Genomic DNA, 144179 nt, shown 5'->3' with positions numbered 1-144179 from the left:
GAGGCACAGGGACAGCCCTGACTTTCCTAAGCCCAGCAGGGGCACAGATGAGAGAATAAATAGGATGCAAGTGGCTCATCTGCAGATCAGAATGGTTTGAAATCATATCCACAGGCCTCTCAGAGCCAGTCCTATGGTCAGTGGGGCTGTAATGTGTCTACATTGCAGCTGGAGGGGTGGTTTCCGGAGTGGGTAGATGCACTCATTAGCTCTGCTGGAGCTAGTGCACTAAAAATAGCAGTGTGGCTACAGCAGCCCAGGTGGTGGCTCAGGCTAGCCACCCCAGAACAAACCGGCCGTGGATACAGACTTGGCCAAGCAGCTCGAGCTGCCACCTGTGCTGCCACAGCCAGATTGCTATTTTTAGCGTAATAGCTCAAGCAGAGTTAGTGTGTCTGTCTCCACCCCATGCTGGGAAGGATACTCCAGCTGCAGTGTGGACATCCCCTTAGCTGCTAGACAGGAAGGAGTATGTGGTGTGGGGAAGCATCAAGCCAGGAATTCCACCCTTTGCTCCACATACATTGGGTCCTGCTTCCAGCAAAGGAAAGAGGTCTGCTTCATGACTGGGCATTTGCATGTGATGCAGCAGGGCCCCCATGTGGCCAACTGTTTTGCTTGTGTGTCTGGCCGACAGTTTCATGCCTAAATTTTGCGAGCTGGGTTTGGGAAGCTGCAGTTACATTGGGGTTAGGGTGATCAGCTAGCCAATGTGAAAAATCAGGACGGGGGTGGGGGGTAATAGACACCTATATAAGACAAAGCCCCAAATACTGAGACTGTCCCTATAAAAATCAAGAGATCTGGTCACCCTAACTGGGGTTTGGTTTCATGGGGTTTCTAAACCCAGCCAGCCAGCCCCCATGTTCAGTGACAGATGTCAGAGGCAGGTGAGAAAGAGCAACTCAGGAGCACTGTGAACTGCTGGCTGGGGGGTGTTTATTGAGCAGACCCAGCTGTCTGGCCATTATGGGTGCAGGTGTTTATCCTCTTATGGCCTTGACACTGGGAACTGATTTGCAAAGGAGCTCTGACCACTTGCCTATGCCTCTTTTCACAGCCTTCCCGCTTCCCAAGCCCTAACCACCAGCCTTCCCTCTCCCAGGTCACCAAACGGCCCAGCTAAATCCCACCCACCAGACTGAAGGCCTGTTCTCATCACGGCAGCCCCAGACACGCACCAGATGAACCACAGAACCCAGCAGAAAAGCCCCCGTGATGGGAAGCCAGGAAGCTCAGGCTCTAGATTTATAGATTAGATGCGCTGTCACGGCCTACACATTATTCTGGGCTCAGCACAATTCATCATCATGTCACTAGGGCTGGTTACACTCGTCACAGGAGCAAATATGCCAAGAAGGTTTTTTACTGTGAACGTGCCAAGTCTTAACAACGCAGAGAGGGGACCCCTCCTGCCTCCCCAGAGAGCTGAAACCTAAGTCAGCAGTTGCCCTCTGTCTACCTGGGCATGCTAAGTCCACAAGCTTTCCTGGCACACCAGGACAGTGCTGACAGGCAGGCAGCTGAGCAGGTGACCATGGGCTGGGATCATGCCTTCAAAGTCACACAGCTGCTTCCTGGCCAGCCTCTGCCAGTGAGTGACCCTGTGCCTGCTGCCCTATGTGTGTGTGTTCGGATGGATCAGTGACACCCTGAGGTCCCTTCAAGTTAGCTCATTGGTGCCTTGCAAAGTGAGGAAAAGGAAAAGTCTCCAGCTGACAAGGTTTTGTTCATTTTGTTGCATTATACGCACTCTGCGCTGGTGTTAGGGGAAGAGGGAGTCTCTGCATACTTACCATGGGTCTGCAGTGCACAGACCAGGCTCCTGCCAGCAGGGCACAATAGGAGGGAGACAACTAACAAAAATTAACCAGCCTTAAGAAAAATGCAGGGAAGGTTAAAGAGAAGGAAAGAAAGCAGAAGAGGACAGGCTGCCTGCTCCTGTTCCCTGGGTCTTAGGCAGCCTGGTTCCGCAAGGTTAGACTGAAATGGGGCGGGGTGGAATAAGGACTTTCTTCCATGGCAAATTTCACCTTTTCATCAACAAAATCCAAATCCAAATATTTTGATTTGGAAATGCTGCCCAGGTGCCTCACAGGAGTTGTAGTTTGGGTGCCTCTTGCTCCAAATAAGGTTGGGCTCCCTGGTCAGACTACATCTCCCATGATGCCCTATGTGTCCTCATTGGTGAAGCAAGGCAGTTGTGTCATAGAAGTCGCGGTTCATGGGATGTAGCCTGAGAGGTATGGAGCGCGAGCCATAGAGGAGAATGGGGTCATGAGGAATATGAGGCGCCATGGTGGAATATCCAAATCGGGTATCAAATTTAGCATTGAAAGCAGGCACTTTTCATGCAAAATGCCATTTAGTTGAAAATCCAATTCCTATTAAAACAGAGTGCTACCTTTTATGAGCCAAGAGGCTAACCAAAAATTTGAGGGCTAGTAGGTTGTTCCAGTTAGCGGAGGAATTGGTCAAGTATTTCTTGGGTGCAGTTTTGTTTATTTCCAAAGAATGTACAAAGTCCTGTGCCTCTGCACACAGAAGAAATCAAAGGGCAGCAGGAAGCATCGTCTTTTGCTCACAGCATCAGGGGCACACTTTTCAGCCTGCATCTTCGCCCCAAAAATCTCTCCCCAGGCTTCATCTAGGGTCAGAGCCCATGCGTTCAGCTATTCCTTCAGACTGTCTGTGGCTTGCTGGTCCGCTGAGTTCAGCCTTTTTCTCTCTCTCATCCAAAACAATATTCAGCAAAGCTCTTCCACCCAGAGAGTCCAAATCCCCTGGGTGGGCCCATGATATGTTTTGGCTTTAGGTGAGGGCCTGTGGTTAATTTAGTCCTACATTATGTTAACTGAAGGGCATATTCACACAAGCTTTTTAATGCGACCAATAACAAGGTTTCGCCCAGCTCAAAAAAAAACAGTTTTGAGGGAAATTTTTTGACCAGCCCTTTTCCTGGGTTCATTTCGCTCTTCTCTCCCCGTGTGTTGAACAAAGCAGTCTAGCGCCATGTCTTAGTGCCACCATCTGTGAAACAACTACAAACTTACACACTTGTGAGCATGCTCCTTACTCCTTAGGGGTGGGAGAATTATTTCGAGCTAATCAAACTATTATTTCAAGTACAATTCATCATGAATTTAGCCCCTTCCTTGGCTGGAGACCCATTCGCAATCTGACCTCAGTTGCTGAGAATGTCTTTGTTACAATATTCTTCAAATAATTTCCCTTACTAATAGCTCTGTAATTTAACGTCTCACTGTCCCTAGTTGTGTTGCTGCTCTCTGACTGGCTGCCTGAAGCTAGTTAAAACAAGAGAACAGACAATAAAATTCCAGTTAGAATTTTCAGGCAAACACTTGCAATTAAAATGAGGGGAAAAGTTGGGATTCGCAAACCTTTGGCTGAATCTCACTGAGGCCATCCAGATACAATAGAAAACCCCCTGCGGGCCAGCAAACAGAATCCAGGCCTATTCTTCACTAACCTAGTTGTGACTCACACTCTGACTAGCTGGCCTCACCCTAGAATTCACGTATGTAAAGATCCAGGCTGATCACAGGCCTCCCCCACTCCCGCGTCTCTCCCTGCTCCTGGCATTCTAGGTTGGGTGAAGTCTGGGTGGGTGAGACCCACTTTCACCAACACGAAGCCAGCTGCGTTCAGTCTCTGGAGCATTTGCTGTCATCTAGCTGCCGGGGGCAGCATCACACCAGGCTCCCCAGAGACCGTCCACTCTTGTTCAGCGCAGGCTTCATACAGGTTATGTGCAGCCACAGCTGTTGGGGGGAATAAAAAAGGGTGGAAGCCACCAGCCAGAATGAAGTGGAAAACAGGACTCCTCTGCCTCCTTCCCCCCATCCTGAGGCACTGGCACAGCTAGGAACAGCACCTCAGATTCCTGCCTCTCAGCCCTGTGCTCTCACCACTTCCCCTGTGACTGCTGTTATTTCCTGTTCCACCCTTCTCCACAGCCTCTCTGCTGCCTGCTTTGGGCCAGGGCCCATCTGAGACACCACGACAGGGTGTTCTGGTGGCAGCACTGCTCTGCAGTGACATGCAGCTGCCTCCAGGGTATCCCAGAGCCCGTAGCCTTCTCTCCTTTACTCATGAGCTCCTATTTTTATTGGCTTCCCGGGCCGTCTGCATTGAGGAAGCATGAAATACAAATGATGGGGGTGGAGGGGCAGGCAGCACCGAGGAGAAAACCCCTCTCTGGCTAATGTTGATTCTGCAGTGAGAGCATCTCACTCACCAGCCCACGCTGCATGGCTCTGTGCTTTCCCGAGGTGTGGCCAGCGGCCCCAGGCAGGCCTGCCTTTCACAAGAGCTGCATTGTGCCGGGTTGAGTTTTACCCTGGCAGGCTGAATGCAGGAGCCAACAGGCCCATCACTGTTTGGGACCAAGCAGCACTTGGCAATGTCTGTCAAGAAGGATGGAGGAGTGGGGTGGCATTTCCACAGTTAACTCAGTTTTGAATGGATCCAAGGGCTTGAGAGAGACAGTGTGACCTCTGCTCGCTGCTGACATCAGGCGTGACAGTGGCTTGGCCCGAGATGACAATGTTACACCCCTTCTCCAGCACCCCAGTTTGGCAGGCTTTTAAAAACCTCAGCTGAGTAAGGGAGAGGGACATTCTCTGTTCACCCATCGAACAGGACACAGGCTGCAGCAAAGCTACCCCCACCCTGTGCTCAATGCCAAGGTGCCTCCAGTGTGCTGGATGGACCATTTCTAGGCTGGAGAGCTGCCAAGGCCCAGTCAGTCCCTGGCCGCTCTGCTGACACAGCCAGTAAGGGGTTTGCAATTTATTTATACATGCATATTACCACCCTGCGACCCAGCCACCCCCCTACCCCTCCCCTACAACCAATCAGCCTACAATTACAAATAAGACTATCCCCACCACACACATGAGAACTGGGGCCTAGCAGGCCCATGCCACATGGGATCCGAACTCTTGGAGAGTGGGTGAAAATGTATCAAGTGTCACAATGATCCATAGCAATAAACATTGATGGGGAAAGGAGTGAAAGGGAGACAGACAGACAGACTTAGTCCAAACCAAAAGGCCTCCTGACCTAATTCCAAGACTGGGTTAAGATCATGCCTGGTAAATGAGACACGTAGGCCCAGAAAGCAACAAACCAAACCTGGTGCATTGAGAATTAGGACTATTGATGGACAAAATAATGAGGGGGTGGGATCCGACACCCATCCAGTCCTTTTGGGGTCCTAAAGAAAAGCAACTTCGGGAAGAAACTTGGCAAAGGTGGACGCTGGCTGAGAGAGACAGGAGAACAGGAAGGAGTGAGCTTCACCATCATGGCTGTCTGAGACCCTCCTTGTCTCCTGGGAACCCCCATTGTAACCCTACTGGGCCTGCATCATCCTAATCCCATGAGCTGTCCTGAGAAACTGGGCCAGAGAGATGGGCTGCCAGATGACACCACCACCTCCACCAGCTCCGGCTGAATCCCAGCCACCACCAAGGCTGTGAGACTTTTGTCACTTCACCTCCACTCCGTGTGTCTTTGTCCTGCCCTACCTGATTTCTTCTCTTTCCCAGCCCTCTCCTTTTGCCTTCTATCCAGTAAAAGTGTCTGGCCTTGCCAGCCCAAGGCTATAGTTTGTAACACCGCTGTAAGCCTGTAAACACAAAAGGGCACCTAAATCCCATGCCCCACTTAGATCAACCCTGTTACAAGTTTACCTGGCCTCAGAGTGGTTAAGAAGACCGTGTGCTGGGCCTAGGGTGACCAGATGTCCCATTTTTATAGGGACAGTCCCAATTTTGGGGTCTTTTTCTTATGTAGGCTCCTCTTACCCCCCACCCCCGTCCCGATTTTTCACACTTGCTGTCTGGTCACCCTAGCTGGGCCTGTTTTTTTTTTTCCAGCAGGGAGGTTGCAAGTAAGAGTCAGCACTGGAGACAGAAGTTGCATTGTCTGTCTTTGCTGTTGTCTTCTTTCCCTCTTGTGTGTGTTTGTCTTGTTCTGTCTTTTAGGAAACGGGCCTGGACTTTAACTACAATAACTGCAGCCTCTCCTGCTGATCTTTTCTCTTCTCCCTCCCCACAAGGTCAGTTACTGTTTTATATCTTTAACACCAGCTGCAAATCCTTGAAACAGGAGGGGTTCCTTTGAAAGGCTGTCCAGCTCCAGGGAAAGAGAACAAGGGACATTGGTCAAATGAAAGTCTTCTGTAATACTTCACATTTCAAATGCTTTCGCTGTCTTTCTTTATGTTCTATGTCTTAAAAAGACTGAAGATGTAAAAATGTTTTTTGTTTTGGTTTGTTTTTTGTTCTGTTTTGGCCACTGGCCTACACAGGTTGAGGTCTTTGTAAACTAAACCCCAAAGCTTGTTTAATGTTGGACAGTGACATGTTCATGTTCACATCTTTGACTCTTTGGGCCCATTTCTTCCATCCAAATGAATACAACACCCCTCCTATGCACTCAGCCCTCTCCCAGGGCCTGATCCAAGGACCACTGGAAACCACAGGTTCTTCCCACTGACTGCCAAGTGGGTTTGGGATCAGCCCTCTGCCCCCACAAGGCCCAAGACTTTGGTGTGTGCCCTGAAGACCCAGCTGGTGGATTGAGTCGGCAGAAAAAACCACGGATGGCCCAAAGGGCCCATCCCAAGGGATGAGGTTTGTAACTAGAAAGCAAACAATGCTAATCTAAGAAGAAAAAGCAACGACTGAACTCCCCAGCTTGGGATCCAGCCCAGGTCTAGGATGCTTCTGAAAGTGGAGCTCAACCATCCCCAGAACCACTGCCATCCAGCCTCCAAAACAATTTACAGGCCTTGCCCTCAGTGCCTCTGTAAAGGGAGTAGGATCAGTTAGCTGATGTTAACTCTTTGTGTGCTGAGGAACAGCCAGTGCCCTCAGCCCCAGCCAGAGGGGTCCCTTGTGATGAGAACCAATGACCTAAGTCTCCACTGTCCCAGTACCAATCCCCTGAGTTATTACCGGCCTGCAGGGCCACTGCTTCATCTTAAACACTCGTTCCATCTTGCCAGTTCACCTACTTACCTTCTTCGCCCTTCTCCTGGCAAATTACCAGGCACTCAGGCCTCGGCGTAAATAAAAACCAGAAACAACCCAAATCATCCATGTAAAACCTGAATTCAAAGAAACTCCACATTAAGAACCAGCAGTGCAGAGCCCAGGGTGAATCTCCCCCCCCCAATTCCATTTCCAAGGAACATCCTTTTTAAAAGTCCCACCCCAGACCCTTTCCTGTGTGTTTCCCCTGCTTGCATGGTTTGCAAGGAGTTTAAAGCAGATACATGTTTCAGCCTGGGAAGAACCATCTGCATCATCATTATTTTAATATGGTTTTGTTACAGAAATGAAAGGACTGTTATAAATAGCTAAAGCTGCATTATGTATTTCTTGCCATCTCAGTAGCCCCTAGAGGCCCCCACTCCGCTGGGCAGTGTACAGACACATAGGAAGATGCAATCGCTGCCCTAAAAGAGTGAGGATTTCAGAAGCACTCGGCATTGGCCTAACTGGGCTCCCAAACCCACCTTCATTTAGTGGGAACAGAATTGAGGCAACACTGTGGGCTTTTGAACAGCCCCACCCAAAACAGACAAGGCAAAGCGTGGTCAGCAGGGAGCCCGATTTTACTGTGGCACAGTGAGACTGACAGACTTGCCGACTGTGACACAGGAAATCAGAGGCAGAGCTGGGAAATTGAACCCATCTCTCCTGTGGCCTATTCCAGTTACTTAACCACAGGGCCAGCCTGCCGTATTCGTCCCACAATGTAACAAACCAGCAGGATCAGGGACTTTCTAAGCTCAGCCCCAAGTGTTTTAGCATGTGGGTTCAGCCAGTGGAGCCCTGGGACCAAAGGAGCATGAAGCATATAGCAGCAGCATTAGCTCAGACTGCTCTGGCCCTTGCCAGCTTTAAGTTAGTTCCTTCTGGTTCTTGGTGTACGTGATTCTGCACAATCTCTGAAGAGACCAGACCAGTAACAGTTTTCACTTCAGCAAAGCAACCAAGTCTGCACAGGTTTGCTAAAAGAATAGTTTGTCCCAATCCTGTTTCGATCCTGTTAGAAGAGTGCAGAACTTTAAACATCCCAAAATTAGCTGCACTGCAACAGAAGAATAGGCCAAGCCTATGTCTTGCTTTAGACAGTGGCCTGTTCCTGATGCTTCAGAGAACAGCTGGCTCTCAGTGTAATGCACCAAATGGCCCGTGCAATGCTACAATCCCAGGAGGAAGGATGTCCTTACTGGCACCGCTGATCAGCTTATGCCCTGAAGCGTGAGGACTGAAAGCCCTTGTGACGTTAATCAATGTCATAGCCATTCTCTGAAAGGGGAGCCCATGTATCTACGTGCTGGTGTATCTCCTTGGTGGTCTGCCTGGCTACATTGGCAATCTTCTGGAATCTATGCAGGAACAAGATAATGAAGAGGAGCAGGACAGCTTGGAGGAGGATGAAGAGGAAGAGGCAGATCTGGGAGAAGAGCGCGATGCTGCAGTACCAGTACTGGCAGGTGGAGATGAGCTCATCCTCCGACATGTACATGATGATCCTGCCCCGCAGGTGTTCTGGGGAGGCACACACCACATTCTTATACAGGGTCCGATTCTGCTGCCACTGGAGCCACGAGCGCAGGTAGAGGATGTTGCAGTCGCATTCCCAGGGATTCTCCCACAGATGGGCCACTTGGAGGCTCTGCAGGTTGTCCAGGAGTCCGCTGGGGATGCTGGTGAGCTGGTTGTTGTTGAGGTAGATCACCTGAGTTGAGGGGCTGAAGGACGAGGGGAGGCTGCTTTCGGTCAGCTCCTTTGACATGCAGTTGACGATGTTGGTGCTGCACTGGCAGGACGCAGGGCATGTGGGCATCACAAGGGGCAGAAAGCCCAGCAGGGAAAGGAAGAGGATCCAGCAGCTCATCTTTAGCTCTGAAACACACACACAGCCACCTCTGACCCTGAACCCCTTTGGGACATTGTGCACAAACCTTAGGCGCTCAGCATATGGAGAGCAGCCAGACACCTGACACTGTCAAACTGAACAGAACAAACCCAGGGCTTTTCTTTCCTTTGAGGATTTAAGTTTTGCGTTGAATTTGGTACCTAGGAAGATGAGACACCCCCAGCTTTGACACGGGCATAATTTCAGCATGTATTGTGCAAGATCTTGCTCTCTCGTAATACTAGACAGGCGAGTGCTCCTGCTATTTTAGCCCTGGGTTTGTGGAGGGCAGATGGTTTACGATATGGCCAGACATCCACTAGAAACTGGCCCGAGGCCATTCAAAGCTCATTTCCACTGGTGCCCAGGATGGTGAAGAGAAGCTGGTACTTGCATGATTGCATTCCTGCTGCACTATAATAGCTAAAGAAATTCAGCAGAAGCAGTCACACGATAGCACGCAAAGCTACTCATGCAGTTACAGGTTCTGCATTACCTTTATAAGCAAGGTTTCATTAAAAGTAGCTTCAGGTTATTACAGAGGCAGAAAGCTACAGAAGATTCAAAAGGATTAGATGGTGGCATGCCTAGAAACAGCCAGTGCAGTTTCCACAGCTAGAATAAAATTGACAGAGACGAGCAGTTCTCATGCATCAGGACATATAAAGATCAGGTGGGCTCAGATAGAAATTCCCCACTCTGGGATTGTATTGCAGCAGTAGGGAGATAATAGGAGGGGGCTACCCTTGTTCTGAAGGATCTAAGCATTGGTTACTGCTGCAGACAGGCTGTTGACAGAGACAAGCTGTTGGACTGTCCCAGTATTGCAATTCTTGCAAAAAATCCTAAGGGTCGGCATTGAGTGTGACTCGTACAGGGTGTAAGAAGCTAGCGGCTTGGTGCCTGGCCATAATGCAACGCTGTGCAGTGAAGCGGCTGAGGAAGAAAGCGACGTTAGCAAGAAGCGCAGGGTCTAGACTCACCTTTGCAGATTGCTGCCCTGCTGGCCTCTGGCACAAGGAAAGAGTGTTGTAAGAGGGCAAGCTGTGCAGGAGCATCTGCAAGCACACAGCTGAGCGCTCTGCTAGCTCCCCCACTTGGCTCTGCAAGATAAGGGGAAAGCTAGTCCCAGGACTCCTCCCTGCCAAGCAACTGTCCCGAGGGATGCACGATGTGGTAAGGCCTGATGACGCCGGGTGAATGGCAGAGGGTCTTGGCCCAGAGGAAGGGGAGGGCAAAAGCATTTTGCTGTTATCTGTGAGCGGTCCAGCCCTGCCTTCTTCAAACCAGTGCCCTGTTTTACCCTGGCACCCTTTGGAAAGGTAGCCATCCTCTTAGATTATAATGAGCCCAGAGTATTTACTTTGTTTTCTGTATTGCTCTGCTCAGCAGCAACGAGAAAATATGCACGGCCCCTTGTGCCATCCATGGGAGAGTCCTCAAAACCCCATCAGTCGCTGGGGAAGGGCCCATCCTTTCCCATACTCAGCTCCACTTTGTCTGCCTGGCTCTGTCTTGGCAATGGCAAATACCTCTCTGATTGTTACAGAAGACTTTCATTTGACCAATGTCCCTTGTTCCTCCTCTCGAGGCTGGAAAAGACTTAGCAATGGCAACCAGGCAGGATCAAGAGGAGATCTTACTGGTCAGCTGAGAGGTTTGTAAGGAAGCTTGGGGAACCTAAAATCGATCAGTGTCAGCTTCAGTATGACAATGCTCCAGGTAATTCCCATTATACTGTGTGTTACGCCTTTCATCCTCAGGCCCTTTACAAACTACATATGCATAAACCTATGAGTCACTTCACAGCTGCCTGCAGCTGTTTTAAGAGTGTGCAGCACTGGGACACTGAAGGAGACAGGACAAGAAGTCTCAGTATGGGACAGGAAGTGTCTGGCTCCTGTAATCAGTTGATCCTGGGGGATGGGATCTTCCCTGGTTGTGGACAGGTCTCCCTTTAGTGAATCTGTCTAGTACATGGGGACCACATATGTCGGGGCAGGAAGCGAAGGGGAATATTGTATCCAACTGAAGCTGCAGGTGGATTTAGGCAATTACTTAAGATTCAATTGGACCAAAAAAATTAAACTTCACACAATTACCATTGTGAAAAGCACCAGGGGATCTTTCATGGCTTAAATTGGTTTCACATCTCATCAGAAGGAGTGTTCCTGGCAGCACGGTGTCCCCTAACATCCCATTAGCGCTATGTACAGTGTCAGTGCGCCTCGAAGGACCTTCGTTAAAGCACTGACTCAATCCCAGCCCTTCTGAGCAGCTGGTGACTTCTGATGAGGTGCTCTGGCTTTCAGCTGCGACCTGGCTCACTAGCTGAGTAGGGAGAGAGCAGAAGAGCCACTCTTCTGAAAACTTGCATTCTCTCACATGGCTGAAGCCTGGGAGAGTGCGATACTTGCACACACACAAAGGCAAGATCCAGGGGAAAGGAGAAAGCTGCAGGCTGACTCGGCTGGCCGGTGTCGGGAAAGATAGCGCTCATGGGAACATCATGCTCTGGGCTTGTCTTGATAGAGTCAGATGACTCAGCAGCTCTAAGCATGTGCAGCTCCCAGTTAGCGAAGGGGTTTACCACATCCTGCCATCGGAACTCGCAGCACTGGCAGCTGCTCCAGCCTGAGCAGCAGAGCCAAAGGGATAAAAATAGGCAGGCCAGTTGGGCACTCTTGGGATGCTGAGATCACATCCCCATCATAGGCGGCGAGTTATATGGGCCTGTGGTGCCCATGCTCCACCAATATTCTGGAATCTGGGCCTGGGTCCACCAATGTTTGGGCTTATATTTTACATACATTTTGATGGAAACAGTATCTCTGTTCACAATTGTCCACTGAGCATCAACTTGAAGGGCACGCTTAACCTTATTTTCATAGGCGCAGGAACTAGAGGTGCAGGGGGTGCTGCAGCATCTCATTTTACATGGGGCCCCAGCTGCCGCCCGGGGCAGGGGGAGTGAACAGGGGTAGAATATATATCAGCTTATAAAGCAGGTGTGGGGGGCAGGACTTGGACCTGTTCTGGGCACCACCAAAAATTATACAAACTTGGCGCCCATGATCCCCATTGTATGCATTAAGGGCCAAACCCTGCCCCCGGTCTCCCCGTACAAGCCCTCTCGTGTAAGCCCATTGGGCCAGATTCTCTCTGCACCCATTTACACAGGGATGTAAAATGCTACCAGATCAGAACAGGAAGGATTGACTCCCAGCTGCATCCAGGATGACCCAAGGAACAGGGCCAGGGAAAATTGGGCCCATTGATTCAGTGGAGCTGTTGCTGAAGGCTGGACTGGGGATAAAACGTCATCTCATACGCTTTAAAACCTTTAAGTTTCTAATAAATCAGAGTGGCTCGTTCCGGTGATTACAGTTGAGCAGAAGGCAGGCAGGGAATCCGGGCTCATAAACTGTTCAGCATTTGTGGTAGTGTTTTTCTTTCATTTGGGGGGTGCTTCAAGACCCAGGTAGATTTTTCCATAGGCCAGAAAGGACCATTATCATCATCTGACCAGCTGCATAACCCAGGCCAGAGAATTTCATCCAGTGACTCCTGCATCCAGGGGCTGTGGAGTGCCATTTAAAGTGGGAAGGAGCACAGATTTGGCCATGCCTGACCCTCTCCTCTCCCTTTCCCCCCACCACCCCAGCATTTTGACCCCTCCAGCCCATGCTCCCCTCCGAATCTGAGTGAGTGGCATTGTGTCCTGGTGCACAGGATCATGGGACCACTCAGGTTGGACCCAGCCTATGCCTATGTTCAGCCTAATCTGATTGAACTAGAGAACTGGACAGATCACGCCCAGGGGAATTTTCCAGGCATCTTGCATTTCTGTCCCCACACCTAACAAGTCCCCCTTCCGTAGACAGAAAACAAATCAGAAAAAGGTCGTCTTTGTGGGTTTTTTCATGTATTTATTTCACTGACCAGTTCAGGTAGTAAACATTATTAATAACAATAATAGCCATCATCATCATTTTAATAAAATGGATACGTTTCCAAAGGGTTTGTTTCTCTTCGTTCACAATGACAAAGTACTCGACAGTAATGTACAAAAAAACCCAAGCAAACTGACAACGGGGAAAGGAAGTGCCTAGGAACAGAGCGAAGGGATGCGCAAATCACATGGGCACGAGCAAGCCAGGGTTACCAGGGTGGCTGTGTGCAATGAGGGAGCAGGGAAAGCCATCACACAGCATGAAGAATGGAATTCCCCCCCAAAGGAACAGGATGCAGGAAAAGGCATGTGGGTGGTCAGCGAGTGCTGGCAGAGCCAGGACCAGTGCAGCAATGGCACACAAACGGGTTCATCCCACAACCACCTCCCCAATCAGGCACACGGTTTGAGATGTGGTACCCACAACCCCCAGCGCAGCGACAGCTCATGAGAAGTCAGTGGAGCCAGACTGAGCTCCTGGAGTGGCTAAGTGCAAAAAATTGGCAAAGGCTTAGGATGCAGGGGTGTGTGTAGGGGGGTGTGTTGGGGGAAGGAGCAATCTAGCCATACTCTCTACTTCCTTCGCTGCCAGAGGGGGCTCCAGCCATGCTTACCCAGGAACGCCTCTACTAGTCATAGTGCGGCTCAATTCAACGGGGGAGACTCCATGCTGAGAACACGCAGATAGAGGGCAGATCTCTAGAGCATTCCAGGAGTCACCTCCATTTCCAACATCTTTCCAGGCAGCCAACCCTCCTCCCAGCCTCCCAAGAGGAAGGAAACCTGCTGTATCTTTGCTGGTGGGTCTCCGTGGTCCTATTTCACCTCTGGAGAAGTTGCAATTCCAGCTGCCTTGGCAGAAGGTGCTTCTCTCTCTCTGACTCCACACTACCCCTGCCCATGGCTGAGGAGTTCAGCTCTGTGTGGAATGGGTCTGGGAAACTTTACCTGATATAGCAGAAGTTTGTACTGAGTTGATGGAGATGTCCTCACCAGTAATGGGGGCAGATCACTTAGTCAGCAATTCTGGCTGCAGGTGCCCTGTCCTGCCAAATGCCTCAGACCCACAGCCATGCCCTGTGTCAATGCCTTAACTTGTGAACTCAGCCACCAGTACAGCTGCAGGCTGCACTCAACCAAGCTGTCACCTAATGCTAAAGGGAAGATGATCTCCTCTACCTCTTCTTGGGGCAAAACATGCTGGACGCAGAGGCTCTCTTCGCTGGTCTGGAAATGTTACCACCTTACCTGCAACAGATTGTTAACTTGTGGAATTCACTGCCTCAGGATAATGCAAAGAAGCAAGGAACTTATCAAGCTTTACAAAAAGGGAACAGACACTCCAATGAACATGAACAGCATTTGCAGTTACACTAGCACTAATAAAACTGATACAAGTTAGCAATCCTCATGCATCAGGATACTAGCTGATCACCAGCCCAGGCCTGGAAGAAGCTGTCCCCTCGGGCTACAATACTGCACAAGCGAGTGCATTATGGCGAGGCGGCTCACACTTTCCCTCTAAGCATCTGGCATTGGACAGTGCTGGAGACAGGCGTAAATGGCCCCTCAGTCTATCCTGGCATGGCATCTCTTACGTGCTTCGCACAGGGGGGACAGGACAGGACAAAGGAGCTGGGGAGATAATGACATTGCTCTTCTGGCTGAGTTTGTCCCCCAGGCACACTGCACAGCTCTGCACTTCATTGGGGCAGCAAGAGAGGGCTCTTAAACGAGCCAAAGGTCAGAGGTTTAGTTTGCTCTGGCCTAGCTTGGACATCTGTCCAAGAGGCAGTGCTGCCCTTCGTCAGCTTAGCCTCTCCTCGTTATTTCCGAGATCTGTCCCATCTCTCCTGCACCCACCCGAGACAAAAGAGGCTTGCCTGTGAATAACAGGCACCGCCCCAGCTACTCACCAACAGGCCAAGAAATCAGGGCCCTGCTGAGAGAAGCCAGCATGACACACTGCTAGCAGAAGCAGCCCTGGCACTTAACCAGACCCAGCCAACACTGCGCGTCACACCAAGAGTCGGCCATTGAGGAGTCAGAGCTGGACAACACAAAGCCACAGGTGAATGGGCACCCACAGGACTCAGAGCAGGAACCAGGGGCTGGGCAGGAAGGACCCACCCCCATGTGCATCAGGCAATCAGCTCCTTGCCAGCACTCCAGGGAGTCTAAGGGAAGACCCAGTTAGACTCCCCGGCTGGCTGCTGGCATTACTATCAAGACAGGCCACACTTCTGGTTGCTCCTTACTGTGCTTGGTTAAAAATAACCCGGCAAAATGACAGCGGCTGCTGCAGACACAGCCCTCGTATCTCTGCCACCAGATCCCGCCAGCTCGCCCTGCGCTGGAACTCAACCACGCAGGTCCCCGTGGCTAGGACCAGGGGCGGGAAACGGGGGACACCTAAAGCAACTGCCCAGCAAGGCTGTTGGGTGCAGTCCTGTGTGAAAGGGAAGGGAGGGGGCAGTGCATAGCCAGCAGAGCTGGGCTGTACTAAGCCTCCTCCCAGGGTCTCAAATGCTCCCTTGCTGCCCACAACCCATTCAGCACCAACCTGCTCCCTACACAGCTGGGACCGGCCTTACGGGTGGGAGACACGGGCGACTGCCCAGAGAGGCGCCATCCAAGTGCCACAAGATGGCAGGCCTGGGCTGCTGGAGCAGGAGTGAATGCAGGCGAGCTCAGGGCTGGAGCCTCTGGCCAGCCAGGCGGGGGGGTGGATGATGTCGCCTGAAGCTGCCAGTCTGGCAGGGAGGTGCAGACAGCAGAGCTTGCCCCTGGGTCCCCCACTTCCCAGGGGTCAGGGAATGTATGGCCAGGGGAGCCCCCAGGCTCAGAAACTTCTCCCTTGTGCAGCCATGAGTGGGGCAGGGAAGGGCAGCCCAGGGCACCATTTTCCATAAGGCCGGCCCAGTATATAGCCTGTCTTGCTGCCTCTGCCTTTCAGCTCTCCCATGTCAGCGAGGAAGGTGCAAAGGAAAACGTCCTGTCTCCCCTCAGGGGCCAGCAAGGCTGCAAACGCTCAGGCATGAGGAAAGTTCCATCTTTAGGGTTCGTCTCCTGCCCCGAGGCTTCCCCTGTTCAGGTTCAAACTGGGACACTGCCCTCAGCACCTTTCCAAGTTAGCCCAAGGCCTATGCACAGGCTGGATGGTGGGGGCTACCCCTTCCCTCATCCCAAAGAGAGCAGGAAGCGAAGGAAAAGCCACCAAGCTTCCTGCTAACCGCTCCCTAGTTCTGCCGGAGACTCAGACCCACAGTGTGGTTTGGCCACAGCAGGGGCATGGCTGGCTGGGAAGATGCTGGCCCCTCATGGGCTGCTTCAATATTCCTTGTCTCTGCAAGCAGGGATCTCCCAGCGCCAAGCGCCACATCCTCACCACTATGCTCTAAACCAGAGTTTCTCAACCTTTTTGATTCCAGGAACCAGCTCGCTGCCTTCCTAAGCCGTGTCAGGGAGATGTCAGGGACCAATCATTGAGAAACACTGCTCTAAATGAGGGCAGTGGAAGCTGGGGTGGGGCTGCTCTCTCCCTTCTCTGTGCAAAAGATCCTGGAGTTTCTCAATAGGAAAATCAGGCAGGAATGTTCAGGCACCTTAAAAATACCCCCACAGGCCAGCATCCCATGATCAACTCCCCCGCATTGCTCTCCCATGCAGAGCAGCAAGGTGGTCTGGGGTCCCCAGGGGGAGAGGATAGCTGGCTGGGTCCAACTCACGAGCTCTTGGTTCAGAGGGACATTTGTCCTTCTAAGTGCCTGTCTGGCCCAGGGGGGTTGGGAGGAGGGTCCCAGCACCTTGGTTGGGAGTAAACATTTATGTGCATTTACACAGAGTCTTCAAGTTCGTACACCATAGAAACCGTGACTTTGAACAGCAGCGCATTCCCTAGCCAGGGCTGAGTACATCTGGAAGTTGGAACGGTTCTAAAATGCGTTAGACACTTCCCAGGCTTAAAAGAAACAAAAGAAAAACACACCAGTAAATTGCTAAGTGAAGAGCCTCTTCCGCACTCCAGCTGACAGGAAAGCCAGTGTCACTGCTAATAAATTAGGGGGTGGGGGGGCACAGCTCTTGCCCACAAGTCTCTAGGCAATGGGGAACTTCTTCCTACAACCGCCACTTCTCAAGCAGGGCCCCAGAAGGTCGCCAGGGATTCCCTTTGCCCTCCATCCTCCTGACTCTCACTGGTCCTGCATCTGCTGCTGCATCTTCTGCAGCATCTCCTGCATCCTCCGCAACTGCAAGAGAGAGAGAGAGAGAAGGTCAGAGAGATTGCGGCTCCGCCCCAGCCAGTGAGATGCTCTAAGGGGGTGGTGGGCATGCGCTGTTACCAGGACAGCATGTTTGTGAGTGGGGTTCTAGGCCCCCCTCGATGTTGGGGCTGTGCGTGTCGCTTCTCACTCCGCTGTCTGCATGGGCTAGCTAGTAATGGCTCACAGGGTGCTCAGGATCACGCAGCCCCCTCCATCAAGACCAGGATGGGACATGGAGCTCACCCCCATGCCCTGCTGCTGCCCCTTTCCCCAATAAATCAGCCCAGCGACTGGCATGAGGAGCTGGTGCTACAGTACGCCCTGGCAGCTGTGCAGCGGGCACCGTATGACCTGACCAGGATGCGTGTTCCCAGCCTGCACTTGGTGCATTCCTGGTCGACGCACTCACTCACCTGACTCTAGGTGCTTCAGGTCACAGAGTGACCATGGTAGGGGTGGCCCCTGCCGGCTTTAAACCCTCTGACTCTGTAACCCAGTGGTGCTCACTTTGGCAGTGCTGACTGGTGCTTTGCTCAGAACTTGGGAGGGATGAAGGGGCTTTCAAAGAGACGTCTTCTAACTCCTCTCCGAACATGATGGCTGCTGGCATTGGTGTGAACAGGGCCTTGCTCTGTAGTTCACGGGATGGCATTACCACAGCCCAAGCCGGACACAACCTCCGGGCCCTGCCCTCCGGACTGAGAGCTCGTGAGGGCAGAGGGCAGCAGACAGGGGCACCAGCGAACCCTGGGGCAGCCCCTCTGCTCGTCGCTGAGGAGGGCAGGGTGCAGTGGGTACTCACCTCTTCATCCTTCATTTTGATCAGCTTCTCCGTTTCAGCATCAGGCGTTGGAAGGGGCAGGATAGGGATGGGGCTTTCTATCCTGTTGTCCTGAGTCAGCTTACTGGGGGAAGAGAGTGCACAAATTCAGTCCATTCCAGTGCCAGCCAGGCTGGGGTCTGCACAGCGGGGAACGAGGGCCTGTCACAAACACCCCAGGGCACAATCACAGCCCTGTGTGCCTGGCCAGCCAGCTGGGAAGTGGTGCAGACACCAGGATGCTTGGATGCAGTTTTGGGGAGCACGGCAGATGCGTGGGATCCATTCACACGCAGGCACGTATCACACTTGAGATTTCAAAAGAGCGGGCTGGGGGAGCTATAGCGAGTAAACCCAAGCCCTTAAAGAGCTGGCATCTCCGACCACCTCACGCAAAGGCCACATCAGCAAACCAATAAGCCACGAGCTGTGCTGATGACAAATTTAGGAGGCATTTACAGATCATGGTCTTGTGGTCTCTCTCGCTGTTTATGAGATAAATATACACACACATACACCCACGCGGAGACAGTGGTCAGCAATAAATATCAACATTTGTCAAGCGACTGGACCACGTTCACAGGCCTTTTTCAGAATGATCAGAACATGGAGCCAGTTTAATGACACAAAGCCTAGTAAGAAAGTTGGGGCAATATATTCAAGTGGTGAAAAACCCTTGGGGAACAAGAGAGAATTCCAAGATGTCACTGCATCCTCTCGCCACGTGGTGGCCCTGTTGGCTCAATACACATTTATCTTAGGGTTCAGCTCCATAGGAAACTATTACATCCCAATTCCCTCCTACCTGACGTGTAGAGAATCAACAAAGACATGAGAATTGGAGGCAAATAACAGAGGTGTTGGATTTAGAACCAAAAAAAGTGTGTGTGTGGGGAGGGGTAACTATTTTAGTTAAGTAATTTATTCTTCATCTTCTTTTAACTGGTTACTAAATTCTGTATCTAAACAGTCTTTAGGCAAACAAGTCACTTCTCAGCTCTCTAGAGATAATCACTTCATACCTAGTTCTCTTGGGATTCTGAATTCCCACCAATGAAAATAAAGCGGTTTGTCTGTCATAGAAATTTAATTCCATGCACCTGTGTGGGCACATTTACATCACACGTATGTACCACAAGCACACTCTCAGATATTTACATCCAGTGTGCAAGCGTTACTTGCCCATCGGAGTAATACAGCCACTTCTGGAGTGGAATGTGACAGCACAAACAACACCAAGCAACAGCTGAGCATAGGAAGCGATGGTCACAATCTACAACACAAGTGTGCTAGAGATTTTTAAAATTTGACATTTCAAATTTGCAGGGGTGGGAGGATTTTTTTATGAGATTTCCGTGACCAGCTCCCCCTTCCAGCTGAAACTGCAGGGGAGCGGAATGCAGTGACCCATGAGAGGGGAGGGCAATCTTCCGAGACTCGTTAAGACTCAGTAATCACTAATTGCTCCAACAGATGCATTGCCAGAGAAACAGCAGCATCTCAGAGGTGATGTCATGACTAAGACACAGCCACAGCTGGGGAGGATGTGGGAGCTGCCAACTCCTCGCTTCCAGGCTGCTGCTTTGGCAACACGTGCCGTTCACAGGCAAATCCCCAGGGGGATGGTTGATTCCCTGTTAATGTCACTAGGCCAGGTCTATTTTTTCCTACCACTGAAAAGAGTTCCTACACTAGGACCATCTATCTCGGTGCCCACAACACCGCAGGGCTGAGTGTGGGAACGTCCAGGCAGGGACTGGGGCTTCACAGAGGTCACCCCGTGGTGGTTCTCAGACAGCTGAGACACTGTGATTTTTGGTACGTTGGCTAGTTGTTTCTCCTTCCAGTATACCTGGCTGCCATCTGCAACTTCTCTCTGCACAGAGCACCCCCCCAGCACCTGGAATACCCCTGAGCCCCATTAACGAGGAGCAGATGAGAGCTCCTCTGCCTGAGAGGCACCGGACACACCCTCCCCCTCAATCTGCACAGGAGAAGAGCACCACCCACGGGCACCCACCTGGTCATCTGCTGGATGCACTGAGCTCTGTAGTTTTCATAGTGAACATCACAGGTGACATCCTTCAGGTCGTGCATGTGCGTCCGAATCAGCATGTTCCGCAGCTTCACAAAATCACAGTGCGCCTGGTTTTCCACTGGGGGAGCAGCAACAAACAGCACTTGGATTTCACCCCAACATCTGCCCGGGGCAAGGACGAGCAATGGCCCCGTCAGAGCCTCGCCACATCCAACCCCTGGCTAAAATGCTCGTCTCTTCAGGGTCCTTCCAAACCCCACTACTAACCCATCTCCTACCCCCCCACCTTCAGACATGCCCACGAGGCTGCCTCTCTGGCGTGATATCAGAGCACTTGGACTCAAGCTAACAACACCGTTTTAAACATGAAGGGGCTGAAGGCAGAACATTTCAACGACAGGGTCCTCTGCTGTAGGGCTTGTTTCTCCCCTTGGTCACACGAGCCTGAATTTGCTGAAGGATGATTGTGTGCACACAGGCTTGGGACCAGGTGGGTTCTGACTGGGGACACTGGTTCCAAGGGGTATGGCTCATATTCATCAAACCGGGCACAGTCTCTGGGACTGCAGCTAGCAATGGAAACTAATCAGAATAAAATCTAAGGGCTTTATGAGCCTGGTCTCTGGGTCTATCTTCATCCTAAATCTAGAGCCTGATCCAAAGTCCACTGAAGTCAATGGGCTTCTTTCCACTGGATTTTGGATTAGGCCCAGTCTCACTTGCTTTTGAAGAGGAGGAACACCCACCAGGGAAATGAAGTCGCAGGCATGCCAGGGCTGCATTGAGGCATGGGCACAGCCTATGTGTATCTAACAACAAGCGTCACCCCGGATAGGCGTGCAGCCAGCAGCTTTACTCCTCTTCTGAAACAGTCACCAGCGCGCTCGGCTCAGGATTTTCCAGTTAATTGTTCCCCTGTGTACCTGCGCAGTTAAAAGGGCACGTCCCAGGGGAGATCTGGTCCCCAAGCTGACCTGCCTCCTTCATTTTTTAGCTTGTAAAGTCAAGGGCAGCCAGGCCACATCACACCAGGGACTTCACAAGCCGCAATGCATCCGCCCCGTCCAAGGGCACTGAGCCATCAGCACAACAAACTAGTGCTTGTGCAACCCAAGAACCACAAGCCCCCTGCAGCAACAAGCCAGAGGAGAGTCAAATCAGTAACCAGCTCATTTCCGGGGCACTGGGTCTAGGGGATTTTCTAATCAGGGAGAACAGAAAGTTACAGGCAAAGGGAGGCAGCCCAGCCCTGTAGAGAAATGTTCACTCCACAGCACCCTTCTCCACTGGAATGTATTGCTCCTGGTAGGACTCTCCGAGCTCCACTGACTTCCCCGGCCGGAGCAAATGAGGCTTGAGGGTTGGGAGCTGCCTTTGCAGAATGCCGGCATCTCTCTCATTTAAAACAGCTCTTTCCTCCCATCTAAACAACAAACCCGCCCCATTGTGGGTATACTGCGGCTACGCAGCAGCTCACAGGCCACTGCCACCAACATCGGCCTGGCCAAAAGCAGACCAGTGGGGAGATAACATGAGGGGCATTCTGCTATCTAATGTCTCCCCGTACGGTGGGATCTGCCCCTCCACTCTCCTCCCAGTGGTGCTGGGTTTATGGGTCTCACCGCAGACATTGCCATGGCGGTGACAGCAAAGCCTTGTATTGCTGACTGGGGCAGAGCATGAAGGGTATAAACCTTTGCTCCGATGGGAGCAATGTCTACTCCGGAGCAACCAGGCAATGCCCGCCTTCCCAAGCAGAGAGCGGCTGTTTCCTAGCCTTAAACACTGAGTCTGCTCCCTTCAGAAACAACCAGAAGAGAGAGAGAGACGCGCACGCTCTTCTCTGCTCCTGGTATTTCTAAGGCAGCAGTCGCGATATAGAGGAGGACACATCTGCCGTCGGCCCAGCCCTGCAAGCTGCTCCCAGCTGTCAGTTAAACACGCTTGCCCTTCCCCATGAAGGAGCGTGCAGGGGAGCCGTCTGAGGGGGTGACTTTGAGTGGATGCATCGTTTGGGTACCGGAGCAGTGGAGCCATGGCACAGACTGCAGGCTAGCCACCCAAGCAATTACCCTTGTACAGCCCCTGCTGCTGCAGCTTCACGGCTACCAGTACCTGAGCTGGCTAAATTAAAGCTAGTTCCGGAACGTGTACATGAGCTGCAGTCACACCTGGTGAATACAGCATAGACGTGCCTTCGGTGTGCTGCCAACACGCACTTACCACTAGGGGGCTTCAAGGCCACAGGACTTTGCTGAAGCTCCCAGCAGCGCCAGCGCAGCACTGAACTCGACTCTGCACCGGCTGGAATTCTGCCCCAGGGCTGCCAGCCCTCACCCCCGCCTCCTCCTGGCTTCCCTGCCAGGCACCCAGGGACACGGCTTACCTTCCACGATGCCCCACGGGTACAGCCGCCCACGCACTCTCTGGCCTTTGGCCTCCACCACTGTGTTGCTGCCGATGACGGCGAAGGGAGCGCTCTCCTGAAACGAGAGCCGCCGAGGAAATCAGGAAGCCTGGGCAGGGCCAGCGGGAGGCACCCGTGGCCCAGATGGGAGCCCCGAGGGCTCAGGTTATGACGCCCACACGTGGTGATTGTGTTCTCTGGCCCAGGAGTGGGGGTGCAGATGGGAAGGGCATGCAGGAACTTCATCCTATTCCAGGCGCTGAACACAGAGCTTGTCCAGGGAGGGGCACACACTGCCCCTTTCCAGAGCAGCCGTCAGCGGGACGCCAGCTCACGCTGCCCCTAACTGCCCCTAAGCAGGCCGGGCTGCCCAGCACGTGCCACACTCAGGGACTTTCTGCTAGCCCAGCCCCAAGCCAGCTCAGGAAGATGAAGGGGTCTGGCCCTCTCCAGTGGGTCGAGGGCCATTGTCTGGCCCCCCGCCAGTTGTGCACAGTCGCATCGTTTCACCCTGCACACCTTGCCCTGAGGTACATTCCCGACAGCTCGGTGGGTGAGAATCGCTGCTCCATGGCGACGAGCATCACTCAGAAACCGACGCTCAGCACTGGGACATGCCAAGTGGGATGTGAGAAGCTGCCAGTGGTATTGCTGGATCACACGTGCAGATTGGCTGACACTGGGGTATCCTTCCCAGTGAGATGGGGGAAGGGTACCTGGCCTCACAGGAAACACCAGCCTTGGGGACTCTGTGCACCCAATTATTTTTCAGATACCCTGGGTTTGCCTGGCAAGTCAGATATCCCAAACGCTCTCCCTCCCTCGGCACAGGCAGCTCTTGACCTGGTCACATGCACTAGGAAGCCAGGAGGAGAGGAAATAACCCCTCACCACCTCCCCCCACCCCAAAAGTTAGAGAGAGGAGCCGTCGATCCCCACATCTGGTTGGTATCTGTGGCTAGGCAACAACGAGGGGAGTCAAGACAAACAGGGCCTGACTGAAGTCCATGGAATTTCACCAGGAACAAACCTGGCCCATTAGAGTGCTGTCTTAAAGCCGTGTGACATGGAACCGTACCCAGGTCCCTGTGCGCCACACTGAAGCCACTTCAAACTTTGTGACACCAGCAGGAAGAGAACTGAGATCTCCCGCTCCAAAAGCACAGGCCTCTAGCACCTGAGGTAAAGAAGAATCTCCACTGACTTTTCGCAGTATGGGACCTCTAACACACATGGTATAGTTCTGTTTTCACCCACTAGAGGGCAGGGGTGCACACCAGCCAGCTGATGAGACTATGGAAATGGAAGAAGAGGTCCAGGGCCTTCCTCACCTTCAGCTCCCGGTCTTGCTGTTTGAATTCCTCATCTTCATCAGAGTCGCAGTCTGGGAACTGGTAAACTTTAATCCCAAACTTGTCGATCTCTTCCCGGATCTGCTCCCCCGCAGGGCAAGGGCAAAATGAAAGACAGCACCAAAGAGCCTGTCAGCACGACCAGAGAATGCACCCAGCCGCCTTCGCTGCAGCCTCTCTGCTCTGGTTACTGGCGAGGGAGGGACCTTCCCGGGCTGGGAACACCAGTGGGGAAAGCACACAGCATTGTGGACTCTTCTCCGAACCCTGCAGAGCACTCTCCAGGGAGCAGGACCTCTCCTGAGATTGCCATGCTCCCGGGAAGGCCAAGGCAAGGAGGAGAAGTGATGAAAACAGGGAAGCCAACAAGGCCCCATAAGTGCTGGCTCCTGACTGGGGAATCTGGAGATGGGCAGGGAGGGGGGTTTTGAACCCATTTCCCCTATTGCCAGCAGCTGCTGGGAGATTGGATAAATGACCCACCTAAACCTCTCTGCTAGTTTGTTGTTGTCTGTGTTGAATTTAAAGGCAGGGATGCCCCTGCCCAGTGACATACAGAAAGGAACAAAGGAGAAGAACTGTCTTCTAAGCAAGACCAGCTTAGTCCCAGGGGATCTGGCACATCTGTGTGCGGCAGGGGGAATAAGGGGGGCACTGAAGCAGGTTATACCCACTGGCGGGGCTCCCCTCCTCGCTCGCTGAGCCCCATGCTGGAGACACTAGAAGGCACAGAGCGTCACGCCGAGGCGAGCGGTGTCTCTGCAGCAGAAGCAGAGATCTTACTGGTAGGCAGGGCACCAGGCAGGGTGGGGGACCCCAGCCACAGGTGGGGACGGAGCTGGATGGGTCCTCACAGGGGTTATTTTGCATGGGCCCCATGAAACATGGGGAGCAATGAGACAGGGTCGTGGGTCAGGCCATTCTGCTCCGTCCCTGACACAAAGGGGAGTGCAGGGTCTGCTTGCTCCTCGCTGGCTGTCCCTACTGAGCACCTCTCCAGCAGGAGGGGCTCTGCCAGCCTCCTTTGAGCAGGGCTCAGGCAGAACGTGGGACCCAGGGACTCGTGCGGACCCCTAAGCCCTGCCAACATGTCATGGCTGGATGGCAGCATCTCTCACCCTCTCCTTTAGCTTCCGGATCTCACTGGGGATCAGGCAGTCGGCCTTGGCGATCAGGGGCACGATGTTCACCTTCTCGTGCAGAGCCTTCATGAACTGGACGTCCACCGGCCTCAGCCTGCAGCAGGGAGAGGAAGTGGCAGGGGTTACCTCACCCTCCTCCTTTTCCTCTAGAGGGGGCACTCCCATTCACCCACTGGGCCAGATGCCCTCTTAGCAGTGAGTGGGGGGGTAGAGAAACTCAGCCTCGGGGCCTGGGGCAATGACGTTGCCAACGTTACAGGCCACAGGAAGAGTTCTCAGCAGCTGAAGTTAGGGCATGGGAAGTGGCTTGAATGTACCCCTTTCCAGCCTGGCTGCTGTAACAGCTCAGCCTATCGAATCAGAAAGACACCAGACGGGTATATACTCCCCTACAGAATATACCCTGCCTGGGGCCCCATCCTACTTTGCACAGCATGAAGCTATCAGATTCAGCTCCCTTGGGTATCCCCACTGGGCAAGGTCCCTGGGGCTGCCTTAATGTATGCCAGGGAAGAGGCTGGCACTAGAACTGGGAGGTGTAAAGGCAACTTAAAGCTCTCTCTGTCCCCACCCTGTCCTGTGCTGGGCACAGATCCACCAGACTGAAGATCCGAGGCTGCACGTTGGTTTTCTCCTTCTACTCCCCCAGGAGAGCAGCAGAGAGGAAGGGGCTTTGGGCCTGCAGGGGATCAGTGCCTAGAGAACAGGCCTCGCTCTCAGCGCCGTGGAGCCAAGATCATGTGACCAGAGTGTGTCACGTCAATGAGTAAACTCCCAAGAGGGGGGTGGCAGAGGGCCAGGCTGGGCAAGAGCAGATATCCCTGTTAGCGCTTCTAGCCCCAAATCCCACTCAGACTCATTACCTGCAATCCCCAACACTGCCACAAGAGGGCGACATTTGGGCATAGCCTCCTTCCACCAGCGTAAGGGGATGAATGGTTTAACAATGACCCAGCACCTTCTGGGCAATGCTGCTATGTAGGTGCTACAAGCCCCCATAGTGAAGGGGAGAGGAAAGCAAAAGAGGCAGAGCTGAGGGATTTGCTCACATGACTCCTGCTAACATGAGCAGGAGTCCGTGTGCAAGATCCTTGCATGCACCATGCTGAGACGTTGTCCCAGGCAGGAGACTGGCTCCTAGCGAACACAGCACCTCACCCGTGTCCGAAGGGCGAGATGAAGTAGAGGCAGCAGTGCACTCGGTTGTCCTGGATGTTCTTCCGGTTCAGGCCGCTCTCATCACGGAAATACTGTTCGAACTGCTGGTCGATGTAATCAGTGATGGGCTTCCAGCTGGGGGAGCATTGCAAACACACACCAAACCCTGCCTTTAACAGGAGACAGCCTGGGAGACATACAGCACAAGAGGCACCAGCTCCCTGTCCCCTGCCCCAGCCTAAGTCCCTGTCCTGGGCAGTGCTAAGGGCTGAATTTGTCCGTCTCTCTGTAACGCGAGAGCAGCATCCCCTTTCCCACCTTAAACTCCCTCTGCTCCCATCACCCAGGAGGGAAGGAAATGGCAGCTACAGAGCCTTAGGGTCAGGAGCGGCGCAAGTGTGGGGGAGCCATAGGTGCCCTAACCATGGCCCCGCCCCTTTCCCCAGGACTCACCCCACCCCACCTCTTCCCCCCACTCGCTCCTTTCCGTCCCCTCCCCCCACTTGCTTGCCCTTACAGCCTGTAAAAAGTGATGGGGCCGTGGACCCCGGCCCGTCTGTTCCAGCGCCCCTGCCCAGCCCTCCTTACCACTCAGTGTTGTTAACAGCATCTCCAAAGCCCGGAGTGTCGACTATCGTCAGCTTCAGCTTGACGCCCTTCTCCTCGATGTCCACGGTGTGTTTCAGGATCTCCACCGTTTGGCTGATTCGCTCTTCAAACAGAAATAAATGAACTGAAACCAGCGGTTAGTGCTGGGGGACCGCCTCCTCAGGCCGTGTCTGCACATGGACCGGTTCTCAGCATCAGGCCACTCCCACAATACTACCCTGCACTGTCACAGGCAGAACTGCTAGGGGCAGAGGAGTGTTTCACTGAAAAGTGTCCTTTTTGGGGCAAAAATGTGAGAAAATCAAAATATCCGATTCTGAAATGGGAAATGCAGTGCCTCATGGGAGTTGTAGTTTGAGTGATTCATGCTTTCATTCACCTACAAAGGCCTGGTGCCCAGCTCGGGCAACATTTCCCATCATGCATCATGGGCTTGGTATGGGGAGTTGGTGCATCATGGGTAATCAGGTGCAGCCAGGGAGCCTGGCCCATAAAAGAAAACAGGCACCTGAGGCACCTGAACCAAGACTCCCATGAGGCACCATGGCAGCATTTCAGAATTGAAATATTTTAGTTTTCAGCTGTTCACTTTTCCAGTGAATTTTCCTGCTCAAAGCAGACACTTTTGGGGGAAATTTCATTTAATCCAAAATCCAATTTTCCATTCAAAACCAGTGTTAATGGGAAATTTTCACCCGGCTCTAAGCACAGAGCCTTTGTGCACATTTGCCTGGACTGCCGTGCTGGCTTCGCTGAAGTCCACATGTCTACAAACAGGCCAGAAAGTGGATACTTTAGGAGGAACCCCCATATTGCACTAAACCAGCTGATCTAAATGGCCAGCCTCTGACACAAATCCTCTAGGAAGGAGATCCTTGGGAAAGAAAGAAGCAGGGCCCCTTACGTGCCAGGGACTAAGGCTGCATCCCTGCTTCTGCCCAACTGTCCAGGAAGGAGAAACCAAGCTAAAGATGTAAACAAACAGGCCACTCAGCATCTTTTCTTTGGAGAGAAAACTCTAGTGCTTGGAAATCCCAGGCCCAAACTTTTCTTGCTCTAATATTAGAGGCTGTATGGTTCGCTGGGGAGAAAGGAGCAGCTAAGCAGCAGTGACGGATGTGGGGCAGTTTGTGCTGTGGCTAATGTGAGGACTCAAGGTGCTGTATTTTAAAAGAGTCCCTGTGGAAACAACTGGCCTCACACATCTCCCTTGTGCTGCACTTACCCTCCGCGTTGAGAAGCTTCCTGTCTTTGTAAAGATCTGTCAGGAACAGGCTATTCACCAAGGTAGATTTCCCCAGGCCCGACTCTCCTAATGGACACAGTCAAAGAAAAGCAACACAACCCAGCACCTGGATTACTAAGAAATCCCGGAGCAAGGCTTTTAATGCTGCCTCTTGAGCCAAGGCAAGCGAGAGACAAGCCCTTCGGGGGCCACGCAGTGGTGGGCACATCCCCAGTGAGATCCCTCTGACTCTGTATAAATGGAAGAGCCCAGCTCCTCTCTGTTCTCTACCTAGGCTCCTAGCCAGCCCTGTTTCTGCCACCTGCAGTCAGGCCTGCGGCTGGTGGAGGGACAGGGCAGCTAGAGGAGGAGCTGGAAGAGCCCTTCCTGGCAGACTGGGGTGCGGGAGGGCTGGGGAGTCAAAGAACGTTTGGCTGGGAGACTAGAAAGCAGAACCTGGGAAGGATCCAGCCAATGCTGGAGTCTCTGGGGAGGGGGCTGGTGGGCACAGGCCTCCCCACAGCCCCAGGACCTGATCAGGCAATAACCAGAGAGTACCTGGCTGTGCTCCTGGGTTTCTGTAGTGGACGTTTGGGGATCGGTTCTGATTAAACAGAGGGTGAAAGGAGACATTTGGGTTCCACTGAAATCATTAGTAACGCTCCCACGGACGTCAGTGCCACTCGGGCTTCACCCAGTGAAGGCCTGCCAAGAGAACGGCTTCAGTACCTCCAGGCCAGGGAACCGGCTTGGGGCCTGACCCACCTCCCTATTCTCACTGAGCAGTTCCCCACTCCCCCAGCAGAGCTGTCATTTCAGTGGGTGCTTGCGTTGGGAGCACGCCAGCGCCTTGGGACACAAAGGATGTTCTCCCAACGCTAGGCCCAGCAGCACTGAACCTTATACAGGCAGGCAGGCAGCAAGGCTCCCAGGGAACCCACTGAGGTGGCAGCAAAGTCTCACCAGCTACCATCAAGGTGAAGTCGAAGCCCTTCTTCACGGATTTCCGGTGCACCTGGTTAGGCAGAGTGGCGAATCCCACATATTGCTTCTCGTGGTCCTGAGGAAGGAGGCAGACAGGGACAGCTCATGGAGGGGCTGTGTGCACAGGGATCTGCTATTCCCACTCTGACCCTGAATACTAAGTGGAGAAGGGAATCAACAGGGAGATCATTCCCCCCTCCCCTCCTGTAAAGCAGCCGGGACAGGGAGGGGGAAGTGCATGGTCCAGCTTCACAGACGGCCCAACCGGCCAGGTGCTTGCAGGTCTACGTTGCAGAGGGGAAGTGCAGGGAGCTGTGTTGCATGCCCCACCAATGCTCACGGGCTGTTTGCCAGCCAGCTAGGCCATTCTCACAAGTCCGTGGAAGGGCTGGGGCTCTGGCAGGCTCCCATCAGCATGCGGGAGAACTCCAGGGAGACAGCCTCCCCCATCCCCAACTGCAAGAGCAGAGGCGGCCGTCCTGTCTTTTCATAAGCTTCCCAAGCCCTTCCCTTCCTGACCAGCACAACCACAGACGAACCTGCCAGCACACAGCATAGATGCCAAGTGTGGGTTTTTCTCCGGGTTCCCAGCAGCCCAGGCGGCAGGGGTGATATTCCCTTGTCTCTCAGAAGAAAGGGGAAACTTACATTTTGCAATGGACAAGCCTGTGTAATTAACATGGCCAGTGCTGGCAAGACTCTAGTGCTGTGTAACACCAAGAGCATGCGGAACTGGCCTTGGCTGGCCCTCTCGGGGTTTTCTCTCTTGCATTCGGGCTGATTAGTGAGAAATTCAGAGAGTCGTTTCAGGAGCCCGCAGAGTGAAATGGAGAAGTCAAAATAGCAGAGAACATCTCTGGTGTTGCTCTGGTATAGGCTCTTTCATCCAAGGGATAATAGAGCACGTTGGGCCTCCGCATTCCTTTCCAGCACTGGAGCGCAGCACAAACCCACGTTGCTCGTTTGTTTTCAAGCACAGACCTCTGCCATGCAGGAATACAAGCGTGCAGTACGCATCAGGCCTCTCTTATATGCAGGCACGTCTCCCTTGCCAGAAGGGCACACGCTGGACAATACTGCAGGCAGTTCATACTAGCTGCATCTGCTCACCAGAAGTCATTGGCAGTGCACAGCAAGAAGTTTGATTCGTCCTACAGAACCCAGAACCAAAACTGCACATTTGCGAGCACCTTACCTATTCACCAGCTAGTTACATTGATACGGACATCTCTCTTTTACAGCATGTGACCTGTGCGATCACACTGCAAGCACAGGGCCCACCCTGCATGCACACAACACACACCACAAGAAAGTACACTGCTGTACACTACATACACACACAGTGTGGTGCTCGTACTGCAGTCAGGCATACTTCATAAATGCATGCTGGAACAAATGGTATAAATGCTGCATGCATGAACTAAACGCGCTACATGTAAAACAGTACTGCATGTGACATGCTGCGAGCATGAGACACATACAGACACACGCTGCATGCCTGGAACATACAGGCTGCACAAACACAGTCCCATAAAGGGATAAAACCCAGGGCGGATTAAACTAAAGTTTGTGGGATCTCTTCAAGTGAGGCAAGCAGCTCTCCTTTAGCACAGGCGGATTAATTTCCAGGGCTATCACAGCACACATGGGCCGAGAAGTAACTCAAGCTCTCCCATACCCAGCCGAGCTCTTGATGCTGGCTTCAAGATGTGACAGACGGCTTTCTGGGGTCTGGAGGAAGAGCCAATTTGGGTACCTGTCATGCCACAAATCCTAGCTCAGCTCAGCAAAAGCCCATGAATACAGTATTCATAGATCATTTATCTTGGGAGGAACTGTTGGCTGCACACCACAGTTGCTACACAGAGAAGTCATTCTCTTAGCCAAGTCTGCTCCACCATCATTCCCAGTTCCCTAAAGCCCAGCTGCAAAATCTGCCCCATGCACACCCTGGGCTCCACTGCTCGCTTCAACGCTGCATGCATATTCCTGTCCCCCACAACCCTAGAGAGGGGGGCAGACAAGTGAGGCAGGTGAGCAAGAACCCTGGCAAATATGCTCCAATCTTACATACTGTCCAAATCTGAGCCACATGACAATTCATCGGCCACCCGGATTGGCTGCATCCCAAATTCTGCGTTTCAAACCCGCTGTGGCTGGCTTAGAAACAAACCCCCCCACCAGGATTCATGCCACTCAGACAGACCAGCACAGCCAAGAGCCTTTTGCAGCTCCAATCCGGCACTAGCACCAATGCTTCCATCCATGGGTTTGGACACTGCTCCCTTCCTAGTTGCCTACTGCCCAGAAAGTCAGGCCAGTTCACCCCAGCCGAGGATGTGTCCTGGTCCTCATCTTTTCTCTTCTTTGGCCTCAACTGCGCAGTGCCCGGGGAAGCTGCTTGCACCAAAGCAAATATTTGGGGCAACCCCCCGCCCAAATCGTGTGTTGTGCCACTGGGGCGAGTCTCCCAATGGGATTGCCAGACCCCTGACATTTTTATCACTCTAACCCTGACAAGTGGAGTGGCCAGAAGCTTCAATGCCAGTCTCCTGGGCTTGACCCTACATTACATTTCAGCATTGATCTCCACTGCTTCCTTCCCATCCCTTAGTTAAAACAGACGCCGGGGAGGGAAGGGGCAATGAACACATGAAATCACAGAGCGAAGTCAGCAGTGGGATTAGAACCGGCACCCCTAGTGTTCCTCCCAGGCAAGCGTTTAGCTGACTGAGCTAAAAGGTTTTGATGTCCCAAACCACAGGCCCAGGAAGCAGCAGCAGCGAAGGAGAAAACTCTCTTGATAGAAAGTGACAGAGGCTCCAGGTCTGTCACTGGGTTCCACTGACTGGGAAGGAGGGCACGGATCTGAGGCTTGCTGGGCAATGTCAGGCTTCATTACTACAAAGAGAATTTTAACCTCTCCATGCACCGAACTCCCCTGGATCTTGCCGGGAGAGCTGCCTGGGAAACACGGCTCAGCTACGCCCCACAGTGCTTTGCAAAGGGCAGATGAGACACGTGCTAAGAAGGGTAAGAAAAGGTCAGTGTCAGTTTGCAAGAGGGAATAGGAAGACTTAGTAAAAGGGATCCCTTCTATTCGATGGGTGTTACGTGCCAGAGCAATTCTGCTTTCTGGCTGCTTGGCTTGCAATCAAAAATACAACCATCAATACCACAGGAGGCCCTACGTGTTGTTCAGTGGTAAATCAATATTGACTTAAACACGCAGCACCCTTTGCTAGTTCCTTTTCACACAGAGACGCTTTGAGTTTGGTGCAGGAGGGAGCTGTGGGTCATTTTGAACAACTGCTTCCAAAGACCAATCACCAGCTCCTACCTTGGGGACCTTAGGAACTGGAACGGTGCAGTAATAACTCCTGTCCCATATAGTTTATTCTTAAAAAAAAACCACTGGATGAGGTAACTCTGCCTCTGACAATGGAGAGATTGGCCATATTGAGCCCTGGCGTCACTCCGCTAACGTCAATGAAACCAAAACTGGGTGAGTTTGGTCCATTGCGTCTCTGGTAGCTACTCAGGCCAAGCTGGAGAGCTTACACCTATTGTAACACTGGTTACTTCTTTATATCTACACCTCAGAGGAGACTGGCTGCTCCATCTCATATGGACAGATCCTACTGGGCCCAGGCTGCTGCCTTTAATCAATAGCTCATTTGCCTGACACAATGCCTTCCCTTCCGCGTTTTTTATTTCATCCCTAGTCCGGGGCCAAGGTGAGAGCGAGGGCAGGAGCTCCCCTCCCCCTGGCTGGTGCTGCTTGATGGATAAGGAGAGCTCCCAAGCTGAAGTGGCAAGAGTTCCCATGTCACTTTCATTGTATTTTAACCCTGGTCTAGAATAGCTAAGGCAAAAGCCGCTCAGCCTCCGGGAATGGGAGCCCCTCCCATTGCTCCCCAGCAACTCCTCTGACCAATTAGGGATAGCTTTGGCAAGTGCCGAAGGGAATCCCAGCTGGCCCTCTTGCACTGGGAGGCTGGCTGAGTGTACACGCTCCAAAGGGTATGCGTGGGGAGGTGGGGTGCAGGAGCAGTTTCCCCCAGAGGAAAAACGGGGGAGGGGGAAGATCCTTATTGCTCTAATGGGGCTTCCTCCCTTCCCTTGAGGAAGGCACCCTGAGTCTTTTAAATACTTTGATCTATTTAGGGTTTTCATATTAACATAGCTCACCTACCCCACCCCACTGTGGTCCCAGACATGACAACCTAGAAGAGAAGTTCAGAGCAAACAAGGCCAGGTCGAAGCAGTCAATCACGGGACACATATAATGGATCAGCGTCTGCCCAGAGACACGTGTGCACGTTTCCCACCCACTTCAGTGGGGGCTGCGCATGCATGTCTGAGGGCAGAACTTAGCCCACAATATCTATCTCAGCTGCATACGGGCCCACCAGAGGCCGCATTACAGGCACTGACTAACAGGTCAGATTCCTGCTGGGCGTAACACACAGCCTCCTGTGAAGCATTGGGCTCAAGAGAGGGCAAATATGGCTTCAGGTCAACTACCTGAGCCCTACATCCGCACGGCAGAGAGGGGATGATGCACTCAATCAAGAAAGCCCACAAGACCTGGAGGTGGCCGGTGCCCTGGGCATACGATAAATCCAACATGTTTATTACATTTGATGATTTGTTTGTGCCTTTTTCTTTCAAGCTGATGCTGCACTAATGGAAGTATTCCTTAATACCCGACACTGACGCTCTCGGGTCATCCACCTGGGAAGAGCAGCAGACACAGTGCTGCAGGAATGGTGGGCTCCAGGATGTCTGAGCACAGATGGTGCAGGAGGGCAGGTGTCTTTCCCACCTGTGGATCGGGAGTAGAGGTAAAATCCTGCTGTCCAGCAGGCTGGGGGCTTGGACCTCGGAGATGGGTAACACTGCAAAAGCTCCTTCTCCCCCTGCACAGCCCTAATATGGGGCTTGGCCAAGCCTAACGTAATACAGCCCATGATATTCAGATGTCTAAAGGAGCCCCACTGGCCCCAAGTAAAACAGCAGCAGCAGGCAGGAAGCCAGCCTTGAACAGAGAAAAGTCAGCCACATCCTTCCAGGCAGAGCCCTGCTGCCTCCTTTGCGTGTGTGTCCTTTAGGGTCAGTCTCACACCAGCACGAAGGCTTCAGGATGTCACGCAACCCTGGAGGAGTGACCCTGGCACTTGGAGGAGAGGAACAGTCAACATGGATTCACCAAGGGCAACCTGATTGCTTTCTGTGATAACTGGCTCTGTGGATATAGGGAAAGCGGTGGACGTGATATATCCTGACTTTAGCAAAGCTTTTGATATGGTGTCCCAGAGTATTCTTGCCAGCAAGTTAAAAAGTATGGATTGGATGAATGGATTATAAGGTGGATAGAAAGCTGGCTAGATTATCAGGCTCAACAGGCAGTGATCAACGGCTCGATGTCTAGTTGGCAGCCAGTATCAAGTGGAGTGCCCAAGGGATTGGTCCTGGGGTTGGTTTTGTTCAACATCTTCTTTAATGATCTGGATGATGGGATGGATTGCACCCTCAGCAAGTTCAAGGATGACACTAAATGGGGGGCAAGGTAGATATGCTGCAGGGTAGTATAGGGTCCAGAGTGACCTAGACAAATTGGAGGATTGGGCCAAAAGAAATCTGATGAGGTTCAACAAGGACAAGTGCAGAGTCCTGCACTTAGGACAGAAGAATCCCATGTACAGCTACAGGCTGGGGACCGACAGGCTAAGCAGCAGTTCTGCAGAAAAGGACCTGGGGACTACAGTGGATGAGAAGCTGGATATGAGTCAGCAGTGTGCCCTTGTTGCCAAGAAGGCTAATGGCATACTAGGCTGCATTAGTAGGAACACTGTCAGCAGACTGATGGAAGTGATTATTCCCCTCTATTTGGCACTGGTGAGACCACATCTGGAGTATTGCGTCCAGTTTTGGGCCCCCCACTAGAGAAAGAATGTGGACAAATTACAGAGAGTCCAGTGGAGGGCAACAAAAATGATCAGGGGGTTGGGGCACATGATTTATGAGAGGCTGAGAGAACTGGGCTTATTTAGTCTGCACAAGAGAAGAGTGAGGGGGCATTTGATAGCAGCCTTCAACTATCTGAAGGGGGGCTCCAAAGAGGATGGAGCTAGGCTGTTCTCAGTGGTGGCAGATGACAGAAGAAGGAGCAATGGTCTCGAGTTGCAGTGGGGGAGGTCTAGGTTGGATATTAGGAAACACTATTTCACTAGGAGGGTGGTGAAGCACTGGAATGGGTTACCTAGGGAGGTGGCGGAATCTCCATCCTTAGAGGTTTTTAAGGCCCAGCTTGACAAAGACCTGGCTGGGATGATTTAGTTGGGGTTGGTCCTGCTTTGAGAGGAGGTTGGACTAGATGACCTCCTGAGGTCTCTTCCAACCCTAATCTTCTATGATTCTGTGCCCCACAGGCAACAGCTGAAGCCAGCCAGAGTGAAAGCGGAGGTGTCACCGACCTTCGGGGCCCTATTTATAAACCAAAGTGCTTACAGCAAAGCAAATGGGTCTAATCTCTAGTTCGGGACATGCTGCCCAGTTCGCCGAAGGCCACGATGATACATTATATCTTGGGGAGATCCCAGCATGCTCCCTAGTCAGCCCTAACGAGGCTGATGGTGCACAAAGGGTACAGACGGTAACAGCAGCCTGCAGGCTGAGATCTACGCAGGTCACACCCTACCCCTCTGTTAGGAGTGCTGGCACTTGGGTGTCTGCTAAAGGGAAGAAATCCCACTGGCCGTCTACGTATGTACGCTGGAATTTAAGGTGTGCAGCACAATGCACGTTGCCTCCAGAGGTGCTGCGGGAGCAGTTTGAAATGCGCACATAGTGGCTTCTCCCCATCTCCTTTACAACCGAACCCCCCTACACTGGCAGACCTGCCGTTTCATATAACAGGATCACTAACCCAGTGATTATCCTAGGGATCAATTTGACCCAGTGGGTTTAGTTAGAACTAGTGACTTCTTAATGATGGTGAAAATCAGCCAGATGCCAGACGGCAAGAAATGATCCATCCCAAGCCAGGATGTTGATGGCTCCCCTGCCTGCACCCCGGCTCTCACAGGATGTTGTCCCATACACATTGTTCTGGCCTCTGAGTGGTACAGAGAGTGCTCCAACCACATTGGTCAGTGCTCAGTTCCCAGCAAGCTCCTCAGTGCCCCTCCCGATGGCCAGATAAACACAATGCTCGGTACAGGGGATATGACACACCACATCTCTGCCAGGGCAGTGAGCATACAGCGATGGGCCTGTACTCCCATTCCCTTTTCAGAAACCGGAGCAGGCAAGAGGCAAAAGCAACTGCTTGTATCAAAAACTGCAGCTCCCACGGCCTGCTCCCCTCACACCCCCTTCTCAGGCCAGGCCTAGCAGCACAGTGTGTGGGTGAACTCAAGACACGGTCACCAGCCCAGAACAACAGCAAGAAAAAATGGTTTTCACCAGCTGGTTAGTGAAATGTAACGTTAACATGGTAACAGACACCAGGTAGTATGTACACGTACACACCCACCGCCTCCCCCTTCCCTCGCCCTACTCAGATGGGAGCAGCGGGGAGTCACTGTGGGAAATCACCCACAACGCTATTCTGGCATGTGTCTCCCAGCTGTCCGACACCTCGCTGCAGCCTCTTACACTCAACCCAGTCCTGCTATCTGCTTCCTGCGTCTTTCCGCTCCCCAGCCCTCAGAGGTCCCTTCCATGGTTAAACCCTTCTCCTCAGGCAGCATTCCTCCACCACACACTGCTATAAATACACCCTGTACCTTCAGCTTGACCAGGTGGCTTCTCTGGGCCTGCGTCCGGGGAGAAAGCAGCCGCTCCACTAACAGCTCCTGAATAATGATTGAATCCATAACCCTGGCAGGCGAGTCTGAGAGCCGCCGTGGGCCAAAGAAACACCACAACCACCACCCATGTGTTCACTCCCAGCCTTGAATAAATCCATAAGGCAGCCACCCCCCGCCTGCGCGCATGCACACACAGACACACACACGCACAGCTCAGCCCCTCTGCAAGGGAGAGAGCTCCCACGACAGCCAGCGGGTTGGAATTTCCTGTGCTGCTGCGGCTGCCTGGCCTGCAGATGGGGCTTGCGAACAAGAATAGGACCAAAGTGACAGCGACTGGAGGGGGAGTCGGGGGAAGCGAGCACTCACAATAGCCAACACAGGGGAATGATGTTACAATGCCTCCTTCCACCACACCCCACCTCTGAGGACTCTTATGGGGGGTGGGAATCAGGGGGGCTGGCTGGATTTGCACTCTGGTGAAACGTAGCCCCTCTAACCGTTGAGCTGTGACAGCCCCCGTCTGTGACGCGGACGCTCCCACCGCACACGACAAGCCCCTAATAACAACAACTGCATCTGCCACAGACACGTTACAGCCCTTGAAGTTCAGAGCGAGGGCTGAGAGTCCAGGGCTTCATTTCAGCCTGAGCCTGCGCACTGGTCCTAATAAAGACCCCACTGTGCTTCACTTGTTTGTTCTTCAGGCCGGGGTGGGAGGGAAAAGGGAGTTTACCCGGATGTGAGTTAAGGCTGAGTTGGGATTTTTGACCCTTCGCTGCCGCTTGAGACCAGGCTCTGGCTGTTATTTAAAGGCACGGTGGGAGGATTCGGTCTGCTGCAAGTTCCCTAACTTTTGCTTCTTTTTATTCCTTTTTCCAAAGTGGATCATTGTCTTTCCAATCAAATGCCTCAGTGCTGTTTTAAAAAACCCTCTCCCCCTGCTAGTGCTATCCTAATGAGCCAGCAAGGTAGACGGGTGTAGGAAGATTGGTGTAGGAGATTTCAGCCTCCAGCTGCAGAGGAGCCATCGTAATGAACAACGAGGAACAGAACTCCATTCCAGCTGACGGGGAGAAGAACGTGTTATCAGCTCTGCTCCCCGCTCAGCTCCAGCTCTCCAGAGTGTCATTTCTGCCCTCTCCTCTGGAATATTTGGCAGTAACATTCCATAGCTGAAGTGCTTTAGCGGAGGCACTAAGGAGGAGTCGTCAAAGGTCATCTGATATTGCTCTCTCCCTCATGTTCCCCTGTCCCTGAAGCTGCAACCTAATTACACAGCCTGTGCCAGTCTCTCTCTCTCTCAGTCCTAACTGGCATTCCAGCCCCTCCCCTGCGGAAACAGCTTCAGCTAGCTCTCCTGGGCATGAGGAATACTACCCTAGCACGTGCCTGGCGCTTCCCACCCCTGGATCTCAAAGCACAAAAAAGTGAACATCCTTATCCCCATTTCACAGATTGAGCAACTGAGGAACAGAGCAGGGAAGCGACTGGCCCACAGGCACAGCAGGGCTTCAGTCGATGCTGCCCCCCCTGAGAAGAAACTAAATTCATTGGATCTTTATTGTTGCGCTAGGCAGAGACAGAGGGACGGACAATAGAGGGAGGCAGAGGATGGTCGTTGAGGGAGTTACAAAGAGACATTATGGTTGTTCAAAGGGGGAAGGGAGGAGAGCTGGGAAACATTCCCAGAGCAGGAAAACTCCCTCCGTACAGCAGCTGTCATCACACGTGAGTAACCCTTCCCGAGCCTCCCTGCCAACAGCTTGTCCCAATTCCAGCCGCTGCATTTTGCTCCCTACCAGTGCTGAGCTCTGGCAGTCAAACTCCAAGGCCTGATCCTGAGATATGTTAAGCCACCGCAGCTGCTGTGTGGTGCTGTGGGGGCTCAGCCTCTCTCAGAATCAGGCCCACCAATTGTAATCCACTCACATGACACCACTGCTACAGACGCCTTGTTACTCAGAAGGCTGCAGCTTTCTCCTGAAGGCAAGATTTCTCCCCCCGCCCTCAACCGAATGGAGGATTCCACAGCTAGAGCCTGGTGTTTGTTTGTGGGTGAAAAGCAAGAACGTTCCCACAGCTTTCTGCACAAGAAGCCCGTACACTGAGCCGCAGAGGCAACGGCCCGAGATACAGGAGCCATTGCCTCAGCGTCTTCCCTCTAACCCAGGGGTTTCTCAACTCTTCCATTCTGTCAACCACTTTGTAAGCGAATCATCCCCTCTTGAACCACTCGCCCGTCCCTGCTTGGCAGACCATGGTCTGAAGACATCCTCCCCGACCACAGGCCACCAACCAGGAGTGCCTGTCCTAGTAGGAACTGGTGTGGCAGCAGGCATAGATTGGTCCAGCAGAATCATGAATGTGATTGGAGCATTTTTCCTAGCTGGGAAGCAACACTGGTGGGTTGCAACTAAGCCACTTTGCTGCCAGTAAGCCCAGGGAGGAGTGCTGACAATGCAGCTAAAAACAAGGAGCTACTGCACCATGAAAGAGCATTAAATTGCACACAGCACTATCTGGAATGGGGTCCAGAGTGGAATCCCAGCTAGGAGAACATGCCTTGGAATGCAAGGGAGAACAGAGGAAAAGGGAAATGCAGAGAGGCAGGTTTTGGCTATAACGTCCCTCTTAAAGCTGCAGGGTTTGAGATACAGTATTGAAAAATGCTTTAGGGAGAGTGGCTACTGGTCCCAAAGCCAGCCTCTTTCTGCAATTTTAGGGGACGTCATCCTGGCTCCTGATCTGGCACAGCCAACAAACCAGAAATTATGGGGCAGAGAGAGAGGCACGTTTTGTGCTTTTCAAACACGCCCGTCCACAGACCCACCCCATTAGCCTGAGATGGTCGCTTAGCTGGGTTCAGCCACACTGGAATTCCCATGGTTCCAGGTGGAAACTTGCAGAGGCCCATCGAAGCCCAACCTTACCCTGCTGGTGCCCTTCTAAACCCCTCACTCTGTCATCGTGGTAAAGCTCACCCTGCCCCACAAATCACAAGTCAAATGCATGACGACCCTGACAAGGGGAGGAACAGCACATTCTATCTCAGTTCTCTGGGGTCAGTAGCTTTTAGACAGGAGCTCAGCAGAGATACAGGGTCATTTCAGGATCCAGGGCCCTCTTTTCTTCCAACAGCTCCTGGACTTGGTCTCTCTCTCAGTCTCCTCCCGCTCTGTCCTTGCCTGTGCCTCTCCACTTCTTGATTTCTTGTTCCAATTTAACTATCACTGGGATTGAGCTGGACAATGGTACAGAATATAACTGAGCTTGACAGACGCTGTTCAAACCCAGAGGGAGAGACAAGACCAGGAAGGAAAGAGACTGGGCCAGAGTCAGGCCAGCAGTAAAGCTGGGCCTAGACGCCAGGACTCCAGTCCCAGCCCAGGGCTCTACCCACTGGGCCACGCAGCCTCTTGCCAAATGTTCTCAGAACAGAACGTGACATTACACTGCGTGGTATGAACTCCAATACCAAGAGGATTCCAACTCACGTGTCAGTTCTTCTTCTTGTAATATAGCCCTTTGCCCAGGTCAGAGAAACCTGCAGCAGCAGCATCGCCTAGCACAGTCTAGTCTTCCTGAACTCCGGTTCTGTTCCACGAGTGTACCCATTAATAAAGGAATAATATCAAGCCACCGTCCTCCCAGCTCCTCATCATCAGCGATCCCAACCACCGCCCTCTCCTGCACCGTGTCTCTAGCCCTGTCTTGTTTAGATTGCAAGCTGCTTGGGGGAGGGCATGGGGGGTGTGTGTGTGTGTTTAAGAAAGGTGCTGGGTAATTGATATACTTATTAGGGTAAATGCCAGGCTGCAGAGCGAACGCTGGACTACCGAAGAGGAGACAAACCATTGAAAGAATTTGTTTAAGGGATAAACACAAAGAACGATGGGTGAAATTCCCCTCTGGGCAGCAGGCCAGAGTACAAGGGCCTTGCACTACATAAACCCCCTAAATAGGTTGTAAGTGGCATATAGGTCTAGTGAGGGCACCCTGGACAGAGGTGAATTTCCTCCTCTATGCACTTTGCAAGCACATACAGGACAAAGAGGAGACTCAGATTTGTTGTACTGACCATGAATTAAAAACAGACATGGGTTATACCGTCATACAGCAGCCCAACCTAAAATTATACCCCGGAGAAAAGGGAATGCACAGCTTTGGCTTGGGTTAGCTGGCAAAACTGAAGACCACAGCTCAGACAAGCAGAACACGAGTGCTCCAGTGAACAGCAAGGCGTTAACAGGACAAATGGGGAAAGGAAACTGCAGCAGAACGAACAAAGACAAAATTACATAGATTAGCACACAAGTTGTGGTGGGACAGATTCTGTCCTTGGCTAAGACTGGACAATCGAGGTCTGGTTTCAGTAGCCATGGGAAGAACCCAGTGCATTTGCCTCACTGCACACCAAAGAACAGAGCAGAGGCAATAGACAACCTTCTCCATCATGGTCAGTGTAGGGCAGAGGGTCCTCTCTCCAGGGTGTAAAACTGAGAACAACTTACAGATCCCTGTAAAAGCCCCTTTGGACAGGAGCCTGATATTCCCAGCAAAGTCTCTATCTCTACTCACAGTCAAACCAAAGTAACTCATGATGTCAGTCGAGTTCACTGCTGACCAAGTGCCACAAGATGGAGAGAGAACCAAACAGCACGGCTTTCTTCAGCACCGCAGGAACAGCTCTTCTGAAGGCAAGTGTCATCCTGTGCCAACTCCTTGAATTAGGCTTCTCGCCTGAGCCTTAGCTAATGAGATCAAGCCTCCCTGATCTGCCTAGCGGAAACACAGATGGGCTGCCGGTGCTGTCACTGCCTGGATGCCATTCTGAAGGCAGTAAAACATGGGCATTCGGCTCTGATCACAGGCCTCCCGTCAGCAATGGGTGAGCAACACCAAGAGTGTTGTTTGAAAGAGCCCATGATGTTCAGCTGGTTGCAGGGCTGGGCAGCTCAGACCACACACTTTGCTGCTAATACCGCCATCCAAGCATCCAGGCCGCTGAAGCCAGAGCACTTGGCATCTGCACTCTCACCCTACTTTGACCAGAGTGCCAAGTGGAAAGAGAAGCTCAGGGAATAGCTAGTGAGACAGGCTCACAACAGGCTTTGAGGTGGGTGGAGGCTTCACTTCCATACGTGGTGAGATGGGAGAGGTGGCCTCAAACCATGTTCTCAAGCAGGGGGAACAGTCGAAAGCCTCATGCCCAGTGTGCAGAAAGGCACTGGACAAAGCAGAACATTGGAAGAACCCTGCAGCTCAGCAGAATGGCTTCTTTACCCTTCTGTGCAGGATGTACTTGGATATAATTAATGCTGCAGAGTAAGGGTCCTTCCCGCACTGCTGGAGGATCCTCAGTGTGCTGTTGACAGGAAGGATTCAGCATTAGATGCAGCCAACAAGATGGAGAAATTCTGGTACCTCAAGAACAAGAGAGCCAAGTAATATGATAGCTCCATCCTACTGATTGCACCAGCTGGTTCCCTCCTCCTTACAATCCCTAGTGAGGCTTGCTCGAGGCACATCACACAGAGCGCAGCTTCCTAAGAGCACAGAAAGCTGCACATCACCCAGTGCATTTCTGGGGATCATCAAAGTCTTGGTTGCACAGAGCAGCTCAGAAAGCGGCAGCCTTGTTCACTCCTCAAGTAAAGAAGGTAAATACTGCACGCTGTCTGGGCTACTCGGGCCATAATCATGATGAAACCCTTCGCAAAGACAACTCAACCTTGTGTACCACATGGAAGCCAAGCGGGGAGGTTGTTTTGCTCTGGTTGGCCCAAATTACACCTCAGCCGGGGCACTGACTGCACTTGATTTTGGGCACCATGCTCTGAAAAGGGCGCAGACAAACTGGAGAGAGATCAGAAGGGAACAACCCAAAGGATGACAGGTTCAGAAGGTGAACATAAGAGAAGTGGGACTGGTCAGCCTACAGCAAAAGGAGGAGATTATCACTGTCCACAAAGAAACAAAGGGACGTTACCAGGAAGAGCAGGTCTAGTTATTCAGCGTCAATAAGGGCCGAATAAAGTATCAAGCTAGAAGTTCAGCAGAATCAAATGTTTCTAACCAGAAGTATTTGAGCAATGGAACAAGCTGCCAACAGAGACTGAGGAAGCCCCATCCTTGCAGATGTTCACCGGCACCTTCCCGTCAGGCAACCAGTTAGTAACCAACATGCTTGGATTCTTTTACCCTTTCTCCCTCCTGGATCCCTTCATCCAGGCCCCGCTCCCGCCCTTCCTCTCTCTCAGGGCTGGTGGAAGCTCTGCTCTAGCTTTGTTTGGAGGTGCCGAGTTCTGCACACTTGTAAACCACCTGAGTACTGCAAAGTTGGGACAGTGCTGTACAAACCTCAGTGGAGACGGTGGGAAGCAGAAGGCCAACGCTCAGCCTGCTGCGCTGAAAACGTGCCCTTGGGTGAGCAATAGGCAAAGAGGAGGGATGTCCTGTGGCTAAAGCTCTGGGCTGAGAGCATGTCTACACTGCGATGAAAGGTGCAGCTGCATACCCCAGGAAAGCTCTAATCTAGCAAGCTTCAACAGCAGCAGCAGTGAAGCAGCAGCAGCCCAAGCCCACCCAGCACTCTGCGTATGTAACAGGAGCAGCAGCCCGTCCTGCCGCAGCTCTTGTTATTCGATCTAGCTCTTCCAAAGCTGGCTGGGGGTCTGCTTACCCGTGCTGCAGTCACACTTCTGCCTACAGTGCAGACATCGCCCTAGGCTCAGGAAAGCTGGGTTCAGGTGCTCTGCCATAGACTCCCCTGTATGCCTCCGTTTTCTCTCTGTGAAACGGGATGCTAATATAGCCTCTCTCTCAGCCTTGTCTGCCGTATACCTGCAATCTCCTTGGGGCAGAGACTCTCTCTCACTAGAGGGACAGCCCCGAGCACAATTGGGCATGGCTGAGAAGTATCATAATACAAACCTAGTCAGGAACTGTGCAGCTGCTAGGCCCCAGAGGGGAGAAATCAACCCAAGAATCTGAATAAGATGTAAATTCACAGTTCCCAGCACCACCAGCTCTTGCTTGCTTGCTGGGCTGTACGCCATTACCCACATGCAAATCAGAGGAGAACACACAGCCAGTGTATTCATGACTCTGGCACAGTTTGTACGTGCGCCGAAATGGATGGAAGCAGAGCTGGTCGGAACAGATCAGATTGTGACATTTTTCAGCAAAAACACAAAACAAAAACAGACACGTTTCTCATTAACATTTTCACACCAAACATGCCTTTTTCCAACCAGCGCTCAACGCAGCACAGTAATGGACAAGCTTTGACTGTCAGATTGGCTTGGGAGGATTGAATTTTTATTGGTAAATGTAAATTTCACGGCACACACAAATCCATTAAAAATCTATTTCCATCAATAATCATCAAAACGTACTGATAGGGAAAGTAAGAAAAACGCTGCTTGAAAACTTACCAGAGTTTAATGTAAGGATATTTACTTTATATAAATGGTGACCATTTGTGTTTTGAATATCAGTGTCTACTATCAAATAATTATTGTCTCACCCTCCCATAATATTCTGCAACTGTGAAAAATAAGTGAAAAAAATCATCAATATCACCCATCAACATTATTAAAAAAAAATGGAATTCTGCCAAGCCCTCATCATCCTTGATGCACTTTTATATTCCTCCACAAGAGGGAGACACTAGACTATGGAACAGGCAACTCCAGTTGTTACTTTGATCACAGAGATTAACTCCCCCCAGCTGTGAAGGGCTATAGGCCATTTTTCATTGTTGACTCTCCATGTGACTGTGGAGGAAAGAGCAATCCACAGATACTGGGCCAAACCTTCCCTGGCTCATTCCTTGGACCTCAATGGGAGTTTTAGCTCAGTAAGGACTGCAGGACTTGGCCCTACAATTTCTACCCTCTTCAAAATCTTAACCAAGGACGGGTCTCTCCAAACTTGGCTCAATTAGTGTGAAAAATCCTGGCTCAACCATTACGGCCTGCTTTATGCTTTACACTCATTCATGAGAGACCAGAGTCAAATCCATCTTTTCATGCCTTTATTTTATATATAGGATAGTGACCCGACACTTCTTCATGAGAAAAAAGAAAAGTGCCCAGAAGGCAGCTTTGCGTTAAATATTACTGCTGACACTTTCCATCATTATTCAAGGGCTTTTTGTCTCTGCTTCAGGACGGTCTGAAGGAACGTGCATGAGGGTGGAGAATCGGGAGCTCAAAAGTCCTAATTGCATCTCTGACACTGGCATGCTGTGTGGCCACTGGCAAATTTATCTGCCTCAGTTTCCCCATCTGTGCAATGGGGCTAATGTTATCTTACCCAGCATACATGGGTGTTGGGAGCACTCAATAATTACTATCTGTAAAGTGCTTTGAAAAGGTAAAACACTATTCTTCATGTACAGGAGTGATCACGAGGCACAGAGCACTGGGCTGGGTCTCAGCAGACCTGGGTTCTATTCCTGGCTCAGCCAGGAGCCTGCTGGGTGACATTGGACAAGTCCATTCTCCTCTCTGCTTCCCCATCTGCAATACAGGGCTAATGATACCGAGCTCCTTTGTAAAGCACTTTGAGACCTCCCAATGCAAAGAGTGATATACGCACCTATAATAAGCGAAGGATGATGGCATGGGTTTGATCCTGCTCCACTGACTTCCATGGGAGCAAGAGCCGCCTTATTTTACTGTGTAAAGTATGTCAAAGTCATTCACAGAAGAGCAACAGAGTAACACAAATCACATATTCACGGTGCATTGAATTACATAAAGTCTCTTCAATCTATTTCCTATTTCCATGCTGATCATAGGGCACCTCTCTGCAGGTTGGATACTACCTAGTGTCTCATTCACAGCTTGCCAGCTGATCCGCACAGTCTGGTCGGCTCAGAGCTGTTCCCAACCCACCCTGTAATCCACACAGAGGACTCGGACAGCAGGAAAAGCTCAGTGCTAGAGTAAATTAAAAAGGGCAATAAGTAGAGAGAAAGGATGGTCTTGTGGAGAAGGCACTGGACTGGGACTCAGGAGATTCGCTGAGTGACTGTGGGCAAGTCACTTGATCCCTCAGAGCCAATCATTCTGAAAACTGGTTTCTCTCTAGCTGGACTAGCAGCAGAACCTGCAGACGCAGCTAAAGAGTCGGATCCCGGAGCCCGCACTGATGTTAGCGCTCCCACTGAGGTCAATAAGACTCCTTGCATGAGTGACAGGCTCGAGCGCTGGCTGGGCTCACAGCGAAGAGAGAGGTTCCAGATGTGATTGAATAGTGCAGATCCCCACCCTCTGGAGAGCAGAGAGACTGATGCATGGGGAGGAGACAGAGTGGGAACAGTTAGCAATCACTGCAGTAAGCACTGCCAGACCTCTGCCCGCACTACTTGCCTTTCCCTGAGCATGTTCCTATCTGCTTCACAGGCAGGATTCCTTTCCCCAATCTGAAAGCCACAGCAGAGCACATACCCGCCAACTTTGGAGAGCTATAAATAGGGAAACTCGGGAGAAAATTAGGGACGTACCTTTCCATTGACTGAACTACATTGGGCCGAGGGCTGTTTGGAAAGAGATGGGGGAAAACCATGCGGATTTTGCTTTATTAAAAAAGAAAACAGGTCCGGCTCCTCCTAAATGTCAAGTTTTCCATCCAAACCCAGGGGATTTCTCCAAATAAGAACAGCATCGGCAGTCAGCATCAAGGCAGCACACTACTGGTCCAGGACAACCCAGATGCACTCCGCAGCACTGGGACAGGAGCCAAATTACAGGCGAAGGGCCCGATCCTGCAGTCCCTACTCAGAGAACAGCCCCACTAAAGTGGGCAAGGCTGCTCACAGGAGTAAAAGATGCCAAGATTGGGCACTAAAGAGGGCTTGTTCCAAGCTGGAGATGGCATTACTGTGAAGATGCAGTGGAAGTCACTGGAGTCAAGCCGCAGGAGGATGCGCTTGCAACCGGCGCACAAACCCGTGATCACTGAAAGCGGCCCAGGCCCAACCAAGAGCAGGCAGAGGAAAGCGTTTCTGCCTATTGAGAGAAGCACTAGCCTAACCCCAGGAGCCCCATTTGTTTCCACTCTTCTCACCGCTAGGATGCGTCCGTCTCTGCAAGGAGGCATTTTCCATCCAGGCTGCGCTGCCGCCAGACTCCAGAAAACAACTCTGGGAGCATCGCTGCCGACTGCGCTGGGACCCTTCCAAGCCTCTGTCTGGTGCCCAGAGCTATAATTAGCAGAACTTAGGGAGTATTTGATGTCCACAAAAGAGGAAAACAAGTCCTCTCTTGGCTTGCCCCACAGTATTTAAATACCATTAGCTCAGAAAAACGACACTGCACTAAAGGCAGCAGCCAAATCACCCCAGGGAGCTGGCAGGGCGGGTCTGTGCCAAGCCCAGCGCGCTGCTGCAGCCAGGTGTGCCAGTGCAGAGGCGTTCCCGCAGGGGTACCTCTCACAACTGATGTTTTACAAAGCAATCCCCCTTAGCAGTAGCTAGTCTTTCCCCTCCCAATGGCAACTCCCCTTCCACATAAATAGCCCTTACTCATGTGGGTAGCCCACTGCCTCCCTTCTGAGCCAGGTACTCTACACTTGGGGTAGGGGGCATCCGTTCTTCTCACCCTCCAGGCGTGAGACTCTTGCTAACTTTCCCAACAGGACTTGTACGGTGACCTGCAACTTCCTTTTACCCCAAATCTACCAGCCTTCGGCAGGAGTCCAAGTGGCCCAGCACATGAAACCTCCCAGGACTGGCCCCAGAAGAGGACCAATGCCACCCTCCCCAGAAGGGTAATTAGATTCCCTTTCCACGTAATGTTTCCTCCTGATGGTTTCAAGGCCTGGCAATCTGACAGTAGCCCCAGGAAATCTGATGGCATCCGTCACCAGGAGCGTTCATCTCTCTCCATCTCCGGGATGCTGCTCTTGGTTCAAGGCGACCAGAGGAGGCCGGCTGAGCAGAGAGAATTTTCAGAGGCTTTCAGCAGTTTGGGGTTACCGCAGCAGACGCGTTTGTCCTTTTCAGGCTGGCACATGCCCATTTCCCCTCCCTCTCTTCTGAGCGGTGCTGCCAGGAACAGGACTGTATTCGGGTTTAGCAGCAGTGAGGTTAAGAGCTTACCAGGCCCAAACATGTGTGGGTGTAGCAGCACCACAGCTACGGAAGGTACACACTTCTTAGGTAATTGCTGAAGCAAGAGTCTGTTTATGTAGGGCCTACAAAAACAGAACCTGTAATCAGCAATGGTGCGATAGGTCTCTCACCATCAGAGTGGGGCCACATCACACTCTCCTGTAGAAAACATATGAGAAGGGGGCATAGGGGCCAGGAAACTCCAAAGAGCACCATACAGTTTCCTCCTAATGCTCCTCTCAGAGGAGGGAAAGGGCTTGGGGGTCTAGAGACAGGAACTTTGAAATCCGCACAGCACAGGTATCTGCAGAGAGCTCTGATCCCAGGCCTCCGTATGCAGGGGCTTCATGCTAGCACACAGCAGCTCCCTCGGAGCCTCCACCCGCCCCGCAGGAGGGGAGTGTGCTGCTGATGCAAGCAGCCTTAATCCCTGCAAGGACACCCGCAGGGTCTGGAAGGAAGCACACAGCAGAGGACTCCAGACATGCCTCCTCTGACCCTGGCCTAGGGCCAGTGGGGTCCCTGGGGCTCAGTGGAAGAAAGAGCGTGCTGGGGAATTACTGCTTCCCCATTCCACACACCCCCTCCCATTGATTCATCTGCACAAGCTTAGGCCTCTAGGTGTTCCTGAGACCGAGTCTTTCAAAGACAGGCGCTTCCATGCCACCAGCACATTGCCCCTCACTCTCATGTACTGGGCTCTCCAGTACAGACACCAAGTCAGCCCTGGCCAGGAGGGCTAGTGGTGTCCTGCTTCCCAGAGCCCCAGGCAGGGCTGCAGATCCTACCCCACTGGAAGCTTTCATGCAGAGACACTTTTAGCAGCTCCGTATGACCCACTGGGCCATGGCTGTACCTACTCTCTGCCTCCTTGCTACAAAAACATCACTGGCTGCCTGCGGAAAGCTGGACTGAGAGGTCTTGTGAAGTTAGGGGGATGCTGGTGCCAGCTTCCTCCCCAGTGTTCAGTGCCAGAGTTGCTGGCCACCCTCCTGGGTGGTGGATCTGACAACAGCTACTGCATAGCTGTGCAGCTGGCAACACGCAAATTAGAAGGGTTCAGACACTGCAGCTATTGACGGGCTGGTGCAGGAGCTGCTGCCCATTCCAAAATTCACAGCGCTGGCTGGATTTTCCTGGGTCCAGCCCACATCTCACAAGAGCCGACTTCACATTAGGCCTTGTGCGGCATCACAACTTGGGACTGCAATGTGACAACCCTACAGCTTCACGCTGCAAGGATGCAATAGCATCTCCCGGGGTGAAGCCTGGAGACACAAACATGGCTAGGTCACGGCAGTGCCACTATGTTGACTTTTGATCTGGCCTGGCTAATGCATAGCGTGGCAGACCCGAACGAGAGAGACATACCCAGCACCCTCCCCTCTAGGCCAGCAAACAGCAGTAACGCTAAGCTAGTCACGCACGTTAAAGACCAAAGACCACTGCACATTTCTATCCCACTGATTTCATATGGCAGCAAGGCAGTCACAACCTGACACAAACAGGCTGGAGAGCAGCCAAGATCCAGAACATTAGGCTTCCTGTTTCCCTTGGTATATATGCCAAACATACCTACCCCAGTATCTCTGCGTGTGCGGAGACTGACTGACTGTGACCAGGAAGGATTCTGCTGTAATAATCAAAATGAAACAGGGAACCGAACACGAGGACCAGAGAGGCTGCAATCCTGGTTAGCCGGTACCTCCTTTCTCAGACATACAATTACCGAGAATGATCATTCTGCATCTCGGCTGCAGGAAACTCTACTTCTCAACACCCTGCCAGGGCTGTTGGCTTTTTAAATGTTAAACAATATTATCTAACAAGATTAATTAAAAAAAAATCAAACCCTTCCAAGCCTGAGTGGGACCAACGATACTCAGCACTTACCTATTGCTCCTCATCGTCAAAGCCATCTACTAAAACTACTAATTCATCCTCATGGGGGAGTTAAGGAGTTTCATTGCCACTTTGTAAATGGGGAAACCGAGGCAGAGTAGGACCTAAGGGGGTAACTTGCTTAAGGTCACAGAGTGCGTAAGGATATGGAAGTTCCTGGCTCCAAGTCCTGTGCTCAGACCACACCTCTCTCCAAGGAAATCAGTGGCAGCCAATTCAGATTGCCAGCAGCCAAGTATTCTTATCTGGTCTGGCCCCAGTCACCCAGCTGCAATAATAATTCTGTTAGGAAAGGCTGTTGTGTTATTGCTACAGCTTAATACAACTGTGCCGGGCAGCACGTTTCCCAAGAAGTGGGCATTCATGGGCAACGATAACATCAGGCGATCACCAACCCACAGCCTCTCCTGTGGTACAGAAAGGACAGGACTCAGCTGTCATGAAGACCACGGGAATTTTTTAGCAAGGCTAATGGACAGACTGACCGACTGACCCTGTGGCTTTCATTGGCTCTCCAGCTCCCCAAGTAACACAATCGGTACTGCCCAACGCCACCACAGAGCATAGCCCTAAGGTAATCGGCAGCTGTGGAACAGACTGGGCACACTTCATGGGCCAGTCTGTGAGAGACACAGCAAATTCAACTGCCAGAGCCCTCCACGGCACGGAGCAAGAAGTCGCCTTGTCAGCCTGAGACTGATTTGTACCGAGGACACTATTAAGCCACTCAAGGTCAAGCCAGCTCAGATTACCACCTCCCTCTTCCTAGCTTGATAGGTGACAATCTTCCAGCCCACAGCCTGCTGGACAGGACAGGCTCTTAGCCCATCCAACCACCACCAGTTTACCAACCCTTGCTCCCTTCTGAATTCACTCACCTCCTGGCAAACTGCCCTGTACTCGACATCATGGCTGCAAAGATCCCCCTCTGGTTTGTGCCTCACACACCCAGGACATTCCTTCTTTACATGGACACTAACCACCACAGCTATGGTGCCTTCCATACGTACGCCGCTTCCCTTAGCATTTCAGCTACTGGGAACATACCCTGTGTACACCTAGTCTGACTAGCAGGCCCAAGACCCAGATGTCTACTAGCCTCTCTGGCTCAGAGGCCACACAAAGAACACCTAGAATTCTTCATCACTAGCCCCACTGCCTGCCCCCCTTCTTCACACTCCCTTGCTGTCACACTCTGATTTCCTCCCTAACATTTCCCACCACGGCCGAGCCCAACAGAGATGACTAATACAGATAAGGACCTGGGTGGCCATCTGTGCCCTATCTGCACTAGGGCTCCCCCGTTCCTCCACCAACGGAGTTGAGCCGGCAGTAGGAATGGCAGGAAATTTTAGTAGAAAAGGCCTAATGGAGATGAAGGTCATATTCTGTAGTTGCTCCCTGTGTGGAGAATTGGGCCCAAGACATTGGCTAGAAACCATGGCCAGGAGCGTCTACCACCCCGCTCCAGGGTAGGAGAATGGAGTTGTCTCTCTCTCAGGGCTGCAGGGGCAGGCCTCGGGGCTGGGACAAGAACAGGAAGGCCGGGGAGAAGAGAATGGGAAAGAAGGCGCACAAAGCCCAAATGTTTGGGGGCTCAGGTCTTGAGCAAACAATCAGCTCGAGCCCCCAACTCAACTCTTCATGAAGAGGAGGAGGAATTATTATTTTGGGGCTCCATTCAAGCCATGGAATCCCCAGACTAATCAATCCATAACATCGTCATGGTTTAACCTCTAAGTCAGTGGTTCCCCATACTGTGGGGGGGCACCCCCTAGAGGTGACACAGAGGAATGTTTCAGGTAGGGGAGCCATACAGCCAGGCATAGGCCAGCCCCCACGGAAGATGGGGAGGGAATGCCACGTTTCCAGACCTACTCCACCCCCAGACCAGCTCTGCCCCCAACCCCCTTCAGCCCTCCGTCCTGAATGTCTCCAAGCCTGCTCCACCCCAAACCCCAGCTCTGCCCCCATTCCCTCTACACCCCCAGCCCAGCTCTGCTGCCAGCCTCAGCTCCTCCCCCGCCCATCCCCAGTACTGCCCCCAACTCTGCCTGCAGTCCAAGCTCTGCTGCTGAGGAAGCCATGACTGTGTAGTAATGGAGGGGGTGGGGTGCAGATAGATTCCATTATTGGAAAAGTTTGTGCCCCACTGCTGTAAGGGAACTGCTAATCCCCTCGCTGATGTGGCCAAGGGGAGGAGCAGCCGCTAGGACACAGCATGGGCCAGGGAGGAGAGGGGTCTTCTGGGAGACAGAGCTAGTTTGGGACTCACAGGGTGAAGCAAGTTCTGACCCCCTGCTCCTCGCCCCGCCTGCACCATCCGCCTCCCCTACATCCTGTGCTCGACTCCTCCCAGCGCAGGAGCCAGCAGCAAGGTCGGTCGCTCCAAGGGCTGAGGCCAGGGGCAGGGGGAAGTAACAGGCAGAGAATCGGAGGCCATCAACCCCTGGGGGAAGCAGGGGTACCCCAGGCTCTCAGCAGGGATTGCCGTGGGAGACGAGGGAGATGGGAAGCATCTCAGAGTCGGGAGGGGAAGAGGAGTGGGGCAGGCAGGGGTTCCTCTGCCATTGCAAGACACAGAATCAGGAGCAAATGTGCCCTGTCAGCCCAGGGAACCTCAGCATGTTTCTGTCCTGCCACGGAACTTAATTAATGGTTTCAAGACAGCAAACAACTCACACAAACCACTTCAGAGATGACGTCATCTGTTTCCACTGACCTACTAGCTCACAGGACCAGCTATAGAGCGATTGACTCTGGGGAGCCACTCTCTCTGGGCAAGCGGGGGCTGAACACACAGCCCCCTGGCTGGGCAGGTGACATGTGAAGTCGCTCTGCCCAAAGGTGTGGCCTGCCAGGACCAGGAGACAGTCTCCTACGCATGGGAGAAAGACGTGGCAGGCATGACATACCCAGACCAGGACTCCCGGATTTCTCTTCCTACAGTGCACTGCAGAGCACATCCCACCCTTCCCCAAGGCTGGGATCACTGGGTAGGGAGAAGGTGAGCTCCCAGCAAAGGTCACAACTCCACACTGGACTGTGAAGTGAATCAATGGTAGATCTGCCCAGCACTGTGTCAGATGGGATGACTCTACGGCGAGGCCACACACTGCGCTCAAGACACTCCCATATCATCTGGAGCTAAGAGGAGGAAGCAAGAGAGATCAGTGCCTGCCATAAAGTGAAAGAAATCTTCCCTTGCAGAGCCAGGACGTCCCACCAGCAACAGCTTTGAGAACCACTCCTCCTTTCCCTACCACCAGCTACTACTCGCTTTAAGGGCTACGTTTTTGAAGAGTGCTCACAAACAAGGCTCTGACTTTGCACATCCACTTTTTGCACACTCAGCTTGGGGCTCTGCAGTCTTTGCATGCCCAGCAGCGTGACACTGCGTGTGCAAACAGTGCCCACGCAGGTGCATTACCCGAAGTGACTGAACAAAGCTGGCAGCTTGGGCACATGTACAGTTGGGCCACCTAAGTCGTGCAATCTAGGGTATGCTGCTTCTGAAATCACAGCAAGAACTGAAGAAGTGGAAAACACATTGTGTCGAGAGAGGAAGGCTAGCGAGGGGATCAGCTGTGTTAGCCAAAAGAACTGGGGGCGACTTCACCTGCCTGCTTCACTGGCTGCACCTTCTAAAGGGAAACTAGTCATCTTGCTCAACAATGGGTCTCACACGCCGAAACGAATTGCTCAACTCTCTGCAGTTGAGTTTCAGCACCTACCCTTTTCCTGTGGTTGCCTGTTCCTCTTTCAGCACAATCTCAGATTTCTGAGACTAGAAGTGACTGTTTCGAGCATCTAAGCCTGAACTCCTGGGCTCTCACGTTTCCCCCCAGGGACTGCTGCCAGTGGGGGAAATTATCCTTCAAGGCCAGGAGTTCTAGGAGGACAAGGCCTGTGGCTCGATTCTTCCCTCCCTTTGTCTGCCAATCTGCCCTTCCCTCTTGCACTCAGCTTCTGCAGCATCATGGGCTACCCAGGGGTGAGCTACAGTGAATAAGGAAGTGCTAGATGGTTGAGAAAGATCTCGATTAATGAGAAATATTTTAAAATAGATAAATAGCCCCGGTTTAGATAAGTGGAAATCATTAAAGGCAGCTTAACCCAAAGGGAACAGGGACACTTGGGAAATGTCCAGCAGCAGAGAGAGGGGAATCTAATTCAAGTAGGTGCTGAAGGCCTTTGAGTCACTCAGGCAGGGAAGTCCCTCAGGGGACAGCTTCCTCATTATAAACAAACTACTGTCTGAAAACCAACACTGGAAGCAATGATGTGTGCCCCAGAGCATGGTTGGGGTGAGCTGGGCTGGATGATGGAGGGAGGCAGAACTGCATGCTGAATCCCCACCAGAAGCCCCATCGTTTCGCTCTGAGCCAGTGCGGCAGGTTTGTTCTCCACTGAATCCAATCTTCCCAGAGAAAACCGCAGTTTGGTTCAAGGATCTGGTGAACATGAATGTGAACATGGCAGCAGCATGCCACGAAACTGGGTGAGCAGTGGGCAGCTCGACACGCCGGTCCTGAAGCCAAACACCCTGGAACATCCCACCTGACTCCACCTTCCACCCTCCCACTCTGCTGCCTTCGCTTGTCATTGCACTGAGTTTGGGCAGAGCTGTGGATGGGATGGGGGCGGGGAGGGAAGAGTAGATCCGAGTTGGTTTTCCCTGTCTGCCAATCCTTGTATCGAGGTCTCTTCAGCCACGGACGAGGCCTCCACAGGCAGAACAGAGTGCTCCGTCCCCCTGCCGCATCCACCCAACGCCAAGAGCACTTTGTCCCACGGGAGGTGGTTTGGACAAGCTGCTGGACAGAAAAAGGTTTTCTTGCTGAATCCCACACAGGGTGATTGCCACCCTCACTGCTGCTGGATGTTTATTTCCAAAGAGGAAACCAGACACCACAGGGAATGGAGGCCAAAGAGGAAGACATACCGCAGAAGCTGCTATCTCAGTATCTATTTGATCACCAATGGGGGACATTAGCTCTGGGAGCAGCAGCGCAGCCACCTGGACGGGCTGCTTTATAAAGGACTTTGGTTTGAAGGGGTATTTTAAAAGCAATGGCCCAGCACAGCCTGATGCCTTTCAAGGCTGCATCCCTCTCAACGCTCCAAGCGACATGGGCAGCAAAGCAGCTGGTGTCAGTCGCCTGTGGTCTGCGAGAAAGCACTTGGATGCTGTTTAGATTGGAGCAAGGGGTTTGTTTTATAAAACAACAGAGCCATGAGCACACAGCAGGCCGAGTCCCACAGACAGGGTGGGGCCTGGGCCCTGCAGGCCACCAGCACATCCAATGCAATGCAGGCTGACACCACTGGAGCAACGTCACTGCCTTTCCTAGGAAAAGATGCTGAGGGAGATGGAAGGAAGGACCCTTCACCATAACCATATGAAGGACAAGGAACTCAACTCATGGCAGAACATTGTGCATTTGCTCCACTGGGAAGAGGACAGCCAGAGCCCAGGGAGAGATGCCAGGCGGCAGGGGGCCCTGGGAGCCGGGCAGCCAGAGTGAGGTAGCAATGCCAGGCAGAGCATGTGTCATAAACAGATAGCTAAGGGTTAAATGTTCTTTTACCTGTAAAGGGGTAACACCAGTAACTTGAAACACCTGACCAGAGGACCAATCAGGAAACAAGACTTTTTCAAATCTGGGTGGAGGGAAGTTTTGGATGTGAGTTCTTTGTTTTATTTTTTTTGTGTGTCTGACCCTCTCGGCTATGAGAGTGATTTTTCTATCTCCTGGCTTTCTAATCTTCTGTTTCCAAGTTGTAAGTACAAGATAGTAAGACAATAAGGTTTATATTGGCTTTTTTTTGTATTTACATGTGTGTAGTTGCTGGAATGTTTTGAATTGTATTCTTTTTGAATAAGGCTGTTTATTCATTTTTCTTTTAAACAATTGACCCTGTATTTGTCACCTTAATACAGAGAGACCATTTTTATGTATTTTTTCTTTCTTTTTATATAAAGCTTTCTTTTTAAGAGCTGTTGGAGTTTTTCTTTAGTGGGGACTCCAGGGAATTGAGTCTGGGGGTCCCCCAGGGAAGGTTTTGGGGAGACCACAGTGCGCCAGGCACTGTATAGATCCCTGGCTGGTGGCAGCTTTTACCAGGTCCAAGCTGGTAACTAAGCTTGGAGGTTTTCATGCTAACACCCATATTTTGGACGCTAAGGTCCAGATCTGGGAAAAATGTTATGACAGCATGGCACACACTAATATCCCAGTCCCCACACTGAGGAAATGTGTGGGAGACACCCAGGGGCAGCTCCAGGCCCCAACATGCCAAGCGCGTGTTTGGGGCGGCATGCCGTGGGGAGCGCTCTGCCGGTCGCCGGGAGGGCGGCAGGTGACTCTGGTGGACCTCCCGCAGACGTGCCTGCGGATGCTCCTCCAAAGCTGCGGGACCAGTGGACCCTCCGCAGGCACGTCTGCGGGAGGTCCGCCGGAGCCGCGGGACCGGCGACCGGCAACCGGCAGAGTGCCCCTCGAGGCGTGCCGCCGTGCTTGGGGCTGCGAAATGGCTAGAGCCGCCCCTGGAGACAACGCCCCAGCCATGGCACTGGCAGACAGGGCCTGCTGCAGTAGGGAACAGACAGTTCTGCATTCACAACCATCGCCTGCTGAGTTGGAAGGGCAGAGCTTGGAGCGACCGTACACCCAGACACGGCCTCACCTTGGAGCGGGAGACAGATGAGGTCACACCTCGTCTGAACTCACTTCCTTTCTCAGACTGCTCAGAGACTTTGCCTTGGATTAAAAAGACAGGGGTAAAATGACCCAAAGCCAACAGAGGATGTTCCCCATTAAAAGCTCAACACTTCATTAATCCCGGCTCACCCCGCCGCCTCTGCCCAGGACTCCCAGCCTCGGGCAATCTGTGAGGACCAGCTCAACAGGAGCCAACAGAGTACAGCTGGCACCACTGATGCAAGGGGCACCGAGTGGAGTGGGCCCTGCCTGGCCCTCCACTCCCTAACTCCCAAGGCAAAGCAGGGAGCCAGACTCACAGACCCCACATTGGGCTACCACGAGGGTTTGGTGCATGCAGCCCTTGGCCAGCAGGTACGGATGGCCCTACAGGCACTGCACAGAGTCACCTTTTCTCTCTTCCTCTGATTTTCTTTGTGTGTATTCAGTGACAAGTGCTGGGCTGGCCATGCTGGAGTGTAAAGCCCTCTACCTATGCCTGAGAACCTAGCCCCACGGTGGCATCAGAAGAAGCACTAAGCTGACCGAGAAAATGGCTGCAGCCTGCAATGCTGTCGAAGGGTGAAAGCCTCTGTGTGTGTCAGGCATGCACCAGAGCTTTGCAGCCAAGGCAGCTCCAGGGACAGTGGATGCGTGGACAGCACAGTGATGGTGCTGTGCAAAAACCTGAGATCAGAGAAATGAGCTGCCCTGTGCAGAAAGATGCGTGTCTGTGCATGCAAGTGGTGCAGAAGGATGAAATGGGTCCTTATTTACCTAGAACTCGTTTCAGGCCCATGCAAGGTTAGAACTCAGGGTTGTCTGGCTCCCAGCCGGCGTTCAGCTTTCCACACCACGCTGCCTCCCTGGCACAGGAAGATTAACAGTGGGAGGATTAAAGCGAAGCTGCACCCTGCTGCCAGCTTCTCCTCGGGAGCATTTCGTTCTGTAGCCTCATTTCAATGCCTGAGACAGGGCGGTGGACACTGCCAGCCACATACAGAAGCAAATGAGTAACTCAGCTATGAGCATTAGAACTGCCCTGAGTTCAACTCCCCCTACAGCGGATAAGGCCCAGAGTCTCTCCTCTCCACCACCTCTGCTCCAGTCACAGGGAGCAGGTCTGCACAGCAGGTTTCTCTCCCTGTCAGCCTATGAACACACACTGCCAGGTGACATTTCTGTGGAGGAGGCAGCTGGCTCTTTCCACCGGGTTAATTCCCGGCATCCTCTTCCTGCCACCCGTGGCGTGACCCCTCCAGCCACACAGTACAATGGTGCCAGCAGAACCCATCGACAGAGAAGTTTCTGTGAGAAAGCAAACACCCAACTTACCGAAGACTTTGTGGTACAGATTAGGCCCAAACTCACCCTACCCCTCACTGCTGCTCATCGGTGACTCGGGAGAGTTACAGCAGGGATGAATTTTACACAAGGCGCCTCACATCTTAGCATGGCCATGAGAGAACGTGCTCACAGGCCTGCTGGCTAAAGCTGAGCACGTTGTCGGTCTAGCATCTCAACGCTAGCGTTGGGAGCTCCCGTTTTGGGAGGACTGATTGTCAAAGGTGCTTAGCACCTTCCAAGAGGACTGCAGCTGCTCAACACTTCTAAAAATCATGGCCCAAGGGAGCTGGAGCTGGTCACACAAATGTGTTTGTGTTCTGTGCCTCAGTTTCTCCATCCATAAGGTGGTAATAGTAAGAGTGGCTTAATTTATCCATGTTTGCAGAATGTTTGGAGATCCTTGGATGGAAGGAGCTCTAAAAGCACAAAGTATTTTTTCACAGGAGAAAGAGGAATGTTCTCTGCTCTTTGGGGGAACCAGGTATAGCTACCACATTCTCCCCACAGGCCTCATGCCGTGACTAGCCCAGTGGAATTATTGTGCATGCAGCTGGAAGTCAGCCAGACCTCTTGCTTTGTGTGAACTTCCCACCATCAGCTTTCTCAGCACTCTCTCCGAGTGTAGGAATCAGCAGCCATTTTGTTCTCAGACTGGCTGCAGCATGCAACAGAGGAGAAACACACTGTTCTCAGATGAAGACTTTACTTATGTTCTTTTTTGTGGTTTTCCTTAGTAGAAAAAGTCACTCAGCCTGGAATGTTTAGCTTACTGCCTGTGGAAACTTAACAAGAATCAGACTGTCACATTACATGAACACATAGTAAAGACGTATGTAAAGACATGCTCAAAATTTGCATCCCATCTCAAGCAAGGCTAAAGGCAGCAAGGTCCAACCCCGCCATGTCCACTGCATTTTCTGAGCAGCAGCCTCGGGGGGACCGAGAATAGGTTCTGTGAACTCAAAAACTGTTCTGAATGCAGCAGAAAGACATCAACCTATTTCCAGAAAATCTTTGTCTCTTTCCAGGCACAAATGGGTCTGCGAACTCCACAGATACTTGGGAATGAGGATATCAGCCCCTCGGAAGAGATAGGGGATGGCGAGAGATTTATTTTCCTTTTCCAGAGCTAGTCACAACTGACTATTACAAATGTGTCTTGTGACAGATCACATTTCACCATTTACCCAGAAGCCCAGGACCCATGCTTAAAGGTGAAGCATCTACAGCACAGAAATGCAGGGGAAGCTGTTCTGTACCCAGTATCCTCACCATTGAACAGCTGCTAAGCTCTGTAGAGCAGCTGTATTTCCTGCTGTACCTTCTTATTCTTTGTATTTCGTTCCTACATCCAGCGACCCTGCAGCAAACAATGAGATTAAACAAGCAACACCACCTTCAGATTACCCACTCAGCAAAAGGCAAGTGGGGGAAGGGGTTAAATAAAGAGGTTTGTGCCAGCTTCAAAGTCTGTGGAGCGTGTTGAACGCCTTGGGAGATAGGTACAAGGACACAGAACCAGTTATCCTTGGAGTTCCCAGGTTCAAACCCAGCAATGACCCCGAAGCATTCCAGTCTGACCACTGTTGGTATTGCAGTAGCTCCTAGGGGCCACAGTCAGAGATCAAGGCCTCTCTGTGTTAGGCACAGACGCGATCCCTGTCCCAACAAGCTCATACTCCAAGTGTAAGACAAAAGCGAAACACACAGAAAGGGGAGGAACATGTGTGGTAACGAGGAGACAGCGGGGATAGGCAGCGAGCACAGCACCCCCACGGTCTAACTGCTGTCAAGGTTTTGTAGGTGTCACTGCAGAGGGCAGTTTTAAGGAGGACAATGATGCGGCCCTGGGGATTTTTACCGACAACCCCCATCTACACCTAAGGGGCTGCAGGAGAAGAAACGCAAAGGTGCTTGTCTGGCAGGCAACAAGAAACCACTTTTCACCAAGCTCCCGGCTCACATAAACTGCCAGTACAAGCGGGGCTCTCAGCGGAGTGGCCAAGAAGCGGATGCGCCGGGAGACCCCAGCCTCTGCAGATGGCCCCTCCAGGTCACCGCTATGGCACTGCTGCTCTGTGAGAATACCCGAATACCTTCAGAGCTCAGCCCAGAATCTCCCACCAGCCCCAAATACAATTACTGGTTTAAATGTAAAAGAAATGAACAATATCCTTATAACTGTGCTATTTCTTCTGCTTAGACTGGCTAAGCACCATCTCCCCAAGACGTACGGCTGGCCTGGTGCTAGCTCTCAGACAAGCTCTGCCCACACACCCCTGCTCCAGCAAGAGAACTTCCTATGGAAACATAAACAGGCTTGGAAAGTTTCCTGCAAACGGCCCAACAGAGCTGTGCCAAATAAACCCAGAGGTACAAAAACTACTGGGGGAGCCAGAGCCCTTTGAAGCTGCTCACAGATCAACGTCTCTGACTGAGTTTTACAGCCTGGGGATGAAACGTCCGTCCAGAGCAGCTCCGGACCTCCCGCCCACACTATTTCCCTAACTTAAATTCTCTTCCCCTTCTTAGATGCAGCCATGCCTAATCCATGGGCCACAGCACATAAAAGCCAACTATGCTCATGGCACCTAGTGTGTAAACCACTCAGCAGAGGCCCATTCATGGGAAATGTCAGAATTTTTGCAACAGACCTTTTCACGTCGACGAGAACGTAGCTGAGATACATGGTGGGGGGAGATAGGGAAGGTGCGTTAGCCATTACTGCAATACAGCATATGGACCAGGTATTGGTGCAGGCCGATGGCAGGATTTGAGTAAATGAGCCGGCCTAGAAAATGGCCACACTCCGCAGGGAGCATTTCCAGAAATATCAAACTCTCAGAGTGGTGCTTTTCATCTCTAGGTGCCCACTTTCCCTGCCCAGTGTCGGCTCTCTGGGAAGTTTGGAAGAAGTCGGGTCTCATTATTAATTGGTAACATGATGTAGATTATAAGTGTTCCAGGGCAGGGACTGTCTTTTCATTCTGTTTGTGCCATGCCTAGAACAATGAGGCTCTGGGTCCACAACTGGGACACTGCCTCAAGATAGATAAATAATAATAAAAACCATCATACTATTGCTGGAATGCCCAGAGGCCCCACTATGCTTGCGTTTATGAATGGGATCAGTAGAGGCATTATGATCTTAACATAAAAACAGTGGGCTCAAAACCAGCCCTGTAACGTTGGTAAATTTCATCACAGTATTTGGAGCGAACGATTAAAACCAAAACCGAGTCAAGAAAGATCATGCAGGGTACGTTTATGCTGCAAAAATAAATAAATAAAATAAAGACCCACCAAAACAACTCTCAGAGCTTGTGTCAAGTAACTTGAGCGTGTGGGGTTCAGCAGCGCAGACTTTCATCCTCAGGCTGGAGCCTGGGCTCCGAAACCCAGTGAGGTGGAAGGGTCTCAGAGCCCGGGCTCCAGCCTCAGTCTCAAGTCTACCCTGCTACTTTTAGCCCTGCAGCGAGAGCCGAAGTCAGCTGCCCCAGGCTTTGAAATTGCCAGCCACAGGTTTGGTTTGGTTTTTCCCCATTGTCGATGTACCCGGAGGGTCAGATTCCCGCCTGAAGTAGTAAGAAAACACCAGACAGCATCACTGCCTGGTATGAGATAATGGCTCAGGCTCTTGGAACAGTCTCCGTTCTTTGCTGATATTTTTGTCTTTGGTCTTGCTGCTGTTTCAGTCGTCTTTTCCATGATCATTTAAAGCTGATTCAATCAAAGTCGTTGGTATAATCCCCGGTTGCCCTGTGGCAAAATTGTTAACGGCCAGCTCATTGAGAAAAGTTTGCTTTGGTGGAACTGCTAACCACCACTGTGCTTATCTTTTTACATTATTGTTGATTTCACTTTTTGTGTTGCCTCTGAAATGATTGATCATTCGAATTTACAAAGTGAACAGCATTAGATTCTAGGAAGCAACAGCAGGGTTCATGCAAGTGCCACCTCTGAAATGATTACAGAGGATTTTCAGAAGTCAAAAGAAATGAAGTAATAAAAAAAGATATTGAACAAGACAGGAACTCATTTGAGTGTAAACGCTGTGGCTGTTCAAAGCGCAAGGCACAACGGCACCTATTGTTAGGGAGAATTTTGAAGAAATGTAGTGGAAAAATTGTGTTCACTAAACTGTTTTGCTAAGAGGCAACTCAAAAATAAGTGGAAATGGCCACGCTGCTAAAAGGACAGTCTTATCATGCTCTTAGGATGGTTTAACTGAGAATGAGACACACACACACACATCCCTGCCCGGAGATGGTAAATTCAAGTGACAGTAACAACAGAGCACTGGTAAGCACAAGAGGCTAACCCATCACACACAGCCTCTTGAATCAGAATCAGGTACAACAACAGATTAGATCCCCTCCAATGACTTTTGGAGCCTGCGATACAGACCGAAGTCAAACCAGAATGTTTTAAAGGAACCTAGGGCTAAATGTTTCCAAGCAAACCCCAGGCGCAGGTATGGCACATAACGTGCCCAGAACTTTGTGCGTGTCAGAGCTTGTTTTGTCCTTGGTATATGGCTCCTACTAAAGAAAATGAAAATTGCATTATTTCATTTGTAAGTTTTAGTCTACACTAGAAGTGCGACAGCTCTCCCGTTGGCATAGTAAACCATCTCTGCAAGACGTGCAGACACATTACTGTCCACACCGCCGCTTAGGTCAGTGTAACGTCACTCTGGTTGTAGCTTATTCACACCCTTGAGCAAAGTAAGTTTTACTGACATAAGTGGTAGTGTGTACAAGCCCTAAGACAGCAGAACCTCGAGGCCCCAACCAAGAGCAGAGCCCCACAACGTGAGGCATTGTACAAACAGCCTAAATAGACAAGATATACAAAAGTGTGGAAGGGGAAACCGAGGCAGAGAGCTGAGAAGGGATCTGCTCAAGGCCACACAGCACAGTCTGGAAGCCAGATCTCCCGAGTCCAAGTCCAGCATTCTAGTCACATTTTTGTCTACATTTGGAGGTATTTTTACACCAGAAAAATTCTTCTAAAAAAGTATTTCCCTTTAATCTTTCATTTTGCCCCACCGTCACCCCCCAGCCATGTCAGAGATTCAAATCTCCCCAACAGGTACACCCCCGGTGGCCAAAGATGGTTTAATCAGAACTCCTTACCACGCACATCTACTCTGCGCTGGAACTGGGGAAGTTCCCTGGCCTCTGTTATGCAGGAGATCAGACTAGACGATCACAATGGTCCCTTCAGCCTTGGAATCTAGGAATTGGCTACAAGGATGTCCCTGTAGCTTGGGACATTCCCCACCACATAGGGACTGAGCAAATTCTACAGTCCAGGGAGATGTCAGGTGGGAAGACTGGACCAGAACATGGCCTCTGAGCTGTAACACTGGTATTTCTGACTAGCAGAGCAGAGAGAACTGTGGTGGGGAAGGCCCAGCACAAATCACTTGTTACTGTATGTGTGCCCGCGTGTCTCTAACAATGAGACGTGTTTTGTTCTGTACAGACACAGAATAAAATGAGAGAGGGAGAGAGAATAAAGACACACACACACACACACACACACACACACACACACACTCCTGCCCCTGACTAGTTTTTCAAGTGATCCAACCACTGTAACACGTCTCTCTTGCTCTCTTTTCTTTGGCACTGAGTGCTCCCATGATACATTATCAAATCAACAGGTCCACGCTGACTTCACAGCCTGCATTTAGGGAACTTTTTTGCAACATACTCCAGCAAGGTATTTTTGCCATAATTATAAAAAAAAACAACTCATAAATGAGCATGAAGGGAGAAACAACGACCGCCCTGGGAGCGCAAAGCTGAGATCTGTTTTTCTTCAAGGCAAACACACACTGGCTTATTATTGTAGGGTTCTTGATGAGGACTGGGCTGCTGCTTTGGTTTCTTAAAGAAAATAAACAAGAAAGAAAAAAGACTGAAGGATTTATTTTAAAGGGGAAAAAATGAAATCCCGAAGGACAGGGCTCTACGTGCAAGCATCAGGTTTAAATTACCAACAGATTCTACCAGTTCCAATCCCCACAAGGTCAGCACTACCCTTCACCCTTCTGAGGCTGACAAACCAAGCGCCATGAAATGCACTGGGAGTCTTTCACATGAGGAATTGAAAACAGAGATCCCGCCTGCCGGTTCCACCCAGACATGGACATTTCTTTGCTACCAGTTATAAGCGCACAGGTTTGGCGTCCCTGATCAAATATTCCTCCTCCATCACTGCTGTGCACAGGCTGCGTGTTACCCTCCAGCCCATAGGTTGCTGCACTCCCTGGATGGACACGGCATATGTCTGAGATGCTCCTTGGCATGAAAAGTTCCACATATGAAATATGACTATAAAAAGTCACATACACTTTGTAAACAGATAAGCTAGATCCGATCAAATTTCAGGCCAGCCAGCCTCGAGTACCGTGCTGTGAGAGGGACTGTGTGCTCCATGTACAAATTACCAGTCCCACCAGTCCACACAGCTCTCTTTGCCTTCCACACACACCAACGTTTGTTTACCAAGAAAACAATTCCACTGTTGACTGACATCTGCCCATGACTGCATAACCACGGGGGACCAGAGAGATGTTCAGATGCCAGCAGCAATTCAAACTAGACAGCAAAGCTCCTGGCACTGGCTGGAGCCTAGGAGCAGCTGCCAAAGGCTGGTCCTACCACAACGAACAGGAAGGCTTTTCACAAGTGGTACAAGGGGCTGCTAAAAATAATACAGTCACAGAACAATCCGATGACATGTGGCCTTTCTATTCAAGAGCCAGAGACAGCGCCACAGAACAGAGGAGACACAGAGGAAGCCTTGGCATCCTTTCCCAGTTTGTTTTGTTTATTAAAATCATTGTGAGATGTCACTTCAAATCCTGTGAACCTTGCAAGCACAGAGAGCGCCAGGGAGCACTTCGCCTGAGCTGCACTGGGCTGGGTTACTTACACTGGCCTGAAGAATTACTGAGGTGAAGTTAGGTGTGCCTCAAATGCAGCTAGTGGTACCAGACTGAACAGCTGGGGAACGCAGTAACCGAGGATGTTCTGAGAACGGGCTGTGACGAACCTCATCTCTTCAGGCTTTGACAGAACAGGGTGTCTCTGTGAACCCTGGACCTGATGGTAAAGTAGCGTATGAGCCAGCTGATACAGAGCGTCAGGCATAGATCTGGATCTGTTCCCAAGCACATGCCTGATTTTACCTCCCAGAACATAGTAGGCTAACAAGCACCAAGTCCCGTTTAATTAATGTTCTCCCTGAAAACCTGCCTCTCTCGTAATAAATATACACACTGCCTTAGAGGGAGGGGGAACCTTTTCCAAATACATACATGAACAATGAACTCTACATATATATACATGTATAAGCTCTACATCAGCCACTGGAATGAGCTTAACTTGCTGTGTGAACTGGAGCTTAACTGCTCTGGACCTCAAGTTGCCCCATTGCCTGTAAAATGGGGCAAATGCTTCCCTCCACCAGCACTGTGAGGCTCTGGCCATTAGTGCCTGAGCCTACAGGGTGCTGAGCATCCTCCATTCCCACTGGCTTCGGTGGGAGTTGGAGGCACTCAGCCCTTGGTAGGATTGAACCCTTAACGGGAGTAAAGAGCTCTGAGATATTCCAGTCGAAGGAGTCAGAGGAGTATTATTATTGGTACAGATGGGTTATTTCCAAAACTGTTCACTGGCACTTCCAGTATCTGCTCTCACCCAAATGGTTAACAACGCCCAAGAGAGACAGGCAATAGAGCCTTTGAAACTGTAACAGAGCACCACACTGTGACTAGCTAGAGACCGTAAAAGTGTTTATTCAAAAGAAAGGATGGTCCAGTGGGACTTGGGAGATCCATGTTCAATTCCCTGCTGCAACCAAGACTTCCTGTGAGAGCCAGGGCAAATCACCTAGTCTCTCTGTGCCACAGTTCCCCAGCTGTACAAGGAGAGAATAGCACTGCCCTACCTCACAGGGGGGTTATGAGACATTACACACTGTAAGCAAGCAGCTACTACAGGGATGTGGCCCATGTAAATACCATATAGGTGGACAGTGTGCAGAGGAACCCAACTGAACAGTGTCCTGGGTTGCACCCGGCTATATAATTAATCTTAAAATAAGAGATAATCAGCAAAGGCTGCAGTTGGAGTTGAATGGGAAAATATACTCTCTGTGCGTATATATAGTACAAGGGGTGAGAAGCATGAGTAGAAAAGTTCCCACACTGAGAAAATAGCAAATAGGCTACACAAAAGTTTGAACAGTTGAAAGCAAAGTGACTTACATGGGAGCCGATTTCAAAAATAGCTGTGAGGCCTAATTCAATAGTCAAACTACCAGATCGTATTCGTGTGTTTGCACAAAACACTGCTCCTGACTGGGACCTCGGATTGCTAGTGCAATAAAAACAAATTAAATGCAGTGACCAAAAGATTCCGGTGCCTAAACCATCCCTGTGCTAACATGGCTTTCTCCTTGCAGAAAGCAGGAGGGAGAGATTCAGTCAATCACAGAGCCTCTTGTCCCACAGCCCTGCTTTAGTGGATTATTTTTTTCTCTCTTATTTACGAACCAAGAATGTCCGGAGGCCAGTAGGACAGGTTCACTGTTTGTGTCTAGTCTCCTGCAGCTCCCACATGAGATTTTGTGGTTTATTTTCTCAAACTGTAGCTTCCAGGGCTGATCCCCGGCCAGCAATCGCTCTGGGAGAGCAGCACAAACTCCACCAGCTCAGGCAGAGGCAGGGCATTCCAGCTCCACACCCACACAACCACATGTAGTCAGTAACAGCAAAAGCATAATACGTCAATCCCAACATTTCAGGAACAAAAAGCAGCTGAGCAGTAGAGCTGGAGCCAGGAGAGACCCAGGCCCTCGAGCTTCTCAGTTTGGTGCAGCCAAGTGCTCAGCAGCCAGATAGGAAGGGAAGGGTGCAACCATTAATGCACTTTTGCACCCTCTTGTGGCTAGCGTAGGGCCAACACTACAGTGTCAGAGGAAGCCACTCATGCTCAGCCAGCAGCACCGGCTGTATGTAGATCAGTGGTTCTCAAACCTGGGACGCCCCTTGTTCAGGGAAAGGCCCTGGCGGGCCGGGCCGGTTTGTTTACCTGCCGCATCCGCAGGTTCAGCCGATTGTGGCTCCCACTAGCCGCGGTTTGCCACTCCAGACCAATGGGGGCATGGGAACCGGCCAAGGGATGTGCTGTCCGCGGCTTCTCGCAGCCCCCATTGGCCTGGGACGGGGAACCATGGCCAGTGGGAGCTGCGACTGGTCGAACCTGCGGATGCAGCAGGTAAACAAACCAGCCTGGCCTGCCGGCAGATTTCCCTGAACAAGCGGCAGACCGGCTTTGAGAACCACTGATGTAGATGATGCTTTGCAGGTAGAAGGAGGAAAGAGGTTACTTCATAAGGACAAAAGAACAGCTCATAGTGAAAAGGGGAGTGAAAGCCCCAAGCTCGCTGAATCAGAAATTAAAGATGGAAAGATCATGTAGTTCCCATAGCCTTTCCTTCTGCCAATGTGGGATTGTTTCCTACAGAGTCCAGGCCAGCCGGGGTTGTAAACACCCCGACTCCCTTCAATTTGTTGACATCGCTCTGGCATGGAGGTATCCAGAAATTAACAGAGAGTCTCACAGATTGGCTTTGGGAGAGAGAGGCCCTGATTATCCCTGAGAAGGGGCAAGATGGGATCTAGTTCCGAATGACAGAAAGTCAAACTAGAAGCAATTCAAAGGCTGCAGACACAATCTCACACACATTCCTAAAAAGCTGGAATTTAGCAACCTGGACTTTCCACCCCAAAAGCACAGGTCTTCCCCACTTGAGCAGTGGTAATTGTGTGTCCTTTATTCTGTCTATGGCCTAGCTACTAGAGGGTGACACGACACACAAATGCAACTTGTCAGTATACGATATCATCCACTATTTTTTTTTTACATACATACATTGGATAGAGCAGCCAATCCACGTACTAACCGGGTGAGTACGTACGTTTTGGGACCCTATTTCCTACTGCAGCCGTGCAGCATATCACACTCGATCACACATATGCAGCAGCCTCTCCATAAAGACAAACTGTGTGAACCGCTCTACAGCCCAGGGACATTGCACAACTCACCACACAAGAGGAATGTGTGACAGAAAACAGACGTCTTTTTTTTCCTGCGCTTCAAGGCTAACCACGCTGCAGACACAGACACACACACAAACCTGCCCACATGAGAATTATTCCATGTACTAAGAAACTCCTTGCCAACATGCACCCATATACTTGGCAGATTTTCTCCACGCAGTATGTTTTCAAAACACCTCTTGTATTTGGTTTGTAAGTAAGTATTGAATAATTGTCCGTTGTGGTTTTCCTGTACACCATCTTTTGCTGCTACAATAACTCAAACACCAGGCCTAGTGAAGCAATACAGTTCAAGAGGACACTGGCTTCTGCTCGTTAACCCTTTAGCACCAAGACCTAGGATTTCCCTTTCTCAAAGTGCTGTGAGATAACATGATGCTATAGAAATCGTCACTTCTGGGGCAGAATGTTTGCAAACTCCAGGTGTTGACCATGTGAGCATCCCCCCTACTTGCATACTGCAGCTCAGATTAGAGCAACACAAATGAATTAACTGGAGGGACTAACATATGAGGAAAGACAAGATTCTCCCAATACCATGCCAGGGCCTTAGTTTGACTTGGCTAAGTGGGATCTACACTGGGAGACATGAAAACTGCCTATGAAACGTGGCAACATTAAGGCCAAAGAGGAATTATCTAGGTTTCGAGTCAGCAAATCACTAAGCACATGTTTAAAAGCTTTGCTGAACTGAAGCCCGTAACTCTGGAGTTCAGAACTCAGAGGCTCTACTGTAAATAAAAGGATCCGTGCTAACCCTAGATAAATTATTTGTGTGTGCATTTCGAGAGGTTGACAGAGAACACTTGACTTGGAAGGACAACATGGTGCGGGGGAATGGGCAGAGCAAGATTTGCTTTGCTTTGCTTTGCTTTAGATTGTAACAATACTTGCAATGCCTCGCAACTCCTCACCTCTTTTTGTGACCCAACCGCGGCTCTAGCATCTAGACCATCTGCAGGACCTAAACAGGGCTTGGAACCTACTTTATTGACTTCGGTGAGTGCAGGATCAGGCCCTAAAAATGCTCTTCAGCATCTAAAAGTCTGGATAATGTCCCCATAATTCTCCTTCACAGCATCTACAAGCCCCAGCACCATGCCCTGGAAACCTGCCGCTACATATCTGACACATGCACATGTGGCTGAGTGGCTTGTGGAAGTTGGGAGGAGAAAATCCACAGCCAGAAAATTCTTACTTCTCCTTTTCATAAACTGCTGGGCTGTACTTGTATGAGGCAGCACGTCCCCAGAGGGCTCAAGCCCTTCTCTGCCCTCCCTGCAGGCCACTTTATCCATTTGTAGCATGAATAAGTGACAAGCTGAAATAAGAACAGCAGCATCTTTCCACTCACCAGGTTCTGTGCCCAGATTTCAAGCCGCTTTGGATCAGTACGACCAAGCCGCCTGTACACTGACCTCATTTTGCTACCCCTTCTTCAAAAGTCATGCAAGGAAATGTCAGATGCCACTACGGTAAATCTTGCATGGGCCAGGCTTTCCCTGCCTAGAACAGACCATCTGTGCATGGCAGGGGGCCCCCGCAACAAAACGATACGGACAGATGCATGACAGAAGGCGATCCAGCCAAGGGCTTATCCTCTTGACACACTGTAGCCCCCACCCCAGCTCCTGACACAGCCATGCTTCGCACTGAACTGTTGTCTGCTTTGGGAGGCTACACAGCAAGTTGCCTTTTTAGCTGAACCAAAGAAAATCAGCAGCTTACACATCACAGCTGACAGAGACGTGAGGTGCAAATCTTCCACCCCTCTGCCACAGAGACGTGAGGTGCAAATCTTCCACCCCTCTGCCACCTCCGGCCAAGCTACCCCGACAACAGAAAGCCAATAAGCAAAGCGGTGCTGCTTTCAGACCATTTCCAGTGTTTACCTCAGGACTCCATGATCAACTCACTACTCCCGTTCCAGCAGCTTGTTCTTGGAAGCCAAGGATGTGGAGCCAAGTGTGAGAATTAATAGGTTGGAACAGATGTCAATGGATTCGGAGGCTAAGTTAAGCAGCTGTGTATCAGGGACAAACTAACCCACACACCAATAAAAACTGTACAACTCTCCCCCTCCCCAAAAGCCATTTACTAAACTGCAAATAAAACTCCGTCTTCTAACATATTTGAAATGACAAACTGTAACATACCATGTGTCTGAATACAATCCAGTACTGCCAACTGTTCAAGAAATTATGAGTGAGGCCCTACATAATCAAGAGATTATTTTTTTTAAATCTCTCCTGATTTTTTAAGCCAAAGAGATGTAGGGTTCTGTTTACCTGTCTTGCGGTTTCTGCACCTGGACTCGGGCCACATTCTGAAGCTTTCCTCTACTAACATTAGAGCTAAAAAATTTTTTTTGTTAATGAAAGCTCAGAGTCTCACAAAATCACGTGACCTCCCAGGAGCTGGAGCTTTCAGAAAAACATCAAATTATCATGAGAGTTGGCAACACTAAAAGCGCACACGGACAGGTCCCAGTCCTGCAAGCTGTTCGGACCTGGGTTTCAACAGGACTCCGCAAAGGCACAAGAATCTGCCCACGAGAAGCTGCTTGCAGAATCAAATGCCTTAGCATCTATACTGCCCTTTTCACAAACATGAGCTAATCCATCTTCACAACACCATAGCGAAGTGAATAGCTTTATCCCCATTTTACAGACAGGGACACTGATTTGCCCTAGATTGTGAGGGAATCAGTGACAATGTCACATACACTCCTGATATCTGAGGGTTTTCTTTACATCTTATTTCCATTTAAGTTTCCAGCCATCCTGATTTCAGATAATAGATGGAAAATGTGAAACCTAAAGGTTCAAGAACCAGAAAGTAAATGAAAACCCAACCCAACAATGCACAATTTTTTTTCAAATCTCATGATTTTCAGGCCAATTATTATTTTGGAGAGAACTGATTCATTACACTGAATTCAACAATTCCTGATGCCCAGACTTATGTTCAAACCACACCTCTACACACACATACACACACATGCCGCCTTTTGGATAGCATCCTTCACACACACACACTTTACCCAAATATATACTTTTACTGATCAGTACAGACCCATTTCCAAGAGTCACCCTTTGATTGTGGCAGTGGAAGGAAAGGGACAGAGCTGGATGTGAAGGCACAAATTGTACTTTCGAACACATTAAGAGAACTGGATCCACCAGCTAATCCATACTTCCACTCCCAAACAACTCAGTGATTTCATGCAGGTGAGAGAGAAACTGCAAGAACTGGTTCTCACCCTCCAGTTTAAAAGGGATATTGCCCACATTAATAGACTTTTAAACACACCACCACTTCAAAGAGCATTGGGCTACACAACAACCTTGAGTCATCAGAAGCCAACCTCCAGGGACACAGCAAGGAACCACCCCAAACAAAGTCACACATGAATTCACGAGCAGAGAGGCAGGTTCAGAGAGAGCCTGCCAATCCACTCCACTCAGCCAGGTGCTCAGTTTCACCTGCATTCCACCCACAGTGAGCCCTCAGGCTTTGGCAGAGTCTCCATCAGCTGCACTTGCTATTCTTGGCTCACTGCTCAACACATTTTCTTCATACAAATTGCTTCATTTCTCATGTAGGAATGTTTACACCAGAGATCTTCCCTTCTGCACAAGGGCTTGTGTCTCATTAGCCATGTCACCACCTCTCCCTGATCTCCCTCACAGGGAGAAGGCAATACCTTCTATCTAGATACTTACAGGATAGCTCATCATCCAAGATTGCCCCCTAAGTACTTATGGATTTACCGTCAAGACGCCCTCCACAGGAAAGCAGTGGCATCTCCATTTCACAGCTGGCAAAATGAGGGAGATTAAATGACTTAAATCAAGGTAATGTGCAGCAAGGCTGGATATGGATCTCTGAGCTCCTGAGTCCCTGTCCACGGCCTTAACCCATCATCCTTCCTCTCAAATGACTTGACCCCATGCCCACTGAAGGGAATGGCTTCAGCGGCCCAGGCTCAGGCTCAACCTTAGCAATTAACAGGAGGTTCCTTAGAAAGCGCTCATATCTTCTCCAAGAAAGAGATCTGTTAGGAGAGTTATAGTAGCACTAGGGACTCCATTCATGGATCCAGGTCCCACTGCACTTGGCACCATATAAACACAAACTACTTCCCTGATCACTGTCCTAAGGTAGCACGGGTCTAAACCAAATATAGTACGATATTCTCTGAAATCATTCGGTTTGATTTCTCAGACATGGGTTAGATCAGCTGTATGATGCACCTGACATTGGCAAAAGATAACATTTTACGTACAATTTTTATTGAATGATACCATACTTGTAATGTGATTTCTTACTGCCTTCTCTGAAGGCTATTATTCTATGAGGGTATTTATAGAATTGGCTTTTCTATTAAATGTGAGAAGCTGGTATAGTGGCATAAAAGTATAGCCTGGGCACATTTTTTTGTTATCTGCCGGCATTTGTGATCCTGTCTTAAACGGGTCAGCACTATAAATGAAAACCTGTTCTGGAAGGATTTAACAAGGTTAAATATGGATATTAACTGATTGATACATATTTAGATGTTTACCCTCATTTCAGCAGATTGCTTTGTTTTCACAGCCTGGTTTCACTCCACCACTCATGAGTAATGCGGCTGGCACAAACTCATAATTAAGTGTGCTCTTCCATGCAAGGCCCATGCTATTTTCTCCATATAAACACCAGGACATATATGCAAGTATCTGAGTATTTATGAAGCCAGGCCAGCTTCTCAACAGTGGAAAACCACTCTCTGCTGCAGAGTGACATGTTGAAATATAACATGGGCTCTAGTAGACAGAGCACTAGCCTTGGAGTCAGGGAACCTGTGTTCTAATGTTGGCTCTGCTACTCACCTCCGGTGTAACGCTGGGCAAGTCACTTCACTTCCCCATACCTACTTGCCTTCCCACCCTTTGTCTGTCTTACCCATTTAGACTGTAAGCTCTCTGGAGCATGGACTATATCTCACTATTGTTAGGCAGCATGACAGGGGCATCCACATGCTACAATCATACAAATTAATAATCATCATCCCTGCCTTCCTTCTTTCACCAGGAGTGAGCAGACAAGATGCTTACACAGAAATGTTCCCCTTTTAAAAAAAGTCTACACACATTTTTATAAGTGATTTCTCCAAGCTAAGAGTCACAATTCTCTTTCCAATTTACAGCTTGATCTGGAATTACTACAATTGCAGAACTTGTACATGTCCAGATTGGAGGGAGGTAGGGGGGTTGGGAGAAGAAGCCTCAAAATAACTCTGAAGGGGAAAATGTTGGTGATACACTTCAGGTTTGGAAAAGACCCATTGCCCCAGCTTCCATCACCGGATTTATTTTATTTCCCTCCCACCATTCCAAACTATCATCAGCTACAAGAAATGCACAAGAACTTTTTAACAGTGCTTGACTGTGCTGCATAAAAATTAATTGTTTTTTGCAATGACTAGCTAACCCCTGGCTTGTCGTGGAACAAGTTGCACTATTATGGAGCACAAGGCTGTTCAGTGTTACAGGATCTCGCAGTAGGTGGAAAGCTATAGGGTGTACGGGTCTGACTAGTGAATCCTGTTGGGACAGGGGAGACTAATCAAGAGGGAATGTCCAAAATGCAATTGGCAGGAGGATGAAGGGGTGGGAATAGGGAATACTGTTGACAGAGACTGTAGTAGCATCCCCATGTGTTAACTGTCTCCTCCTACTGCCTATCCCTGTCCTCATGAAATACAGCACAGCTCCATCCACTCCGCCCAGCTGCAGGCAGGCAGGCCCTGCCTGTATCTCCCATCAGAGGTTGTCCATGACGGTGTGTGTTTAAGCACACACAGGAGGACCCTGCAGCTCGCTCCCTACCCAAGAATTCAAGCTTAGTGGAGAGGAAATGCCTCTTCCTGCAAAACCACCCTAAATCCTCCCAAAGACCAAATCGAGAGCAAAAAACCTGCTGATGTCATCTGATTACATCACCCTCCCGATCCCCGCACGTCTCGGCAGAGCGAAAGCCGATGTCCCTAGCGTGCCCATATCTGCGGCTTGAGGCGAGGATCAACCGGAATAACAAGCGGGGGGTGGGGGGGAAAGGGTTTGACAGGGGGACGTGCTCCGAATACCGCACTGTCTGCTTCCGATCCCGCTCCCCACGCCCAGGGGTACCGGCCCACGGAGCTAACGGTCTATTGCACGGGATGCATCCAGAGGAGAAACACACCGAGCGAGCCCTGGCTGCACAGGTAGCGCCCCCTCCCCCGGCTCGCTGCACGGGCGGCCAGAGGATCGGGCCGGGGGGGACCCCACAGCAGCTCGCCCCCCATGCACACCACGGAGGGGGAGCAATGCGGCCGGGGTCGCTCCTGCCAGCCCCGGGGCGGAGGGGAGGACCAAGCCCCACCTACCTGTTTTTCTTCTGCAGGGCGATCCGTGTTCGCACCCCAGCGGGAACCCAGCAGCAGCGGCGGCAGGGGAGAAAGCGAGAAGAGACGGTGTGAGCGAGGGAGGCTGAGCCCAGCTCCGGCGCCCCCCTCCCCGGCCCCCGGGGCCCGGCTCACCTGGGTTGACCAGCTTGCTCTTGTACCTCAGGCCGGTGCTCATCCTGCGCTCCGGGCGGCCGCTCCCTAACGCGCCGGCTCTGCAGAGACAGAGGCTCGCCGGGCGCCCCGCAGCCGAGAGCGCTCTCCGCGTGCGCGTGTCAGCCGGGGCTGCTCCCGCTGCTGCATTACTGAGCTGGGCCGGCCCCGGGGAGCGCTCGTGCAGCCCTGCCCAGCCCACAGCGCTCAGCCAATCAGCGCCCCGCGCCCGGCCCTTCCGCCGCCAGCATCCCACCATCTGCCCCCTCCCTCCAGGGGAGAGGCATCCACCGACCCGCCCCCAGTTCACAAGCAGCAGCGTCTAGGGGTGGGTGTCTGCAGGTTGCACAATGGATGCTCTTTGCATCTCTCCCTTCGTAGGGTGGGGGGTGATTTAAATCTCATTTGCAAAGGAATTTTTTTTTAACTTGGAGCAGGTATCTACTATTATTAGAACCATCCCAATATTATTGTATATGAAACCATATCCTCTCTCCCCCACCCACCCCCAAAACGGTATCCTGATTTTTCACACTTGCTCTCTGGTCACCCTACTTCTGCTAGACCTGTTAAATGTCACACCACAAAGGGGGATTAGTTACACTCCGCTTTCATGCAACCAGCCCCCCCACTCACACACACCTTGTCCTGGATACATGACATTTGCTTCTTGGCACAGGGAAGGTTATTTTAGTTGGAGTGCACTGTGTGAGTTACTCATTACATTAAAATAAAAAGATTGATAATAGTTCCACTGCAGGGAGCCTCAAGCATTGTTGGCTGAAATTAACAGTTAAGGGACATTGGAATCGTTGATAAATAAAGATAAAAGGGAGCCTGCTATTTCCAACTTTTGTGAGCCAGGCTCATTTAAAAAGCATTCAAAGACTGCATTTGGATCGTTCAAGTCTCCACAGTAAGTCATCCTCACTAAGAACCTTTACTGGGTTTCTTCTAATTGCCAACCGTTAATACAGTTAGGTCATTTGAGAACTCTACTACCCTTGCAGATGTTACAATTTAACAGTGTTTTACTGTGCAAGGGATGCACATGGAAAAAAAAACACTGGGTAAGGAAGGAAAGTAGCCCCATTCATTTACAAGAAGGTAACCTCTTTAAGGCAAACTGTGCTGATGGTCACAGTATAAGAACCAATTTAGAATAGAAAGACTATTCTTTTACCACACAGGGGCTTTCTGATTGCTTTATGACTTACCTTTAACATAGCTTATCTTTTCCTACAGATTCTACAGCTGTGCAACCTTAGAGAAAGGGCTAACAGGATCCAATTGCTGGAAGTGAAAGCTAGACAAATTCAGAGCGTAAATAAAGCATAACTTTTTAACCATAAGAATAATTAACTATTGAAACAACTTACCAAGGGTCAGGGTGGATTCTCTATCACTGCCAAATTTTTAAATCTAGATTGGATGTTTCTCTGAAAGACATGCTCTAAGAATCATTTTGGGTTAATTCTATGGCTCGTATTACATAGGTCATCAGACTTGATCATTGGTTCCCAACCTGCAGCCCAATCAGCACACAGCTGCGGCCCATGTGACAACTTCAGGGCTATACAGGTAGTATATATATTATATGAATGTGGCCCAGATAACACAGAGAGCTGTGTATGCAGCCCACAATGGTAAATAGGTTGAGAACCACTGAACTAGACGATCACAATGGGTGCATCTGGCCTTAGAACTTATCGATCTATGAAAGCATTGCCTTCATGAGGATTTTTTTCCACATTTAAAGTTTTTAATTGACCCATTCATTTTGTAAATCTTTTATTATGCGGAGACCCAGTCAGGTCAGAGTCCTATTGTGCTACATACTGTAGAGACATAAGTAAAGACAGTTCCTCAACCAAAGAAACTACAGTCTTGTAAATTCATTCCTTTAGCAAGGTGAGGAGTAGAAAGCACATGTGTAAACACAGATGAATTATCTTGTTGCTGGAACCTTAACTTTTGCATTTCCTGACATGGATTTTAACTGTGCAACCTTACCATTGTGTTAATGCAGCCTTTGAAGTGTAATGTTAATGACTGGTAAAGGAAGTGTTAGTACCAACATGAAAACTTCATTCAGTATCATTGATTCTGCAAACACTTACACCCATGCTTAACTTCAGGTACATGACTACTCCCATTGAAGTCACTGGGACACATCTGCATAAAGTTATGTACTGCTCTAAGTATTTGCAGGAGCAGAGCCTATGACATGCAGTACAGTTGTCAATAACCCACTGCAAGAAACAGTTAATCATGAGCAGAACCACAGAAATTAGGGGAACCCCAACTGAGATGACTGTCTTTTTAATTGGATCAATTAGAAAATACATGCTCTGCGATTTAACATATTACCTCAAGATACAAGTCAAGCTTCCCCCCACCACACACAAAAATACTGTACAGAGTAGCAATCTGACATGTTTCCATTACTCCACTTTAAGAAGTGGGATTATGCCAATTGAAATGCAGTGTTTTAAAGGGAGCCAGGACTGTCACATCATGAGTCTAGATGAATTCAAAACCCTCTACAGGCAAGCAGAGAGAGGTGGCTCTAGGTATTTTGCTGCCCCAAGCACAGCAGGCAGGCTGCCTTCGGCGGCTTGCCTGCAGGAGGTCCTCAGTCCCGCGGATTCGGCGCCGCTCCTGCAAGCAGAACTAGACTGTAATTTAGGGACAATACTAGAGAGCTAATATACAGCATATTAATGGTAAGGGACAATATGGGAGTCTCCAGAGATCTGATTTCTAAGGAAGCAGTTCTCATCCAAGCCACAGTACCCGGGAAGAAAAAAATCAGTCCCCAAAAACCTAATAGCAGCCAAGGGCTATTACCTATGGGGTACTTTAAGATTACTAACTCTCTCACAAAAGAGTACTGAGCAAGTTCATACCAGCTATTGATACACAGGCTGTGTATAGAAGCAGGATACGTTTATGTACAGCTCCATCAGTTTTCCCATTGTTGAAGCCTACCTTTAGGTATGTGGCCTTCCCCTTTGTGTACTATAATACATGATTCTTGGGCACAATAACAAGAGTTTTGCATAGTGATAGATGTACTTGCAATAATAATTACATAGATGTTCCATATGTTGGACCAAACCTGGCACATACAACAGCAGCGGCTTTTCCACTTCTTGTGGCCATTACTTCAGCTATTCTGTCATCTTTCCGCACCCCAAATCAAGACACAGAAAGACTTGTAAAGGTGAAGGTTGGCCATCTTAGGCACGTGTTTTAAAAACCCCTATGAAATCATCCCAAATTCATTTTCATTCATTGATTCAACCATCAGAAAAATCTTCAAAGTACAGTAATTGTTTCCATTTTTGCTCCTTTAGGGATGCTAGACAACCACAGGCCATTAGTCTTCACCGCACAGCAAAAGGCTTCAACAATTCAATCATCAGCTTCATAAATTGTTAGCCTGCCACAGAATTTTAAATGCAATGCAGATTGAACAGATTGCAATCACACTCTCCCAGATCCTGCTAAAGACAGCCATTAAGACAGTCATATGCAGGCTTTTTATCCCACAATACTAGAAAGCTTCATGTCTTCTTTGATAACACCTGTGTGGAGTGCACAAAGGAAAATGGACTTGTCATTCAGTGCTTGACACCAATGCTGCCCTGCCAGGAGTGACAGCATAGTGGAAAAACAGGATCAAAATATGCAGCTCAGGAAAACTACTATGACAGGCATCTTGCAACAACAAAAATTGGTTTAATGAATAAATGTTCCTCTTGATAAACTGTGAGGGTTTGAATAAAGGCAAACTTGTAAATGTAGTTGAAGAATCACTTTAGATGTTGCCAGGGAAGAGAGAAATCATACTAAAATGAAACAATACTTCAATATATTATGAATTTGAACACTGAAGGCATTCAACTAAAGGTCATCAGGCATGGGATGGAGCATCACTGGACCCTTATTCAAGTGTATTCCCATTTCTTAAACTGGAGTATCCCTGATGAGACTCCAAAAATGATACTGTCAGAAGCATCAGCCACTAATTATTTGCTTATGACATTTGTTCAATTGGAGTTCCCACCCAAAAAGCAAAGTTGTGACTGATTATTTTGGATGCCTCAATTTTTGGTTTCCTGAATTAAAACATAAGAGAGGCCTGATTTTTCAGAAGGAGGGTGCTCACTGCTTTCTGGAAAATGAGGCCTTTAAAAAATATATTTGGGCACCCAAATATCACTAGATGCTTATGGAGGTCTGACCTCCATTTGCTCCGACAGAGACACCTTTCATATTAGCTCCCATGGCATGCAGCTATCCTTAGATTAGAAGTGAAGGCCTTAGTAGTCTCCTGATTTCCATGAGCACAAACAGGTGGTGTAGCCAACTTAGGATAGTTGTAGAACATACAGTGTTGCAGTAGCACTTTAGGAATATGACAATACGAAGAATCCATAGGTTCACCTAGTTGAATGTTCATCCCCTCAACTTGTCAGAGACAAGCTTACAGTAAACTCCCCCTCACTCAGGATCTCAGTAGACAGGTCTAGAATTCCAATTAGAGAGTTTAACACCTCTGAGAAGATTTGATGAAATAATAGAATTATAAATAAATACGGGAACAACAGTCATTCAAGGCATTTCTCCTTTTAACTTCACTTTGGCAGCTTCTCTGTTAACACTGGAGCTTACAATTTCCTGGTTTAACATTGCTTAATACAGCCAAAATACACACCCCCATGAAGCAAATTGTTTGCCAACACTGTCCTGATAAAGCAGTAGTCATTGCCATTCACTAGCATTAGAGTAAATCCATTTCCCAAGAGATGTCCCAGTTAAGCACAGAACACTTTCCTGTATTAAATGGTCTACATGCCACATTTACTAAACATGCTCCTGTGTGTGCACACGGGATAACAAGAAGTGCAAGTGAAGACCATACATTCAATAAACACAAACAAAATAACACTCACTTGTTTGTAACAAGGTCTGGGGGCAGATTTTCAAAGGTATTTAGGCCTGTAAAGACGCAGATAAGCGGGATTTTCAAAAGCACCTAAGTCAGTTGGGCTGAACTCCCATTGAAATCAGGTTCTAAAATTAATGTCAGCTAAATTTGTGTAACTTTTGTGTTTAGACAAGCCCTAAGAAAAAGGCTCCATCTCCATGATAAATACTTGAGTCCCTAAAAAAAAAAAAAAAAAAAAAAAAAGAGTACTGTACATTTATTTGGTTATTAAATTGTACAGGTGATTTAAAATTAAAGGATAACACATGCAACTTTTTTTCCATGTTCATTCAATTTATTATAAAACTCCATGGGAAGTTAGTGTCATGATATATAAAAAGTTCAGTACATGCCATCATTCAGTTGGCTGAAGGATAAAAATGCCTTTGATAGAAATGTTTGCAAGCAGTATTTGAGAACTGAAGACAAGTCTTCATAGGCATCCATGAAAGATAACTGGCATGCAGGGTGAATACATGATTTAAGGCACAACTGTTTAGGAAACTCAGCTTCTCTATCACCTCTGGTGTAGTATTAGCATTTTGTACCCTTTGTTTTTCATTATGCAAATACAAACCACCAGCGATGATGCTACCAGAGTAAACAAATGCACAAGCTACAGAGATAGTCTTTTTTTAATATTATATATGAGAAAAGTTATGAATAAACTACTAACAAGTTATATAATGCTTCCACTAAGACAAAGCAAATGAAAGGTAGGATGCTGTGCCAACACACATACACTGTAAACTGTTCACAAGATGTTTTTTAGTATTTATCACAAAATTGTCAAGAATAACCTAGCTGAAATGTGATACAGCATGTTAAACCCACTCACAATGACTAGAACAAACAGTGTGGTGTACTAGTTTTTGTATAAAAAGATACAGAAAGGATAATAAACCCACATAATAAGCATGAGGACATAATTACCAAGAGGATCAAAAAAGTTACAGATAACATGATTAAGGTTTGATATTAAAAAAAATATCGTTTCACAACACGATCTTCAAGACTTTCCCCCCCCAAGGTCTTGCTTTTTTCCCCAAGGTCTTGCCGCATCCAGCATCATATTTGAGCGTTGTTACTGGTGTTCAATAGCATCATCAAACAGAATAAAGCACTGATCCATTTTTAAGAGAACCGTGTATCACTATGAATGAAAAAGAAAACAGTTTATTATGGAAAACAATAAAAGAATAACTCATCAATAGCAAAGCTGTTTCTCTCTTGAATCATCACAGCAAAGAGTATAACATATAATCACAGAATCATAGGACTGGAAGGGACCTTGAGAGCTTATCTAGTCCAGTCCCCTGCACTCATGCCAGGACAAAGTATCAACTAGACCATTTCTGAGAGGTGTTTGTCCAACCTGCTCTTAAAAATCTCCAGTGATGGAGATTCCACAACCTCCATAGGCAATTTATTCCAATGCTTAGTCACCCTGACAGGAAGTTTTTCCTAATAACCTAAACCGCCCTTGCTGCAATTTAAGCTTGTCCTATCTTCAGAGGTTCAGAAAAACAATTTTCTCCCTCCTGCTTGTAACAACCTTTTACATACTTGAAAACTTATGACCCCCTCAGTCTTTTCCTTTCCAGACTAAACAAATCCAATTCTTTCAATCTGCCTTGGGTCATGTTTTCTAGACCTTTCATCATTTTTGTTGCTCTTCTCTGGACTTTCTCCAATTTGTCCACATCCTTCCTGAAATCTGACACCCAGAACTCGGACGCAATACTCCAGTTGAGGCCTAATCAGCACAGAGTAGAGTGGAAGAATTACTTCTCATGTCTTGCTTACAACACTCCTGTTAATACATCCCAGAATGATGTTCACTTTTTTTTTTGCAATAGTGTCACACTGTTGACCCATATTTATCTTGTGATCCACTATGACTCCCAGATCCCTTTCCGCAATCCTCCTTCCTAGGCAGTCATTTCCCGTTTTGTATGCGTGCAACTGATTGTTCCTTCCTAAATGGAGTACTTCACATTTGTCCTTATTGAATTTCATCCTATTTACTTCAGACCATTTCTCCAGTTTGTCCAGATCATTTTGAATTGTAATCCTATCCTCCAAAGCACTTGCAACCCCTCCCAGTTTGGTATTATCGGCAAATGTTATAACTGTGCTCTCTATGCCATTATCTAAATCATTGATTTACATAGTCCCTGGGACCAAAACCCTTATGTTTCCATGCAACGTGGACCTAAGTCAGCGCTGGAGTGAACAACAGTAACTCACTGAAGTCAGTGGGTAAGTCAGTCATGTCCACTTACTCCTGGGATGAGTTTGGCCCCCAATGTTTAATGGATTCAAATCTCTAATAAGAGCGGAGAAAGAACACCTTTTAGTTGTTACGTGTATTTTCTCACATGCCCATATTCTCTTCAGTCTGAGAGAAGGCAAGGGCCATGGTGTGGCTCAGCTGATTAGTGTTGAATGTAAGAAGCTTGTCTCATCCTGAAGGCCAATCAGTCTGTTAAGCAGCAATGTACAACTTTATTTCTATCAAGGAAAATAAATGCAATGATTCAATCTGTCATAAACAGATAAGTAAGAGTTAATAGAACAAAAGCGCTTCATATCTCTTTTGCCTGGAAAGGGTTAACAAGAACAGTGAACCTGGCTGTCACCTGACCAGAGGACCAATCAGGGGACAGGATACTTTCAAATCTTGAGGGAGGGAAGTTTTGTGTGTGCTGTTAGTTTTTTGGTGGTTGTTCACTCTGGGGGATCAGAGGAACCAGACGTGCAACCAGGTTTCTCTCCAATCTCTCAGATACAGGCTCTTATAAATTTAGAATAGTGAGTACTAGGTAGATAAAGCAAGTTAGGCTTATGGTTGTTTTCTTTATTTGCAAATGTGTATTTGGTTGGAAGGAGTTCAAATGTGTATTTGGCTGAAAGGAGTTCAAATTGGTATTTTGCTGAAAAGATTTTAATTTGGACTTGTATACTTAGGCTGGGAGGGTATTCCCAGTGTCTGTAGCTGAAAGATCCTGTACATATTCCATTTTAAATTTACAAAGATAATTTTTACTGGTTTTCTCTCTTTAATTAAAAGTTTCTTGTTTAAGAACCTGACTTTTTTTATTCTGGTGAGACCCCAGGGGACTGGGTCTGGATTCACCAGGGAATTGGTGGGGAGAAAGGAGGGAAGGAGGAGAGAGAGGCTAATTTCTCTCTGTGTTAGGATTACTGTCTCTCTCAGGGAGAATCTGGGAGGGGAAGAGAGAAGGAGGGGGGAAGGTGGATTTTCCTCTCTGTTTTAAGATTCAAGGAGTTTGAATCAGTGATCTTCCAGGGTAACCCAGGGAGGGGAAGCCTGGGAGAGGCAACGGTGAGGGAAAGGGTTTACTTTCCTTGTGTTAAGATCCAGAGGGTCTGGGTCTTGGGGGTCCCGGGCAAGGTTTTGGGGGGATCAGAGTGTACCAGGCACTGGAATTCCTGGTTGGTGGCAGCGCTACAGGTTCTAAGCTGGTAATTGAGCTTAGAGGAATTCATGCTGGTACCCCATCTTTTGGACGCTGAGGTTCAGAGTGGGGAATTATACCATGACACCATCTAATTAAGGCTAAATGGAAATGAGCTTTGTGTTATCAAAGCTCTCTCTTATAATACTGCCTAAGCTTAGCAAGAAAATGGCTAGATGGTTCTGAAAATTCTACTCACAGTTAAATCAAGAGATCCTGGCCTACAATTTCAAAAATAACCAGTGATTTTAGATGCCTCCAGTTTTGGATGACCCAGCATGTAATACATTGAAAGGGCCTGATTTTCAGAGGATGGATGTTCAGTACTTTCTGAAAATCAGGTTCCTTTAAAACATATCTCAAGCTGGACACTCAAAACTTGAAGCACTCAAACTCAGTAGGCCGCTGGTCCATAGCAAGATATGTTTGTTTTAACTTCTCACTTACCTGAGCCTACAGTAAGGAATATTCTAGGAAACACTGAAGTTATCATCTCAAGTAAAAACACACCAAGTAAGGTATAACTTTATTTATTCAATTACACTGTGGAAAAAAAGCTTTAACAAAAACTAGAAGGCAGCCAAGGTCCTATGTCTTTGTGATTCTCACAATGCAGATTTTGTGCAGCATGCCAATCATCTAATACATTAAACTCATTTCATGTAATAAAAAACAACCAAACAGAATAAGCAAGCCATCACTGAAACTTTAAATAAGTCTGAGTCCATGGGCAGCTGACTGTAAACACAGGCTATTACGCTACATTTGTTCCAACTAGGAAATAAATTGCAAACTTCTGAAGCTGCATGGTTGTCTGGCAGGTGTAAGAGAAATGTGTCCACCAACAATCCCAAAAGCCAACAGTATTTGGGGTTGCAGATTCATGAAAAAAGCTGGAGTTTCAAATAAAAAAAACAGATGTTTGTTTTGCACAATTATGTGCACTAAAATTGATAATATTTATAGCAACCTGATCTTCATTGTTCATTTTACAAGTACAAGCCTCACTTAGAGAAAGTCAGAATTCACCATGCTCTTTTTATATGGATTCACTTCACTAGTGTTTCCTATCTTCTCCCATGGAGAAACTACATTTTGTTCTTGGGATCCACTGTATCTTCTCCGTTCCTTTTATAAATTTATATTCCTAGTTTTGCAATACTTATCAAAAGTAATAGTGTCAACCATATTTCCCTGAATTTGACCCAACAGTCCACAGATAACTTTCATACCTGTATCTGCAACACAAGTTCATATCATTTAAATATAGTTACATTATATTTTTCTAGCGTTGTACAATTAAAACAAAGCCTCCCTACTTCCTAGCAAATTTTAGCTAGCAGATTGCTTGGTAACCTCTAGTGTGTGCCCACACAAACACTTATATTCTGATTAACTTACCATTTCATGACTGGAATTTAGCCACCATGCACAAGTTAACACCCCTAAACTTTTCACAAAAGTTCCATGGGACTTGTAATTACCAGGTTTTAAGCCTCATCTGAAATACAGCACACACCCAGCAACACAAGGGGACACTGACTAAATGTGTCTCACATGTAGAAGCCACTTTGGGAAGCAGGCATTTGGGAATTCAGCAAAGAACTACTTATCTTTTTTGGTCATTAATCCATTTACTCCTGGGAGAATTCTGCACCACTGTGAACATGCAGAATTTATGTCCCCTGCAGATTTCTTTGCTTCCCCGCAGAAAAATGACTTTCTGATGGGGAAGCAAAGGAAAGTCACAAGAGCGGTCATGCGACCCTCCCCAGCAGTATGTTCTGGGACCCCAGGGCAGCCAGAAGAGAGGTAAATCACTGTGGGGCAGGGGGCGGCCTGGTGACGACCCGGCTGGTGACTCCTTCCCTGCGCTAGGCTCAGCTGCTAGTCCCAGCTAGGCTGGGGAGAACGGGACTTCCTATTCCTATGCATGACATCTGAGGCCAGATCAGACCCAGCCCCAGATTTCTCTCTCAGCTGCAGCAAGCTCTGCAAACACCCCCTCACTCTGGCACCCTGCTTCCCTCAGTGGCAGAGGGAGGGATCCCTGTATAGGGTGCTGCTCTCCCATCCGCCCAACCCCCATAGATCCAGTCCCCCTCAGACCCAGACCCTCCCACTGAGACCCACACCCCTGCACTCAGAACCCTCTGATGAGCCCCACTCCCCCTTCACCTGGACCGCCATGACGAGTCACCCACCCCACTGAGCCAAAACCAGCTGTACCTGGATCCTTACCCAACTGAGCCCCACTCCCCCAGCATCTAGATCTCCCACTGAGCCCCCCACACCCAGACCCCCCTGCCAGCTCTATCCCCCCCTATACTCAGACTCCCCGTGCTGAGCCCCAACCACCTTCACCTGGACCCCCTGAAAAGTCTCATTACCATTGGACCCTGAACCCCCACAAGTCACGGTGCATCCAGATCCCCCTCACACCCAGATCCCCCACTGAGCCGCCTGCACCCAGACTGCCCCACACAGAATCCTCTCAACCCACACCTGGATCCCTCCCACACTAAAACTTCTCCACACTTGGATCCTGCTGGGCTGAGCCTGCTTGCTCACACAGAGGGGCAGGGCCCTGGTCCTTGCGCTGTATCAGGGCTGGATGCAGCCTCACCGCTGAGTTCGTGTACGGGGGGGGGAGGAATAGAGAAGAAGCTGCACAGTGATCTCCCACCTCTGTGCAGCCAGTGGCCCGTGCTCCAATGCCATGCTGGAGCCTCCACATTTATCTGACAAATAAAATTCTGCAAATTTTATAATAGTGTATTTTGGCTCCAGATTTTTTATTTTTTGGTGCAGAATGCCCTCAGAAATCACCCATTCAAGTGCTGCTATAGTCAGAATGTTATGCTATACGATAAGATTACAGCATGAGGCAATAAGCCTTTAGGATATTTTCCAAATGTATTGCCACAACAGCTTATACATGATGTCAGCCCAAAGAAAGGGAAACTTTTTAAAGTTTGAGCCTACAAACCAACCTGAAATATTTCACTGAGGGCAAAGTAAGGAGCTACCATGATGTAATTCATCAAGAATTTCTCCCCACAATTCCCTTCAGGGACAACCACAGTGTGCAACAGCTAGGAAGGCATTCTTCCCCACATACAGTTCAGTTTTCTGTTGATTTTTTTCCTTTTCACTCCCAACGTGAGAAGTGAGCTTCTATAAGCAAAGCCCTTTCCCTCTCAACACCCAAAATGGCTTTTCTTCAAATGCCATACATTTTATGGCATAAATACAGCATTCATATCACTCAGCCATTAGCAGTAGTACAGATAGAGCCATCTTTTTCTGAAAGGGTGTGATTTAGGATTTAATCATATAGTGACTCTGTATTAGGATGCGCTGTATAAGGAAAACTTTGTTGCAATTTTGAAAAAGTAATTACTTCCATACTTGGCATTTCACTAGCCAGTTTTCACTCATTCCTGCTCCTCTCCTCCTCTCTTCCCTTCCTCCAGATATTTTCAGAGATGTTCCTGTTCTTTCAGACATCCTTAGTTGACTTCTCTGTTTCAAATTAGTTTCATTTCATCGTCCCTTCTGTTGAACAGCAGCATTTTTTTCCTTCTCCTTATTAAATTTCATTTGCCGGGTGTATGTCAAGTTACAAAACTGGTTCAGATACCTTTGAACGTCTTTTATTTTTTTCAGTTCATTTGCTTATAGCTGGTTTACCCATTGAAGTCACTTATGGAGAGCAATGAGCTCTGGAACTACAATCTATGTCCCTCCAAAAAAGCTTATTTAACAAAAAAATCCTGTTTAAAAGCGTTTAACAACCCACAGTTTTGCTCCAACTCCTAGCTGTCATTTTAAAAACTTGACAGGCTTTCCAAAATTACTCCACAGGCTTGCTTGACACTCATGGAATTCAAGTAGTAATTGTCTTCTCTCTATCCTACCACACCCCATGTATTTAACCAGCTGTGCTAATAGCAGCGCCGTCTACTGGATGAAAAAGTAATACTGGAAGATGCTTACAATGTTTCATCAAAGGATAGTTGAGCCTCTTATTTCACAGAGGCAGTAAGTAGCGTCAAAAGGAGGCACCATTCCTCTAGCTTGGATTAGGAAAGAACGTGACTACTCCCTTTAGAGGTTTATTTCTAGGTGTACATACAGTGACTGCACAATGGAATTCTGATCACAATGGAGGGCACCGGAAGTTACAAAAATACAAAGAAATAATATATTTCCCGATGCTCCTAAATCACTCCTGTTAAATGAGAGTTTTGCAGACAGCCATTAGGAACTCTTAAAATTTCAAAACGTGTAATTTAAATAGAGCTTAATAATTGTCATAAGGGCTTTTTTTCCTCAGGGCTGTCAGTTAATCGTAGTTAACTCACACGATTAATTCAAAAAAATCACAATTAATCGCAGTTTTAAATCGCACTGTTAGTCAATTCATTAAATATTTTTGGATGTTTTTCTACATTTTCAAATATATTGATTTCAATTACAACACAGAATACAAAGTGTACACTGTTCACATATTTTTTATTACAAATATTTACACTGTAAAAATGATCAAAGAAACAGTATTTTTCAATTCACCTCATACAAGTACTGTAGTGCAATCTCTATCGTGGAAGTGCAACTTAACAAATTTAGATTTTTTTTTTTGTTACATGACTGCACTCAGAAACAAAACAATGCAAAACTTTAGAGCCTACAAGTTCATTCAGTTCTACTTCTCGTTCAGCCAATCGCCAAGACAAACAAGTTTGCTTACATTTATGGGAGATAATGCTGCCCACTTCTTATTTACGTCACCAGAAAGTGGAAACAGGCATTCGTATGGGACTTCTGTAGCTGGCATTGCAAGGTATTTACATGCCAGATATGCTAAACATTTGTATGTCCCTTCATGCTTCGGCCACCATTCCAGAAGACATGCTTCCAGGATGATGAAGCTTGTTAAAAAAAAAAAAATGTGTTAATTAAATTTGTGACTGGACTGCTTGGGGGAGAAATGCGTGTCTCCGGCTCTATTTTACCTGCATTCTGCCTCATTTTTCATGTTATAGTAGTCTCGGATGATGACCCAGCACATGTTGTTCATTTTAAGAACACTTTCACTGCAGATTTGACAAAAGGCAAAGAAGATACCAATGTGAGATTTCGAAAGGTAAATACAGCACTCAACCCAAGGCTTAAGAATCTGAAGTGCCTTCCAAAATCTGAGAGGGACAAGGTGTGGAGCATGCCTTCAGAAGTCTTAAACGAGCAACACTGCAATGCGGAAATTACAGAACCCAAACCACCAAAAGAGAAAATCAACCTTCTGCTGGTGGCACCCGACTCTGATGATGAAAACAAACACGCGTCGGTCTGCACTGCTTTGGACTGTTATCGAGCAGAACCTGTCATCAGCTGTCCTTTGGAATGGTGGTTGAAGCATGAAGGGAAATATGTATCTTTAGCGCATCTGCATGTAAATATCTTGCAACACCAGCTACAGCAGTGCCATGCGAACACCTGTTCTCACTTCCAGATGATATTGTAAACAAGAAGTGGGCAGCATTTTCTCCTGAAAATGCAAACAAACTTGTTTGTCTGCGCGATTGGCTGAATAAGAAGTAGGACTGAGTGCGGATTCATAGCTCTAAAGTTACACGTAACTTTATTGTTGAATGCAGGGTTTTTTTGTACATAATTCTACTTTCCATGATAAAGCACTATGGTACTTTTATTAGGTGAATTGAAAAATACTATTTCTTTTGTTTTTTTCAGTGCAAATATCTGTAATCCGAAAAAAATATAAAGTAAGCACTGGATATTTTGTATTCTGTGTTATAATTGAAAATCAATATATTTGAAAATGTAAAAAACATCCAAAAATATATAAATAAATGATATTCTATTATTGTTTTAAAAAAATTAATCATGATTAATTGCACTGCTAATCACTTGACAGCCCTATTTTTTTTAATTCAAATTTATAATATTGCATGTGCGCACACGGACAAAAACTGTCAAGATTTCCCAAAAGGAACTAATACAAAAACACAACCCAGTGTTTAAGATAAAATAATCAACCTTTGTAATACACAAAAATTATCTGATGCAATGGATAGTCTTTCTGCTGTGGGATCACTTAGTGAACGAAGCCAACTTTAATGTATGTGTTAACTGACAGGACAGCTGATGCTGAGATACAGGGTGCGTCATATGAAATGATTATACCGGAATGCATCTGCACGGTTGGGAACTTATCCCATCGTTTTTCATTATCATTCCAGACATTTCACTAGTCATGCTGAGCTTATTTTCACTCAAAGAAATAAGTCCAGCACTTCAAAACCTCCTGTCTTGCAGAGTTGTGTCTTAGGCATTTTGTTTTGTGCCAATCACCAGTATGAAACCTCTTCAGTGAGCCTACAGACCAAATGGTTAATTGAATCGTCTACTTTTTAAAAAATAAAAATGAAATACTTCATTAGACAGATAACATTTAGGGCTGCAATGTACTGTGTTTTTCCATTTCTACCTCTATTGTTTAGCCATAACAGCACTGAAAGATAAGATTTGACAGGAAGGGGATTTTGAAGAGCGAGGGATCCTAGAGTCGTAGAACTCCTGGTACACAATGTAGCACAGGGGATTGTAGAATGCCCTTTGCTGTTGCAGAATTCCAAACAGAAGTAGGTCCTGAAGTAGCACTGAATTCCTGGGAACTCAGCGTACAGAAACAGTGGATTAAAAGCCAAATAAAGTTTTACAGACCCAGCGGAAAGACACGTGTCAAAAATGACTTTCTTAGCACTTAGTGAAGAATAATTTTTATATACAGTGCTTTGGAAACCACTACCTTAACAGGATGTTGCGTTACTCCCACGGGAAAATTGACAGAAGCTAAGTGATTCACCCAAGACCACTAAGGGTATGTCTACATAGCAAAGAAAGACCCATGGCTGGCCCGTGCCAGCCAATTTGGGCTTGCAGGGATTGGCTTGTGAGGCTGTTTCACTGCTGTGTAGACTTCTGGGCTCAGGCTGAACCAGACTCTAGGACTCTGGAGGTCCCAGAAGTCTACACAGCAATAAAACATCACCATAGCCCAAGCAGACTGGCACAAGCCAGCTGCGAGTTTTTCTTTGCTGTGTAGACATACCATAAGGGAGACTGTGGAAGAACTAGGATTAGAATAAAAAGGATAAGTGGTTCTTGGACTATATTCCTAACAACATTCAAGCGACAATCTAGCAATCCAGGGCATTCTGGATTGATAACGGGCTATGGTGCATTATCCATATTTTGGCTGAACAGAGAACTATTTCAAGAATTATTGCACTTTCAATTTATAGAGTGCCTTTTCATACAAGAAGTTTACCATTTTACAAACAAACATTAGCCTTAACAGCCTTGGCCAGGTAAGCATAGTAGGTAAAATAAGGTACAGAGTGTAAACGATTTGTTCAATATCAGAGTGAGGCAATGACAGAAGTTCCCTACCCCAACCCTGTTCCAATCACTTGATCACACTGTCTCATTTGAAAACCGTAAGTTACTGTGCATTATAAACTAGTGAAAGCACCCCAGCCTCCATATCCCTGGCTGAAGTTTTTAAGATCACTGACAAGACCTTTCTAGGCAAGTAAGCTACAAGGTCCATCCACAATCTATAATGCTTCTAAGGAAAATGTGAACCACCAGCATAGAGTTCAGTGTTTCAGAGTGACAGCTTTTCTCTTACTGGTTAGGGGAGAACAAAAGTTTTAAGCTACAGCCTACCCTCTGCAAGAGAAATTGCAACACACTGAACAGAAGCTGTGGTGCTGACAGACTGATGTGACACTCAGAATCTAGAAAAGCCAAAGAAATGGGAGAATGGCGCAGCCCATCTATTCTAGCTAGAAAAACATCCACAAGCTGTGCCAGGTAGTTGTTCCAAAAACTAAAAATTTGCCTAAGCTTTACATTTCCTAAGCTTCACATTTCAGCTGCCAAAAACTACAGCACGCAACATTCTTCCTCAGATGACATTTCTCATCACACCAATTTGGCATCTGACAATACTATTTTATAAGGCTGGTTGCTATGACAGTACAGAGCATTTTTTTTAAAAAATTATCATGTTTATCCATTAGGAACTAGCTACTTACTTCCTTTTTTCTGCACTATGCTTGTCAGAAACATGAACAGTGTAAACACAAAACATCCAACTTTGTTAACAACTCACTATGCATTCATGGAAATGGCCAGCTATGCTAAAAACTTTTCAACGTTCTCTACAGATGTTATAGGAACAAGATGTCGGTCTTACTAAATAGATTTCCATCTGTCTATTTATTTTACATTGCCTTTGTTCCAACACTACCCTGAAGCTATCCAGGACAATGTAGTAAAAGATAACGGCAATCCAGATCTGCAGGAATGAGAAGGGGGAAAACAGACAGAGAGCTAAGTTCTCTGCTTTAAGGGGGAAAAAATTCCACCACCTACCGCAATCATTTTCAGCTAAAAAATCTCATCATCTTGTACAAGTTATTCATCTGAGACAGGCAGATTTAGAGACTGGCACTAACTCTGACAGTATACCTTCTAATCTAACAAGTTAGAAGAAACTTTGCAAATGCATACATTGTGCCTGCTGACCTGCCAAAGAGAGCTAAGTCTGGTTAGTTTTTGGTTAATTATCCCTTCACTCCAAATCTCTTGCTTAAATCCTCAAAACACAAGAATGAAGACAGCTTTTGTACTTGAAGCGCACCATATTTTCCTGTATTTTAGAAGGGAAATTATTTTTGTTTGAAAATTTTGTACGTACCTCACATACAAACACCAACTGTAACAGAAATTAAGAGAAAATACTTTGCCAGCTTATACACTTTGTATATTTGACTACGCTCATGACAGTAACTGTTTTGTTCATGGCCTGTTGCACTTGACTCATCTATTAGCCTGTCACCACCACTTAGGCACAGTTCTGTGAGTAGGAAGGTGCTCACGTACACATACTTCCCCTAAACTTGCAAGAAGGCACTTACTATAGCTGTAACAGCAAAGTTGAAAGTGAAAAGGCAGCAGGCAAGCATGTATACAAAGCAGCCCACACACATTTGGTGGGAATGCTCTCTCTGAGACCCTTATAATCATCATCAGAGGAGCAGAAAAAAAGCAGTTCCCACAGATCTGGAACAGATAATGAAATTTGCATGTATTGGTTATCATTGCTTTCAAGACCATCTTCCTCTTTCATTGCTGATTATGTCTCCTCCACCACCATCTCCTTTCCAAACTCTTCACAGATTTCCACTCTTCCACATCAAGCTTTATCTACCCATCCTCTTTCAAGACTCTACACAGTTCATTCTTTCCTGTCTATAATCTCCACCTATTCCGTGTCCCCTTCATTCCATATATTTTCAAAAGTCTTCCAGTTAGTGTTTGTTAAGTGCCCTCCCCACCTCTGCAATAAAGCCTGGCTTTGTAGGGATTCATTAGCTCAGCAAAATCAGAGAAAGACATGACTAAGTTCAGGATGCAAGATCTTCACCTATAATACAAGAAGCTCTGTTCAACTGATAAGAAACCTTAGCTCTAGTTACACAGGTTTGTAGCTCCACCTTTGTTTTCAATTATTCTCTGTCAATTTTGGATATGCTTTGTTCCATTTAAAGGCACACTGGGCTGTTCTGGGGGGCTTGGTACTCCTGAGGAGTAAATGAATGTTCAACCTCTAAGGAGAGGGAGAGGCCTAAGCTCTCCAAAATGACGACAGGATCCCATGTCAGTGGTCTGGTTTAGTCATATTGTCAACACAACCATGACAATTTACACTAGCTCAGGATCTGTTCCATATGGAAGGGTAGTCTCAGCACCTTGAAGGGAAAAACTGAGGAATCATCAAAATTCTATTCTGGACACGGTACAACTGGTGATCTGGTTTTGACAAGTCCTCTATTTAGACAGATACTTAAGAAATGGTGAGACCTATAGGATAACATACACACCTCACAGCCATAGCATTTCTCAGTCAAATCCATTTCTCAAAATGTGTTCAATCCCAGTATTTCTGGCCTACATGTGGTTTTCAAAAATTTTAGGATAGATCTAGCATGTTTATACAGATATTTCATTAGAAATTATCCTTTCCTATAACTAATCTATTTTACAAGTATTGCTGGGATGACATTTATAGAAAAAAACAAATGGTCTAGTTCTCAGGTTTTTATTCTGCATCAAAATGAAAAGGACGAGAAATATGAGAATTCACAGCATTAGACCTTTGGTCTATGAGTAATTCAGATACTTGGGGTAGGTTGTATTTCAGTGAGTAATGCAAAGCACACACAAAAAAAAAATTTGTGCGCAGACACATGCCATCATGTTCAGACCTTTGTTTGCCCATGTGTCCACAGTTGCAAACTTGACCTGGGAAAAACCCTGCTCCGATTTTAAAAAAGCTACTTATGGCAGACCTGGATATGGGATTTCTGAACCAGAGAGAACTTAGTCCCATTATTAGAAACCAATGTTCATAGTATTGCATTCTGCCAGTTCTCAGCTACTGAATTTCATAGCTAGGCCAGTGTCTGAGCACTGGGATCAAAGTAAAATGTTTGGGTATTCTTGTGTGCACGCAGCTTTCATGTGTGCTTTGCAGGCAACAACTAGGAAAGAATTTTGCTAGATTTTGAGTGTGATTTTATATAGTGATATTTTATAGCTGACTGTGTAAATATGTAATCTGCAATTATCAACGAGGGTTGGATTCTTTTGCAAGATGTGCACTGGTACTTTTAAAATATTCCCTATGAAAAAAGCTCTCATTAAAAAAAACAACCCAAAAACTGAAGGGTTTGGATATACCAAAACAGAGCTACCATTAATTTCTCAGGACCTCCAAAGCACCTTTGATTCAAACTACATTTAAAAACCCCCACAAAGTTACCAGCTACTGTCTATGTATGCAGAAGACTAATAGTGAGTCATTGCTACCGTGTACACATTATGGTCAACCACAAGAAATTTCCTTAGCCTTTAGTCTTTCAATTCTGGGACGGTATATTTTAATATGGAGGTTAGAAGACATGGTCAGTCTGGTCTCAGCTGTGACGGCGTCTTCATTTGCTGGGAATTTGGAATTGTGACAGGGTGAAAAAGACCTGGGTTTGATTATTATTTTTAATCTTTTTTTTTTTTTTTAATATGGCTTTCATCAGGGAACACGGTGTATATACCAGTAGAACTTTGTCTTGTTTAATAGGGGCACAGTGGACAAGTTTACTTCTTTAGAAGACTTAATTTTAAAAAGTTCTATTTTTTTTTTAAAATGTAAACAGGAAAAGTGAAGGTTCAAGTAAAGGCAATAAAAATCTCCTTATTTTAGGCCTGGAATGTTGGCAGCTGTCACAAGGGATAATATAATCCATTTTATTCAGGCTTTACATTCCAGCAGACCAGCAAATCAAAACTGGAGCATTAAACTGAAGTATCAAACAACAGGAACAAGGCTCCTCATATGTTTCTATTTTTTATTCTTGTATTTAAGAAAATATAAGAACTATGCTTTCTGCATCCTGAAGAAAACATGGGGATTTACAATAAAAAAGTGATTCCCCTTGAGCGCTTGCAAGTTTCGAATGCTGGCCCCAGGGACTAATACACCATATGTAGACTTTGACCTCAGGAAAGTATGCATCCAGTAAACAAGTGTGATTTGTCCACTGTTTTTTCCTTTAGCGCTTTGCAAAAACTGTCAGTTTATTAAGCAGGCTGCTTATACAGGATGATGGCTACACTTACTTTTCCATATAAGCAAGTTACCACAGTTATTAACTCGACTTACTCCAGAAAGTGATGTTAAAGTATCAGCCAATAACATTCTTGAAAGGTAATATATACTCATAAGTGTCTGCAATCTTGACTTACCTCAGTGAAGTCTTCTACTACAATACTTGAGAGACAAGGTAGGTGAGGTAATATCTTTTATTGGACCAGTCCAATAAAAGATATTACCTCACCCATCTTGTCTCTCTCATATCCTGGGACCAATGTGGCTACAACACTGCAAACAATTATAATATTTGAGACACACAAGCAGGGGGAAATGCCATAGGAAACTACAGCCACCTGAGTGGAGGGCAAACTGAAGCCAAATCAGCTGCTCCTGCTGAAGATGGATATATGCAGCCAGAATAGACCAGAGAGCTGGAAAAAAGCTGTGACCCTCTGAGGTTGGGAAAAAGCCTCCCTACCAGCTATTGTGCCCACCAGCAGGCATTGCAATGAAGAGATGTAACTGGTGAAGGGATCAGGTCAGTCAAGAAGCAAATCTAATTCACATACCAGCCTTCTAGAGCAAGCAGCAAAGGCTCTCAGATAAAATGAGTTGCTGAATAGTTTGTATATTCTCTGCTGTGATTGATGGGTGGTTTCTGGATAATATTTAGCAAATCTAGAAGTGAATCTCATATGGATATGCACACTTTTCTTCATTTACTGACACACCTTGAAAAGATTCAGTTTTGATTTGAAGGCAAAGGCTGCAAAATATATATACAGACTGTTGAAAGAAGCACTGGAGTTTCAGAGGCCGTGCTATCAGAATCAGAAACCACCACCTGAGAGGAGAGGGGTCCCAGAAAAATTCATTTGACTTGATTCCACTAAATGACTTACTCAGTCCAGTGGACCAATTTGACAGACACCACTCACGCTTTACAGTGAAAATTAAATGGCATACAGACCCTTTTTCGTTTCTTACAAATAGCCCAAAACAGTAAGTTAAATGATCTAGACTAACTATAGCAGCTGGACAACCAGTATGCAAATCATTTATATCAGCCCAAACTGCCAGTTATACCTCTTCCTCGGTTTGGTAACTGAAGCCCTTCCTCGGATTTTAATTTGTTTCTGAGAAAACCCATGATGTGCCAGGAGCTGTAAAAACTGACTCCTTGTAAAGGCAAATCTAAAGCCATTGTGAGGAAGTTACCAAAGATTTCACTTTCTAGCAAATAAATGAAGCATGGTACAGCATTTTAACACAGAGGATAATAGCTACATAAAACTGAAAAAAATGTACCTTGTACAGCCACATGTTCAGCATCTCACTCATCCCCAGGCTTCATCCTCATCTGGGCTTGCATCTGTGCAATCATTTCCTGCATGCGACGCAGCTGTGAAGAAGAAGAAGAAAAGAAAACATCACCTTTTACACACAGACTTTGGACAGCTAAGGCTCATTCTCTCCTTGAATCCAATGGGAAAAATACCCAGATATACAGGAAGTTGTGAATCTTTTCTTTTCTTGGTGGAGAAAGGGACCCAGTTCCTTTCCCACTCCATATTTACAATTTAGTGTTTAATTACATGGCCCCCCATTTCTTACTGATGTAGCCCTGTCAAAGATCCTTTTGGCCCAGAGTGTTAAGATCATATCAGACGCACATTTCAAGTCAGTAAGCTACACAAGAATCTTGACCATGAGAGTGTGGAAATAGATCTTTCAGAAGCACATTTGCAGACTTGCAAATTAGCACACAGACATTACAAAATAAAGGAAAACACCTTCCTTTCCTTTTTGTGTATAGAGGTGCATTACTGGTAAAGCAGCTTGCTTTGTTCCAAACAGGAGCGCCGACAGCTTTTTTGCCGCCCTAGGTGGCGGAAGGTCCCACCCCCAACAGAGGTGGCGGAAGGTCCTGCCCCCGAAATGCCGTCCCCAACAGAGGTGGCAGAAGGTCCGGCCGCCGCCCCCCAAATGTTAGCGCTCTAGGCGACCGCTCAGGTCGCCTAATGGGTTGCGCCGGCCCTGATTCCAATACAAATACTTAGCCCTTAATGCCAGAAAGTCAATGGTGATTTTGAAGTTGCTGTTTGGTTTGATTAACTGGATAACGCCCCAAAATTTGAGGAGCACTAGTCAACTCGGTTGAAGAGACTGTTTCAAGAGCAAAATAAAAAGATGCTCAATGAAATCTAGAGAGAAAGAAAAGTGAAGTCAAGACATATTAGCCGCCAATGTTTCAATTTTAACTGCTTGACATTTTCTTGGAAATAACTAGTTTGTTTTGAGTGTTTTCATTTTTTTAAAGACACTGATTTGTAATTTGTATCCCACAGAAAGCAAGTTGGCGATTATGTAAGATAATTTCTTTTTAAATCATGTTTATTTTTCTTTTGAACATGAATTTTAACAAAAGGCTACAGAACAGACATTATGAGCCTGATTTTCAAAAATGTGCATACAATTACAACTGTACTCATAAACCTGCAATCTGAACTCACAAATGGACAGTTGCACATTTCCAAATGCAGTCATGAAAACTTCACATACAAATGGGGCACACAATTTGTGCTCTTGTAATTTTGGAAAAAAAAAGTCAGGCCTTCTACAATTTTCATGTAAGTTGTACATAGATTTATTGTAAATTTGAAGCCACATAGTGCTTATAATTAGAGCAGTCGTCTTATTTGCTGCTATGGTAGGCAGAACACCAATGTTCCATTAAACAATGGCAACAATTATAATGCCCTGTTGCCAGATACTATTTTCCTTTAAGAACACTAGTCTGAGAATATGGGTTTAATTTATTTTGTGAGAAAGAAAAGAAAGTTGTGTTCTAACCATCTCTCCCTCCCCAAAAAGTAGTTATGCTTTTGTTCTTTACTGATTACTTTGTAGGAATGTTATAGTTACAAAATTAAGGGATAATGTAAAAAAAAATGTTGCATTGGTTATTAATCATATTTTAGTTTAAAATAACGTAATGCAGTCTGAAAAAAATGAAACTAACACATTTCTAGCATGAATACAAAAGCAAAACATTACTGAGAACTGTTATTTTACACGAATGAGTGAATCAAACGTGGGAGGTTCTATAAATACCCATTTGAGCCTCAGTATTCGGGGTTGAGCAATAATTGATTCTCTTTGTCTACACAAGGCAGGTAACCAGATCAGAAAAGAGCTACAATTCCAGAGATACATATTACTTTATTTTGTCTAACCTTAGATAGGGGCAGGGGAATAAGGAAAGAAATTGAAGGAATATAACTGATGTAACCCGAGAAAAGGAGTTTTCCATCTGAACCGTACAGGGTTAAAGCAGATTTGTATGTGAAATAAGTAGCATCAGTAGCCGTTGTTTTTTTTTTGGCGGGGGGAACGTGTAATACATAATGTCTATTATTATGTACCTGTGTGCTACAGAACCTGAATGACAATTAAAAATTGTGATGAGCCTAATGGATATGAGAGAAGTAGCCACAATAAAAAAATAAAAACCCAAAGAGTTGGTAGAAAAGGGAAGACAAAATGCTTAAAGATTAATTGAACCAAACTACACTCTTCCCCCAACCCAAGGCCTCAAAACAAAGCCTTTGAAGACACACTCTCAATATTACTACATAAGTCTCACAAAGAGATGATTCCTTCTCATTCACCCCATACTCTTGCCAGCACGAGTAAGGCAGTATAACAATGGTGAGAGATTTGGCATGCCAAGGCTCAGCACAGAAAAGGAGTTTTGTTTTTTAAAGTTCTTCCAAAGATTTAAAGTCACTTAACCTCTTTTGTCTCAATTTCCCTAAGAGAAGGATTTTCCTCACATATGTTCATAAAGTGTTTTGAGATCTAGAGATTAAGCACAGTATTGCATTTTCTAGATATGAGGTACTACACCACATACTATATAGATCAGGGGTGGCCAACCTGAGCCTGAGAAGGAGCCAGAATTTACCCATGTACCTTGCCAAAGAGCCACAGTAATACGTCAGCAGCTCCTCATTAGCTCCCCAAGCCAGCGCCCGGCAGCCCCACTGATCAGCATCTCCCTCTCCCTCCCTGCATCTCCCTGGGGGGGGGGCGCGAGGAGTGAGGGCACTGCAGGCTCAGGGGAAGGGGTAGGATGGGGTGGAGTTGGGGCAGGGCCTGTGGCAGAGCCAGGGGTTGAGCAGTGAGCACCCCCGGCACATTGGAAAGTTGGCGCCTGTAGCTCCAGCCCCGGAGTCGGTGCCTATACAAGGAGCCGCATATTAACTTCTGAAGAGCCGCATGTGGCTCCAGAGTCACAGGTTGGTCACCCCTGATATAGATGCACAGATTAACTAATGGCAAGATTGCAAAGCCATGTTAGTGTTATTTAACAATAGGAGTTTCCTTGGCATGCAATGCCCATTAAATTAACCATATAGTTGTGCTTCCTACACCAGTTAGTATAGTATGAAGCTACTGAAGATAAGTGCACAATTTCCTTTTGCTGAAACAAACTGGCCAAAAACAAAAATAAGGGTAAGACCCCACCAAATGCAGCCAGTGCAACCATATTTAGAAAGCACAGCTCTCCTCTTCTTGGAGAGCTGCTTCCTGGTCTGCAGACTAACTTCCTTTTCTGAGACTGTGGTATAAAAGATTCCTCCTAGCTGAAAAAAGTTCCAGACTAGCCAAAATGACAAGTATCTGATGTACTATAGCACCTTCTGCATGAAGAACACGCAACAGTGGCTCTCAAACTTTTTTAATGGTGCCCCCTTTCACATAGGAACCCTCCGAGTGCAACTCCCCTTATACATTAAAAACACTTTTTTATATATTTAACACCTGCTGGAGGCAAAGCGGGATTTGGGGTGGAGGTTGACAGCTCAACCCCCCATGTAATAACCTCGTGACCCCGAGGGGTCCCAATCCTCAGTTTGAGAACCCCTGATATACAATATTTTAATGGGGCACCAATGGATATCGAGACCTGAAATCTGGCAGTGTAAATACTCACTGAAAAGAAATCTAATAGCAGAACTACACTGGGGGAATGAGGGGGGAGAAAGAGTTGTGGAAGGACAGGAGCAAGGGTATTAGTATGTGGGGAACAGACAGCTTGGTTAATAGAACAGAACGATAGCAACATATGAGAAAAACTTGTGTATGTTAATTATTGCTTGAAACGCTGTTAAATATTATACTCCTGATGAAGAGTTACTTATATATCTATATATATATATATAGATATTTTTCAGTATGAAAATACAGCTCAAGCAGACTTTTCTGTTAACTAAAACAGAATCAGATTTATATATACTGATCGCTTTCCAAAATCCGATAATGATCCCAAGTTACCAACTATTCATACCATTCCTCATATCTAGGATAGCTGCATTAGGGGAAACAAGATTGCAGAGATGTAGCAAATAGTTTTTTCCAGGCATAATGTTTTGTGTTTTTTTTAAATGATTGAGTATATAAAGGCAGTTTTTATGTTAGCTCATAATGGACAGGAGATTACATTTAACACACCATTTCAGGCAGGTTGCAGTCACTGGTTAGGGTGATGTCCATTTGCACCACTGTCTGAAAGCTGACAAGATCATTTCAATCCATTAATTTAGCAATGACAGCACACAAGATTCAGAGAGAATGAGCTGACCTATATTAAACACAAATAAGTGGTGCTCAGTCTCTTACGCCATTTATCTTTATGAGTGAGGAGAGAATGAAAGAACCACTCCTAAATGTTAACAGTTTTAAGTGGATTTACTTTCCCTCTCCTCGCAAGAATGCAAAGAAATGAGCAATCAGTGTATTGTGTACACAACACACACTTGTCTTCCTGTTGCTTCAAGGTGAAAGCACTCAAGACACCACAGTTCAAGCTTCGTATCTAGTCTGTTGCTCCCCGTCTTGGCATGAAGTGCGAGCATCATGGAGGCAGCATACTCTGATCTCATTTGACTCTGCAGCAAATCTCTTGCTGATGCAGAAGCAGCATTGACATGCTATGCAGGGAGCACACATTCACCCCCAACAGACAAACAGATGCTGTAACACCAAACCTCAAAGAGGAGAGGCAAATCAAGGGCAAAAAAAGGTAAAAAGATGAACATGTTTGGAAATCCTCTAGAAACACAATTCCTGACAATGCCCATTAAGCAGAAGTCAAAGGACCAAACTTAGCCTTAGTGTAAACTCAATCTACTTTACTGGAGACAGAGTTCCTGACACTAGGGCTGAATTTAGCTCAAAGTGTCACATTATTCTTGATGGCAGTGCAACAATAACATGGAGAGGAATCAGACATTTCACATCAGAGTTAGGAGAGTATAGACATTGATACAACTTTGTATTACATGGTTGATTATTCCCATTACTGCATGTTTTGGCTAGAACACAAAACCCACACACTGCAGACTCCTGCTTGAGTAATGCTTAGGCAATGGCCCCACAGATGGAAGAGAAAAAGGAATGGGAAGAACTCAGCAATTGTTCACTTGCCAGTAAGACAGTTCATTTTTCAAACAAATAGTCAGGTCCCTCTTAACAATAAAATTCAGATGACAAGGGGGCTGTAGGAAGAAAATAATATGAAGAAATAGAACTTAAGGCTGTGGACCTTCAGCAACTTCAAGATGTTCCCACGATATTCGCAGTGTTTGTTAAAAATACCTTCAATACCAAAGAGTGCAACTAATCCTGTTAAGTAAGGCCAAGAAAAATATGCTCCAGTCAAATGATTATATTGCAAAAAAGGATTTCCATCAAGAGAAATGTTTTGCTTTATGGGACTCTCTGGCATTATAAATACTACATTTATAAAATAAGACAAGTCACTGTGTTCACAGCCACTGCACTTTATGGGCAGCAAGATGGACCTATGACTGAAGGCTACACACATATGTTAAACTGGTTTCAACAAGTAACTTTTTTAAAGGCAAAATATATTGTTCAAAGATCACGTCAACATCATCATTCTATTCTCCACAGGACTGGCACTGCTAATCAGGTTTTTTTTCCCTGATGGTTTTCTTTTCATTCTGTTCTCCAAGGATAAAATCTATTTCACTCCACAGAGGAAAGTGTAAGACTGAATTTAGTACTACATCCTCTTACCATTGCAGCAGGACTATAGATTACCAAAGAAAAGGGTATCACACTTTAAGGATACTTTTATCTATGCTCTTTAGACCTTCATCAACTGTCATGTCAGCCTTTTCATGCAAACATTAAATACTTCACAAAATACTTGCATCTTATTGAATATATAAATATTGTAAAATGAATTTACATAGCGTTATCAGGCAACTGGGATGTCTGTCAGAATGGGGCCAAGCAAATGGAGAGGACTGCCACTCTGTGGTGTATTTCTCACACTATAACCCTATTAACTGATGACACACTGAGAGATCAAGGAACAGAGATAAATCAGAAAGCTAGGCGAGGCCAGTAGGGGAAAACAAAGAAGAACTAATCCAATTGTGAGTGTTAGGTATTACAGGGTATTCAATTTATTGCAGGCCAGCATGACTTAGAATAAATAATTTATATTACCATACCATCTTTCAAGGATCTCAAAAGCTGTTGAAAAAATATGTCTGTTATTTGACAGCTGGGAAAACTAAGGTAGAGAAAAGCAAAGTGAACTGCCTACAGTCTTATGATGAGCTAGTTGCAGAATTAGGGATCCATGCCCACTGATGCCTCAATGAACACGGCCTAAGTGTCATTTTCAAAAGTGCCTCAGGTATTTCTGCAAAAGCAGCAAAGAATCCTGTGGCACCTTATAGACTAACAGACGTTTTGGAGCATGAGCTTTCGTGGGTGAATACCCACTGAAAGTTTTACCCTTTATGCTTCTCATTGTCATTAACAAGGGAAGCATTTCAGAATGTGACATAACAGGGTAAGTTGTTCCAAGTAGTTTCCACCACATTTTTACTGAAAAGCTACTGGGACTGTTAATAGCAAAAAGTCACAACAAATAATTTGTACTATAATATATTTACAGAAAGGAGAGCAAACACCATTACTTTCTTCTCTCCACTCCCTTCCCTCATAAAACCAGGTCATTTACACTTGAAGACTGACAGAAAAAACTTAGCTACAATATATAATATATGGAGTTATACCTATCTCAGAACTGGAAGGGACACTGAAAGGTCATTGAGTCCAGCCCCCTGCCCTCGCTAGCAGGACCAAGTACTGATTTTGCCCCAGCTCCTTAGGTGGCCCTCTCAAGGATTGAACTCACAACCCTGGGTTTAGCAGGCCGATGCTCAAACCACTGAGCTATCCCCCTCCCTGCAGAAAAGCAAAATTAAATCGGTACTTGTCAAAAATGGTCTTGTAATTTGGCTGAAGAATCTATGTTAGAGATTAATGAGTCCGATTAATGAGGAACACGTCTTTCGATATAATAAAGGATCGTTATTTAGCAGAAATCATCCCTTGATGATGATGATCCTGGCATATCCCCAAACCTTAATTCCCTCTGGGGTTATGTAAACCTTGCAGAACTGTAAATAGAACTTCAAGCACAGTTACTGATCGGAATGCAAAACAGAAGGGGAAATGGCTGTTTGTTTTCTCAGCAACGGCCAAGGAATGTAAGCCTATTTCCTCTGCACCTCTTTCCCTGCACAGTCCTCCCCAACCTGAACCTCAGGCTGCCTTGGTGATGAAGAGATTTCATACCAGCTTATCTACAGAAGACTCAGCAAAGCCTCTTGATCTTTTAAAGCAGTGGTTTTCAAATTTTTTTTCTGGCAACCCAGTAGAAGAAAATTGGTGATGTCCGCGCCCAGCGGAGCTGGGGATGAGGGGGTTGGGGTGTGAGAGGGCTGGGGCAGAGGGCTGAGGTCTGGGAGTGAGGGCTCTGGGGGTGGGGAGCAGGGGTGAGGGGTTTGGGGTACAGGACGGGGCTCCAGGTTTGTGGAGGCTCAGGGCTCTGGGATGGGGCCAGGGATGAGGCTTTGAGGTGCAGGAAGGGGCTCTGGGTTGGGGGGCTCAGGGCTGGGGATCTGGGGCACAGGGTTACCTCAGAGGGCTCCCAGTCAGTGGCACATGCTTCCTACCTGTCCTGACACTGCAAAGCACGCTGCACCCCGGAAGTGGCGAGCAAGCAGGTCCGGCTCCTAGGTAGAGGCGCAGAAGCACCTCCACGTGGCTCTCACCCAAGGACAGTGCCCAGCTGCCATTGGCCGGTTTCCAGCCAATGGGAGTGTGGAGCCGGTGCTCTGGGCGGGGGCAGCACACGGAGCCCCATGGCACCCCCACCTAAGAGCCAGACCTGCTGTTGGCTGCTTCCAAGGCACAGCGCAGTGTCAGAACAGGTAGAGACTAGCCTGCCTCAGCCGGACAGCACCGCCGACGGGACTTCTACCAGCCCAGTCAGTGGTGCTGACCAGAGCCGCCGCAACCCAGTGCCTTACATTTCAAGATCCAGTACCGAGTCACGACTCACAGTTTGAAAACCACTGTTTTAAGGGACAGCAGACAGTAAAAGTGTAAATCTATTTATTTATTTTTCAAATTTCAGCCTAATCCTTCGCAATCTTAACAGTAGTTATGTAGAGGTTTTAGTCCCATTGAGAAGTTTTAGAGATTGTCCTCCAAGAACTTCAAAGTCTTCATCATCTCTTTGGCCACATACATACATGCAAACAAGCAGAAATACTAGTCACTTAATCTCTCTCTAAATCTAAATCTCTAAATGTAAGAGGAAAAACACTGTCAAAAAATGTTCTTGATACTTTCAAAGCAATCACCATGTTAGCCTATTGTTCCTTAATCAGTAAACAGGATGCAGTTCATTTACATACATTGTTCTTGGGGAAATTTCACCATCACCAATGCAGCTCCACCAGTGAGAGTGCTAGCACTGAGAGAACACAGGTTTATAATGATGTTTTTACCATCATACTGAAACATCATTGTGGAAAAAACACTGGAGTCCCATCTTCAGCAGTGTTCCCATTACCACCACCATTACTGGTAGTGGAACCATGGGAGATTTCCCCAAAAAGGAAGTTTTTAAGCAGCCAGAGAAGACAGTAAGACAGGTAACAAGATTCAGTCTTAACAGGCATGCTACAAAGAAATATGGAAACATGGAGACTGAAATATTAGCATTTCATGGACTTCTGCCTGGATGTAGAAGTCCTGAGACTGCCTCTAGATGCAGAAATATGCATCCAAGCATGTATAGGGTTGCTATCTTTAAGCTGGCCTGAAACTAGTCTCTATTACAGGGGTGGGCAAACTATGGCCCGTGGGCCACATCCAGCCCACGGGACCGTCCTGCCTGGACCCCGAACTCCTGGCCTGGGAGTCTTGCCCCTGGCCCCTCCCCTGCTGTTCCCCCTTGCCCACAGCCTCAGCTCACTCGCTCCGCCACCAGCGCAATGCTCTGGGTGACAGGACTGTGAGCTCCTGGGGCAGCACAGCTGCAGAGCCCGGCCTGACCCGGTGCTCTGTACTGTGTGGTGACAGCAGCAGCAGTGTGGCCCAGCTCCAGCTGGGAAGCACGGCTGTAGCACTGCCAGCCACTGGTGCTCCAGGCAGCCAGGTAAGGGGGCAGGGAGCATTGGTTAGAGGGCAGGGGAGTTTGGGGTGGTAGTCAGGTGCAGGGGGAGCAGGGGGTTGAATGGGGGCAGGAGTTCTGGGGGGGAGCAGTCAGGAGGGAGGAGGGGTTGGATGGGGCAGTCAGGGGCAGGGGTTCTGGGGGCAGTTGGGACAGAGAGCAGTGGTGTGTGGATGGGGCAGAGGTCCCAGGGGGGCGTCAGGAATGAGAGGAAGGGTTGGATGGGGGCAGTGAGGGTCTGGGGGCAGTCAGGGGACAGGGAGCAGGGGTGTGTGGATGGGGCAGGAGTCCCTGGGGATTGGTCCTGCTTTGAGCAGGGGGTTGGACTAGATGACCTCCTGAGGTCCCTTCCAACCCTGAGATTCTATGATTCCCAGAGGGGCCGCCAGGGAACAGGGTGGGTTGGATGTGGTAGGAGTCCTGGGGCGGGGGAGGCAGATAGTAGGTGGGGGCCGGGCCACAACCCCCTCCTCTAAAAGGCCTGCCATACAATTTCCAAAACCTGATGCATCCCTCAGGCCAAAAAGTTTGCCCGCCCCTGCTCTGTTAGCTCTGCCCCTTTTAATCATGGCTTTCTTCCATTCGCACACTGTGACCTGGGGCCAAACTGCACTGAGTAAATGGGAGCTGCTCTCTGAAAGATTGATAGTAAAACATCTTCATGCCCCAATGATATGAGAAATTATATGGCTGTAGTACTTGAACTTAAATACTGCACCAACAATCTGTGGTGTCAAGAGTTCTGATTCAATTCTACATCTATATGCTGGACATTTTAAGACCGAAATAAACATCATTCCACACCAAAACAAAAATTACTGATTCATCACTCTCATTCTCTGAAGTGACTGGAAAAAAAGAAAACAAACAAAAATATAGTTGCATAGGTGATTTTTTTTTTAGGTCAAGCTTAAGAAGAGTAAAAATGGAAGACATAAAAGTAAGCGATCAGACACCAAACTGTAGGAGTATGGAAACGGATTGTAGGTACAAAGGGTGCATTTATTTTAAATATGTTTGTACAGACCACATACCCTGGGATAACATACATCTCATTTGGAATAGCTTGTGAACTATCTATCTGGAGGTCTTATTTTATGGAAACAAAGAGAGCTATCACAAGTAAATGAGTCTGAGGGTATGTCTACACTACTCACCGGATTGGCGGGCAGTGATCGATCCAGCAGGGATCAATTTATTGCGTATAGTCTAAACATGATATATTGACCTCCGAGCACTCTCCCATCGATTCCTGTACTCCACCGCCCCAAGAGGCGCAGGCAGAGTCAACGGGGCAGCGGCAGCAGTTGACTCACTGAGGTGAAGACACCACGGTAAGTTGATCTATGTACGTCAACTTCAGCTACACATAGCTGAAGTTGCATAACTGAGAGTGATTCCCCACCCCCAAGTGTAGACCAGGCCTGAGTGTTTAACCAAAAAGGAGGGATCATATTTTAAGAAAATAAACACTTCAGTTGAAAATGCAAGATATGCGCCTGGAAGCAAGGAACTGTGCATACAGCGCACACAATATACAAGTAAATGTGCAAAATGCAATTAATTTGCATGTACAATTTAGGTCCCCACATTCTTCAAAACTAAATCCTTAAATTTTTTTGCCCATGACCATTAGGTGACCTGAAGTGCAGAAATCAGGAGAGAAAACTATTTTGTAGCCAGTCTAAATATTCTCTTTCACTTCATTTTAGTTTTACTGCATACTGGAAGTTCTACACAAATACTAATTTTTCCTACAGTAGGAAAGAAGAGATTCATTGTGAGATCTCTGCTGATATATGGTACAGAAATGGATACGCGTATCATTTAATTACAGGTTTTGTAATGAATCAAAACAGAGACATTTATTACAAAGTATCCTTACCTCAGCCTCTTTCTGCTGGAGGATCCTATCCTTGTCTACAACTTCTTCTTCAACAGGCCTACCAAACACAAACACACATTGTACAGGGCAGGCATGGAAAAGGAAAATATAAGACAGACAGGGAAGAGAAAAATTATACATAGTCTCTGAGAATGGATTCAAGGTTCATAGTTTGGGCCATACAGAGAGAACAAGATTGACTGCATGCTTTCTTACAAGGGAGTGGATGAGGAAGACTTGTTGCTTTAAGAAACTATACTAAGCAATTAGCTCCTTCAAATTTCTTCCCAACTAAAGTTCCTCGCTCTCATCTTCTCTTTCTCCTACTATTTCATACAAGATCTTTCCTGCACTCTCATGCCTTATTATTTTATTTACTGCAATTGCGACATTTTCTTTGCCATCCCTCCATGGTACCACTGCAGTAACAAAACACAGCTATGAAATAGATACAATGATGTCTATTTTCTTTCTTTTTGAAAACAAATGTTTGAGTAATTAAATAAGCATTTCAAAGTAAAGCAGGGAGAGGAATAGGTTGTCTGTCATGAGGAAGATGCAACACCAAGAGATATGTTTCTCACACTTGAAAGAAACAAAGTTTATGAAGGGAACAAAAAATTATGAAGAAGAAAGAAAGAAAGTGATATCAAATGGGTTTAATTATAGAATAGTAATGAAATACCTTAAACTGAAATAAGGAAATGTGGAAAGGAAGTCTATTCAAGCTAAGCATGTCTATCTAGCTGTAGATCCAATTATTACTGAATAAGGCAAAGTAAAACAGAAAGCTTAAAGAAAATATTGTGACAAAGTTCCTCCTCTACCTTGGTGGGTCCTGCGCTTATTGGCAGATTTGCTCACCTCAGTGATCTTCCCCACAGACTGGGTCAACTCCTCCTGTGTCTGATCAGGAGTTGGGAGGTTTGGGGGGAACCCGGGCCCGCCCTCTACTCCGGGTTCCAGCCCAGGGCCCTGTGGATTGCAGTTGTCTATAGTGCCTCTTGTAACAGCTGCATGACAGCTACACCTCCCTGGGCTACTTCCCCATGGCCTCCTCCAAACACCTTCTTTATCCCCACCACAGGATCTTCCTCCTGGTGTCTGATAACGCCTGTACTCCTTAGTCCTCCAGCAGCACACCCTCTCACTCTCAGCTCCTTGTGCCTCTTGCTCCCAGCTCCTCACACACACTTCCTCTCCTCTGGCTCCCCCTCCTTCACTGGAGTGAGCTCCTTTTTAAACCCAGGTGCCCTGATTAGCCTGCCTTGATTGGCTGCAGGTGTTCTAATCAGCTTGTCTGTCTGAATTGGTTCTAGCAGGTTCCTGATTACTCTAGTGCAGCCCCTGCTCTGGTCACTCAGGGGACAGAAAACTACTCAGCCAGTGACCAGTATATTTGCCCTCTACCTGACTCCTGTACCCCATTGGCCTGGGTCTGTCACAATATATTCCACGAAACCCTTGGCCAGTGTGTCAGTCTTGCACTTAAAAACATCATCCATCCTGAGCATCACAGGCTGAGTCTCCGTTTAATACCCCAGTTCCTTAATCTTATTATTTTTGTAAAGACTATTAAAGGGGGGAAAAACTCCACCATATTTACTATCCACTGCTCCTCTATGCATTTTTAGGTTAAAATGAGGGGAGGAGGAAGGAGAAAGGGTATGCAAACAGGACCAACCAAGCCATTAATTCGTAGCTGTGGTATTTACCTAGCTACCATTCTTTATTAACTGATCCCTGTTAAAGTTATTTCCAGAAATCCTTTAATGGTGCATTTCAGTGCTGCACCTCAGAGAAGAAATGGTGAGCTAATGGGAGAAGATGGCAGGGAAAGAGAATATGTCCAATGGCACAAGTGACAAATGACATTATCAACTGAAGAAAAGCCCAGCGGAGCTCATACTCACTTGCCAGTGCGTTTTAATCTCTCTGATCGGAAGTTCTCATAGTGCAAATCTTGGGTCACTTCCTGTAGGTCCTGCATGTGTGTTCTGGAACAAGTAAAGGATTAATATTTTACATTTTCTGCCAAAGCGTTAGTCACCCTCTTCAATGCACAGTTTCTATTATAAAAAAATCACTATATTTATTTGGGACTAAATCCTAGATAGAAACAAACGCCATGCCCTCCACCCCCAGAGTTAACTGGAATATTAATACTTTTTTTTTTTAAATAGTGCTTACGATTCTCTCTTCCTGAAGATTACCTTCAAAAACAAGTAAAATTCTGCTGTCCATCACTGTCCACTACTTCAGAGGAGTTGTTTGCAGTAATCTCCAAATTGTAGTAAACCTAGCCTTTGCATTATCTTTAGTATTCAAGAGATATTTTAGAAACTATGTCCTAAAATTCAGTTTATAACTTCAGACTAGGAAGAGCACCTTAGCTTTTCAATATCCAAGAACTTTCAACCCTCATAAGAACATACATCAAAGATGACCACCAGAGGGTGATCTCTGACTAGCAGAGGCTCTACTTCAGGAGTAGGCAACCTATGGCACGCGTGCTGAAGACAGCACGCAAGCTGATTTTCAGTGGCACTCACACTTTCCGGATCCTGGCCACCGGTCCAGGGGGCTCTGCATTTTAAATTTAACTTTAAACAAAGGTTTTTAAAATGTTTAAGAAGCTTATTTACTTTACATACAACAATAGTTTAGTTATATATTATAGACTTATAGAAAGAGACCTTCTAAAAACGTTACAATGTATTACTGGCACACCAAACCTTAAATTAGAGTGAATAAATGAAGACTCGGCACACCATTTCTGAAAGGTTGCCAACTCTTGCTCTACTTATTATGCCAAAAATCTGCACTGAAACTGAATTTCCAGTAACAGAAAGTTACCATAATAACCTTTCCTTTAAAAAAGTTACACAGCTAAATTATACACATAAGGCATATTCATAAATCAGGTTTATTGTATTTAAGTGGCACTTCCTAGATTGTCAGGGCGTAAAAATTAGTCTGACCTATCTTTAGTGTATTTTAAAAACACAAATCAATGAGAAAAATTTAGTCTTTCTGCTGCAAAACTCTACTTAAAAGAAACCCTCAAACTTACAAGTTACTCTCTGACCCATCAGTGCATGAGAGTTATAAAAAGACAGAGCGGTACCAGTGAACACTATACAATGTGAATCACAGCAAAAAAGGGTGGATTTTTTGAGGATGTGTAAGTAAACTGAGCACAGCAGTACAGATCAGTGAACTGGAAGAAAGGAGAGAATGATTCTCCATGAGTACAATCCTAAGTAAGTGCTACCAAACAAAACAGATTTTGTAACAGGTTAATTTTAAAGCACACTGCCATCATTCGTCACAAAGTTGTAACTGCATAATTGTCAGTCTAATGTAAGTCAAACTGTACACTACTCTTTCACAGAAGGCAACAAACACTTAAAAGCTTTCTGACCAAATTTCGCACTGAATGCAAGGGAAGAACAACACTGGCTTTAGATATGTCTAGTGCAGGTGACGTGCAAGCGCCCCCTTATATGCAGCTATGCCAAGGCAACTTAATCTATACTTTCAATAGCCCAGCGCTATTCCATTACTGGAACTCCACTGAGCAGAGACTGCTAGTTATGTCCAATATGAATTTGGATTGACTGTAGCCCCGTAAGTGTCTGCTACAATATGATCAAATAAGAGTCTCTTATGTCAAGAGTCTTTATGAAAAAGCATTTGGGGACATATAATTCATGGAGTGAGGTGAGGGGGTAGTTATACTATTATTATGCTATCTGAATTAAACAGATGCAACAATTCCTTTATAAAACAACAACATTAATAATGATAAATCCAAACACACTGCCATGGGCTATGGATTAGTATTTGCAATTTGTACTGATATAAAGCCTGGAGGCCCTTAAGCCTCAATCCCACTAGCTCTTCTGCACAGGTGGACACTTGCATACACAAGAAGCTATGTGCAGGACGGCGGTCTACGTCTGCTACAAGAATCTTTAGGTATTATAAAGATGCCAATGAACATCTTAAAACATCTTTAAACTACACCACATGGAAAGAAGCAAAAAAGTGAAACGTCAGTCTAAGTAGACAAACTCCATGGTATACTATAAGCCTTCTTGACCTGTGACAAATTTTCTTTATGCTCCAAATTTTACTAGTAGCTTAATTAGGCCCAAGCAAGGATGCTACAGATAACTGATCAACTCTTAAAGTTATACAAACAGCATTTTTTTAAAAAACCATCACAGGTAAGTAAGCAGCAAAGAAGTCTATCACACATACTTACTTGTAATAACAACATAGTTAAATGTATAGGCTGCATTTTTGTACATCATTTTTCCTTGCTATGGGCAAATGTGTCCAAAAATAGAGAAAGCAAAAGTAATATGGCAAGAAAGAAATGAGGTCTGTGTACATAAATAAAAAAAAAAAATCAATCAAGGGCACCTCCTGATTCAACAGACACGTAATGTCAAAGATTAAACACATGCCTTTACTTACACCAGCATTGTGCGCAATTTAAGAAAGTCATTATGCTCTGGATTCTCAACCTCAACCACTCCCCAAGGGTAAAGACGACCTCGGATTTTTTTTCCTTTCACCTCAATAAGTTGGTTGGACCCAATAACAGCAAAGGGAATGCTAGCCTAGACGAGACAACGGAGCAAAAGCAACATAAGTTCTAGAGAAGCATAGAAATATGTTTCAGTATTGAAGTGAAATGGCAAAAAAATGTGTTACCAAACCAATGTGACTAAAACGTTAGCATCAGAGAACAGAACATTGCCTAATTAATAACTGTAACCTTGTTGTGAACCATTTTGTCCTCACATCTGTATAAAAGAAAATTATTTACAGGTTGTTGTTTTTTTTGTTTTCAGTTAGAACACTTATTGTTTTAGGAGCTTTTTGTTTTGTTGAAGCACCGTTCACGTGTGGCCTGTCATCTGACATAACTGGCCCATGGAAATTTGCCAATTACAGTTAAAAACAGGAAGAGAGAGTTAGGATGATGGATAACAGATAGCTAGAGACATTCATAGTTTAAGGCACACTGTAAAGTGTTTATGCAATGATACCTGTAGCACAGACAGGAGTGGCTGGAATAAATTAAGATCTTCATTACTAGTGGACACCTGCTTACATTTTAAAAAGTCAAAATCTAGCACAACTGGACTTCAGAGAATCAAAGGGAGTACTTGCAAGGTCGAGACTGAAGTGTTTTACTAGAGCTGCATGGAAGCAGTTCATGTAATATTTGGTTCTAAGGAGGACTATCACTCAGTGCTATGAGGATAAAGTCACAAATTTTCAACAAATACATTATAACTGGACATAATATCTGAAAGAATCCTATAGCTTTATAAAAACTAGTTAAAATAAAATTCTCATTCTTTTCAAATATCAGGTGAAGAACTCACCTTCAGAACCCTGGTCTGTTCTTTGAACTCCTCATCTTCATCAGAGTCTGCATCAGGCAACTGGTAAATTCTAATGCCATGCTCAGCAATCTCATCCAGAACCTGAACCATTTTTTTTTGCGGGGGGGGGGGAGCGCACAAGTTGGAAAGAGAAAGATAACAATCAAGTTTCTTTCTGGCTAGAGATCCATTATAGGTTTTAAGTAGATATATTTGATATACAGGTCTGCCATCCAATTCTCTTATCCCCAAAATACGAAATTCAGAGTATGTTCCCTACTCTTAAATAGCTTGACCAAGCAACAAAGTAAGTCATTAAAACAATTTACATTTGGTCTTTGGTTTTGTATACTTGCCCACCTGACAATTTCCTGAAACTGTTTTAGCTTCATTGAGAGTCTGCTTCTACCTTAAAACTTCCATTGTGATACAGTGCTGTTGTAGCCCTGATCCCAGGATATTAGAGAGACAAAGGGAGTGAGGTAATATCCTCACCCACCTGGTCTCTACCTTGAAACTGTATTTTCACATTTTATCTCCTGTCACTAAATGGAGGCTACCTGGACTTTCAGTCCACAAATAGCTTAGGAAGGATGGCACAAAATAGATAAGTGTCCATTTAGAGAGCTGGAGGTCTGAGGTATAGGAAATGAACAATAGGGGAATAATTGCACAAGGCTGGAGGAAATCCATATTAGGCTTTGTAGGACTTTCTCACACCAATTTCATTTTAACCTGACAAAATTACATCGCCATACTTGAAAGCACTGAAGGGCTTTGTTAATTAATCTAGGTTCTCTTTTTGAGCAGGGTAGGAAACACACACTGATGCAGAGTGTCGGAAATAAAACTGAAAGCGTTTCTGAAATTAACTTTCACTTAATTTTAAAAAGCCATGGACTACAAAATTACAAATGGTTAAATATGAATGACAGCTCTGCCACCTATGTCCCCATTACTCAAGGAGATGTAGATTTGGGACATCAAAGTGCATGGTAAAATATTCTCAAGCTCATTTTACTGTATGTTTATATCATGCTGGCACCCAAATAAAACAATTCAGCTTAAATGTAAACAAGCTGATTCAAATAGCTTCTAAATTCAGTAGTTTATATATGAGGATAGTTCACTGAATTCAAAGTTTTAATTAAAAAAAAAATCCTGCTTTTACCAGGCCTTTAATCAATGGATTTGAACTTAATTTCACAGAATTCAGTTTATTAACATACTAAAGTTGGAACACTTCCTTACTATGGATATTAACAAAAAATAGCACTATGTTCTTGAACGCATCTTTACAGAGATTAAAAGAGGCATGGTACCTGCCCCAGAGAGTTTACAATCAAAATAAACATGGGTCTTAAAGACCAACAAAGAACAGGGGCATTGAAGAGACAGCAAGGAGTTAAAAATAATATTAGCTATAGCGCAAGCAAATCATTAACATAGATGGAATTTATACATACTGCCCTCCCTCCGTCTGGGAAGCAGGAGCAGACAACACACAAGTAACCATCAATGGTAAAAAGCAAGGACCAGTAGTGGATTTTGAGGAGATATTCATTACTTACAGCTTCAAAAAATAGCAAGCACAGATCATAGTGTGCATCCATTATGCATTTTATATGCTATGTATTCAAAAATGGAACAAATGCTAAATTAAAGTTTTATATCACCTAATCTGTAACTGTAGTTAAGTCCATGTCCCACTTCGAGGATTTTGAATTACTTTCCTTCTCTATTTTAACAGCAAAAGATATCCACACACAATTCTCCTTATTGTAACTAACGTCTGGGATTAAGAAACACTAATCTGTACTTCTGCATACATACTTTTCCTAATGAAATCACTGCAGGGGTAAGCAGCTAGCTTAACTCTAGACCTCTGGCAGTTTCAAAAGGTGATACTATTTAATTTTCCCTTAAAAAAACAGAGGAGAACCCTTCCATTGTGATCCTCTAAACTATACAAAAAGGCCTGAAATGAAAATTTCCTCCTTCTACAACACTGAGGAGATTCTGTTCACATAAAAGAAAGTGTGGCTGTTCTTCGCACCACTGAAAAGAACATTAAGCTCTTTGGTGGAAAGTCAACATTCCATCTTCAAAGTTATCTTGGATGCTCTAGACAACCCAAGAACTGTAACTGTAGAAACTACCTAACTGGTATTCCAGTGGCTGCATCTACACTAGCAAGTTAGTGTCTGTTTAAAATAGTGCAACTGCAATGGTTAAAGCCTAGAGCAGACTTTGTCAAGAAAGCAAGTTTCCACAACACAGTGGTAAAGACACTGAAGTCCTGTCCATGTAAATGCTTACACTTTAATTAGCACTGATGTAACTGCACCAGTGTTGAAACAGGTACTAAATTAGCTAGTACAGATGCAGCTACTGAGTCCACAAGAGATCTTGCTTTGGAGCCTGCATCAATATCATTTGTTCCTATGAGTTTCTGTCAAAGTGGCACCCAGCAAATCTGTTATAGGAAACACTCTCCCATTCTACAGCTTCTATCACCCAAGTTTGATGACTTTTAAGCTATTTGTTAATCCAAGGTGGGAGCTGGGGGAACATGTACAAGAGTTACCCTTGTATATGTACCACCAATATTCCTAGGATCTTTTCTTCCTGTACAGAGCGTAAGCCATCATTTTCAATGTAAAACATAATGAACCTGAAGCTACAGCACCTCTGCAGCACCTACATGGGGGTCCCCGTATTCGCAACCTTCTAAACTTTTAGAAAAAAATTCCAAATAAGCTATATGCCACATTTTAACAACAGAATCTGAATATCTAAACGGTTATGTCTTGGGTTTCAAATTTGGAAGTAATGTTAGTTTAGAAAAACTGAAGTACAGCTTTCAATTATTTTATTTATTTTTTATTAGAAAGGGGGATTTTAAGTAAATTTCATTTTAAGAATCAAAACTAGCTCGAGTCCACAACAGAGCAACTAGTTAAGAAGAAAAACATTTTGATAGAGGAAACATTAGCCTCATTTCAACTGAAGACAAAATACATAATAGCAAGGGATACTAGCTTGGAGCCATATAAATCTAGAGGTTAGTACTGTTTTGCAGAATGCAATTTACTGGCGTTTACAGTGTCACCTAATGATGAGACATGCACAGCTGTTATAAGTGAAACAGAATTGCAGTTTGTTGCTTCCACGTAGATGCATGGAAAAAGAAAGCACAGTGAGCCTGACGGAGATTTTAGAGATAAAAATGCAGCTGAAACAATAAAGGGAAAGCCAACAACAAGGGGTGCTAGAATATATTACAGCTGTTAAACCTAGTGCTTTCCTGGGAGGAAAAAGAATTGCAATAAAAACAAACTGTATTTTATGGTTTCAACAATGAAACAGCATTTTGCATCTTAAAATCTCAGTTTTATTGGCCTCAGTGGGTTCTGTGTTCCTACAGATTAGCATTCCCATGGGAAATTAAAAAAGTCAAAATACTAGTTCCCATCTGATGAAGTCATTCTTTTGAGCAGGTTTCCTTAGAGGCTTTGCATGGCACAGCTTGTGAAACCGCCTTGCAGTTCTTCCCACTCAAGAGTTTCTTTAAAAAAATAATAAAAAAAAAAGAATAAAAAATAAAAAAACCCACACAACTTTGAATTCCAGCAAGACAAAACAGGAATTACTCCAAGCTGGGTTTCCTTCACAAGCATTACAACTGATCTTTTTGCTTAGTTCAAAGAATCAAAACAAAAACACTACCTTAGATTAATCGCCAAATGGCAGAGACATCTAAAACAATATCAAAGCCATTCCAGCAAAGGCAAATTTTGATTCTTATTCCTGATAAGAGATTTTGTAACCGAGATGCTTTTAGTTAGAACAATATACAGTAGCTAGACTTTCAAAGCTTTGGAACCAGATAACACATTTTACTTAGTTAAACCATTTGTACTGGCCTCCGCCAGTAGACCAAAAACAATTAAAAGTTGTTTATCTTCTTCTTAATCACACCATAACTGGAAACCGTTTAGGTGCCACTTTTTTTTTTCTTTTTCTTTTTTATGGTGAGGCAACACATTGCTGTAATAACAACAATGCCCTTCAATATAAATCAAGGGTGGTTTATAAGATTAATTTATGAAAACTATGTTATGCTATAAACTGGGTAGGTTGAATTAAATTTGGATTGATGTGAAAGAAATATGATCAAGTGAGGTTTCATTAATTTACAGCCATTCATTATAGGAAGCTGTGCTAGGATTTGCCTCTATTTGCCAGTATTGCAATAAAACATATATTTAACGCTAAACCTCAATCTAATGTCACGTAGGGGTTATGCTGAAAGCCATGCAATCCAATTTAAGGGAGATCAGGAAACAGGTTTGCTTGCTGTCTGTATTTCACTGCAATTGCTGCTGGTTATACCCTCTCTGCCATTACCTCATAATGAATGCCACATCACATGCATGCTATCTGATGCCCAACACCAAAGGAAGGTCACCAAACAGTAGGGGAAAGGAGTGCTATAAAGAGAGGATGTTCAATCCAGGATAGTGACAGCAATGACTGAACGACAGCCCCAGCAACTACTGAAACCGGGTTGGCATACATCCAGTTATATTTAAAAAGACTAGAGTTGTTGCTTTTGGAGAAAGGGTATGCACGCAGAACCTCTGCTTTTATGTCAGTTTAAATTTCAGTTGAAATATAAATGGGAGCAAAATAATCATTTTAGCATTGAATCTACTTTGTCATGTCAAGGAATACTTTAACATTACACACCCAAATTTTAACTCCTTAAGCACTCAACCTGCTGCCAAATGCAGAACTGGAAACTAACTCAGGTGACAATGCCTGAAAACTGGATCCACGGAGCTCATCTAATGGCCCAGAGTAAACTTGCTGAAAGATCATATCTAGTTTATATAAAAAAGTAGCTCCCAAAAGAACACGCCACCACTAGTGTGCACAAGCAGGGCTAACACTGGTGTAAGTCGTACAACCAGACATGTCTTAGAGGGTTGGTTTGTTTTTTCCTACAGAATTACAGTATTTAAAAGTCCAAAGACTTAGCCAAGACTTATCCCCACAAGGTTTATAAGCCTCTTTTTTACTTTAATTATAAGCAAATCTGGCTCCCTACATTTATGGAGAGTACAGTGCTAGGATAGGGCACTTTGTCTGACTGTCTCTCTCCCCATCAACGTTTTTGGGTTTGTAGTGACAAGGAATAGTGGTTGGATTTAGCTAACGTGTGCTAGTTAAGCCTGACCTAAACTTAACCACTTTTCCTAGTCAAGACAAACCCTTCATCCATCTTACAGAAAAAACAGATAAACCAAATAACCTCTGAATAAAGATCCAGAACCCATTCTGAAGGAGTGCTGGAAAACATTCAGGTAGGTGCTCAAAATGCCAGTGTTCCCAACTACACAAGCAGCAAAAATTCTTCTAAATCTTTTTGTACATTTTTAGGAGCTTTCTACTCAAACTATCGCCTCAAAGCACCTATTGTTAATGTACGAGCATTCAACAACATATACTATACTCTTACAAAAAAAGTATCAGAGGTGTAGCTGTGTTAGTCTGGATCTGTAAAAGCAGCTAAGAGTCCTGCGGCACCTTATAGGCTAACAGACGTATTGGCGCATGAGCTTTCGTGGGTGAATACTCACTTCACTGGATGCTCATCCAACCAAGTGGGTACTCATCCATGAAAGCTCATGTGCCAATACATCTCTTAGTCTATAAGGTGCCACAGGACTCTGCTGCTTTTACGAAAAAAGGTTTTGCATACTGTAAGTGCTTATCAATTACAGTATAATTTAAGGTTTCAGAGTAGCAGCCGTGTTAGTCTGTACCAGCAAAAAGAACAGGAGTACTTGTGGCACCTTAGAAACTAACAAATTTATTAGAGCATAAGCTTTCATGGGCTAAAACTCACTTCATCAGATGCATGCAGTGGAAAAATACAGTAGGAAGATTATATATATATATATATATATATATATATATATATATATATATATATATATATACACACACACACACACACACACACACACAGAGAACATGAAACAATGGGTGTTACCATACACACTATAATGAGAGTGATCTGTTAAGCTGAGCTATTACCAGCAGGAGAGAAAAAAAAAACTTTTTGTTGTGGTAATCATAATGGCCCATTTCCAGCAGTTGACAAGGTGTGAGGAGCAGTAGGGGGGAAAAATAAACATGGGGAAATAGTTTTACTTTGTGTAATGACCCATCCATTATTCAAGCCCAATTTAATGGTGTCCAGTTTGCAAATTAATTCCAATTCAGCAGTCTCTCATTGGAGTTTGTTTTTGAAGGTTTTTTTTAGTTGTAATATTATGACTTTTAGGTCTGTAATCAAGTGACCAGAGAGACTGAAGTGTTCTCCAACTGGTTTTTGAATGTTATAATTCTTGACGTCTGATTTGTGTCCATTTATTCTTTTACGTAGAGACTGTCCGGTTTGGCCAATGTACATGGCAGAGGGGCATTGCTGGCACATGATGGCATATATCACATTGGTAGATGTGCAGGTGAACAAGTCTCTGATAGTGTGGCTGATGTGATTAGGACCTATGATGGTGTCCCCTGAATAGACATGTGGACAGAGTTGGCAACAGGCTTTGTTGCAAGGATAGGTTCCTGGGTTAGTGTTTTTGTTGTGTGGTTGCTGGTGAGTATTTGTTTCAGGTTTGGGGGCTGTCTGTAAGCAAGGACTGGCCTGTCTCCCAAGATCTGTGAGAGTGATGGATCGTCCTTCAGGATAGGTTGTAGATACTTGATGATGTGTACTACAGAGTATGTTTGAAGGCATGAGTGAAGAACTGCTTTTAAAAATTTAGGAGTATCAATTTTAATTTGCAAGATTCAAATCCATAATGAGAATTTATTATCCACTACATATTTGTGCCCCATATACAGAACTTATCAGAGGTTTAATGTCAATTCATTCCCATAACTCTTACTTCTTCCAAGTGCAACTTATTGCCAGCTAGATTTGTATTGGTTCTAAAAGGTTAAAAGACTGACAAACTAGACAGCATCAAGTTGACCCAAAAGTAAGATTTTAATTGAAATATTCTGTGGAATAGTAATATTGCAGTTCAAACTCACAATCAGAATTAAATTTTTCTCTGTTGAATGTTGTCATATATCAACCTTGGCACTTACCCATAGCCCTCCTTAACTCCACAGTTTTAAAGAATCAGTGAAAAAAATAAATTAGCAAAGATTACATTTTCTCATTCATTGTGTAAATTTTGTCAGATGTGGTAAAATTTAAAATGCAATAAGTAATAAAAATAAAGACTACCAAAACCATAAAAATACATACTACCACTGTAAAACCCACCCTAGCAGCATATCGGCAGGAAAATCAACCCTTGGAAAGGCTCGGCAAACAATAAGGTAGGTAAATCTTTCAACAGTGAAAGATTTACATTATCAGCTCTGTCTGGTAAACTTCCTTCTCCAGTACAGCCCTAAGTACATCCTGATATTCATGCAAACAAATAATTGTCCTATTAAAAACTGATGCAGGGAGACAAGCTTCTTTTAATAGCAATGAGGTTAGACAACACATCTTGATAACACTTAAAAATCACAGGGAAGTGCTGCAATAACCTTTTGGGACACATACACTTCCCCTTGATCATTTCTACACTGCGGGCCAGACGTTCATCTGGGGTAACTTAGCGTAATGCCAATAACTTCAGTGGAGTTACACTGATTGACGCTAGGTAACAGTCAGGTCCTATGTCTGAAATGGTCTGTGATTCAGCTAATGGTGTTCAACCTGGGTTTATTTTTATCTGGCTCAAGCCCTCTGCTGGACCACATTTTTCTGACACTTGGTCGTTATATTTACCCTTCTCTTCAGCCTCTCTCTCTCCTTCAGTGTCAGAGTGTCAGCCTTGGCAATCACAGGGACAATGTTGACTTTTCCATGAAGAGCTTTCATGAACTCTACATCTAAAGGCTTCAGCCTACAAGTAGGAAAAAAGAAAACAAAAACAAATTAAACCTAAGGGCCTGTTAAGCATACATATTAAGTGGCAAGTATCAGGATTATTGCACTTGTACTAACAATACAGAAGTAGCCCTTAATCCAAGGTATCTATGTAAACAATCTGTCCTGTAAATTTAAATGACTTGGAGCACTTATCTATTGAGCTGCTCATGTAAGGATTGAAATGTAATTAAAGTTTCCATCTCGATAATATGAATATTACCAGCTTTTATGTTTCTGAGAATATTTATTCCTCTATGTTAAATTCCTACTGGAACAGAGACAAAGCAGAAGGAGGTCATTAAACCCAAAGCCTGTTTTAATTGAGTTGGCTAACTGACAACTGGGAAGTAACTCCATTAATATGAAGGTTAGTCTCCAAGATAGGGAAGTTACTAAACTCATGCTAAGGACAAAACACCCTAAAATACAAGAATTTATTTTCTTACCCATGCCCAAAGGGTGATATGAAGTAAAAACAGCAGTGGACTCTGTTGTCTATAATGTGGCGCCTGTTCAGACCACTCTCGTCATGTAGGTATCTTTCAAACTGATTGTCAATATAATGGATGATTGTTTTGAAGCTGTGGTAGGAAGAAACAGAGGCATCTTAACCAAAAACTTACAGCCTGTATTTTAATTATTTGTGATGGCGAAGGGAGGGGCAAAGAAGGAATGTGATTAACACTTCTGAATTGAAAAATTCAGTTTCCTAATACTGTCTCTTGTGGAGCACTTTTTTGACGATGAATTAAAAAAAACTGTTCATTGTGATATACACAACAACCTGCCCCATAACTACTTATCTCTGGAGCAACTTTAAATTCACTTCTGTTCGGTGAAAAGGTTAACTGCAAGTTCAGAGATAAACTCAATGGTGAGACAAGACAAAGACAGGAACATAGGGTGGTTTTTTTGGTTTGTTTGTTTTAAACCCGCTGACAAATGGCATAGCCAGGATATCCTCTTGATTAGCAGTTTGACAACCCTGACCTTAGAATCAGGTTTCTATAGTTACCTATAAAAATTCTGGTATTTCAGTCCGCTTCAATTCAGTCTAAATCTATTTGAAAGACGCGTGCTCAAACATCGTGTGACTTATTAAGCTATTTTTGCCATCATCCAGAAACCTCTTATATTGGCAAATTCTTACTTATCTCAAGGCAATTTAAAATATGCATTGGAAGGAAGTAATGGAATGTCAACTTACATCTGATATATTAACTGACCTCACAAACAGTGGCTATTAAAAGTGAAAAATAAAATTATGGCTTTTTTTAAAAAAAAAGCATGTACTACTGAGCAGATTTGTTGTTTCTGAGCACCCCAATGTGTACTAGGTGTCTTTTTTTTTTAGATTTTGATTTTTTTTTGTGAGGCATGTTCCTTGCTCCGAAGTGTTAACAATTTAAGTAAGTTTGGTGTGACAACAACAAACAATGAAGAGAATGGAGAGATGCAAGGGAGCCCAGAGGATACAAACATAAGACTAAGCAGATACTTTGTGCCATGGGTACATGTCAAATTTACCATTGGACATGCAAGTTGAGGGAGGACAAAAGAGTAGAGGTTAGACTATCATTGCCTGTTGCAAATGTAGACTGTAACAGGGAGGTTCTCTCTCTTTCAACCCTAAGGATCCTGAGCATCTGATCAGACTGAAGGCACAAGAATCTATGGTGAGGTACAGTCCTTGAACACTGTCCTCTTACCCCATTCCACCTCTTGATAGTACATTTTACTACCACTGGCAAATCTGTTATAGCTGTGCAAGTGTTGGTACAAGGGATTCTGCAGCACTAACTTCACTCAGGTCATCCATAAGAATACCTCCAAGGCATATCCCCTTTCACTGTCTGCCTTACCCCCATACAGAGCTTCAGCTCTGACTTAGGAGAAAGAGGGACAGAATGATACTGTCAAGATGGGGCTCTCGTCAAATATCATCATATTTTTATTCCCTTTTGCTCACAGAAACGGAAGAGATTATCTCGGTCTACATGTCTTAAATATAACAAACAAGCATAAATGATATAAGTAGGGATATAAAAGGTTAACCGGTAAGCAAGTCTTACCCATTAACCCTCCTTAACCGTTAACCCCAGGCCAATTGTTTAAACAGTTAAATTTTTAAATGGTATTTACATCCCTAGATATAATTAAAATCCACAGAAAAAGTTTACTGAACTGTTGGAGAGAGACATCTAACCTTAAGTCTGAAAATATCATTATAACAACCTACATCATGATATGAGGGACTGGAAGTAACCAGGGCCAAGACAGACTTCTCATTGAAAGCATACTCTCCCCCCCAGCTCGGTCATGTTTTTATACACACTGAAACAGAATTATTAGCAAGTTTTAAGCTTTCTGATTTACTGGTTAACTCTCATACACATCTGTTTACCTGGCATTTCTTGCATGTCTTATTATTTTTTATGTTACTGTAAAACCTAGATTACAATAGGCATTTAAGGTTTACATTCAAATGCAAGCAGAAGAGATGCCTCCAATATACTGTGGTAAGCCTTCAAAAGTGAAACTACAGTAACCTGGAAATACATGGAAGATGTAGATGTCTCCTTTCTGGCACAATCCAGGGAGAACCCATCTGCAAATTGATACCTTCTTTAGGTCAGTGATATTAGTAATAGAATTAACATTCATATTTCTAGTGTCTCTCATTTATACTTCACTGGTTATACATTCTGCTGCAGGGAAAGAAAGTACAGAGCAGAAGAAATGTCTTAAAAAATTACTTTCGCGAAACTTCAGTATTTTCTTGCTAAAACTCATTTTTAAGATCTAACATTTGTAGTACCCAGACATGTTGAAAGAGGACAATACATTTTATGTTGCTATTGATCTTTTAAACAAAACTCCATTTAGCTGGAGAAAGATAATAAGATTGAAGAGACATGAATATTAGAACAGAAACCAAGAACAAACAATGGGAAAACACCCCTGGTTACAAGTTTCTTTGGCAACATAATTGGTTTACGTGCAGTTTTATAGTCCTAACTGCTGTAATTTTTCCTATAAACGTGGCATTAGTGTATGGTACCTTCTGATTTCCGGGAAACACCTGGCTTTGCACCACTATGATATCATTACTTAGAAGACAGCATATCCTGTACTATATACCGTAACGGCAAACGAGGTAATCATTACATTAAAGAGTTCATTTGGGAAAAATGGAAAATAAACCTGAGCTGCCAAAACACACAAATTCAGCCCCACAAAAGCCAGGAACAACAGAACTGATAACTATCAGCAAACCAGTAAGTGCTATTGAAAAGTGACCTGTCACACTGGGACAAAGATGAAACAAAGAAAATATACTGAATACCTGTATTAAACAAGTGAGTTTGGTAGCTGTATTGTTGTCAGTAGTACCTTTGTTGACTGCCTAGTCCAAGCCAGGACTGAGGGAGACTGCATGCAGTTAAATAAGCTGCAAAGGCTGTGTTTAGTTATTTTGGGAACCAGAGCACCTTGTCTTGTTAGGATTCTGAAACTGCTATAAAGAATCCTCCGTCACACTTCAGATTAAGGCTATATTTATAAGTTACATACAAAAAACAATGTTAAAAGAGTGTTAAGGTTTCAAAGTGAAACAATCATGTTAGGAAGTGCCAGAATTAAGACTGCCTAAAACATTCATTCACTCCCCTAGAGCATATGCATTATCATATTTTTTTTCCCACAGGGAGCCTGCTGCACTGAGTGTACAGGACACACCGTGCTCACTTAATGTGCAGCTGTTAAATGGTTTGGTTTATCCTCATTTGTGTGTGCATATATCATTAAAGTTAATATATATTAAACCAGAATGTGATAAAAAACCATCATAACTAATTCGTACAACGGAGTTAGATAAAGGTTCCAAAGGTGTTAAGCTCTCAAAAGCTAGGAAGTGCCAGGATTGACTGTCCAATCTTAATGTCCTTCCAACAGAGTTTTTTGAACGTTACCTCCCAAGGTTTCTAAAATAGCAAACTAAAGAAAATAAACTCCATCATATGATCACATGGGTCAGCACCAGCATCGGAGTTTTTTAGATCCACAGCACAGACTTTGAGCTAATGGAGTAACTGGTAGCAATAGTAGAGTAGCATCCTCTATGTAGACCAGTAACTAGATGAGAGTGAGATACATGCTTTACCAGGGGGCTTTACAGACATTTGATGACAGAATAATCAGAAATCCTGGGTTCCATCCCACGTTCTGGAGGGAAGTGATCTCTAGTAGTTGCAAACCCTTATGCTCTGTAACCCACAAGCCTGACCATCTCTGTCCTGTCTTCTCCAATCTGTGCCAATCCAGTCCCAGTCTTGTCTCTTCTCCTCCTCCAGCTCCTCAACCTATCATTATCTCCCTTCTCTTCCCCAACACACTTCATATCTGGCTCCCAGTTCAAGACCCAGTCTTCTCCCCTCCTCTGTCTTACAACACTCATCTCCCTTCCCAGACTGCAACTTTTCAAAGGCTTGTAACTTCTTCCAATTTGGTCAATTTTTCCCCACAGAAACAGCAAAAGGCAATTCCTCTTGCTAAATTTCAAGTCTCTGCTCGAAAGTATGGAGGACACTATGGCTTCGCAACAAAAATAATTATTACAGCTGGGCTTTTTGGTTTGGTTTGGTTGTTTTAACATGGACAAAACAATGTATTTTTTTCCTAATCTGACTCTTGGAAAGGGCTGAACCCTTTTTGCTGAAACTTTCCAAAGCCTTCAACCTTAGTCATACACCTGGAATGAAAAAATCTCAGCCTGAAAAGTTACAATTTGGCAAAGTTATAAGCAACTGAAAACAGGGACTTACAATAGGAAGTGTCAGACAATCTTAAGTATAGGTGGTGCTACCAACTTTGCCTACAATAGTTTATAAAGTGACAGTAGAGGTCATAAGCATGAATAATATACATTATAGATGGTTAAAAGGACTTCAGTAGAAGGTGCTACACATGGTTAGAAATCACGTTTATAAGCATCAACTCGATCTGTAACAATTAATCATTTATTAAAACATTAACACTTTATAAAATGTAGCTTTTGTCTAAAGTGTCACCAAATCCTCTTCATATTCCTTAAAAAATCCCATACGTCCTCTATAATGAGGGATTCTACGTTTCCACCTCTCCCATGCACTTCTGCATAGCAGATCTGCAGTGCATTCCTGAGTTTCCAGCACAAAGACCCATATCATCATCCAGGGATATGCCTCAATCAAGCAGCTGCCAGCAGCAGCAGCCACAACAATGCCACACTCCAGAACCAAAATGGTCATTCACGACCAAGTATAGTATCAGAGGGGTAGGCGTGTTAGTCTGGATCTGTAAAAGCAGCAAAGAATCCTGTGGCACCTTATAGACTAACAGACGTTTTGGAGCATGAGCTTTCGTGGGTGAATACTCACTTCGTCTGTTAGTCTATAAGGTGCCACAGGATTCTCTGCTGCATTAACCAAGTATAGGTTTACATTAGACTAAAAGAATGCCACCCTACTTGAGATCCAAACTCCTCTTACAGCTGTTTAAAAAAGGTTTGCAAATAACACTAAGATGCATGTGGGAGTGGGAGAATAACTATTATTTTATTCTTCATTTCCCCCACCTCCTAGTGCTGCCCTTTCCTATCGACAGGTTGCTACTGACTACCTCCTCCCAACTCCCACTAATTGCCATTGTTCCTCCTAGGATGGGAAATACATATAATATATCCTTGTCTTGCTCTTTGAAATATAAACGCTTGAATTTGGCCCTTCAGTGAATCCAAAGGCAGAAAGCAGAGGCAGTTGGGTGGGATACCTAGTCAAGAAGATACAGTGCATTATTGCTAAACTGTTAATATTAGCCATGTGGCAGAAATCATGCTACATTGCATCTCATACAACCATTCAATACTTTGATCAGAGACATTCATTTTAGTATGACAACATGGTAAGGGGGTGAGATTTCGCACGTTCCGAACTGGTGCGTTTCCACAAACACCATATGCTGGCAAACCCTAACTGCACCAAATGTTAGGTTAGAGGAAACAGTGAGGATATCATTGAGAGAAGGTAGTTATGCATGGATTCAGGTCCCCAATCAAGACTTAGGCTTGTACTCAGTGGTAATACTGCAGTGCTACACGGGAAGTACTACCTTAGCAGTGCCGTCCTTTGGATGAGAAGTGTAATTTAGCTCTCTGTTGTCTCCATAGCTGCCCTAGTGAAGACTTTCTGAAAAGGCCAAGGGACATTTTGTGTGCTCTGACTACCATTCCTTCTGTCACAATGAAACAAGTTTTAATGGCCAAAGTGGTTGTTAAGCTACGTCTACAAAGGATACTGTTTCCTTGTGTGTGCACACAACTATTCATAAAGCTTCAGTACTTAGATAAGACAAAGCAGACTTTAAAAAAATTATTATGGAGGGATGGGGGACAGGGAAAAAAATTAGACATGAGAATCATTGTGTAAATCTTCCAAAAGATACACAAGCGCAATTTTGCAGGAAAATTGTTTCTATCGTATACTGTGAAGTCACAGCTTGTGTTCTGAGCATTAACACTGAAAACCTAGTACAGAATTTTATAGTAAATTATTCAGATGTGTCCGACTCACCATGGAACTACCTTGCTTGGAAAGCCTGTACTGAGGAAGGGGGTGGGGGGGAGATCTGAACTTGTAGGTCTCTAAGAAACATCTTAATAGAATAAACAAAGGGCATTAGAACACAATCAACAGGAAGTTCTCATTGTAACACAATACACTGGCTTAATAGCTCTTAATTCCAGCGAAAGGAAGCTCAAGTCAACATTGCTGACAATGAGCAAGAGTGCACTGAAGTCCAGAAAGATACTTAACAGTTATTCAGAAGTCTCTGTTTTGATTAGTTTAACAACATAGACTGAGGACAAGGAAACTGAAGATACAATTGCCACTATCACCACACTTTTGACCCTTCATCCAGTGTATTTCAAGCACATGTAAGAGACATGGTAAAAGAAGCCAATCGCTCCCATTTCAGAGTGGTCTTCTTGCAAAGCGCTCCACAGGAAAAAAAAATATACCAGTTTGCCAACTATATTCTTCACCATTATCTCAAATGTTGTCACATGTACACCACCACAAGATTTTGAAATGTGGTGTTTGTTAATTGCAGTTACATCAGCTGTTTATCTCCTTCACAAAAGCTTGGTCTTATGACTATTTATTTCCAGTGGCATAATGTGCAAATAAGTCATCTGCTTATTTAATGTTTCTTTTCTCTGTTCAGTGCGGCTTCATTACAATAAAAATGAATAGCCAAGAGAAATTAATTTTACCAGGGGTTCTTAGCTTCCAATTGTATAGGATGTACAAATTATCTAGACTTCCCAGTTGGCATGCCACTCACCAGTGACAGTATATTGTATTTTCATTTAAAACCCAGCTACCACAGGGGTAGTTTTCCTTCTTTAAAAATAGGATGGAGCTATCCTTCCTTTCTTAATCAAAATGCATAAGTAGGGCCCTACCAAATTCACAGCCATGAAAAACATGTCACGGGCCATGAAATCTTGTCTCCCCCCATCAACTCTGGTCTTGTGTATGCTTTTACCTTATACTATACAGATTTCATGGGGGGAGAGCTGCATTTCTCAAACTGGGGGTACTGACCAAAAGGGAGTTGCAGGGCGGGTCACAAGGGTATTTTAGGGAGTTGCAGTATTGCCACCCTTACTTCTGTGCTGCCTTCAGAGCTGGGCAGCTGGAGAGTGGTGTCTGTAGGCTGGAAGCCCAGCTCTGAAGACAGAACTGACGCCAGCAGCAACGAAGAAATAAGGATGGCATGGTATGGTATTGCCACCCTTACTTCTGTGCCGCTGCCTTCAATGCAGGGAGTCCTTGACCCTCCCTCTACAAACCCCACACATACGTCACCTTTCCCCTGTCCCTCCATTCCCACACTTCAGATTCTGTATTTGCCAAATATCAGAGAAACTATTTGGTAGAAGATTACTATGAAAAAGAACAAAGTATGAGAAGTTTACAGACTAGTTTTATAAGTGTTTTCTTTCCAGATAAATATGGGCACGGGTAGGAAGACACACTCGACTGTGATCCCAAGATAACAATACATTGCTATCAAAAAATAAAAAACAACAAAGTGGTTGCTTCCCCTTTGCAGGTCAAAAAATACAGGAACAATACACACTGTTCTCCAAAGACCACTCCCATCCACTGAATCATCAAGGTACATATAAAAAGGAGAGAACAAAACACTAGGATTAACAAATACACATAACAACATAAGCAGAGATAGATTTAAAGATTCATTTTGGTGGCTAAAACAGACATACCAGTCCTGGCTGTTAATGGCATCGCCATATCCTGGTGTATCAACTACAGTTAAACGGAGTTTCACCCCTCGCTCCTCAATCTCTACTGTAGAAGCTTCGATTTGGACTGTTCTCTCTATTTTCTCTATAATAAAATAATGTTTTAAAAATTAGCATTTCTCTTGTCCAACCCCACAGATGCCTATGTACCAGATTGGTTATGATACACTTTAAATAAGTTACACCTTCGCCACTATGTAATGCAGAATCCTTCAGAAAAACACATCAAATAAGCTAATACAAGTGTAAACACAACTTATGATTAACTGAAATACCCAGAATATAATAAGTGGAGAAACAGTGGTATGTCACATGTAATGATGCTGCGGTGATCTTTTTTTTAATGTATTAATTTTTTAACTTTCAGAAGAGTGCTAGATTTTTTACATACAGGGAGTTCCTTGTCCTAAAGAGTTTATAATCTAGATTTTAGACACGACCACTGCTAGGTAACAATCAACTGGAGGAAGTGGGGATTACAGTAAAATCACAAGGTCAATTTAGGCATATAGAAATCTTCTGGAGCTTGGGGTTTTTTTAATACTCGTTGGAGTAACAGCAGAAGTGAGTTTGTAGGAAGGAGACATCAAACTTTCAATTATGAGAACAGAGTGGTTTAACCAACAGTGATTGGGAGTGCTGTTCCATGCATCAGTGGCATGGAAGAAAAATGAAGGGGGCTTCATGGCTGAAGTCATTGTCAGAGTGGAGGAATAATGGTGAGGAGGATGTGAAAGGAAACAAGTTTGGAGATGTGTACTTGGACTGAATGATGTAGGGCCTTAGATAAGAACACAGTCAAATTTACCTGCAGCTCCAGGAATGTAACGTTCTGGATAAAGATCAGTCAGGAATAAACTGTTAATTAAGGTGGATTTTCCCAAACCAGATTCTCCTGCAAACAAAATCATTTCAAGTAATTAAATACCTTCATCTTCTTTAGCAGCCTCTCTGTAACCCCACAAATCTACATAGTGGAGTAAAAATAATTTGTTCAGCCAGGTCCATCCTATCTTTTAAGATAAAAACATCACAGGCTCGGCTAAGCAATGCTAAAGAAAACAAACAACTAATCATTGATGCTTGCTTACATATATGAATGCATGAAAATTCTAAACATAATCTATTACATTTAACAGTGCAAGCAAAAGTGTCACAACTGCAATGATCACATATATACAAATACCCACTTTACACCACAGCACTTCCAAGTCTTGAATTAAAACAGTTGCAAAGTATTCAAACCTTTTCTCTTTTACTTATGAAATCAGAAGCCATAACATTTGAGTTCATGTTTTTGAAAGTTTTGAGGTTTTCTTAAGCTAGAGATGCAAATCAGAACTTTATTTTTTAAACCGCTGTAGCACATCAATGTAGACACTACATTATGCTGATGCGAGTGGTTCTCCCATCAGTGTAGGTAATCCACCTCCCAAAGAGGTGGTAGCTAGGTCGAGGTAAAAATTCTTCCGTCATCCTAGCACTGTATACACCAAGGATTAGGTTGGCTTACTACACCATTCAGGGGAGGAGATGGGATTTTTCAACCCTTGAGCCACGTAGCTAAGTCCACTGAATTTTTAGTGTAGACCAGGCCCAGGTTAAGCACAACTGGCAACCATGTGTAGCATCCTTGCATTCAGACTACATTTATTCTACACTGCAAGAACTAAAGAAAGCAACAGAGAATCTTTTAATCTTCACTTGGAAAGTTTTATAATTCTGAAAGTTTACAATCACTTTAACTTACCTGAAACTCCCTAAAACTAGCGTGTGGCATTTACAAGTTTATCTTTGCTACATAAATTATTTCAGGAAGCTAAAGTGATCTGTAATGATCATGTATATTATATGCCAGTAAACATTTAAGAAAAAGAAAACCCTAATAAAAGCTGTCTACGCTGCTGTTGATGTTGCTAACCTAGTTTTAGATGGGCAACTCTTATATTTGTCAAGAACTACAAGACCTAATAAGTTCTACAGCAATCAACAACTACAAGTAGGAGACAACTGCTGAAACTAATTTCTTGTATAATCTTTGGTCAATGCTACAGTCGTCAGCACACAGGCTGTTTAAGACATTACATATGGTTCTTCGTGATAAAGATGTGATTTCGTTTCTCCTACTAATTTCTCAATAATATGTAATATTAAGGAAAGTATGTTAAAAACCTTCTTAAAAAAAGGAGAGTAATTTGGGTTTTATAAAAGCAATTGTAGGTTTTTTGCTTAACTAAAAGGTGAAAATACCAATATAACTCAACAAGCCAATTACTTGGCACTCAAAGTTCCTTCCAGTAGACAACACCAATTTCATATGGGGAAATTTAATCAGAGACGTTACCCTTAACGTCACACAGTGAGTCAGGGCGGAAGCAGTAGAAGAGCTAGGAATAGAATCTCCATTTCATCAGCGAGACACCACTGTGCACGCACATCCCCATTTTCAGACAGGGAAATGGGTCAAAGAGCAGTTAAGTCGCTATCTCTAATGTCAGACTATGAGCTGTGGACAAACGCTAGAAGAGGCAGGAATAGAAACCTGAACCTTTGGCTCTGAGCCATGCTTTAGCCACTAATGCTCCCTCCAAATAACTTCATAAAATAGGTAAGATTTAGTTGAACAGAATACACGAGTTTGTCTTTGTTCTTCAGTACACCAAATACAACAGCTAAATAAGAACACGTGCATACTTAGGGCTTGTCTAAATGAACAGTTAGTGCACAGCAAGCTGGGGTGTAAATCTACCCCCCCTACTATCTTGCCACATGCTAAGTGTCAGTGTGGACCCTGCTGACTGGTTCTAGCAGTTCCTTAGTGTGCTTTGATCTACTCCGCTTTGAAAAAGGGGCATATCAAAGCACACCAAGAAACTGTTAGTACGAGTCACCAGGGTCCACATGGCCACTTGGTGAGTGGCAAGCTTTACTGTGAGGTACATTTACACCTCAGCTTGCAGCAAACTAGATATTGCTGTAGACAAGCACCTAATGTGCAAGACAAAAATATTTTAACACTCAAGCAATTAAAGAAAACCACCTACCAACCACCATTAGAGTGAATTCAAAGCCCTTCTTTACAGACTTCCTGTGGACCTGGTTGGGCAGATTAGCAAATCCCACATAGCCTGCTGAGTCAGAAAACTGGAAAGAAAAACAAAATTGAATACAAGTGAAGTAAAACAAGTAAAAACATACAAATAAACTGCACGAAGAAAGAGAATCAACCAGCTACCTGGCAGCATAGCAAGACAGCCCTTGGAAAACCTCTCTCAACCCTTCCTTCCCCAAGCAGTCTTTGAGAGAAGTAAAGATACCACAGGTGCTGCGGAACAGACTTGAGCAAAAAGCTCTTCTTGGAAAACATTGACTGTACGCCCGCTAGAAAATGTTGCTATTAACATAAGCAACAGGTAGCCCTGTTTGTGACTGTAAATAGGCTTGCCTGCCCTCATGCACCCCCTGCTGGCTCTGCTAAGGCCTGGTTCAGTATCCCCTTCACTTCAAGTCCCTTTAAAACCCACAGTGCCCAGCTATTCAAAACATTCCCTTTCTGGGATCCAGTGTATCAGGTCCTGAACAAAGTTAATCAAAATAGACCTCCAATCTACAAAATCTTCATCCCAGTTTCAGCTGGGCCCAGACCCTTCTTCCTGAGGGTCAGTCCCCCCTTTAAAGTTCATTTCTTTCACCCCAGTCCCAAACTGGGCACAGCCCTTCCTACCTGAGGGTCTGTCTTCCTGATCTCCCAGCACCTGTTGCCTGGAATTTTTTGTTTTCTCCACAAGCCCTCCCTCTTCTGACTCAGGCCCTTCAGGGGCCTTTTAATTCCCCACAATGCCTGAAAGTATCTGCCTAACGAACCAACAGCTGTCTCGCCCTGTATAAGGTTTGGGTGTCTGCCCTTAAGTGCAATTTCGCAGCAGGCAATCAGCCCAAGTACATTGGACCCTGCTCCCTTTTTTTTTTAAGGGGCAGTCACTGTGTGGCAGCGACAGACTTAAAGGTGACTTTCTCAGTGAGGTATGTTAACAAGTTAAGGGAAGATTTAAATCACAAGAAATCTTAAAATCACTGACATTTACAAATTGAAAAGATATTAGAAATAGGTTCTCCTGATATAGGCTAAACATAGTGAATTTCAGCACCTAGGAATGCCTGTGTAAATACATGTAGAAACACAAGCACACTCAGTAGTAATGCATCTTGTGAGGTGGTGATAAATTCATACTCTGAGCAACTGCGGTCACATAAGTGAACAGGTTAGTAATATAGCTGAACATAAAGCTCCAAAGTTCACAGTGCTAAACCTCTGAAACAAAAGGAAGAGATAGAAATGTACCTGAAAACATATCTGATAGATTTGGGCCATAAAAATGGCTGTCCTCTTCATTGTGTTATGAACTGCCCCAAGACCTATTACAGGCCTAAACAAGAATTGCAGCCACTTGAATTCTGGGCCCTCTGAGCTTATTGATAGCAACAAATTTTTATTCAAGACAGACACAGGAATTTAACATGAAAGATAGATTTTTAATAAAATGATACACTGCAAACACTCAAACTAAAATCGCTCATCAAAGGGCAGTTATTTTACTTGCAGACAAGCTTTTTACAACTCACCCAGATGGGAAAATCTTAAATTGTAACTTATACCCAATTAAAAATTTTGCATGAAGTACAGACATCAGTCCCTCTGCATAAATACAAGAATACCAGATAAAGGAAGTCTAGCTAACCTTTGAAACTATATTACTCGGATTACATGAAAGTTCATTTTTCAGTAAAAGTCAAATTTAAGAAATATACTTGAGCTAATAAATTTTGTCGGAACGTTTAACTACTTCAGTGAAAACATGAGTATTTTCAAAAGTTCAACAGAATTATATATGACATTTGTATTATGCAAGCATCTCTTTACCTTTACTTTTTCACCTGACTGAGACATGTTCCGTCACTGCAAGTTTCAGAACCTAGAAAACAAGATCTCTGTTAGCAGTATTATAGATTAGAAGATTAATCACAAGTTTAAGCACATGACCAAGAATGGATACCTATCACATATTTATTATAATATCCAAAGGGAAATTAACATGTTTTTTCTCAACATACAGGGAGCAGTCTAGTAATGAATTATTCTGCATTTAATTTTACAGATTTAGTCACTTAATAGCTGCAACAAGTTTACCAAGTGAAGCTACTCAAATAACCTGGTTAAAGTAATCACGAAACAAAATCGTTCACTTTAAATGTTATAAATAAGCAATTGTAAATTAAGATTTTAACACACTACATTTTTTAAACTTAGTTAATTAGAACCCTGTATCCTTACATTACTTTTGCTTCTTTAAGTAGGGGACAGATGCATCCTACCGAATCCAAGGATGTACAGTGCCAGTGATGTAATTCTTAGTTTGTTTTGCTAATAATGCCCTGACACTCCCATATACTTGCCCTCCTTACCCCGCCATGAATCATTTCCTCCCCTTTTTCTTCTCAGAGCTGAAAAATGCCTTCTCCACCTCACAGGAGTAATTTACATATAGCCAAATGGACTTTAGTGAACCTTTCATTACAAAATTCCCAAACTTCTCCTATGTGCTCTCAGATGAGAAATACCAAAAGACACACAGATTTGATGGTGACAGAAGTGACTGAAAACAGTATTTTAAATGTAAATGTCATCTCTAAACACTAACACCACACTGGGTTGTGAGAGAAGCCTGGCATTTGGCTAATTCCCACTGGAAACGAAAATTCACCACAATGTGTACGCGTATGTCAAAAGTATCTGCATTTCAACACTAGCTAGCTATCTGGAAGAGCTATATATTTTGGCAGCCTCACACATCTCCACGTTTGAAAAATACTAACAGTCCATTTTATTCAGAACAGCTACATAACACTGAAAGGAAATGGAGAAGGGGAAGGAATACTTCACAGCGTGACTTGTTGACAACACAGCTCTTGGCTGAGAAAGAAGGGAAATGACCTTTGCAGACACCTGTGCACTCAGAAAACAGATGCTTCCCTGTTGCTTAGCAGTAGCGACTCTAGCCAGCAGGATGTGGCACAAGTATTAAATGCAACTGCTCAGCCAAATCCGAGTATAAAAACTTGGTCATTTATCTCTGCAAATACAAAGTAGGTAAACTCCAAGTTAACAGTAATTGCAACTTGGAGTTTAGAGGAAAATGTTTTCACAACCGGTGTAGTTTTTAGTTTCACCGGACGTTTCAAATTCCCTGCCAGCTGCACAGATTACAGCCAATCTGTTGGCAAGGTCAATTCAGCATCTTCCCTCCTCTGCCAGCCTCCTTATGTATCCAGTTCCTTTGTCTAGTGCAGCCATTGGTTGAGAAATATTAGTCTTGTTTCTATGACTCTTCTGAGTGTCTCTAACCAGGCATTCCCCACATTGTGATTCCCAAGTTGTTTTAAGTACGATTTTGTAGCAGTAGAGTTTGCTTTTATGACCCAACATGGGTTTCCAGCCAGCCAATATTATGGATCCACAAAGATGGCATAGATCAAGATTTCATTCCATAGTCATAACTTAACCTACCCATGCAACTCACTGCTTGCTCAAGTTTTGTTTCTATATTTGGAAATGTCTGTTGTCACCTTTCCCTAGAAACTAACAACATAATTCATAATTGAAGAGCACTAGAACACCACCACTGTTACAAGTGACATTTTAGTACTAGCCAAAATTACTAGGTTGGAAAATAAATGAGCTAAAATTATTAAGCTCCACTGCATGTGTACATCTGGCTCACAGAAACAAGGTTTACAATAAATAATCTTTCTAAAGAAGAGAACACATTGGTATTTTTCTTCTTCTGCCTTTCCCCAATTCTCTGACATTTTAACTCTTTCAATAGGGAGTCTGGACGTCTCCAGGGACTGGTAATAAGCCAGTGAGCATATTACCTCTTGGTTGTCAGTTCAAACCCAACCTAACTTTAGAGTGACTGAAAGGCTCAGGAAGAATGACACTACAGTAGAACCTCAGAGTTTACGAACTGACCAGTCAACCACACACCTCATTTGGAACCAGAAGTACACAATCTGGCAGCAGCAGAGACAAGAAATAAAGAAAATACAGTACACTGCTGTGTTAAATGTAAACTACTAAAAAAATTGAAAGTTTTAAAAAGAGATTTGACATGGCAAGGATATTGTTTCTGCACTTGTTTCATTTAAATTAAGATGGTTAAAAGTGGCATTTTTCTTCTGCATAGTAAAGTTTCAAAGCTGTATTAAGTCAATGTTCAGCTGTAAACTTTTGAAGGAACAACCATAACGTTTTGTTCAAAGTTAGGAACAACCTCTACTACCAAGGTGTTCGTAACTCAGAGGTTATACTGTATGTGAATTGAGTTGGTGGTTTCAGTTCCCTTCTTAGGGGCCAAACACCCATGTCTCAAAAGCTAGCTAAGCAGAAGTCTAAACAGAGAAGTCTGGGCTGAATAGGAATGAAGACAGAGCACCCTCTATCCCTTCACACTTTGAAATGATTGCTCCAGATAACGACTAACATAGAGGCCAGGCCTACACTACGCGTTTAAACCGAATTTAGCAGTGTTAAACCGATTTAACCCTGCACCCGTCCACACAACGAGGCCCTTAATATCAATATAAAGGGCTCTTTAAACCGGTTTCTGTACTCCTCCCCGATGAGAGGAGTAGCACTGAAATCGGTATTGCCATGTCAGATTAGGGTTAGTGTGGCCGCAAATCGACAGTATTGGCCTCCGGGCGGTATCCCACAGTGCACCATTGTGACCGCTCTGGAAAGCGATCTGAACTCAGATGCACTGGCCAGGTAGATAGGAAAAGCCCCGCGAATTTTTGAATTGCATTTCCTGTTTGCCCAGCTTGGAGCTCTGATCAGCACGGGTGGCAATGCAATCCCAAATCCAAAAAGAGCTCCAGCATGGACTGTACGGGAGATACTGGATCTGATCGCTGTATGGGGAGACAAATCTGTTCTATCAGAGCTCCATTACAGAAGACAAAATGCCAAAGCATTTGAAAATAATCTCCAGGCTATGATACAGAGTCCACAACACAGTGCTGTGTGACAAGCGTAACGGAAAGCCAAAGAATCACATGGATGCTCATGGAGGGAGGGAGGGGGGACTGAGGACTCCAGCTATCCCACAGTCCCCGCAGTCTCTGAAAAGTATTTGCATTCTTGGCTGAGCTCCCAACGCCTGTAGGGTCAAACACATTGTCCGGGGTGGTTCAGGGTATATCTTGTCAATTTCACCCACCCCCCCCGTGAAAGAAAATGGGAAAAAAATCGTTTCTTGACTTTTTTCAATGTCACCCTATGTCTACTACATGCTGCTGGTAGACGCGGTGCTGCGGCACTGAACAGCAGCATCCTCTCCCCTCCCCTCCCCGGTGGCAGATGGTACAGTATAAAAGGACTGATAGCCATCCTTGTCATCATCCCGTGAGTGCTCCTGGCTGTCCTCAGGTGAGGTCAGCCAGGGGTGCCTGGTAAAAATAGGAATGACTCCCGATCTTTCCCAGCAGATGGCACAAAACGGCTGGTAACCGTCCTCATCATAGCAACTGGGGGCTGAGTTCCATCAGCCCCTCACTTTCATGTCTAAAGAAAAGATTCTGTACTGCCTGGACTATCATAGCAGCTGGAGGCTGCCTCCCCCTCATTTTATCTCACTAAAAACTCACTGTTTCTTATTCTTGCATTCTTTATAACTTCATCACACAAATGAGGGGACACTGCCACGGTAGCCCAGGAAGGTTGGCGGAGGAGGGAAGCAACGGGTGGGGTTGTTGCAGGGGCACCCCCCGTGAATGGCATGCAGCTCATCATTTCTGCGGGATCTGACACGGAGCAGCTGTGCTCTCTGGTTCTCTGATACACTGGTTCTCTAGTACACTTGCCCCATATTCTAGGCAGGACTGACTCTATTTTTAGATAAAACATAAAGGAGGGAATGACCCTGGCAGTCATTCCCATTTTTGTCTTTGCGTCCTCAGCCGCCCTCAGCGAAGACCAGCCAGGAGCACCCATGACAGCAGCAGATGGTACAGAACGACTGATAACCGTCATCTCATTGCTAATTTACAATGGCACAGCAGACAGTACAGAACGACTGGTAACCATCTCTGCTACCTTGCAAAGGCAAATGAATGCTGCTGTGTAGCACTGCAGTACCGCCTCTGTCAGCGTCATCCAGTACACACATGGTGACAGTGACAAAAGGCAAAACGGGCTCCATGGTTGCCATGCTATGATGTCTGCCAGGGCAATCCAGGGGAAAAGGGCGCGAAATGATTGTCTGCCGTTGCTTTCACAGAGGAAGGAATGAGTGACGACATTTACCCACAATCACCCGTGACACTGTTTTTGCACCATCATGCATTGGGATCTCAACCCAGAATTCCAATGGGCGAGGGAGACTGCGGGAACAATGGGATAGCTACAGGATAGCTACCCACAGTGCAATGCTCCAGAAATCAACGCTAGCCTCAGTACATGGACGCACACCGCTGAATTATCGTGCTTTGTGTGTCCGCGTGCACTCGACTTTATACAATCTGTTTTACAAAACCGGTTTATGTAAAATCGGAATAATCCTGTAGTGTAGACATACCCTGAGACCTACTATACTCTGCCTAACTGTATATTAAAAACAGTCTCCGGGGCTGTTAATAGGCAAGCCCCTTTCACCCGCATTAAAATTCCCTTAATTACTTTTTAAAGTTTTAATCTGGAGATACCCATGTCAGTCACTGCAGTTCATAAACAGTACATTGTATACTTCTTGAGTGAATATTCCTATAGTTTACAATTTTTGTTCCCATTTATACTGAAGACAATTCTTGTAATACACAGTAAGCACAATTTCCCAAAAGAAGTGCTGCAGTTCTGAAGCAAAGCTACCTTAGCTATTCAAATTACTGATATGTTTATACTTTCCATTAGATCCTATTATACAACTAACGTTTGCCTTGCACCCTACTCTGATCAAAAGCTCATAGGATCCAAAGCTGTGAAAAGGGCAACTGCTGATCACATCTTAAGAGTTTGCTTAACAGTCTTGGTAACACTAGTATCTAGTTAGTTACTTTGTCTAGTATTTTACTATACCTAGCATAGGAAAGGAGGAATAATAAAACAAGTTCTACTCCTTATCACATATGTAATTCTTCAACAATGGTTTATAATTGTTTATATTATGCAACATAAGATGAACACTTTTGTGAACTATTTGGATTCCAGTTATAAACCAATGAATCAATGACTTTACAAAACTTATCAAAACCATGTGATTTAAAAGAATCCCTTAATATGCCAACAAAATACCCAAAAGTAAACAACTTTAATATGTTAGTCATATGAAACAAATTAACTTTAAAGGTCCCTAACATTCTATCCACATTGCCATTGAGGTATTGTCATTTAAAATACTATTTTACCAAATTGAAAAAAATCACTCCAGACATATTTCTAAGAAATTATTATCTACAATGGTTAAAGTAATTTCAGCTTTTGACCTTGTGGATCATAACATTGCCTGAATGGCATGGTCATATAGAAATTAATTCAATCCAGTGACAATTAGCTGAACATCAATAGGCTTTCAGAAATATTGGTCCCTCTGCTCCATTACTGCAAAACAAAACTAAAAAGATACCAGTTTAAAACTGTTTGAACATTAAGTTAATAGTAACAAAAACTAGAGAGAAGAATGGATTAGGAGAAAGTCTTTCATGTTTCTTTATAGCACCAAATCACAGTAGTACTGTGTCAGAGTACATTAGTTACAAAGATGGGACAGACTGTAGTAAGCAGTAATGACTAACAAACTACTATTATCCGCATGCATTCAACTGAGTCACACAATAAAATATGACAACGAAAAGAAATCAGTTTGATCAAGTGGGAAACCATGCCACGTATAGAAACACTATAGTATGAACTTTCACCAACACTTGGTAATAAAATTAGTGAAAATTTTAATTCAAAGCAGATAGATCATATTATGGCAGAAGGCATACAAAGACCCACCTCAAGTGTCAGAAGGCAAGCAAAGCAACATGTACAAAATGCTTCACACAGTGAAGGAAATTATAAAGATAAGTACTCTTGAATTAATAAGATACATGAAGCAGTCTAACTCTTGCTTTTACATATTTTGCCCTTCCAGCACAACAGAAATTGAATACAATTGAATTTCATTTACAAGGTTTCATTTTACAAAAGTAAGATGGGCTTCTGAAAGTAATTTTCTCTGTGCATAGGTATATTGAGCTATATTACATAATAAGTGTACTTTCGCTCAGCAAGTATGATTTCTGAACTGCATGTTCTGTACTAATGCATATTTCCGATCTCGCAGGAATCCCATCTTAAACAGTTCTCTGTGCTACAGTCCAAGGATCAGACAAAGACCAATTTCAGTTACAGCCTGTACTTGTGCAAACACAGACGCCACAAGCATGTCACCCTACCATCTTCTACCATGAAAAAAAACCATCCAGTGAGGCAGAGGAAGGAAACCAAGCCATTTCCTTTGTTCCTTTCAGGATGTAAGAAATAAACTGTTAGCAATAGCCAGTATGGGATTTTCCTAAAGGTAACGAGAAAAAAAAGCAATGGAAAATTTACAAGGAAGGCTTCTATACAGGATTATAAATAATATTTTAAACAATTCTTGAGTGACAGCAATAACCAATTCTTTATACAGATCCAGGAGACTGTGCAAGGATTCCTCTTTTCCGAAATCAATACTTGAAATTATATGCGGTTCCGTTGGTAATTTAAGAAGGAACCATAGGAGAAGTGAAAACTGTGGTAGGGGTGTGTTTGCTGGACTTGATCTTATTAGCACTGTGTGATCACATATGTGATCACTGTGTGATCTTCAAGAGTGTGGACCGCCAACAAGAACATTTGAACTTAAAACTGCGGAATGATTTCTCTGTTATCATAATGGTCTGTGACAAATGAAGTCCAAACCAGCTTCTCAAGCATGTCATAAGGAAGACTAACATAAAACTGTTCAGAACACCTCCTGCATACCAAGAAATATGGGAGTTTGGTGGAGAAGAGGATTACATTCTTCTCCAGACATACTCTTAAGATGGGTAGGGTGGTGGAGTATCAAAGTACAGAGAATTTTAAACCTAGGCCATTCCTAGTAAGGGGAAGCAATAGCTGCCTCCATATCAAAAGGCTGGCTATGCTGCTGATTTATTCAGAACGGAAATAGCTGTCACTGATTGAAAAATGTTATTTTACATGTCCGTGGCTCAGAGTAATGCAGAAGTGCATTGACTTCTTTCTCTCAGGAAACTAAGCAAGTCACTTCCATCAACCTAGAATGCAGGGATTTAACTGTTGTTTCCAAAAACAAACCTGCTACTGCTACCGCATTGGCAGGCAAGCCAAGTCAAGATAAGTTAACAGTTTAATACCTTGTATTAAGTGATATCAACCTTTTTGATATAATTTTATGGCTTCTATTATTTAACAGAGGAAATGCAATCCTTCCTAAGCAAGCAATTACTGGTAACATTTTCAAAGAGTTTTTGTATTATGAAAACATATCTTAAAATGGTCTTGCAGAAGTCTGATTACCCACTTGTTAAAGAAAAACAATTTTTGATGGAAAAAAATGAATTATATTTTATTCATTATAAGTCAGGGCAGGTGAGCAGATCCAGTGCATGGGCTGGTAAAGGTTAATGACAATTCTGCAAGACAGCTTTAAAAGTGGTGGGGAATAGGCAAAAGACATTGTGTTGTTCCATGCAAGAGAATCTGCAGCCACAAAAATAAAAGTGGTCTGAAAAGGAGTGTAAATATTAATTTAATTGCCATGATACTGTTTAGATTCCCTCCTAAATGCTGAGAAATAATCTAAGACATATAAAATAACAAAAACACATGTATCATCAGCTATCAAATCAAGTACTATGTCTTATTGTCCAGCTGTGGGATCTACATTTCAGCTTCCACATCTCCATTTTCCCTTGCTTCTAACCTCAGATTATACTTGATACTGCAATTTTGAAAGCATTTTAGGAATGCAAAATGGATTTGGAACTTCTTGGCTCCATCCACACCCAGCAGTTCTGCTTAAACTATGCAGTGCAGAGAACAACCGCAACAGCTGGGTCTTAGTCCCCTTCTAAAAAGATCTACCCATTCCTTGTTTGTTTGGTTTTTTAAATGTATTTTGTATATCTGTAAAATAGTCTTCAACAAACAGATTACAAAAGAAGCCCTGCCATTTTCTGTATTCCAGTCAGACACCTCTCTCTCCGTGGAGCCTCTAACCTGCTTTGGTTTTGTGACTTTAAAAAGGCATCGGTGCTACTTACTTAATAATTAAATCTTATTAAATCACACAGTTACAGTCCTAGACACAGCCCAAAACCCCAGAAAGGCTAGATGGGAGCTATGGGGAGCAGGAGGGAGAGAAAAAGAAAAGGAATAGTTACTGAAGAGGGTCTTTTACTCGCTTCAGACTCTCACACCCATCAGAGAGTCAGAGGGGAAAAGAGAGATGGGCTGCCTGATATGGGCTCTTTTAAGGCAGAGATGCAGCCCTCGACATCCCACTCCAGAGCAGGTACCCCAATTACAGACACCCCACCCAGGCACTGGAGCCAGCGCCAACCTCAGGCCACGAGCAGAGAGGCTCGGGGGTGGAAAGAGCCTGCCTGATGCAGCGCCAGTAGCACGAACCCCACAAGGGAACTGCCCAGCCCCCTACACACGAAAGGGGAGGGCAGTCCAGTCCCGGACAGAGTGAACAGGGGCTCCGGCTGCAGAGACCCCCCGCTTCCCTGACGGCGCGGGGGGGAGGGGGGCCTCCGGCTGCAGAGACTCCCCTCCTTCCCTGACGGCGCGGGGAGGGGAGGAGAGGGGACCTCCGGCTGCAGAGACCCCCCCTTCCCTGACAGCGCGGGGAGGGGAGGGGGAACCTCCTGCTGCAGAGACCCCCCCCTTCCCTGACGGCGCGGGGCGGAGGGGGAACCTCCTGCTGCAGAGACCCCCCCTTCCCTGACGGCGCAGGGAGGGGAGGAGAGGGGACCTCCGGCTGCAGAGACCCCCCCTTCCCTGACAGCGCGGGGGGGGAGGGGGAACCTCCTGCTGCAGAGACCCCCCCCTTCCCTGACGGCGCGGGGGGGGAGGGGGAACCTCCTGCTGCAGAGACCCCCCCCTTCCCTGACGGCGCAGGGAGGGGAGGAGAGGGGACCTCCGGCTGCAGAGACCCCCCCTTCCCTGACGGCGCGGGGGGGGAGGGGAAGGCAGGGGAGGGGGCCTCCGGCTGCAGAGACCCCCCTCTTCCCTGACGGCGCGGGGGGGAGGGGAGGGCGGGGGAGGGGGCCTCCGGCTGCAGAGACCCCCCCTTCCCTGACGGCGCGGTGGGGCGGAGGCTCCGGCTGCAGAACCCCCCTGCCCCCGGCAGCGGGCTGCACTCAGCTCCCCTGCTCTCTGCCCTGTGCTTACCTGGGCCCAACCCCCCGAGAGCCTTCGCCTCCTCCGCGCTCGCCCAACTGCCAGGCCGCAATCCGGACCGGAACCGCCCACTCCCTGCTCCTCCGGCATCCCACAAGGCACTGCGGTCGGTCGCTCGCCTCGCGTCTCTATGGTTCTGCAGTTCGCACGATACGATGCGATGTGGAGGGAAGGGCGGGGGGAAGGACCGTGGAGAAGCGGGCTAGAGCGTCTCTCTCCTGCCCGCCTCGGAAGCCGGCCCGAGAGGCAGCAGGGGGAGGGCAGCGGTTGGGGGCGCAGGGTTGGGCCTGTCCGGGCAGAGCTGTGGGCCGGGCCGCTGGGCCCAGTGACACATCGGGCAGCATGATACAGCCCCATGTGGGGCGAGGACAGCAACTTGACATCAGGGTGATGTCATTGTGTGACGTCATTGCCTCAGCATACAACGCAGCGGTGACATCATGCCATGGGAGCAGGGGCGCAAACCTCAAGGTGCTTTTGGAGCCCATTAATATCCTGTGGGCTCTGATCACTGTGGCTGCTGCAAAAGGTTTTTTAATGGTGCTTTTCTGTTATTTGTGTTACCATTGCACCTATGAGCTGCAGCCACGGACCAGGACCCCATTGTGCTAGGTACTGTACAAACACAGAACAAAAAGAGAATCCGTGCCCCCAAAA

The 144179-nt window shown here is 46.1% G+C and overlaps 3 protein-coding genes across 6 annotated transcripts; all 3 read right to left on the bottom strand.

Annotated features, from left to right (window-relative positions):
- Positions 1-7324: 7324 nt before the first annotated feature.
- GP1BB (glycoprotein Ib platelet subunit beta) lies at positions 7325-10102 on the bottom strand. The gene is made up of 2 exons (XM_050924196.1): positions 9945-10102; positions 7325-8948 (listed from the first exon to the last, which is right to left on the bottom strand). Exon 2 carries the CDS (start codon positions 8938-8940, stop codon positions 8326-8328), a length of 615 nt encoding a protein of 204 aa, XP_050780153.1. The 5' UTR covers positions 8941-8948; positions 9945-10102; the 3' UTR covers positions 7325-8325.
- Positions 10103-12939: 2837 nt separating this feature from the next.
- SEPTIN5 (septin 5) lies at positions 12940-36989 on the bottom strand. Of its 2 annotated transcripts, XR_007769511.1 has the most exons (12): positions 36707-36989; positions 28893-28989; positions 27930-28016; positions 26684-26807; positions 26096-26230; positions 24914-25031; positions 23775-23876; positions 22423-22519; positions 20019-20154; positions 17981-18083; positions 14830-17163; positions 12940-14161 (listed from the first exon to the last, which is right to left on the bottom strand). XR_007769511.1 is itself a non-coding variant. In XM_050924176.1 (11 exons), exons 1-11 carry the CDS (start codon positions 36794-36796, stop codon positions 17107-17109), a joined length of 1146 nt encoding a protein of 381 aa, XP_050780133.1. In that variant the 5' UTR covers positions 36797-36989; the 3' UTR covers positions 12940-17106. The 2 variants fall into 2 exon arrangements, 1 of the variants encoding a protein (XP_050780133.1); XM_050924176.1 differs by having other exon boundaries at positions 12940-17163.
- Positions 36990-79801: 42812 nt separating this feature from the next.
- On the bottom strand, positions 79802-143627 carry LOC127034861 (septin-2). Of its 3 annotated transcripts, none has more exons than XM_050924178.1 (13): positions 143514-143627; positions 133929-133980; positions 132052-132151; positions 129816-129902; positions 128969-129092; positions 121086-121220; positions 120496-120613; positions 112623-112724; positions 111703-111848; positions 109131-109214; positions 107218-107275; positions 96065-96158; positions 79802-80681 (listed from the first exon to the last, which is right to left on the bottom strand). In XM_050924178.1, the coding sequence occupies exons 2-12, from the start codon at positions 133953-133955 to the stop codon at positions 96090-96092; spliced, it is 1050 nt and encodes a 349-aa protein (XP_050780135.1). In that variant the 5' UTR covers positions 133956-133980; positions 143514-143627; the 3' UTR covers positions 79802-80681; positions 96065-96089. The 3 variants fall into 3 exon arrangements, with proteins under 3 accessions (XP_050780135.1, XP_050780136.1, XP_050780137.1); XM_050924179.1 differs by lacking the exon at positions 143514-143627 and adding an exon at positions 139547-139569; XM_050924180.1 differs by lacking the exons at positions 79802-80681; positions 96065-96158 and adding an exon at positions 96167-96960.
- Positions 143628-144179: the final 552 nt, after the last annotated feature.

This window comes from Gopherus flavomarginatus, chromosome 15, assembly GCF_025201925.1.
Source record: "Gopherus flavomarginatus isolate rGopFla2 chromosome 15, rGopFla2.mat.asm, whole genome shotgun sequence".
In the NCBI taxonomy this organism is placed as follows: Eukaryota; Metazoa; Chordata; order Testudines; family Testudinidae; genus Gopherus; species Gopherus flavomarginatus.
The sequence above is the reverse complement of the archived record's forward strand: the minus strand, read 5'-3'. Positions and strand labels throughout refer to the sequence as shown.

Excerpts from the sequence above, each read along its gene's own strand:
- GP1BB (XM_050924196.1), bottom strand. The coding sequence starts at position 8,940 with ATGAGCTGCTGGATCCTCTTCCTTTCCCTGCTGGGCTTTCTGCCCCTT.
- SEPTIN5 (XM_050924176.1), bottom strand. The coding sequence starts at position 36,796 with ATGGATTCAATCATTATTCAGGAGCTGTTAGTGGAGCGGCTGCTTTCT. Across the intron at positions 23,877-24,913 it reads TCCGGAAGCTAAAGGAGAGG|ATCCGGGAAGAGATCGACAA; the intron begins GTGAGAGATGCT and ends GCGGGGGAGCAG. Across the intron at positions 17,164-17,980 it reads TCAAAATGAAGGATGAAGAG|TTGCGGAGGATGCAGGAGAT; the intron begins GTGAGTACCCAC and ends TCTCTCTTGCAG.
- LOC127034861 (XM_050924178.1), bottom strand. The coding sequence starts at position 133,955 with ATGTCTCAGTCAGGTGAAAAAGTAAAG. Across the intron at positions 132,152-133,928 it reads AGTCAGGTGAAAAAGTAAAG|TTTTCTGACTCAGCAGGCTA; the intron begins GTAAAGAGATGC and ends TTTTCTTTCCAG. Across the intron at positions 96,159-107,217 it reads TCCAGCAGAAAGAGGCTGAG|CTGCGTCGCATGCAGGAAAT; the intron begins GTAAGGATACTT and ends TCTTCTTCACAG.